Source organism: Apaloderma vittatum, unplaced genomic scaffold (assembly GCF_000703405.1).
Source record: "Apaloderma vittatum isolate BGI_N311 unplaced genomic scaffold, ASM70340v1 scaffold6669, whole genome shotgun sequence".
Lineage (NCBI taxonomy): Eukaryota > Metazoa > Chordata > Aves > Trogoniformes > Trogonidae > Apaloderma > Apaloderma vittatum.
The window spans coordinates 24,143-168,321 of NW_009735724.1; positions in this window are offsets into that span (position 1 = coordinate 24,143).

The window sequence follows — 144,179 nt, forward strand, 5'->3', positions numbered from 1 at the left end:
CAAAAGTAGGCACCTAGAGCGCATTTAAGTCAGCCCCCCACACACACCTTCCTGATGACTTGAGGCTGGTGAGACACTGGCACAGGTTGCCCAGAGAGGTGGTGGAAGCCCCATTCCTGGAAGTGTTCAAGACCAGGCTAGATGGGGCTCTGAGCAGCCTGATCTAGTGGGGAATGTCCCTGCTCATGGCAGGGGGATTGGAATTAGGTGATCGTTAAGGACCCTTCCAACCCTGACAATTGTATGATTCTATGACTAGAATACTTTTTGAAGCAGTAGAGGACCCTCTCTAGTCTGTGTGGGCTCAAAGCCATTCATCGCTTTCTCCGGGTAGAGAGCTCTTATCAGACACTTTGTGCGCCCCATGCCTCTGAGGGAAGCTGTGGTATCACGTAGAAAAGCATGCAATGCACAGGCCAGGCATGTGAAAGACTCCAGGGAAAGTGGGTTTCTACTACACTCTGATCTTTTCTTTTACTTGTAATTCCTTCGTTTCACTTGTTCACTTTTTGGTTCTTGTTTCCTTTTTTTTTCCCCTACTAAATGGAAACACATAAATAGTCCTAGAATCAAGGATCAAACCCAGGACTCCTTTACTCTTAAGTAAGCATCAACTTCCAGATAAGTATATTAGCCCAAAGTCTACAAAACAAAAGATGATCAGACTGCCATTACTTCTTCTCCAGCAGCTAGTTATTTAAGGAAAATAGCTAGAAATCTGACACAGACCCAGTTCAGTAGCTCTGTGTTGGAATAACATTCAGCAATATGTTCCTTCTCCTCTGCCAAGCCAAAGACTTTGATATTACTCTGCTTCACTTCTGACTTTGTAGTGTAGGTGAGAACTACTTTGTTCATTCTGGCCCTGCAAAAATGACAGGGCTTTATGAATGGTACCTGAGGAACTATCAAGTGATGAGAAAACATCTAAATGTCTCTTAGCTTAAGCACTTGCTGTGCAAGAAAAATTTGAATCATGATTCAGATTTAGGTGCCAAATTCCTGTTTAAACCCCTTTATACCTAACTGCAGTTTTTTCCCTAATGTTTGCCAACCATAAACCAGTACTCCAAATTAAAGATGAAAATTTTTAAAAAGCCTGATTAACTAGAAAATAGAATAAGTTTTCTAGTAAAACTCTTCAGACAATTCTTCTTGGTTAATGTATACAAAACTATTACATGAACATAGTGGGGCTTGACGAGCATCAATCAAATTTTTAAACAGAAATATTTTCATCTATTTGTTTAATTAGTATTTTGATTACAAATCTGTAAAAGGAGATGAAAGGCAAATGTAATAGCATTTTTAAAATCAAAATTTGGATCAGATTTTCAATGAACTGTTTTAAGTGCAAGCAACAGGCAAATTTGGGTCATGCAGTAAATTTTGGCCTGAAACTCTTTAGAATTTTACTGTATGATTTCAATATGGCAATCTACACTACTAAGAATATAAGATTAATTTTCACTTTGGTATTTAGCCTAACCAAATTTGGGGAGGGAAAAAAGTGACTGAACATAAACCCAAATATACATAAAGGAGGGAAGTCCAGTTTCTAATCTCTGGGGGAAAAAAAACCAGTTAGGCATTACTTAAGAAGTTGTTTACTGGAACTGTTTTCAATTTATCACTGGTCCAAAGTGAAAAAGCTCCACAGACTTTGTTTATATACCTCCATTGGCCATGCTTCACAAATAAATGAGACTGGTAAAAGTCTTAGGTCTGCCAAGAAAGAACACCCCCCCTTGATTATTGGCATCTCAATGCAATTACAGAATTCAGGTTTAAAAATTAGACTGAATGATAAAAAGCACATTCTTCATAAATATTTAACCTTCTTCAGTATGACAGTAATTATAGTGTAGAGCTCAGTAGCTGCATATTCTTTTTAAAAGATCTGTCATGCTTTCCATTCGAAATGCTTCTTTTCAAAGGTTTGCAATGCCAAGATAAAAAGAAAACTCCCCCAAGGTGGAAACTTGGAATAAAGTCTCAGCTTCTAAAAATTATTATTAATGGTGGATTCTGAGGATGAGAGAGACTGTTTGAAATGCAGTGAGATTTTACAACCACTGCTTTCTTTTCCTGAGCAAAATATTTAATAACATTGGATAGCCATTCAATTTTTACATTCTAAAAATATCTGAAAAAAATTGCAAATTATTTGCAAAACACTGAATTTCACGCAACTTTATTTGTCTTGAAATGTCCTTTGATCATACTGATAACATTTCATCATTTATAAAAATACTTGAACTGTTTGGTGTTGAACACTATTGTTTCAGATCAAACAAAAAATGGGGGCTTTTAACCAGAAATTCTGGATGACTAAAAACCTGTTATTCAACCAACTTCAGACAGGTAAAACCATGTTTTTATATCATGGATAGCTAGTGAATAACTTTGAAGAAGGTTTTGGTTATACTTAACTTGAAATTCAAAGTTGTGTGAGTAGGGGAAGGTAGTTCATCCACTTGAAGTCTGACGGTCTGGGGGTGGGGATAAGGTGAGAAGAGGGAAAGTGCTAAACCCCAGCCGTGCTCATTAGCTAAGTGAAGATAACAAGTGTTGTCAGGAGAGGGTGATATTTGTGGCTGTGCACCCAGGCTTTTGACCTAGGTTCACTTCTGATGAAAGCAGGATACGTAAGCCTCTTGCCAGGGCTGAGTGGGTTTTGCTACTCAGCAGTTGGAGTCAGAGCAGAGACTTCCCCTTTCTTGCAAGGAGAGAGCAGGAGCAGCTCGCAGGAGCTATTTTCCCTTTCTCTGCCCACACAGTGTCGATAAGAAACTAGGCTAGTTTGTGTGTGGGTGGTCGGAGGGGAGGAGGTAAATAAAGACACATATGTTTGTATGGCACTTCATCTCTACTGGAAGTCAGTGAGGTTTAGAGCCCAGCTGCTGCTTATGCAGCTTTGAAAAGCTTCTTCTCCGCCCTTGGAGCAGAACTATTATTAGAGGTAAAATTCCTCTCCAGTTTCATGGCTGTATCAGTGAAGAGTAACTATCTATCTTTGTAAGATACTGCATACTCCTCTTAAATATTAGTCAAAGAAACGCATTCAAATCTCAGGTTTCTCTTTAGGTTCTCTTAAGCATCAGAAGATTTAATGAGAAGTTCTGTTTGCTTCACTTCTTTCCTCTTCCAAGCCTTTTCTAAAAAATTAAGAACTTTCTTTCTCAGGTGTTCTTAATGGCTTTAGTCTTAATATATAATGTCATGGGCTATTTTTATTCATTTATATTGCTTTGTATTTATGACAGTGAATTCTACCATATTTTTGTCACTCTATCAGTTAGCATGAGGATTTTCTGCAATTCTTGACAGTCAGCTTTAGTTTTGTCTATTTTAAATAGTTTTGAATCATATACAAACTTTGTTATTTCCTTATTCATCTATTTCATAGATATTTTGAATATGCTACATAGTCCTTGGATCTCACTTCTTTCTTCTACTGCCACAACCAAGCATATACTCCTGCCTTTTGCTCCATACCTTTTAAACAGCTGCTGACCTCCGAGGGGACTTTTCTGTTTTTTTCCTGTGACAGCTTCAATTCTTCAACAATATCGATCATCCCTATGGATATGCTGTTGACTTCAGAAGACCCTCAGCAGATGTGTGAAATAAGAGTGCCCCCCTACTGATTAACTCTTTGTTCAGATAATATGTAACCATTTCTCTACTAACTCTAGTACATCGGATACTTATCTCTCAACAGAAGGTGTGTTTAGCTGATTATGAACTTCATATTTCTACATGCGAGAATCCTTAACATATATTTAATATACAAAATATTATCGTGTTATTCAGCTAAGTAGCCTAAAGTGTTGTATGAATCTACACATTTGTCTAGTATAAAATCCGGATTCACCGACCATTAGCTTCTTAGGGTCCTTTTTGTTTCTTCTTTGGTATCGCATTGGCAAACTTTTATTGCCTTTGTATTAAGGTTGAATAAACAATTCAAGAAATAACAGAGTCATTGGTCATTGACCAAATTCACTTCACTCAGTCCTATTTGTCTTCCTACTGCTCTAAATTTACTGAATTTCAGAGAGGGAATAAACAGCAAAAACAAGGAGTGAATAATAAAGAAGAAAGTCTAGCCATCAGTCAGAGGCAAAGAGAAACATGAAGAAAGAGAAAGGTTTTTAAATGGGGCAGACATATTATTTTTGTTTTTTCCCCCTGAAGTACAATACTCCGCTGAAGACTGTTCTGGTCTCAACACTGTGTGACAGACATCACTCACCTTCTAGAAACTTCCTGCTCTACCTGCAACCCCATCTCCTTTCTAGGTTACAAAATAGAAGGGTTTTGGTACTCATTTTTCCTCATTTCGGAGACCCTTGACCAACTATTGACATGCAGCCTTCTTGGATCAGAAACTATGAAAAAAAAACCACTTTAAAATGAAGTAATCTCAATTCACTATTAGAAGGCAGGTTTACCTCTAAAATTAGACCATAAATGACAAGGTGAGCCTTGAAATGGGAATCTGGATGACAAATATCACTTGCAAATAAACAAACATGCCATAAATTAAGAAATTTGAAAATATCAGGAAAAATAAGTATGTATCCCTCAGGAAGACATGCTTATCTGAGGATGAAGGTGTCATTACTGGGACAGGGCTACCTCTTTCTATGCATTGTGCTACTTTTCACTCTAATGTGTCACATTTCAATCGCTTCACATAACCACGGCTGCCAAGTAACAAGAAGCAACTCTCTCACATGTGCCTCGAAACCTCATCTGCATTCACCTATGCTCTTTCCAAATTCTTTGTACATCTTAAGAGACATGAGAATAAAAAGATTATCTAGCTTAGTATTTTCTTTGAAGAAATCTTAGTTGTTAGTGCATAGATCATTTTTATGGTTTGATTTCAAGGCAGAAGTAGTTTTTGGTGGTTAGTTCATCTGGTTCAGCTGTTATTTAAACATCATTAAAATGCAAGAAGCCATAATAAATGACATTTATTTCATTAACGTTGCTCACATTTATGTGAGTATAATCATGTGAGTAAGAACACATACAAGTCCAAAATTTAAGGTTTTTTGCAGTTCAGTAGACTGAGCTGCTCTGTAACTCTTGCAATGAACTCACTCTCTGTATGATAGGTTGGTACTGGAAACCCATAAGCAATTGATTGTCTTTCTCGTCATCCTCGTTCAGCAGTGAACACATCATCAAAGGTAAAATTTACACAACAGTTTAGGCTTAAGCGTCACACAGAACAAAAAGGCTTTATGCATGAATGTTGCAAGGCTCTGGAATGATACCAGTTGTGAGCATTCTGACACAAGAGGTTATTCTAGAAAAGGCCACCTCCTTTCTTTCTGATGCAGATGCAGATGATGGTATTAACTAGTTTAATCCTGGAAACCAAGCCCGTAAGGCATAATATGAGATACAAATGCAGATATGTCACTTATGCAGTTCCATTCTGCCATGTGCACTTAGGAATTTCTGCCCCTTTTCATTCCAGAACAAGAGAGGAATCCTGCTTTGGCAGGCGACTCTCTAGGGTTGTTACTATGCAAATTACTCCCAGCTTCTCACTACCTTTGAAGCAGTGATCCTTGCCTTCTCCTGAGCACAGCCTTCAACGAAAGGCATGAACTTGGCATGATCTACCTCTCGGACCTTACTGCTGCCATGCAACCTAGATATGAATGATAGTGTCCTAAGGTACCCAGATTGCTTGAGCATGCCAATCACCACATGCTTTAGGGTAGATCTATGCTAGGAGTATATTTACAGGTTTATCATAGAATGGCCTAGGCTGGAAGGGACCTTAGAGATCATTTAATCCAACCTCCCTGTCATGGGCAGGGACGCCACCTCTCGATAGATCAGGCAACACATGGGGACTGAACGGGAATCTAACCCTCAACCTTGGTGTTATCAGCACCATGTTCAACCGACTTAGCTAACCGGCATGCTGTGTTGAAAATGATGCAAACTTAAGAAATTTCCATACCTATGTCCTCCTGCCACTTAAGCCTCTTCTCCTTACCTCCACACTGCAGTTTATTCTCCCTGCAGGGACTTCCTCCTTTATCATCACACAGTATGTGCCAACAAAATGGGTTACAGGCCTTTTGTACGAATTAGATCATTAAAATCTAAAATTTTTATCTCCCTTTGGAAATATTTTTCTATCGTGTTTTAAACCCAGCACATTTTCAGGAAGTAGGTGACAGTTCAATGCCCTAGATAAGATTGTCCTAGCTAAACCCTTATGGAGATCCTTTTCTTCACTACCTTTAGAGAACTGCTTCTATTAACACCATTATTATAATTAGCCAACTATTAATCTTTAAAGAAGTCTCATAGAACTACAAGAATTTGACAGATAAAATGGAATTTCATAACAAAACCTCAGTTTTAAAAGCAGAAACTTTCCACATATAGATAGCAAACTGAATAATATATCCTTCATTAATTTATAGCTATATAATAAATAAAAAATACACCTTTGATAATCAGGTATCAGTGAAATGCCTGACCTATTTAAAGCAAATTCTTCTAACTGCATATGCATAAGTAGAAGACAGATTTAATTCTTATTAACAAGCTATTCTGAATCTTTACAGCAAAGATGGAGGAAGAGAGAATAGAAGGAAGGGAGCAGAAACGGAAATAAATGACTAAATGCAATATCAGATGATAGACAGTCTCAGAAAGATTCACATAGCAAGAAAATAACTAGAAATAAAACTCTAATCATACAGCAGTAAAGTAGAGAATGCAGTTTCTGGTAAGATTCCTGAGACAAAATCGGAGAAAGAGGGAAGTAAAGAAAATACAAAATTTGAATAAGAGTACAAAGGATTGAACACTAGAAATAGAGGTGTGATGGGCAAAACTATATATGAAGGCTGGAGCCAAAAGATGAGAAACAGAGATACCTCTCCTTTCTAAAAGATTTGCCAATTTTTTTTTTTAAAAAATAATATCAGGCTAGAAGAGAAATTGGAGTTATACTTCACGGTGAAAGCCGTAGAAAAGGGCACAAGATAAGAGCTCCAGTGTTAGCATACAAAGCATCTCAGCCCAAGTCTATAAAACTTCACAAATGAGATTTCCATCTCAGCATAGCCAATGCCTGTGTGTCAAAAGAAAAGTGAAAGGTTGAGTCCTTCTTATCAGGAAGTAATTTGATACCATTGACTTCAAATTGAGATGGAGCAATTAACACCAGCCTGACACATTAGGTTCCATACTAACAAGATGGAGCACAGTTACCTATTAATTTGTGAGAAAATTAAAGTAACTCTGACTGTTGCAGCTCAGAAAGTGAAAAATGAAAAAAGTACTGGAAAGCAGTTGGAGAAGGTTCATTTTATGAGCAACAGCTCTTCATTCTCCTTGCAACAGCAATACCACTGTTAATAAGCTAACTAATATTTTCACAGGCATACAATGAATATGCACACTGAGGAAAGAATAGTCCTGTCGCATATCTGAGAAACACAAGCATATTTAGGAAGAATAAATTTTCTTTACGTTGCTAACACAACACTTGAATATATTCAAGTCTCAATTCCCACTGGCTGAACACTTCTGGTGACTGATGCAGTGCATTGTGCTACCTCAAAATGCCAGGCATGAGAGATGTAAACTCTGTGTAAGCCTGAAACTGACAATACACTAGACATTCTGTCCAGAGGTTTTCCTTCTTTGCTTTTGGTTTGGCCAAAGAAGAAACCACGACTTAGTGTCTATCCTGGAAATTACTGGGAGAGTGAGCTTAAGTGAAGCTCTGCCCATCCCACTGAAAAAACACAGCTTTTAGTGATCTTCCCTCTCCTGGTAGAGTGTTCTACAAGAACAGGATATGATGAGTCAACAAAGACAAAGTTCTAGGACTGGATCAAGTTGTGGAGATTGCACATGATGCAGAGCATCAACCTCTTCCATTAACATCTCTCCTGCAGTCCACAGAGGGCTAGGAGGAGTAAACCCTTGAAAAAGAAGAAAAAGAAGAAAACCCTCAAACCTCTGAATAAAATAAACTCATTAAATTGAACAAGAGTTTTTTAGAACTTTTTAGACCATTATAGCTAGAGAGGCTACTCAGGATAGAAAAAATTTTATTCTAAGTATATGATCTACTTATTCTTCCTTTCATCCTTACAACAGCTGTCTCCTTCCAACTCCCTGGGAACTGGCATTTCATGAATGGTTATCTCTTACCACCTCCACATGAAGATCTTCTACTTTATATAAACTATTAAATATTTATTGTACATTGGACTAAACAGTTTCAGCATGTAGATCACACATTCGAGAATACAGAAGGCTGAGTGTTTGACTTCTTAACACAAAATTTTATCCTGTAGCATACAAATATTTTGTAGAGGGGAGAGACTGGGAGTGGAGGGAGGTTGCCCAAAATAGGTGGTGCTGATAACAAGGACCAACACTGAGGTCACAGGTTCGATTCCCGCTCGGTCCCCATGTGTTGCCTGGTCTAGTCGAGAGGCGGCGCCCCTGCCCATGACAGGGAGGTTGGACTAGATGATCTCTAAGGTCCCTTCCAGCCTATGCCATTCTATGATTCTATGAAAATTGTACACTTCCTTCAAGAACTGTGATTTTCTCAAAGATTTGTTGTAAATATTCAAGTCATTCCACTACAGAAATCTCCACCTTACATCAGTCCAGCTAACAGACAGCTCAGGGACTTGCATTTCCAGGCTGTCATTTCCCTGTTCCTTTGTCAGCCCATGAAAAAAACAGAGCTCTTGTAACTCTTGATTTACCTACTTCTGCTTGGGCTGCCAGGCCTCCCTGCTGGGCTCCCAGTGTCTCGAGTGGGAGCTGCATGCGCATGCCAGCCCGCTTACAGAGTCCCATAACAAGGCTGAGAGGGGCCAGAAATATTTTAAGAGCTCCATGTTGGAATTTCCTAAAACACAGCATTCCAAATACTTCCACTGTACTGGAAATCTCATATTTCTCATTTTCTGCTCAAGTTAGGAAGAACATTAATAAAAGAGAAAGGTCCTTAGGGATAGGCGTGTAATCTCCTGCACTGGTTTATTTTAAAACTTCATTTCCAACTCTGAAAACCTTTCACTACAAACAGATATCCAAGCTCTGCCATTGCCTGAAAGGGTCCAAAAATTGATCCACTTATGTCTTCCATTGTAAAAAAAACATCCTCTACTTACTTACTATATTTATACATATACTAAAACTAATTATGTCGTGTTATGTTATGTTATATGTTATGTTTGTTATGTTACCTTACATTATATTATGTTATGTTTATTATTATTTACTATACCACGCTATGCTATTCTATTATGCTGTTACTTATACTTGGTACACTTACTTTTCACAGCTTACGTTTTGTCATAGGATTCCTCTGGGGACCTAAAATGATAAAAAATTATTCTAATCTAAGGTTACAATTCCTAAAATGTGTATAGTGAAGGTATCAGCGATATTTTAAATTATATTTTACCTCCTTTCAGTTTGCTGAAATGCACATGCTTTTGGAAGCCAGGAACTCCATCTAGAAACTAGCAAATAAACCACACGACAGTAACAGACGCTAAGCATAGCAAATCTACCAACTATTCGTCACATTGAACAAACCTAAAAGTACTGAACAAGAAATCTGCACCATACTATGATAACAGAACAAGACATTTAATATCCATATTGAAGAACAGACACAGAATTTCCTATGTTGGTGATGTTGCATTAAGGTTTTCATCAGAATTTTGAAGACATACACCCATTTTTTCACTAGATTTTGACACCTTTGAGTATTAAAACAAGGGCAGTTTCATTTAAATTATGAAGAATTTACCAAAAAAAAAGTTGTTCAGTATCTATGAAGTCGTATGAGATGTACTTGGGCCTAAAAAGAAGTTAATCTTAAGTTTTGGTAGGAATTTACTAAAACAGACAGATATCAAATAGTTCAATAATACAAGCAGCTGTTCCTAACTATTAGGTAACAGCGTTCACAAGAAGCTTTCTACAGTCATTGTTCTGTATGCTGCTGTATTTCCTTTGTTTAAGTTCAGTGTGATCTTTGTGGACAATGTAATCAAACATGCACATAGGATTGATTAAAAGGGTACATTGTGTCCAGCAGCACCACTGGATTCACTTAGAGGATTCACAATTTACTTATCAGAAGGCACCCACAACAACCACAGAACGTTCACTGTAATTCAACATCAATTTCGTCATCACATTTCCTGCTTGTCTTTTTTTGCCTGGCAAAGAGTCTCACTGAGAAATAGTTCGCAAGCAAGGAAGAAACTGGACATATGTAAAATGTTTCACATCCCAAGGATGAAAAATTCTCACTGCTTGAATTCCTCTTCATAGCAAAAGATGTCCCTCAAACAAAGTTAAAAAACTGAAGTGGTGTTTGCAATTCTTTCTTCCTCATGACTTCAGAGGAAGCATTGCACATGTTTTGGAGCTGAGTCATGGTGTATTGTATGAGATGCCTAAACATCTGCTGTATGTCGATGTGGTGCTTCATGTAACTGTGCCCTGATCCTCAGGTAGTCACCACAGCTGAATAAAAATCACAATCACAATAAGTAAGGCAGCTTTGCTTACTGATACAATACCATGATGTAATTTCGGCTCTTTCATCGAAGGAAGTCATGCTTTGCAAACACAAGGGATCTGTAGTAACATTTGTAATGAGGTATTAACTGTAGTATAATGGAAAAAAGCCTTCTGAACTTTACAAAACTGCCCATGATTTGTGATGATTGTATATCAAAGGATGTCAGCGGAGGGAGTGTAAATGAGCCTGTACTAACTGAAACAAAGAAAGAAGAATAAAGAAAGATAAAAAGAGGCCCCCACATGATAAAGTTGCTAGGGCATTGGAACAGCACTTGCGATTTATCAAGTGATTAAGGTCAGATACTACTCATTAGGGAGACTCCAGCTTTCTGAACAGTAACTTTTGGCATTTACTAAGCATGGAGGTGTATTTTCCATTACAAGTTAGTGTCAAGAATGAAGACACATCCTCTTAAGACTCAGGTAGAAACCCCAAACTTGAGCACCTGTGTAAACGAACATGAATGTGCCTTCTAATGTCGGTGTTTAGGGTTTCAAAGCTTGGCTTGTACATAGTGTTGAGCTTTTGACAAGCTTGTTCAGTTTTATACTAAACCTTGTTATCATTAAAAAAGGGAACACACCTTAGATACGTAGTTAAGAATTTACTGTTATTCAATTAATATTTTAACATGTAATCAAAATACAACATCCAGTTATTTTTTGCCGAGCTACAATTATACCAATGCATATGTTTTGAATTATCTAAGCGTTACAGAAGCACCCTCTTAATACTACGGGAAATTATATACTATTTTCCTGGCACCTACATCTTTTCTTTAATACTACTCACACTCTTTTAATGCTCCTCTAGGTTTTAAAGTCAACAGCTCCAGGCTTCTGGAAGAAGAAGGGGGCAGGGAAACCTTAAATAAAAGGGCTTGAAAACAACCTTATTTCTTTATCCCAATTAACAAAAAAGGCTGATGTTTGTTACCCACTGTGTCTACACACTTCTGAAACAAGTTAAATTAGCTCAGGCTAAGACCAAGCCCAGACAAGTTCTACTAGTAATGGCAAAAAAAACAATTCTAGGCTACATATATGATTAAACCATGTAGATGCTTGTACAGAGGGCAGAAGGGAAGGGTAGGTACATGAACATGCCTTGCTACAACAAGAAGCCAAACCTACTGGCTCTTACTGTGAGTACACAAACCCTAAATTGAATAAAAAGTGATGCATGTAAACCTGCTGTCAGAGCTGTTTGGAAAATCTATTACCACAGCAGAGTGCCCAAGCATAGGTGTAGTTACATTTCTCTCACATGTCACACGTGGCTGATTTCTAGAACTACAGAACTGTGTCTTACTTCAGTATTGTATAAATATTTGACATCATGTTTCTAAGTATTAAATATGTAGAATGAGATAACATCTGAAGTCAGATGGCTTTGCTAGTGGAAACGTCCTTCTTAATTATTTAAAACTTTTGAAGAATTATGAGCTGAAAGTATAAAGTGGAATAGAAAAAAAAATCTCCTTGATTTTTGAAAAGTCTAGGAGACAATATTAAGAAAATTAAACTGTTGTGAGTGATGCATACAGTTTTCCCATGGGACTGTAGTGACAGATTATGTACAGAAAGGGTTAGTGGTTAGTACAGCAGGTGTTAACAGTGTTGGAAAGATTCAATGATGTACTTTATTTATAAGCAGTCTAAAAAGGGAATATATAACAAAGCTTGCACATGACAAAAAAAATGCATTAATTGGATTTAGATGAGTTAAAATTGAAGAAAATTTAGACATATTTCATAAAGGCAGCCAGCAATAGGGATTCACTGTCAAATTGCCACAAAATTTGCTAATATAATACATGACTCTTGATTTCTTTTAGTTTTCTGTCCAGATTTATGAGAAAAATTTGCCCAGAAAAATATACTGTAAAATCGATCTTTTCACCTCTCACTATAATAGTCACTTAAAGATACTTGATGAGATGAATGATTTGATCTGATGAATACAATCCAGTGTAAACATTGCAAATATAAGAAATAAAGAAATGTTCAGAGAAATTGTATGTCTTGTAACTTAAATAATCATTCTTTTTTTTGTTATTAGGAAAGATGAATGAGAAGTTACCAAACAAGCACAGGAGGAATTGAAGTTATGCTATCTCTTAGACTCATCGCTTGAACAAATTTTAAGTACTAAATGGAGATTGAGATCGTAGTCACAGGGCAGTTATTTAATGAGTAGACTGGAGTAGCCATGTGAAGCAGGCATCTATGATAAAAAGCCAGGGAGTTATTCTGTCTGTACTGGAAGTTGAGCAGTAAATTCTAAGGTTGTTAAAATACTGAATTTAAATATATCAGTTACTGAATTTACTGCTGGTTGCCAAATTCCTTAAGTTATGTCAAGACCAACTCTCAACTTCAGGCTTGACTTAATACTTGACATTTTTGAGTCATAACTGATTGAGCAGTACTGTAAAACACAGGGCTAAAAATGTTTGTGTGGTGCTGTAGCACCTCAGGTTTTCTGTTTTAGATTGCATCTCCAAAGTGAACTTGTTAGTGCTGTGGTCAGGAATAGAATAACATGTTGGACTGACTAACCCAGACATTTTGATTCAGCTGTTCTTAAGTAGCTGACATGTACAAACAGATGACATTTTTGTCTTGAGATCCCCAACACATGAAACAGCCTCTCAGTTACATCAAATTTCATCTGACGTTTTAAAACCACACAATCTACTTCCCACTCTTCTCAAGTAGTCTGCAAATAGCAAGATACCACGTAATCCCTATGCAGTAGCCACCCTTCAGTCTAGGGTTTATCAAAGATTGGAAGTATTTTCTTGGGTTTAGTGGGGTTTTTTTTGCATTTATGATGAAATAAATGGGCAGTTTATGGATATTACAAAACTCAGTTCTGTAATACACAACATGAACATGAAAATGGAACAAAATTTTTCCCTTGCAGAGAAGTCCAACTGCATATCAGACTGTGTTATCAAATGCATAGACAACAGAACACGGGAATTGACAACTCTTGTTTACTTGACACTTGCAAGACCACATCTATAGTAACGGGGCCGGTTAGCTCAGTCGGTTGAGCATGGTGCTGATAACACCGAGGTCGCTGGTTTGATCCCCGTTTGGTCCCCATGTGTTGCCTGATCTAATCGAGAGGTGGTGTCCCTGGTGACAGGGAGGTTGGATTAAATGATCTTTAAGGTCCCTTCCAGCCTAGGCCATTCTATGATACTGTAATCCAGTTTTGGGTTCACTAAGGTAAGAAAAATGTTGACATGCTGCAGTAAGTTCAGGAGATAAATCACTAAAGTAGACAGGGAGTTGGAGCACATGGTTTCTGAGAAGCTCAAAGAGCTGTGTCTATTCAGCATTAGGAAGAGAAGATTTAAGGGACATTTTACACTCTGCACAACTACCTAATGCAAGGATGTAAAAAAGATGGAGGCACAGTCCCTTCACAAAGGTGCAGAGTGAAAGGATAAGAGGCAATGAACACTTTCTTACCTTAGTGAGAATCTTGTATTGTCACACAATGTCATAACAGAGCCATAAAAATGATCTCTAATGCTCTAGCTTTAATAGTTTTTAAAAAATGCATTATGAACTAGCTTATTATTTTTAGTATTTTATATTCTTCTAGAGTTCTCATTTTCACGCTGAGAGATGTGTAGCCCATACTTTATCCCAGACGACTGCCTATGTGGGGATGAGGGATTTTGAGAAGTTACAAGTGTTTAATGATTGTTGAAGAGCATCAATTTTCAAGTACATCAACAAGATGAACAAGGACATAAGATCCAACAGTGAAGAAATTGCAATAGTCTCACTTGGAAGCAATAGGTCTGTCTTAGGAGGAAATCATTTCCTTGCTAAAAGCTGCACAAATTGAGATCTGGAGAATCAGATGCCAAATAAGAACAGACTTCAGTCTAATGTTAATAACCAAATTTTGTTGTTGGAGGCTCAGGGAGTATGAAATCCCTTTGCTTTATAAAGATTCATCTTACCGAGTGAGCATTTTATCAAGCTGTATTTGATAATACAAAAAAACCCCAAACCTCTAAAAATTGCCTGCAAAGACTCAATAATAATACTAAGATCAAGGACAGTTTACTTTCTCTCAAGGATCCAAAGAACTTTACAGGATAAACACTATTATCTCCCTCCTTGAAACAGAAGAAACTGAGATTACAATGTTAAATGACTTGACAAGACACTGACTTATCTTGGCCTTAGACTTGGATTCTCTGAATATCAGTTGATTGCCCAAGCCAGTAACCAACACTGTTTCCAAATCCCTGACAGGATATTCTGAGCATGCCAGTATAAATGTATGTAAAATAACAAGCTCTTTGGTCTTTTTTTTCCCTTGGGAAAAAAATCCCAGCTTGTGGTCAGTTTGTATTCTTGGGTATATGCAAGTTGACTGATCATGCCTCTATTATGTTCTCTACCATTTATTTTATCTGTAAGAACCTCAAGAGTTTTGTATTTACATAAGCAGCCACTGCATTTCACAGTTTATCCTGTCATCTTCCTTGAGGCCTGCGACGTATCTTGGCAAGAGTTACTATATCCCCAAAGGAATCACTGATTCCTCTGTCAAAAGGAGATCTGACTACATTCAGGAAAGTCTTCATAACTTCATATTTTTGCTGTAGGCGGACTTCTTTGTCCCCCATCATATTTAATTTGAAACTAGAACATTAAGCAAAACTGTAAAAGTCTCATTTCTCAAAGGGAAGTGTACTCCATATTGGGTTAGTTCCTCTATTCAGTATATGAATACAGTGTACAATACCATTTCAGTTGGGTTCACATTGGGTATCATCCGCATAAAAAATCACAGAATTACGGAATGTCAGTGGTTGGAAGGGACCTCAAAAGACCATCTAGTCCAGCCCCCCCACCAGAGCAGGATCACCTACAGTAGGTCACACAAGTATTGATCCAGGTTGGTGTTGAAGGTCTCCAAAGAAGGAGACTCCACCTCCCTGGGCAGCCTGTGCCAGTGCTCTGTCACCCCCACAGTGAAAAAGTTTTTTCTAATGTTTTTGTGGAACCTCCTATGCTCCAGCTTGTACCCATTACTCCTTGTCCTGTCATTGGACGCCGCTGAAAAGAGCCTCGCTCTGTCCTCCTGACACTCCCCCTTGACATATTTATAAACTTTTTCGAGGTCACCCCTCAGCCTCCTCTTCTCCAAGCTGAAGAGACCCAGTTCCTTCAGCCCTTCCTCATAAGGGAGATGTTCCACTCCCTTCATCATCTCTATGGCTCTGCACTGGACTCTCTCAAGCAATTCCCTGTCTCTCTTGAGCTGAGGGGCCCAGAACTGGACACAATATTCCAGTTGTGGCCTCACCAGGGCAGAGCAGAGGGGCAGGAGAACCTCTCTTGACCTACTAGCTACTCCCCTTCTAATCCACCCCAGGATTGGCTTTCTTGGCCACAAGGGCACATTGCTGGCTCATGGTCATCCTGCTGTCCACTAGAACCCACAGGTCCCTTTCCCCTACACTGCTCTCCAGCAGGTCAGTCCCCAATCTATAGTGGCACATGGGGTTATTCTTTCCCAAGTGCAAAAACTCTACACTTGGCCCTTGTATTCAGTTTCAAAATCTTTTTAAGAAAAATTTAAGAACTTGTTACCATGGCTAACATAATTAGATGTAGCTTTAAAGGACACTATCATGTGATGGAAATTTTGTATGTAAAGTTTACTAGTGCTGTTGTGAATGATGACATCAGCACTGACTGGTTATCAAGAGAAGACTGCCAGGTGTTACATTTGTCTCCTCTTTCATGAGTTGTGCTTTAAGTCCAGATCTATCCAAAAGCAAACTCAATTAGTAAGGTTCCTTGCAAGGCTGGAATCATAATAATATTAGAATATGCTGAGTTTGTGGGAATTAAAATGTTTGAGACAACTCTTCAAATTTCTTCTCTACAGGGAAAGATAGATGAGATGCAGAAGATGTAAAATGACATCTACCTACAGTAGATATTGATATTATTAGCAACAATAATGTAGCAACATACAGTAGATCAAAAAACATCTCTTGTATACACTCTAAAAGGATTAAATTCACCTTGCTGTAGAGGATAAGAACAAAGTTAATGTACCGTGTAATCCCCACATAAGTCCAAAAAGATGTGTTATTTCATTTGCTTTTCAGTCAGGAAGGCAAAAGCAATGATGCTGCTTTTGGAACAAATAATTTATATCTTTGAATTGATTTAGCACGCAACCATAAGTTCAGGGAAAGCACGTGGCATTCATCCTGACAATTGTTTTACAATGCCTAACAGACATAGATGAGACACAGAAGACTCTTCAAAAGGTCAATTTCCTCCACAGACTGTATTTCTTAAGTTTAAATAAACAGACAGCATTTAGTCAGCTATGTATGTATGTGCTTTTCCACAGTGTGAATAGCTTAAGATCATAAAATCACAGAATGGCTCGGGCTGGAAAGGATCTCAAAGGTTCAAACCCCCTGCCATCGGCAGGCACACATTCCACTAGACCAGGTTGCTGGGCAAAGCCCCATCCAACCTGCCCTTGAACACTTCCAGGGATAAAGCATTCATGACTCCTCTGGGTAATCTGTTGCAGTATGTCACCATCCTCACAGAAAAGAATTTTTTTCTAGTATCTAATCTAAATCTACACTCTTTTATTTTGAAACTGTTACCCCTTGTCATATCACTACACTCCCTGATAAAGAATCTCACTCTGTCTTTCCCCTAGGCTCCCTTTAAGTACCAGAAGGCTGCTATAAGGTCTGTCCAGAACCTTGTCTTCTCCAGGCTGGATAATCCCAACCCTTTCAGCCTGTCTTCATAGTGGAGGGGCTCCAACGCCCTGATCATCTTTGCACCCCCCTCTGGACTTGTTTATGTTCTTTTTATGCTAGGGACTCAAGAGCTGCACACAGAACTGCAGGTGGGGTCTCACCAGAGCAGGGGAGAGGGGGAGAATCACCTCCTTCAACCTGTTGGCCATGCTCCTCTTGACCCAGCCTAGGTTGCAATTGGCTTTCTGGGCTGTGAGCACACATTGCTGGCTCATATTCATTTTTTTTATTCACCAACATTCTCAAGCCCTTCTCCACAGGGCTCCTCTCAATCTGCTGGTATTTGTGCTTGGGATTGCCCTCACCTAGGTGTAAGACCTTGAATGGACGCATCTCTCAAGCCCATGCAGGTCTGTCTGGATGGCATCCTTTCCAGCTGTAGTAGTTTAAATATCTTAATCATATGAACACCTGTTTTATGGAAGTTTTTTTTCTAATGTCACAACACTGAGTACAATGCTACCATGGATGATCTTATTACTGATTCACAAAATTGACCTTTACAAACTAAAACCAAAAAAGCTCTGTTTAAGGGCAGTATCTGCAATATTTCATACTATGCTTCTGACTCAGACAAAGCTTATATGCCTGTGTCACAACTGTGATCCTGGGACCCCTGTGACAGCTGAAAGGTCAAATGACTCTCCCCACCCTTCCCCTCAGCTCTGTCTGCCTGTGTACACATACAGGCTGGCCCTGACTGGCAGCAGAGGCCCATGAAATCCCTCACTTCCTCCATCTCATGAGATGAGGGAGAAATGGAAAAGCAAAACTGAGAAGACTTGTGGGTTGAGATAAAGACAGTTCAGGAAGCAAAGGAATGAGAAATTAGAAGAAAAAAAAAACAAAAAAAATCAAGTGGTGTGAAGGCAATCCCTGAACAGTGGCTGCCTCCAAAACTCCGCTCCTTTGGGTTTTATATCTGAGCATGATGTCACATGGTCAGCTGGGGTCAGCTCTCCCAACCTCTTGCTCACCTCCAGTCTGCTCGATGAGAGGGCTGAACAGGAAAAAGAGAATGCCTGGATGGCAGTGCAAGCATTGCTCAGCAACAGCCAAAATATAGGTGTGTTGCCAAGGCTGTCCTGGTCTCAAATCCACAGCACAGCACCATACTGGCTGCTCTAAAGAAGATTAACTCCATCACAGCCAGAGCCAGTACAGTACACAAGCCAGCATGTCCTGACTCAGAGGGTGATCTAACACTCACACAGGCTGTCCAGGGAGGTTGTGGCGTCTCCAACCTTTGAAAGTCATCTGGACATGGTCCTGAACAGCCTGCTCAAGGTGGGTGTGCTTGAGTAGGGAGATTGCACCAGATGAACTTGGGGCAAACCAGCCCCTTAGGACCTGACAACATTATCCCTGGAGAGTCCCCTGCGGAGGTGGACATCACAGTCTCTGAGGGATGAACCCTCTGTACATGGAACAGCTGCACCAATGGACACGAGCTGGTACAGAGCAGCAGCTTGAGTGCTGGAGGCACATCTAGTGCAGATGCAGGAGGGAGGAGTGTCCTGCAGTGGCAGGGACCTCCCCTCCTGCACCCCCTCATCACCATTTGCAAATGCAGTCTGTTTTGGAACACTGATCCTGCCATGGAGAGGCCCCATTCCAACACAGGGATAGACACCATCAGCCCCATCAGTGGTTAGAAGGCACCAAGGGTATCATCATGTCTACAAGTACAATGGCCAGAACCAAGGGAACTGGCCCCTCTCACAGGGTGGCAGAGCAGGAGTAAACCATCTCCAGGCCATGGATGGTTACACTCAGAGTTGTGGTGAATGGTGGAGACCAGGGGTGAATGGTGCTTTTCAGGCGTCATTATTGTGACTGCTGTTGGTTAACATCTGTGTTGCTGACATGGACAGTGAGACTGAGTGCACCCTAAACAAGTCTGCCAACAACACCAGGCTGTGTGTTGTGGGTGACTCACTAGAGGTAAGGGATTCCATCCAGACGGGCTTGAGAGGTGGACCCATGCAAAACTCAAGAATTTCAGCAAGGCCAAGCGCAAGGTCCTGCACCTGGGTGTAGATCTGCAGACCTCTGAGGTAGAATTTATCCACTTTGACAGCATCAAAACTCTCCAGATGTGCTGCTGGTAAAGTTGGCCGCTGGCTACTCAAGGCTCGAGTAGGTGTCTGAGCTGCCTGACTGCACTGCAAAAAACATCTCGGTGCAGATGTTCACCTTGCAGGTGCCTGTCAGCTGGAACCTGCAGGACTGGGCGGAGGGCAGCACCGTTAGCAGGCAGTGGTGTGACTGAGGCAGAAACAGCCAGGCGGACCACACCAAGTGTTGGACCCAGAAGGCCACTTTCTCCATGTCCAGGTAGGACTGCGTGCAGAGGATGAGCAGGAGGTATGAGCTCTAATGTCTCAGCACATGAAGGCTCATAGCTGGTCATAAAAGCATGGGCTCCTTCTGTGGTAGGTATCTGTAACACACTTAAACAACCAACTGTAGCTTAAGCTCTTGGTCAGAGAATCCTGAAGACTGTTTTTTTCCTCTAATGTATAGAATTCACATAGTGGCTACATAGAATAATAGTGTTCAATGATGTATCTGGCAGATGATGGAACTATTTGCAATTAAGCAAGATACAGTCTTTAGAGTTAGTTTACAATAGTGCTTTTCTATGTAAGTTTCTATACAATTTCTCCAGCTAGTTAGGCTTTACCGGATGGTTGTACATTGATATTTTTCAGTAACAAGCTGAGAGAAATCTAGACAATTTTTTTTCCACTTTTTTTTTTTTGTGAGAAAAGACATAAGCTGTTAGATTGTATCTTTATTTCAGACTCTACACTGATTGAAAAAATGACCCAATATAACCGGGAACCTGGTATTTATAGAGGTGCCATCTTTTAAATAGAAAACAGAAATGGGGACCAAAATACAGTAGATGCTGAATTTTCATAAATATATGTGTAATAAAGGTGAAGAGAAACATAACGCAGGTGCATACATAAAAACATATGCACAATTGCACAGTTAGCTTATGCAAGCCATTATTATGATTGCAGATGTAAATGTTAAGTCAGATGTTTAACTGTTCATTTACTCCTCTAAGTACTGTTTTCCTAAGCTATGACATTGTACATATGTAAATTGAGACGCAATCTAATTTGTTAGTGTTATATTCACTTTGCACGAGGGTAAATAACTACCGAAGATGAAAGGAAATAAAAAATCATGGCTGCAAAGTTGAATGGTATTAATTATTCGTGGCTTTGCAGCTCATTATATTGCAAAATCTCTTCCTGATTAGATGCACATTCAATAGGAGACATGACTAGAGAGAAAGTTAAAAAAAAAGAAGACTCCAACAAGAAATATCTCAAAGATTCTGCAAGGATGATAAATGTCCATTACTATAGTCTGGAATCTCTCAGACTGAAAGACCTCTTCTGGGATATAAACCGCTTCCATTACGTTGATTATTTTTCTGTCAGGAATATATGTATTGATACACAATCTGTTTGTTTCAGTGAGAGACTGCTAGTGAGAAATATCTTGCAGTCAAAGACAACATAAGCAGAACATTTAAGAGAGATCTTTCAGTCAAAATAGTTTCATATTCAGCTACAGAAAAGATTGCAATATATCCAAACGCAAGCCCTATGCCCGGGATACAAATAACTATAAAGATTTCAGTAAAATTTCCATCTCTATGTTTTTCATACCTTTCCCTAATTATTATATATGCCAATCCTCTGAAAGCTCATCTGTGGTGTCACTTTGGGTGCTGCTCCGGGTTTTCCTTCTCTCAAAATGCCAAATCTAATCCAAACCCCTAACCATAACATGAATCCTAAAGCTAGAGCTGTGGCTTAGCCTTTGCCCGAGACCTTATCTATGGCATGATGAAAAGGTTCTCAGCAGAGAACTCTGAAGCCCAGTACTCTCTTTGGCAGCCCCTTTCGGCTCCTGGGAATATAATACAAAATACAAAACAACCCTAACTTCAGCTCAGGAGTTAAGATGGAGACAGAACTTTGAGCGGCAACTAGAATGAGACAGGGATTGGTGACATGGGTTCAGAATAAGTCAAGAGGATGTCCTAGGCACAGTGTTAAGGTGTAGTGCTAAGGTTGGGAAAGATAAAAAGAATAAAACTACAGGTGGAGAAGGGTAGAAGTGAAAGAAGAAATGGACTGCAAAAGCAACTCTTCCCTGAGAACTTCCTGCATGTGGTTGGGAACCTCGGCCTCAGGCTCAGTGTGTCTCTAGGGTCAGGATTAGGGTTGAGAGAGAGTTAAAACATAGAGCTGCAGTTGGCTTGGGACTGGAAAGTGTCTCTGAGAGGAAGGTGTAGGCTCCAAAAGATCTCTCTTGTAACAAATTGTTCATATCAGATAGTGGGCTGATCTTCTGGAAAGACTCTGCTGTTGTATCCACAGATTCTGTGCTTTTGATCCCTCTCGGCATTGTGTTGAGTAGACTTTGGGTAAAGCAGAATAACATTATTATAATTTTTAATTGCACAATCCCAATAACAATTTCTAGTCTAGTTTAGGAAAGTTTTTCGACATGAAAAGTATGTAATGAGGATGAATACGAATTATTTAGCATAATAACACAGGACATATGTAAAGTGATGGGCTTGGGGGATATGAAGAAACAGTAAAAACATAGTTTAGGCTGAGCCTCAAGGAAAACTCGCTTACATTAAGATCATTAATCAACTGCACAGGTGAAAATCCTCCTAGCTTTGATATTGAGTAAAGGAAGGGGGGCTAAAAATCAAGCATTTGAAAGGAATACTGGACGTGTCTTTACAAGTCTATCAGTCATGTCTCTTTAAGAAAATGTAATGTTTTCACACTCCATTTAACATTTTTAAAATATTGTCTTTGGATATTTAGGCTTAAAATATAGATACCATTTTGCAGGGAATGAATTTTTTTCTTTGTGTTAATATGTGCCTGCCTTTAATATGTGCCATAGACTAAAACCTCTGGTCAATAATTCAATGCTTTTATTTTTCTCTGATTCCCTATCCACAATCTTGGGGGCTCTTACGGTAGTAAGGACATTTCTCACTGGCCGAACAAATTTGAAGACTGAAAAGCTTAAGGGGGACTTCAGGGACCTAAAGTTCTGAACAAATTTGGTTTTGAAAAAAGAAAGTAGGGATCAATTTTAAGGGAAGTTTAAGTAGAAATTTAATACCATAGGGACTATTGGAGGTATTGTTTTCACAATTAATTTAAAAAGAAAATAAATACTTCCTGCCTTATTTACCATTATTTCAGGTACATTTATGGTAATAATTATGGGTGCCTTTCTTTGCATTCACATGGTTTTAAGTACTTCTTGTTGTTTGTGAGATCATCATTTAACATTATTTAATTCTAGGTCCCAAAATCTGACAAAGTTTAGTGGTTGCCTATACCTTGTCCTCCTGCTGCTTATCAGGACTCATCTGGAAAAGATTCAGTACTATTTCTGCAAAAGAGGCCTTGCTTGGCATGCATGGAATAAATTAATTATAGATGTGTATAATGAGGCCAAAAGACCATGATTTCTTCAGAGATCCCTAAAGGGCAGTTTTGCCTAAGTTCTAGTGACTCTTTGAGAGTGACTCTTTCCTGCCTTTTGATTATAGCTTTTGGTTCACACTAGGGGACCCACTACTTTGCCTGCACAACCCTTAGCTATTAACCAGCCTGCAGCAGCTGCCCTTATCAAAGCATGCTTCAATCAACACTAACAGCAGCGCAAGCAGGCACTACCGAAAGGGATTCAGTGTTATAATGACAACTGCATAGTTACTGTGGGGGGAAGTATTGCATGGGGACACTGCTGTATGGTAAAGGACACTCTGGAGTGGATGTGTCTCTGGAAACAGCTCTCCCTGCCCTTCTTATGCTAGATGGCTTTACTCTCTCTTCATCCTTCTCTATTTTTTTTTTCCTTTTTCTCCCTAAAGTTACTTTCACAATTTTAGTCAATTTGTGCCATCAGCTATGGAGCCTGCTAACAAACGTTTGTGGAAATGAATCTGTCTCAAGACCCTTTGAGCAGCAGACTCTTTCTTTGACCAGGGCCAAGCACTGCTTTATAAGTCCCAATATGTCCAGAACTGATGTCGGTCACACAGTATGGTAGTGTTCTCCACTTCCTCAACAGCTTAGCTGGAGTCCTCCTAACCTCCTTCTCTAACCCCTAAAGCTTACTGCTTGAATGTCAGTTCAGGTACCCCGAGTTTGAGGTAGGCTCACAACAAACATCTCTGAAAGGCGATTGTTCAAGACTTGTTTGCTCATTTTGTGTTCCCAATGTTCTTAATAAGTGATGACCACAAGGCAAAAGTATCTATCGATTTAAACCTGTTTAGATGTTGCATGGGCACTTTGATGCTTAACCCATCCAAGACCCTGTGAGACTGTGGACATCATCAGAAGCTTAAATGCCTGCAGTGAACGCATCATGTAAATTCTGCTTAAACTGTACATCAGGACTTGTGCCTCTTATCCCTGTCAGTAAATGGGGACAGTAATTACTCTTTCATTCCAAATTTTATTTATCTTGGTATTTTAGATTTCACTAAAAGGGTTTTTTTTCATTGCAGTGATTTATTGAGTGGTATCCCATTGGAAGATGGATCAAATGTCTACTAAAACTACTGGGCTAGGAGTAGTTACAGTAATTTATACCATCAACTAGTTCTTAAGGCACACACAGGACTGCATTTTTGTGCTATTGAATCTGAAAACAGTCACTTTCAAAATTCTAGATATTGGTTTTGGGAATCACACAGTCAAAAATTAAGAAAAAAAAAGAAAAATAAATTAGATTAATATTCATTGTAAACCTCACACATTAAGTTACTAAGTAATTCAGATATTGCACTTCCTAGGTTATACCAGTCTGATTTTCTTATCTTCCATCATCACAGCAGTATTATATCACTAAAAGTACACAAGAAAAGAGTTATTTCTTCTGTTGCTTTGAAACAATGAATAGAAAAGTGAGCTGAAAACTGAAGCAGCTGCTGCCCAAGTTGTGCATAAGTCTGAAGAGAATCTTTCTGACAATTACTTTTTTATCCTGCCTATATGACATAAGTTCTCAAAGTGTCCCATTGCAGACTGCATCATCTGTCAGGGATTCAGTCACATGGTAAGGACGAGCAAACATCCACAAGTATTTACATGTATTTTCATCTGTTTTGGGAAACAAATTTACTTTGGCTGTGGTTTGCTCTCCATTTACTGTCTACGAAAATTCCGTATGACCACTGGGTCAGAGAAGACTCTTGGGTGTGTGAGGGACAACAAATTTTCTATTTAGTGCAAAAGGTTCTAGATTTGTGCCAAAAGTAGATGCAGTTATTCAGTTACAGGACAGAAAAAAACATTCTCTGAGTAACATGACTAATCCCAGTAAAGATTCCTGATTCATAAGGCTCTGCAAACAGAGCTCATTATTCCAGTTCTGTCACACCCATATGAGCTGCAATCATCTCCAGTACGGCAAAACTTTTATATTTTCATAGAATCATTGAATGTTTTGGGATGGAAGGGACCTTTAAAGGTCATCTAGTCCAGCCTCCTTGCAGTGAGATGGGACATCTTCAACCAGATCAGGTTGCTCAGATCCTTGTCCAATCTGACCTGGAATGTTTCCAGAGATGGGATTTCTACCATCTCCCCAGACAACTTGTTCCATTATTTCACCACCATCATTGTAAAAAAATTTCTTCCTTATATTTGGAATGTTATTAATGTATTAAAATTATATATATTTCTTTACATGAGGAAAAAATGAAACAATACCATTATCTTTTCTAGTGTCACAGAATGATGATAAGGAAAAGGTTTTAAAGCTCTAGTCTTATAAACAGAAATGTTTCCTACCAATAAGATGGCATGAGGTAGAGTTAGGACAGGAGCTTCTATAATAATGATGAAGAATAAGAAGAATCATGAACATAATAGCCCAGCAGCTATGCTATTTCTTTTGACGTTATCTAAGGTACATCATATAAATGAATTAATTCTTGTTCAGAAAATCCTTTTAGAGCTTAGAGCTTTTGTTGTTTTCTCTTGATGCAGCTTTTTGCTCTGAGTGCTGGCAGCAAAGTGAAATTTACTCAAATCCTGAAGCCTGTGTGGAGCTGGTGCTTCAGTGAGCAGAACTGGAGTAAATTCTTCTTTGCTGCTGCACTCGAAGTAGAACATACAGGATTTCCAGGGAGAACACCACGTTTGGGAATGCAAGAAAATACAAATGGCCAAAGGCAACCTAAAAGCTGGGTTATAAGGAGGAAGAAATGGAACGGGAAGAGGAAAGAAGGGAATTGGAGTTCACAGAAATAGAGATAAGGCAGAAACAGACAGGACACAGGAAGAAGGAAGTGTATTGAACTTCAGCCAGTGCAAAATAAGAACAGTTCTGTGTATTACAATATGGTTATATTTGTATCAACTACAGCTGAATATCCAACTTGTAAACATACAAGGGAAGGGATAATTATTTTTAAAAGTAGAGGACCCACATTTTCAATTTGATGTCTTAGGTCATCATTGCATCTGATTTCCTTTCTATCTCTTTTTGCAAATGTAGTAGTTGCTTTTCTCATGTTGACAATCTCTGAAAAAGGGAGAGCAGAAAAGAGACCCCTCCTTTTAAGAGAATTCTTGAAGTCTCCTTGGGGTATCCATGAAGAAAAGGTACACTTAATAACTATCCACCTACTTTGTAGAGCTGCTAGAACATTCTTCTGTGATCAAGGCCTGTGAAGAGGGAACAAGAAAAAACTTGACCCGCCTCCCTTTAAACAAACAAAGAAAACAACGAGAAAACCCACCCCATAATAAAAAGAAGAACTTATTAAATGCTATTTCCTTCTCAAAAAATGGAAAGATTTTGAGTTGATTCTAACATGGAATGAAATCAGATTTTGAAATCAAATGAGCTTCTACAAAACAGTATTGTTTTCCCCTTAACCACCTCTCACATTCTTTAGGCTAGTTGAAAAACTTTTTGCTTTAGCACGTTCCCCCCAGTATGGTGAGAGATCCTTCTTATTACTTTGATACAGAGAGGCTTTCAGTTTATAAAATTAATTGATTGCTTGCCAACATGCATCTAAATCCAAATATTTGTGCAATCCAACATAAATTTACCATCCCCACCTTGCTGTGTGTAGCTGTGCTCTGTGGCCCAATTTTAATGGAATTCTTAAAGCTGATGTGGATATTTTCATCCCACACATACAAATTCGTCATGACGATGATTGCCTTCAGCAAACAGAATACCACATGTGATATTGCAAATTTAGATATACCTTCCTGAAATTACAGTAGGAACAAAATAAAAGAGGTAATGACAGAAAATCCGCCTGAAATTCATGAGCCTCTGAGAACTGTCCTACCTTTGTCAAAATTAGAATGAAAAGTGGAGGAAAAAAATAAAAAATAATAGAGTTATACATAAAATAACTCAGTCTCACAATCTGAAATCATAAAACACTATTCAGCTGGTAGACTTCTCTCTAGCTAGTGGATTAACAGAGTTCAATTGTTTGCTTTTCATCCTTATCTATTTGAAAAATCAGGTCTAATTTGCAACCCATTCCCTTTTCAAGTTATTTGAGGATCAATGTTTCTTAATTTTTTTCAATTTTCTTTCACTGACTAAATAAATTCCCATATGTCCCTGAAAGTTTCAGCCAGCAGTGTCCCGGATGAGTTCTATTCTAAAAAGAGGACTACTTCTTTGTGCTCTTTCTCCTATCACTTTTAATTTATTCCCTGGATGTTTCATTAAGAGGCTGTAAGTTCCCAAAACATTAATAGAGATTTAAATAAGACTAGTCTCTTTCCATTGATCTCTCATGTCTCAGCCATTCAAACTTTTCACCTAACTTGATTCACTGTTGTAAATGTTCTTTTCATGCATGCTGCTTTTCCTTTTCTTTTTTGTAGTGCAGTTACACACCACTGAAGCAACCACACATGCAAACAAAAGGGACAGTTCCTCATCTACAGTAAATCAGCAAAACTTACTGTAGTTGATGGACACGGCCATTCCCAACACCTAGTAATTTTGTATATCCCAGAACATCATTTGTGATTAAGAAAGTCAAGACTGATGCTGTTCAGTTTCTCTCATGTCTTCATATTCTCCCCTCCTATTAGCTTTTAAAGCTCAACTGTAATATACAATGATATCGTTTGGGATAAGAAGTAGCACAAAGCCACATTCTTCCTTTGACTTTTATCCTGGAAAGTGAATGAACCTGGAAAGGGTCGTAGGTTGGTACAGCATATGCTACACAGTGTGCTACCACAGCCAACCCAGCACTGTGGAGGGGCAAGCCCAGCTTCTCCTGCCAGAGAAGCAGCAGCAGTTCTGTTCAGTTCTCAACCCAGCGCTGCCAGCTGTGATGTGCACAGACCCAAGAAAAAAAAGGCATGTTATAGCAAACAGAGCATTCTAGCAAGGGTGCTGGATTTAGGGGCAGGGAATAGGGGAAGAAGGAGTTCTTACTTCACTTAGAGGTGTTTCTGCCGTATTAGTGAATGTGTGGGAATATCTATCAACAATAACCCATCAGTCTTTATACAATGCAAGTTATGGAGAAACCTCTCTAACTCAAAATAAACTGCTCAGTGATTTATTACTCACTGTTTTTAAAAAAAGTCACATCATGTTTGCAGTTTGAAATTATGTCACTTCAGTGTCCAACAATTTGCTTTGTCTGTTAAATTAAAAATAACGCCTGCTATCTGACTTCTTCTTCCTTGTATATACGTCTTCTGTAGAAAGACATCTCTCAAACTCCCTGTTCCCAAATCAGAGTGAGTTTCAATCTCCTGTAAGACACACAATGTTTCAGAACTTGACTAATTTGTACATCTCTTCTCTGAACCCTTTCAGGTTTGTCCACCTTCCTTTAAAGGTGCAAATATTAGCTTTGAAGACAGTGTTCCACTAATTAGTGGTAGCCAGCAATGTTCTGGATCAATGGTTTTCCTTTGTAGAATGCCAATTTGTACTGTATTACTGTATGGTATTGTAGTGTATCGCACTGTATTGTACCGTATTACTGTACTGTATTACTGAATTACTGTAGTAATTCATCTGGCATGTAAAATCTTTCAGAAACTCAACTAGGCTGTTTTGCAGACTGCTACAGAACTAGAATCTACATGGTTCTGATACCACCACCTCAAACCTCTACAATCTCTTAACGGTAAAATGAATTGCAGCCTCCAATTCAGTCAGAACTTCCTGCTCACTGATAACGGATGAGACACCTCTGCCTCATTTCCTTTCAGGAAATGAGGTTTCTAAGTTTTACAGACTACTCTGTCCCCAACTGGACCTACGTGCCAGAGTTGTTCTGGGATGTGTACCTTGATACACGTACCTTGGTTTATTGACATACATAATCAGGTTTGCCATCTCTGCTGTACTGGTTATTGGTGATTACTGAAAGATATCTAATTCTTTTCCCGCATCTGTGATACCAGCTTTTAAAACTGCACATGCAGATTTTGTGCATTCCCATTTCTCATGAAAACAAACTGCACCAATGTGTTACAGAGATGAACAGTTTACTCAGAAGTTGAAATATCTCTTACTGACTTGAATCTAATCAAATGTTACACTTACCTCAGACTTAAACCTGAGATAATTTTGAATTTCCCCTCTTAAATAAGGAGTTTGTCAACTCTTTGGTTAGGAAAGGTGTAATCTCCAGAACTTCAGCTGGTAAAAACTCCTTCTCCCAATGACAAGTAACAGTCATTTTGATGACAAAAGGTGTGGTTCCACAGATATTTATCCTGATAACAACTGGTCATAAACATTCCTCCTCCTCCCTTGCATTAATGACTACATCATGAGCCACCAGAATAAGCCCATGCCACAAGTTAGGTCACATTTCTTTACTGTTAGGTAAAAGCTAGGACCATGCAAACTCAGGTTTCCTTTGGTTTAAACTGCCCTGGAACCACGTTCTCAGGCTGTCACTCAACCAATTTTTTTTCTGCAACAGTTCTTCAGTTTTGATGGCTTCACCTATTTCCCCCTCTGTTGACTTACTCATACCTTATCTCAGCACTGTCGACCCAGTTGTACCAGCATCTGTTTGTGCAGCTGGGCAGCTGGGAACTGGCCAGGTTACTCATCAAGTAACTCATCAAAAAGAAAAGAGTTCTAACTTGATCAGTTCTCTGACCTGGTTCACTCCGTAGCTGCATCAATAGTGGTAGGAGAAAAACTGGGAAGAGAAGGAAGAGTAACAAGAATAAACAACCTGAAGGAGAGCAGACCATGACACCACTAAAGTGCTGTCCACCTATAGACCCTGTGGGAACAACTTTGCATGATGTTCCTCCAGCCACAGAACTGTTTTTGTTTGTGCAATCAATAGGTACTACTAATTAAAATGACTATTTCTGACATGTATACTAACCAGGCTATTTTACATAGGTTTACTGTTGTTCAGGTTGTGAATGACTCCGAGCTAAAATGTCACTGGATATTTGAAGGTAAATTCCTTCAGGGTAGGTTTTCTTATCTGTTGTGTCAACAAGTGAAACACTGGAACAGGTTGTCCGGAGAGATGGTGGAGGATTCATCCCTATAGGCTTTCAAGGTCAGGCTTGATGGGGCTCTGAGCAACCTGATCTAAAGATGTCTCTAATGACTGCAGGGGGGTTGGACTAGATAACCTTTAAAGGTCCCTTCCAGCCCAATGCATTCTATCGTTCTATGATTCTAAGTCTGGCAGTAGCAAAAAAATTAATTTGATTCTCAGGTATCTCAGTCTCTGTCTCAAGAGCTAGCAAGTATAGAAAACCCTATGTTTGTCTATGGTAATGAAGTGGTCCCTACTCATGATACGAATATTTGGTATAGCTATATCATCTCCACTAACCCACTGCTTCACCAGCTTGGTGATTCATGGAGAAGTAAATGCCCATCCCATTAGTAACTGATTTTCCATTATCAGTCTGAACAACATTCTTCATTTACCACAGCTGGAACTGCTTTTAGGTAAGTCCTTAGCTGGAGAGTTTAATGCTTTTTCACTACACTTAATGCAATTTTAGACCCACTCTGAAATTAGAGGAAGTGTATCTTGTGATTTAAATGTCAACGGAACTGAACTTTGTGATGTTTATCCCACAACTTGCAGAGTTCTCTCAGCTCCTGTCAAAATCAGTAGGAGTTAAGAGCACTTAGTACTTGACGACAGCTCATAAAATCAGCCCCTGAGTGGTATGCCATTTCCCTTTGTTACACTATTTGTGTGAGCTTTGGTGCAACTAATAATTATAAGCACAGAATCATTCAGGTGGGACCTCAAGAAGGTCTCCACTCCAACTTCCTGCTTGAAACAGAATCAGCCATCAGATTATAATACTGAATACCAAATCAGCTCTGATACTTGGTTGATATTTTCTTGTTTCTCATAGTGTTTTCTAGATTTTTTTACAAATGGAATATTATGTGATTCCATAGCCAATGCCTGGGTTGTGGAATGCTCCATTACACATAGTCTAAATATCTAAGTGTAACGGGAGTGTAGTGAGAAAATCATGCAAATAGGGCATAGATTGTTTTACTCTTGAGCATTTTGAGATTCAAAATTACTCTGCCAGACATGCATGACTTTCCACAAAGTTATGCTGAAATACAGAAACAATGTAAGCTAATGCTAACAAGACAATAGCAAGGAAAGAAGTTATAGCTGAAAGCTATAAATCCCTTGGAACATAAAATCTTCTACATATTTCAACTGTTTCCGTTTCTCTTTTGTTTACCCCTTGCAAATGCCCATTTTTTTCTGGTGGAAAAAAATGGGCATTAAAGGAAGTTTAAAGAAATATTTACATGTTTCTCTTCAAAGTATACTTTTCTATCTTACCCACTCAATTTCATTCTTAACTTCCACATGCAGCAATTCACTACCCACTTTCAATGCAGTTTCAGTGGAGATTTCTGACACTGGATGGAAACTATGGTAGTCAAGTCTAGAGTTACATCCTTGCCAACAAACTTATTATATGTGGGACCATTCACTAGCACTAAGGTCAACTGGCATAGAACAGTCCCTGTCCCTGCTACTAAACATTATTCTAAGCTGGGTAATGATACCTTAACCACCTTAAGGATCCTTGACCTATGCTAACTTCTGAACACTTAGTTCATGGCAAATATTTGAGAGCATAAAAGTTGATCTGGGCCAAAAACTTGCCAGGGAAAGTTCTGGCAGTATAAATGTACGTACATTTAAGTTGTGTTTCTGGGAACAGACCTCAGGCATATCTATATTATTAAATTAAACAGTGCCAAGAAAATGTCATAACAGCAATGAAAAGAGATGAGGATTATACTTCAGTTCATGTTCCTGTTCACTGCTTTGAGCTTTGCTGAAAATTACCTCTGCTACACTTAGGAAAAGTTGAACTCAGGACAGATCTGGTACCTTGAGCTGTAGTGCACTCAGTCCTTGTCACACCTTATCTACCCAGACCCCATGAACTTGGACTAAGACCTACTATAAGCATGAGGAGAGGCTGAGGGAACTGGGTTTGCTCCGCCTTGAGAAGGGTAAAGGGAGCTCTTAACTGTCAACAAATATCGAATAGGAGGATACAGAAAGAAAGAAGCCAAACTCTTCTCTAAGTATGCAGTGACAGGAAAAGACACAAAGGAAATAGACTGGAAAACAGGAAATATTGTTATATGTGAGGAAGAGCTTTTTCACCAGAAGTGTGGTCAAATACCAGACCAGGTTACCCACAGAGGATGCATAATCTCTGTCCTTGGAAATACTCAGAAAATGGATAGACAAACCTTGAAAAGTCTGACCTGGATCAATCTGCTTCCAATAGAGTTAATGACTGCTGGGGATCTTTTTCAGCCTGAATTATTCAATTATTCCATAATTCTAAGAAAACAAATAAACATTTCCAAGAAGGTCTGGAGCTTCAGAGAAAGCAACTCTTAGCATGTGCTTGAGGATTTATAATACAAAAACAAGCATTCTGTTTTGAAAATAAGCAAGAAAGTACAGTCCCATACCTTAAATGGCTTGGCTAGTAAGCCCGTTTTTTTCGATTTGGTGTTTTGGTTTTTTCCTCCATGAAAACACAGTGAAGACAACAGCAAACTAAACTGCTACCAGTGCAAACCCACTTGCTAGCTATGATAAAGCCTACCCATGAAAAACAATCTTCACTGAAGATTTCACTGAAACAGATTTTTTTTCTTTAGCTCATTCACTTGTCTTTTTAGCTCTGATCCTCCATTCTTCCACAAGATTTCACTTATGTGTACATAAAAGTTTAGTCTTCTCTGTTGTTTGGACTCTTAGAAGTCTCTGATGCCCCTTTTGGGATTAGAGGTCTTTCATGTACATCACAATTCTAAGCTGGCCTTCATACCTTTCCGTCCCACCAACCCTCCAGATATTTCCAAATCTAATTTACAAGCAAGTACGTTTCCTTCTTTAAATCTTCATTCCTTCCCCTGCCTGTACTCACAAATATTTGGGGTACAGTTTCTTGTTTGCTTGTTTGTTCCCTGTGATAGCCTTTAAAATAAAACATGGATTCTGTGGTTCATGAAATTGCCCCAGTAACAGACCTAGTACACCCTTTTCCCCTAAACTAAGAATCTACAGAATGAATTCCATTGTATATATCCCAATGTCCAGACCTCCTCCAGCCCTTCCTTGGAAAGTCCTGATTCCTTTTAGGAAATTTTCGTTCCACTGCCATGAAACTGGCATCAAATCAGAACCTAGTCTTTGAATCACAAAGACAGATAAACACTACCTCTGGACACACTTTTCTTCATGGGCTTTTATTGAAAATATTTTTAAGATGTCTATGCTGAAAACTCCCCTCACTTGCAGATATTGTAGTAATTATGCAGCACTCTGGTGCTAGCACACACAACAGAGGCCTTCCCCCAGGTCTGTGTTTTGTGCCACTTACCTGTATATTTTTCATTATCATTTATTTTTATTAGCAAACCTAACCCTGACTGCCAGTCTGTCAGCCTGTGTGCAGACAGTGTGCTGCTCCCACAGACAAGCCAGAAGAAGAATTTTAAATGAGCTGTTTCAAAAGTGTTTACCATCTAAACCTACTTCCCAAAGTGATATTGCAGATACTTAGAGTGCACCTACCTACCTGATTTTCTACCTGGAGTGAACCTCCACCAAGCACAAGCATCTCTCCAGGGAAGATAAAGAGCCTTGCCATTTGTTTCCATACATTCCTTATTCATTCATATCAACACAATACAGTTTTTTTGTCTCCAGTTTGACATGGTTTGACTGAAAAAGCTTTGTTCATATGAATGACTAAAAATCTGTTCAAGTTTTTCTCTTCCCCAGTCCCCATCTGTTGGAAACCCTATATACACTCCATGGCAAGTTTACTGTGTCTTTATCAAATAGGAAACAAAAAGACCCCACAAATAAAACAATAATTGAAAAAAAAAAGCCACCAACTTTCTCCACATCAAGGAAATTGAGCTCCATATAAAAGAATCTACTTGAGGCCAGCGAATCAAATACTGTCTGAGTCTGGAAAGATAGAATTTAAGGAGAAAATAGGTGGTGTTCAGGCTTTTGCAAAAGTGAGCATCACCATTATGAAAATTTGTCTTCAACCATTATGAAGTTTGTCTATTAGTAGGCAAATCTAGGTCAAATGTTCCCAAGAGCAGGGCTGCTAATGAAACAGGTTGAAACCTGGTTGTGTTTTCATTATACATTTCCATAAATTTTTAATGAAAATTTCTCTGTCACCAGCAGAAAACACAGCACAGCTTTTTAAATAGAAGTACTCATCGAAATAAGATTAAAATGTAGGATTAAGATAGTTTGGCTTTAATATAAATGAACTTTTTGGTTTTGTTGATTTTTCCCGTTTCAATAAATCCTACAGCATGAGGATTTATTGTATTATTTCTAAAAGATTTCTGTCTTTATTGAGGTTAACTCTCCATTCCATCTCTCTGCTTCAGAGAGAAATGTCAATCTGTCTCTCTTGCTAGCTTATTTTACTGTTAGATTATTCTGGCACTGCAGAACGGTACTTGAGGAAGCTGAAAAGATCTCAGCCTCTAGTTTTGCGAAGGAAAAAACCCAAACATAACATCCACCTATTTATCACCCAACAGTATTTGAGTGCATCATATCTAGTGTATTTATACAACAGGCCAGTAAGGACCGCAGATGTGATACTGCTATACAAGCTGGGAACTGAAATACAGAGTTATTTGTCAGTGTTGAGAAACTTCATAGAAAAAAAGTAATCAAAAAGAAATGTTCTGCCACTGAGCTCTTCTACCATTGCCCTGAAATTGTCTACATTGCTAGTGATGTTTTATACAGTACCTCATGCAACAGGAACCATCAGGTCTCAATATCATTATGCTAACTGAGCTGTTCTGGAAAACATTAAAGTCTCTTCATCCTAAAAGGATGCAACACATCCTAGGTGCCACATAATTCTTACTTTGCTCCTGCTACTTCAGGTAATAAAAAACAGAGAACAGATCTCAGACTGTCAACACACAGCGCGGAACAATGGTAGCAGGATGAAAGAGGCTCCTACTCTAAGGACATACACATCTGGCATAAATACCGTGGGAGGAACTGAGCCAAGAGACGTTGCTGAACTTGCTACTGGAAGCTAATCAAAGGACTCCCACTACTCCATCTTCCTATTCCATGCTGGATCTTAGAGACAAGTTGGGAGCTATTGTCATGCTCTTCCCTGTTTTCTGGAGTGTGTAGGATCTATTTCATGGTTTTAGCCATATAATGATTTTGGCATTCATCTAGTGCTACTGTTTCAATTAGCACTGTTCGTATCTATGTAAGGAATATTTATAAGCTGACTACTCTAAAATAGACCCATGTATGCAACAGGAAAAGTGACAGCCTATATTATAATGGCAAAACCTACTGGTGCAAGAAATCTATTACTTAGCCTTTTGCAACAAGTGCTCAAGGTAAGAGATTTCAGAAGAAATGATGGCGAGGAGGGGAAATCTATTAAGTACAATGAATCATATGTGAAATCTGGCAAGCTGGTACGATACAGGACAAGATAAGCTCTTGAAAGCAGGGCAGCAAGGTGAGGCTTAGAGAGAAGTGAAGACTGCTACCTTTTCCCCACAATGGTGAGATTTCTGTTTCCTACATATGTCTCCTTTAACCAAAAGAGAATTTCTTTAAAGTCTTGGAGGTTAGTGTTGTTTTTGGAAGCCAGTTCAAATTTAAACTTTCTATTAGCATTAGAAACTGATTTCTTTGCCTTCTTTTTTCTTTTCAATTACCACTCTGATTCTAACTGTGGCCATTGGCCCCCACTTGGTAACTCATGTGGCTTGGATGTTGCTATGGTAGCCAGTACTTTTTCATTGAAAGTATATGTCTTTCCCAGTATGTTTCACAGATATATCCCAAAGCGTTACCTGAGCCAAACATAAAACTCTTTCATGCCTGATAAAAATAAATCTTAGTCTGCCCAAGCTGCAACTAATGTATAAATGTGATGTGCACCTGTTATACTGATTTGCTAACTGTGGCCCATGTAGGTCTCTTTCTTATTCTATGGAGGTATTCCTACCTGCCAGGAGAAAAAAAAAATTTAAAAAAGGAAAAGAAAGGGAGATAATCCAGTCTTTGTGCGACTTGATAGTTCTTCCAAAAGCACGGCATTCTCCCCTGGATGGAGGTAACACTAACTTCAAAGCCATGTCACCACAGAAAAAAAAAAAAAGAAATTAAGGAACCCAGTCTTAGAGCACTCTGTCATTGAGTACAGTGAGCAAGGAATTAAGTGAAAGATTATGAAATACTGAAGCATACAAGTATAATAAAGCTGCTCAGACATTTTCAATGAGTCAGAAATGTTCTTTCTCTGGTTCCCATAAAACAGAGAAAGTTCTAGACTACTTTCAGAGGTATGAGAAAAAGTCATCAGAGAAACAGACAAAGTCACCATCAAAGACCTACAGGATAATGAACCAAATGTAATTCTCTTTATTTTTTATTTGGTTTTATTTATCTAGCTTTTTATTTTTTGACCCATTAAGCAGTGTGCTAGGTAAAATGACTGGACCGCAGAGTCCTCTTTTTATTTAAAGCGGCCCCAATAACTTTTGATAACATAGTTTTGACCTTATCCTATTTTTACAGCCTATTTGCTATTTCTGAAGTATTATTCATTGCCCATTATTATACTAATAAACTTTATTAGCTTTTATAAAACTGCCAATGGTTACATGCTTGAATGGGCCTCAAAAGAAAGCTATAATGACAGAACAAGGTAAACCTAATAAACCATTCTTTGTTCTTAAAATGTATTTGTAATAATGGGCCATTGCCTTTTATTTATTATTCACATAAATGTATAATGATATTGGTACCCTTTCCAGTATTAACTCATCTTGCAGAGACCATCCAAGTTTTTTTTTTTAACTAACTGTGCTTTGAATTTTTTGGTCTCTTTAGTAAGAAGAATGGAGTGAAAAAAACCTCGCCACAACATTTTCCCATACTATCCTTTTTATAGTCTCAGCAACTCTATGCATGTACAGTCATATACATGCTAAAGTCACTTTTTCTAGCTTCACACTGAGCTAATACTACCAGCTTAAGTCACTTAGACATATGATAATCTGGCAGGAGATTTTAGAAGATGTAAAATGGTACTTTTTAGATCTTTGAAATACTCTGTAGTTTTACTTCAGAAACCAATATTAGACCCTGTATGTAGACAACACAAGGGAAAAAAAAAAGACCAAAACTAAAAAAAAAAGTGATAATAAACATCTATGGTGCTTGTAGTTTCCACGTCATATCAAGAACAGTCTTGATACGTCTATATATAATTTATTAGCTTCCTACAAATGTTTTTTTCTCTATAGCTACATGAGAACAGACAATCTCTTTGTCATATATTCTTGTAAAACTGTTTATTCTAATTATGTCATTTCTACTTAAGTCTGTTAAGTTGTATAAGAAAACCTAAACTGTTTGTTCACTTGAGTCAAACAGATATGAAATACTGAATTACCATTCAAACCACAATATCTATCATCTTCCAATTCTACTGAAGAAAAAAAGCAAAACCAAATCGAAACAAAGGGAAACAAAATGGCAACTGCAAAATCACCCAAACCAGACATGTCATTCCAAAAATATTTTGTATTTCACAAATATCTCCTTTGTCAGTGGTAAAATCAAAAAGTAGATTTTTAATCAAAAATCTAAGCCAAACCTGTAAAAAAGACCTAGGAAAACAGTCAGAACTCTCAGACTAGACATCTGCTTCAGCTGCTCCTCAACATTGCATGTGATCCTCCATGACTTTACTAAAATCCAGGAGACATCACAAATGCAATAAAACTGAGCCCCAAGGTGTACATAATCACATTTACCCTGACCTGTTTTTCTCCTACACCTCTTTGTGCTTTCCCTGTCAAAGTAGTGGTGCAGCAAAAGCTTGTAAACAAGAAAATAATGGCTCAAAAAAGCTCTATGCTACGTACATTTTGCCATAGAGCTCACCATTATCAGTTTTATTTTTCTGATATCAACATCTGCACAGCATTCCATCAGCTGTCATAGTGAAAACCAGTGTTAGAGAGATAAATCACATCTCCATTTGAACCAACACTTCAGCAACATCTTGTACAACATAGGCCCAATGTGATAGACTTCTGCTGTAAATTGAAGTGGAACATTTATCAAATGCCAGACAACAATTTTTTGCAATCAGAATACTGATATAACAGAAGTAGGCTCAGATCATAGCTTCATACAATATACATTAGTCAGTCAAGTAACAAATCATATATTATTCTTCGCCTAACATTACAGAAAACTTGTGAAGGTTCAGACCGTCTTCCGTTTTGAAAAGCACGTGGTACTTCTGTGGCTGAAGTATCATCTGTTAGCTGGAAGGAACTTGGAGGGGGTTATGAGGCTCCAGTAATATTTTCTTATTCACGTTAACTTCATGTGTGCTTGTTCTTCCTTTAGAGGTAGCCATGGGAAGGAAATACCTCGTCATACAATTAATTTCTTTTGAACATTGCAGTAGTACAGGGTAGAAGGCAACACGTTGTCTTTGTGATCAGACAGCATGATGCACCCCACAGAAATTCAGCCATTCTTTTCTTGGATCTGGCTGTGCCACAAAATACATTTCAGAATATTTTTTTTTTATTTTGTAAGTCATGTAATAACAGGCAATCAGTTTCATGCTCTTGTAAATTGTTCCATTAGTTTAATATACTAGATATTAAAAGTTAACCCCTAGACACACACATCATACTTAAATTCTCTTCTAAGCAGGTAAATAACCTAAATTAAATAAATACTTTTGTCTCTCACTATTATTTTCCTTTTAGATTCACATCAGTGTTCCTCTTAATTATTGTAAGTTATTCTTCCATACGCTAAGTAGCCTCTAACAGGATCTGAGACACATATAAATATGATCATTATTATAGAAATGCAATATTATTTCCAAATGATTCAAACTAGTAAGAACAGAAAGAGCTTTTCTATTGTTCTTATCCAGGGAACACAAAATAGCAATGAATATTACCAAATCAATAATATTTGAAACAACACAGTTTTGCTTCTAACTCAACTTTAATTACAGGTAGATAGCAGGGAATACATAGCTGTTCTGCCATTTTTTATCAGTAACTGCTCACCTAAATGATGATACAGTGTCATAATTTGCACATGAATTATTTAGGTATCTATTATTAAAGCAGTTCTGCAAATATTCAGAAAGGGCTACCAACTGGCAAGGTTCTCAGAGATGCTACGTGTCTTTGTCAGAGGCCAAAAAAGCTGCCCACGCTTACTAACAAAACCAATAATTTAAAGACATAAAGTTGTCAGCATTTGTAAATTATTTCACATAAACTCCCCATTCATCACAACCAATCCCAACTGTACTACAATTTTTAAAAAGAAAAAATCAATTAAAGCAACTTACCAAATCTCTAAATTCAGCGCAGCACTACAGTTGACTGCGTCCCCATCACCCCACAGTTCCCTACAGCCTTCAGGTAGAGTAGAAACTATTAACTACTAGCTCTTGAGCCTACTTTTTAACTTGTTCATTCTTTATAGACTTTTATTTTGCAGGATGCTAACCTTGCTGCTCTGAGGACTAAGTATGAAAATGGCTCTAAGAAGACCTAAATTCATTCAGATAAATGTTTAGGAAAATAAAGGTTTCTGATTCTACTGTTGGCTTATTACTTCAGAATATTTCCCCCAAATACTTAGTTAACTACAATAGGCAAAGATCTGACTCAGCAGATGGGCATGTAAGGTACTGTTCAGACAAAGAATAGCTCAAATCTAAATCAAGAAGACTGAAGAAAAGACATTGGAAGGAGTGAAACTGGTGAGCTGGACTCTGTATAGCTGTTGAAGGTTGCATACCAGTTCTAGAGAGCTTAACCTCCACTTCAAACACCAAAAGCATATGCGCTGATAAGTTTAATTGCCTTGACCAGCCTCACCGGAGACTCCTAATCACACACTCTCTGCTTGTTGGCTCGGGATCTCCATTTAAGCAGAGGCCTGAGCACCTGTTTGTTGTAGGTAAATATGTGCCTGGCCATGTGTCCTACTGCTGCTGAGTTTCCTTAATGACTGGACAGGCTTACTATCTTGTTTTTGTTGGATGATCCTTGAATAGTTGTTTAAAGCCTGATGCTGTCATCAGTCCTGCTCTGCTCACCCTGTTTGGAGATATGGAACTGCACATTCACAGAATCACAAAATCACAGAATGTTCGGGGTTGGAAGGGACCTCGAAAGATCATCTAGTCCAGCCCCCCTGCCAGAGCAGGATCACCTACACACACAGGAACGCATCCAGGCAGGTTTTGAATGACTCCAGAGAAGAAGACTCCACAACCTCTCTGGGCAGCCTGTCCCAGTGCTCTGTCACCCTCGCAGTGAAGAAGTTTTTTCTAATATTTTTGTGGAACTCCTTATGTTCCAGCACCCATTGCCCCTTGTCCTGTCATTGAACATCCTTAAGAAGAGCCTCGCTCTGTCCTGACACTCACTCTCTACATGTTTGTAAAGATTAACGAGGTCACTTTTCAGTCTCCTCTTCTCCAAGCTAAAGAGACCCAGCTCCTTCAGCCTGTCCTCATAAGGGAGGTGTTCCACTCCCTTCATCATCTTTGTGGCTCTGCGCTGGACTCTCTCCAGCAGTTCCCTGTCTCTCTTGAGCTGAGGGGCCCAGAACTGGACACAATATTCCAGATGTGGCCTCACCAGGGCAGAGCAGAGGGGCAGGAGGACCTCTCGAACTACTAGCTACTCCCCTTCTAATCCACCCCAGGATGCCATTGGCCTTCTTGGCCACGAGGGCACATTGCTGGCTCATGGGCATCCTGCTGTCCACCAAAACTCTCAGGTCTCTTTCTCCTACACTGCTCTCCAGCAGGTCAGTCCCCAACCTATACTGGCACATGGGGTTGTTCTTTCCCAGGTGCAAGACTCTGCACTTGCCCTTGTTGCATTTCATAAAATTTCTTCCCGCCCAATTCGCCAGCCTGTCTAGGTCTTGCTGAATGGCAGTACAGCCTTCTGGTGTGTCAGTCACTCCTCTCAGTTTTATGCCACCTCGTTTGGTGACAGTGCTGTCCTTGGCCAAGCTGCCCTGCTTTGACTCCTGGTTGGTCCCTTCTAAAGTAGCCTCACTCTCTCTGCTCCTTATGAAGAGTACAGCCAGTGTCCTCATCGTCCACACAGCATGACCACTGTCCATGAGATTAGGAGGAGTTAACAACAGAAATTTACTCAGATTCTGATACCAGTGTGGAGCTGGTGCTTCAGTGAACAAAAAACTAGAGTAAATTCTTTGCTGCCCACACCCAGAGCAGAGCACACAGGATTTCCACAAATGTATTTGGTAATGTAAGAAAATACAGATGGCTGATGGCAACACAGAAGGTAAGTAGAAGGAGAGTGGAAGAAAAAACAGAAGAACTAGAGTCCAGAGAAAGAAAGGAGAGAGCCAAGACAGACAAAGACAGGATTCAGGAAAGGTGAAGAAGTGTGGTGAACCTCAACCACTTTTCCAGGCTTTTTCTTCTATCTGTAAGTGAATCACTGTATTTTCTTTTCTTACTTTTTTCCCCCTAGTTCCTCTGTCACTGTAGCAAGTCCTATATTTTGGCTCTAACTGGTAATCTGTAATTTTCCTTTTTTTCTTCTGAATCAAAACAACTCCCACTGATGTGTTGGACCCAGGACGTGTTTGACAAAGATTACTTTCCAAGGCCAAAACATGCACTGTAACTTTAAGTATTTCAATCTGCCTTGTCTTGGAGTACAGTTCCAAGAAGACTAGTCTTCCATCAGCTTTATGCCCAGTGCTCCCACAGAGCAAAGTTTATGGAATCAAGCTCTTGGAACAGAAGTGGAGAAATTCCCTTCCATCCAGATTAGTAGAGCTGCTTCACTTATTTTTCTAGATTTACATGCTAAAGGCTTTGCATATCCATTGAACTAACATTTGCTCTTGCCTCCTATTGATACAGGCAGAATAATCAAAAGAGAGGGAAAACAGTGAGGAACAGAAGCCCCTGAACACATCTCTACTCTTAGAGACTCCAGAACATTCCATCTCACATCTAACAATCTAATAAAGAAAGGCAAAAACTCATTCTAAATAGCACGCCAGCGAGTCCAGGAAATTCTATCTCAGACCCTATAAATTCCAGAGACACCACGGGCCCCTCGGGACTTCACTCATGTGAAAGGCAATGACAAAAGAACAGAGGGGCTTGAGGGTGAACTCTGTTCTCCTCACTTGCTACCAGTGATGTGGTATTATCATAGTCTGTTAAGTGATACTGTCGTGTTTGGTACTTTGCTTCTCAAAGTATAACAGAGAATAATCTGGAAGGGGTTTTCTGACCAGAGCTAAGCCTTTCTTCTAGGTCACTGCCTGAATGGCCTGAAACCAGCTATTGGGGAAACCTTAGGCCTTGCTAATAAAGGTAGATACATGCAGGGATTTCACAGTTATTCAAAATTCACTGTGGTGAATGACAGTATGAAAGCTGAAGAGCAACATATAAACCACTATGTACTAACATACATTTCATCGCAATTAAAATCAACTGAGTTCCATTCTGACCCAAACATGTACCTTCTCTGGTGCCAGCCAGAACTTCAGCATATCTTTATTCAAAGCAGGATAGTGATGAGCTTCCCTATTCATGTGTACGCCTAATGACCTGCTTTTCACTAAGAATACTAAGTTTCAGTAGCAGTGTAGATCTTGACACACACGGAAACTTTGGTGCAGAATATTTGCCTTTAACAGCTTTTTCAGTACAAGATATGTAAGCTTATCTTATCACTATGACAGTGAAAGAGCATGAGTCTCTCTATCCTCCACACAGGTTGCAGGATGAAGAAAAACCAAGTAGGGAACGACTACTTGTGGTTTAGGCTTTCCTTCCTCTGCAGTTCTCGGGAAAGCAGCACCATACCAGCTCCTGAACACCATATCCAGAGCGGTGGGGCAACAACCACAAAATATCATAGAAATGCATTCAAATCCTTCAGTGCCATCTAGAACCATAAGTAACCATCCAAGTCCTTCCATGTGGGAAAATACATACTGGTTTGTCAAAGCTAATAGATAAATATATCTCCAGCTTTCTATTCAAAGGCTCCAGAGAGACCTGAAGGGGGCCTACAGGAAAGCTAGGGAGGGACTGTTTACAAGGGTGTGTAGTAACAGGATGAGGGGCAGTGGTTTTAAACTATGAGGGTGGTGAATCACTAAAACATGTTGCCCAGAGGGGTGATGGAAGCCCCATCCCTTGAGAAATTCAAAGTCAGGCTTGATGGGACTCTGAGCAACCTGATGTAGTTGAAGATGTCCCTGCTCACTACAGGTAGGGTTGTAGCGGACTGATTCATGGGTTTTGCCTTAAACACTTCCTGTAATTTTTTACAAGCCCCCAGCATGGTCAGAAAACTGATGGAGTGTTGTAGAGGGGCGATCTGATAAGGATGTAAATGTCTCAAACAGCCTTGGCACCGAATATGTAAAGAGATTAGGAAATCTTGTGGAGGCAGGATGGCTTTATCACTAGCATATCTTCCAAAGAGATGGGGCATTCGCACATGTTAATGATGGGGCATTCGCACATGTTAATGAGAATTACTGGAAACAAGAATTACTGGAAACAGTGGAGGACCTTGATCCCCCACCTGACATTCTGCATGTCCACATGTAGAAAATTGTGTATAAACTGAGGCAAGGCAAAGCAAAGATCAGAAGAAGGTATAAAGAAGAAAAAAGAAGGAAAGAAGAAGAAGAAAGAAGAAGGAAAGAAGAAAGAAGACAACGACAGATGCATCCTGAACTGTGCTTTGGCTGGTCCAATGCAGGAACCTGGACCAGTAATATCTTTCTCTCTCTTTCTCTCTCTCTCTTCCCCTCCACTTCCTTTCCTTTTGCTCGCTGAGTAATGCAAGGTCTAACAGACTGTTTATTTAGTTTTATGTCTAAATTTCTTCCTTGTGAGGGTTAAGTGTAATACTGTCTGTCTTAATAAAATGACATAGAAGTCAGCTTGTAAAGATTGATGCAACCCTTGAGCAAACTCAAGAGCAAGAACTCAGCAGCTAGGCAAAGGGTGACCCATTCCAAATAAGTAGATATAAAATTTGTTGGTCAAGGAAGAATGCTCCTTCTGTATTCAGCATTTGTATGTCTCCAAAACATTAATTTATCTATCTCTGTAACATTTTTAGTGTTTTCTCACTGGTATTTAAAGTAATATATAACTCTCTGGAAATGGAGGGTAAGTACCCCTTATGCCTCAAGCAGTGTGATACCATCCTCACTCAGCCACACTCCCTACAGTTCCAGTCATCTGAGATACGATTCTGGGCTCTAACCAATGTCCCTGGCCCTTCCTCAGTTCCCTGGTGAGCTCCATCCTGCTCCTGTCACCATATTGCACTGAGCACAAACACCAACAGCGTACAAAGGACGTAAAGCCATCAACAACAGACAGCTTTTAAGCAATGAGAGACAATGTCTTCAAGAACCAGTTCAGAAAGAAGCATCTGTCAAAGCTAAGCTTACTCCTTCCTGCTTTCTATGACACTCATTTGACCTTAAGAAGGTTACCAGCACTTTGGTAGACAGTACAAGCATAACATAGAAACACAGAGAAAAGTCAGCTAGGCAGTCTCAGAAGCTTCATGTATTTCAGCACATATTTTACACACAGCCAAGTGGACAAGTCTTCCTCTTTGAGGTGAAATATTTTTCACTTGGCTACGAGCGAATTCTATCTTAAAGTCCAGTCAAGTGAGACAACTGGTTTAATAATGTAGCACACATACACGCTTGTGTCAGCAAGGCATAAAAGAGCAAGATGAATTATTTCAGCAGCATGAAAACTGCACAGGACAAAGGCCATGCAAGAAGAAAGGTGAGGTGTTTGGGGTTTTTTATTACTATTATTTATAATGAATCAGAAAAATAAACAGTAAATGCAATGGACATTTTCTGGGTTGAGCTAGTTTTTGTTACTTTGTTCGCCCAGACAGAAAGTATTAAACAGATATTCACAGCTGCTTCACATTCACACTGTGTTGTCATTTAGCATCATTACTGGGCTTCTGGGAACTCTTGGAGATAATGACACATGCTTTCATTTTAGATAGAATAATATGCATGTTCTTGAAATCCACAAGAGAGTACATCAATTAACATATCCCAGATATTAATCCATAAAACATGTTTGCAATTTTAGGAGTTGATTTTTTTTTTAAATAGTCTTATTCTTTCTGCTGTATTAAATCATTGCTCATTTAATCAAATATCTTCTGGTTTATTTAAAATAATAATAAAAAATAAAAAACAAGCAGGGAGAAATTCCAAAACTCCTGAGGAACAGAGGAAATTTTATTGGGGAAAGACAGGGAAGTGAAAAGGGAAAGGTTTTGCACAGCTTCTATTTAAATACAGAGTAGAGATTTAATAGATTCTTATTTTTTCTTTAATCATCAGATACTAAATATTTTTGTATGAATTTTTTCAGATACTACATATGATTGAGGGTAAAAAATGCATCTTAATTTGCATCAACCTACAAGACCAAATTTTACTTATATCCTAAAGAGAAACACAGAGATGGAACTTGAAGAAGGCTATTCCCATATACCTGTGTCTTTCTGGTCCTTTAGCTAGAGATGGATGGGAACAAAATAGAGTCAACAGTGGCACAAGTGTGTTACTCTGATGTTGCTAAGGTAGTTTTCTAATTCATCTCCTCTATGTCAAACAGAGCTTCCATCACGAAGGAAATGTCATTCGTCCTCCCAAAAGGGAGGGCCATGGCACAACCCTCAGAAATATCCCCTGCGATTTCTACCTTTCATAGATAAAAGCTGTCACTGTTTAAGATCCTAAGGACAGCAAATAAGGGGAAGCTAGCAAGCTTGAAACCCTTGACTTCAGAAGAACCAGCTCTGGCCTCTTCAGGAACCTCCTTGTTAGTGTACCATGAGACAAAGCCACGGAAGGATTGGGAGCACAGGACTGGTAACCTGGGGTTATTACAAGGAAATTGGTCATGAAATCAGAAACCAGGTAAGAAAGGCTAAAGCCCTGACAGAGTCAAATATGGCCAGGGACATTAAAATAACAGAAAAGGATTCTGCAAGTATGTGAGAGAAAAAAGAAGAACTGCATCCATTTCTGGTGTCTTCACCGTAAGAGAGACATAGATCTATTGGAATGAGTCCAGAGGAGGACCACAAAGATGATCGAGGGGCTGGACCACCTCTGATACGAGGACAGGCTGAGGGAACTGGGATTGTTCAGCCTGGGGAAGAGAAGACTCCAGGGGCACCTTATAACTGCCCTCCAATACCTGAAGGGAACGTACAGGAAGGCTAGCGAGGGACTTCTTACAGGAGTGTCCAGAGACAGGACAAGGAGAGTGGTTTTAAATTGAGGGAGAATAGCTTTAGATTGGATCTTAGGAAGAAATTCTTCAGTACAAGTGTGGCAAGACTCTGGAACAAATTGCCCAGAGAAGTTGTGGATGCCCCCTCCCTGGAGGTGTTCAAGGCCAGATTGGTCGAGGCCTTGAGAAGCCTAGTCTAGTTCACAGGCATCGCTGCCCATGGCAGGGAAGTTGGATTAGATAGTCTCTAAGATCCCTTGCAATCTAAGCCATTCTGTGATTCTATGGTTCTGACTGACTGAAGATATTGAGGTAAATCATACTCTGTCCTACAGCTGACAGAAAGGGAGTGCTGCAAAGTCCCGACTTATTAGGTTGTTTTGCAGGATTTTGCAAATGTTTTTGAAAGATTTCTTGGATTCAGCATGAATTTATTATTAGAAGAAATAAGACCAGTAGCCTGACAAGTAGACAACTTACCCAGAGAGAGGTTGATGCTCTTGAATTTTTTTTGACAGGATAAGACTAAGAACTTCCACTTGTGTTCTTATACCCCAGCTACAGGTCATGGTAGTGGTAATGTGGGTAACATATCCAGAAAAGAAGCTCAGATATTCTTGGGTTTTACTGAGTATGGATTTGGGGAAAATATATGTATTTAAAATGTTCTGTAGTTAGGAGAATATATTTTTTACTGTTGAACAGGTTTTGAATAGAATAAAAGTTTAATTCACAAGTTTTAAGCTTTTTTTCCCCTACAAGATCAATATAAACTGTATTTATAATGTCTTATAATAAATTGCAAGTATAATCACTGACTTTAAAAGTGCCCACCAAGCTTTTTAAAAACAAGATTGTAATACATCAATTATATTCCTAAGAATGCATAAAAATCTCCTCTGAGAAGTCTGTGAAAACTATATGCATTAGTCATTATATAAAATAATTTAAGGAAAAAACAATAGTAAATAACCAATAACAGTCTTTCTGCATTTCCTGGCAGCACTTTGTCAGGTGTTTCTTCTTCTGCACTATTACGGGGGCTTTAAAAAGAAAAGGAGCAGGCTATAAGCACATGAAATCTTGATTTTTATGCTAATGCCACTAGCCACTAGGGTTTTCAGATCTTGTGACCAAAGACTCAGTGAAATGCAAGGTTTTTGCAGCTGAAAAATCTGATTTAAAAAGTTCAACACATCTCTGTTCAACTCTTCTTTGTAATCATATCATGAAGCTGTAAAGGCTCTACCTGAACATTTACACAGGTTCTATAAAATGTATTAGATAATCACAAGATAGGGACCAAACAAGATAGGGACATTCTTTCTCCAACAGATATATATTCAGTAGGGTTTTAGTCTGATTCTGCAGGTTTTACATGCCAAAGCAGCACAAATGCTATAGACAGATGTCCTCCAGTCCAGAGGCCTCTGAGAAGAATTAATGAGAAAAATAGCAAGAATAAAGGTGTTCCCTGGCATGTCAAAGTCATCCTGCAAAATCTGGGTAAGTAGATCCAGTCCTTCTATAAGAAATGCTTTCATGTGTATAGCTAGTTATTTTACTTTGGACCAGAAAAACGTTTTCAGTCTTGCATAATCATACCTTCTTTATACCAAGGTGTTTGAATGAATGTGCAAAATTAGTATATACTGGCAACAGACCTTTGAAATGAAATAATACCGACATAATGAATTTTTCTGGGAAAGAACTCAAAAAAACAGGTTTGCTCAAGTCATACTGACAGAAAATTGTGAAGCAGAGAGCAGAATGTAGATCTTCAAAATTATAGGCTAGATGATTCTCCTACCAGAGGAAAGTTCATGGAACTAAAAAATTTCTCAGAAATCACTAAAAAAATCTATGGAATGTAATGAAAGTAATAACACGCCACTATTTTTGAATTTGTGCTACAAAATTCTACTCAAGATATTAAAAGACTCTTAAAATTTAAATGATTATTTAAAAATCCAAAGAGAATTTTTCATCCTTGATTATATTCTAGGAAAGTTTTCTACAAATATATGTGAAGTGTACAGAACAGGAGAGCTGGACTAATATACCAGTTTACCTCTGTTCCAGTAAAACACAGAAATAGATGAAAAACAGAGAGAATGAAAGATAGGCATAGATTTAGGGTCATGAAAATCTGGACAGGTATGATATGGACAGTCATTGTTAAGGAAGTCATTTTAATGCATTAGATTTTCAGAGTAGTTATTTTCAAGATATAAAGGTTGGCCTGAAGAGTCCAAACAGGGTTATGATTCATCATTGTTCTCAAATATATAGACAACACGCACAACATGTGATGCAGCTCTTCGATGACTTATCAGTTTAGAACCTATGCTGGTTTTGTCAAAAATTACGTAATTTTGTAAATATTTTTCTTCAGACAAAGCTTTGTTATTTCCAGTGAAGCACAAAGGAGCAGATTTATCAATGACAGGGTGGAGAATGTGCATGGTCACTATGTATTCTAAATTGCAGAGTTACTGGCATTTACTCCTTGAATATTCTACGTCCTTCAGAGCATCTAAGGAGCAATTCTAATCGCTGGAATCCTTGTGCTACCTACTCAATATTTATAACACTGTAAGGAGTAACAGATAGACTGCTTTCTTGAACAGCATGTCTCTGTTCCTTCTTATTTGGCAGGAGAAAATTTTCACTTCTTATGAATTGACTACTTCAGAGGTCTCTGGTGTGTCCAAAGACTGGTCCAGTCTCCATCTCAGTCTCAAAGATGCCACTCATTGGTGATGAAATGGAAGGGAGTTTCAGTGCTTGACATTCTAATGCATGACACATGAATTTCCATTTGGCTTGTTGATGTTACAGAGTTTGTGTAACTTGTGGGCTTATTTTCTCTAAAAAATCAGTCTCTTTCCCAAAGACTGAAATGCACAGGAGCCTGTCAGTTTGAAGAAACTTGTTCACTCCAGCCTGAATTCCAGGTAAAACAGATGTGAAAATCTTTGGGAAAAAAATAAATCTGTAGATGTCTTGAACAAATATTTTCCTTTTAATCTCTGCAAAAAAATTATACAGGACAGCACTAAAATTCCTTCAACCTGCAAATGGTTATCAGGTTTGGAAAAATGAAACACACTTCAGCTCATCAAGTCTTAGCTTTCTCTTTCACCAAAAGGATAATTCTGGAGTCCCTAGGTAGTGATTAATGCATATCTTATAGAATTAATTGTAACTGTTATGGCAAATATAATACACTTCAATCATATTTTTCACGTGGTGAATATTAAAAATAGTGCAGTAGTGTAGAAACCAGCTGTGAACTGATTAGCATTGATGTAAAATGGGAATGTCACACTAACAAAAATATGCCAAAGCCTACCTAATGTTAGTGACATCAGCAACTGGGTCATGACGAAAGGCATACTGTGACACCGTCATCCCCCTTGTCCCCACCCCAAACCAGTATGGGTGCTCCAGAAAGCACAGCAATGACAGGAGCAAAGCACTGACTCATCGAAAGATTTTGTTGAATTAGACCTGTAGGTCACATTCTTAGTGTTTACACGTTCACATTTGATATTATTAAATAATATCATGATACAGACGAGGTCTAAAGCTCAACTTGTACTACATTTTATTACCTTCTTATTATATGGTAGGTCAGTGCACATAAAATGGACTGTAAACTTTAAACAACCTATTTAATCATTCTGGATTTATTGTGACATCCACTGGTGAGACAAAGATGGCCAGTGACAGCACTGAGGCCGAGTATATTGTTGTCTGAAATCAGACTGTAGCTAAGGCAATAATTTGTAACTCAACCAACCATATCAAACAGTGAAATGGATTTATGATGGTGTTCTGTGAGAGAAATGAAGGTCAGTTTTCAGCAATGAAGGTGCTGTTGGCTGCAGAAGTATGTGATGAAATTATATCTAGGTCTCTGTCATCCTCAGAAAACAGAAAAGAAGCTGAATGAACTTCTGTTGCTCTGGGATTTACAAGATTACCTCTCCTTCCTCACAAGAAAAGCCAGATGATTGTATCAAGAGAGTGATATATTATTATTCATCTTATCGGCTAAAAATAAAAACACCACATGTCTGGCTGAATTGAATGTTGGGACAGCATTCCATAAATTATATTCTTTTAGCATTTCACTAATAAAATTAATAATAAACTTAAAGAAGAAAACCCATTGTGACATAGATACGTTCTGCACAGATCTTGCCATTGGTTGTTTTGTAGACTACCACAAAACTTGGGGAAGTAAACATTGGAAGTAAACTTGGAAGTAAACATTATCAAAGTCCTGTGGTAGGAGGAGAGAATCTGCTGCCTAATATCTGAAAAATTCGTTTCATTTCTTTTGTTATTTCTAATTATGTTAAATATGCAACTATGATAAGAGCATCACACCAACTTGTTTCACCTCACAGCTGCCTGCTAGGATCTTTTATCTGCACATGCACACCTGCATAAATATCTCTAAAGTTGTCAGTACAAATATAGGCAAATCTACAACAGATGAACCAGTGCACCTTGGGAAGAATTATTCGTAGATATAAAACCAACAACTCTCCCCTTCCCATCATATTTTTTTCTTTTTGATCTTGAGGTGCACATCTCTGCTGTCTTCACTTTAATGCTGTGCTTCACCTTTATTTAAAGGGCCCTATCCTACCTCATAGCCACTTTCTGGTCATAACTGAAAAATGTTTTGCATAGATTCTGAATTGTTCTTTTTAAAATGTAAGTGAAAAAAACTCCAAACTTATATAAGATTCTACAGGAGGGATGGAAGAAAAAGTTAAAAAGGCTTATCTTTGAATTAGACAGACAGGTTAGCATGGGGCTTCTTTATTTGAATTTTAAAAAAAATCCTGGGACTAGGATGATAACTAAATAAAGAAAATTTTACAGTCTCACCAACACAGGAAAAAAAATTCCATAGAAACTCTCCTGGCCATTAAAAATTTAACATAGCACAACATGAGAATTATTAATTCAAGTGACAATGAAGTTTGCCAAGAAAACTGTCCAAACTCGAGCTGGAAATTTTATCTGTGGTCCTACCAACTCAGCTCCTAAAGCACCAGCTATAACGAAGGCTCAGAATCAAAGCTATCAAATATTCAAGGATGAATTGTTATCAGAATAAGAGAAGTCAAGGTGCTTTGCAATTTGCAGGATTGCCTAAAAGCAGTATGATGTATTCATTTGATTATGTTACATAAAGAATGTGGGCTGAATCAAGTAAGTGGTGGCTTTGTATTTAGTCCTTGCTCGACTACACTCCAGACATGCTGAAAGCATAAATTAATCAAAACTAGGTCTACAGCTGAAAGGAAAAAGGGCTGATTCTTTTCCTAATCACCAACATATGACTAGAGTATTGCATGGTGCAGCAACAGTTTTGAACTTGTCTGCTTACTCAATTGTGCTGCATTCTATAAGAAATGCAACGCAGTATCTATTTTCTTGTACTTTTAAAGCTAAATAGAATCAATTCTGTTCTATGATTTTAGTTTTCAGCTCAGTCTCTTCTAAGAGGCTGCACCTTCTGAAGTTAGCAGCATGTTTTTGCAGACAATGCCTGCTACTAGAAGTTACAATGCCTGATGTTTACAGTCACTGCCTGGGATTGGTGTGCAGAAAGGATCTTGCTGATACTTGCTCCTGCAGTGACCAAGGTCACTGCTGGATCTTGTGTGCCACGCTGGGGGTGCTGGGAAGTAAAACAGGTCACAAGGAAGTGAAAGGTTGCACCTCTGTGGAGAAATGGACAGGACAGGTGACCAACAAGAGTTGGTCACTATAAAGCTGAGGCATCACAGGGGTTAAGCCCTCTTCTTCAATGGCTGATGTCCAAGCAGGACTCCTTCTGTTCTTCTGCCTTTGATTACCATTCTGAGTTCCTGAATCCAGCTCTTCTCTGCCACTGAGCCTGGGGCTCCTTAGTGCCACCTGATCAGCAGTCTCAGTGGGAATTGCCATCAGGGAGGGAGTTGGGTTCGATATCAGTTTTGTGTATATTTGTATATAGTTCATTATTTATATTATTCCTTATTAATACTATTATTGTTTTATTACAGCTGTTTTGTTTTTCTTTTCCAATCTGTAAGTGTCTCTGCTTGACTCCCTCTCCCTTTAGGGAGGGAGCGGGGGTTAGAGAGCATCTGTCAGCATTTAGTGGCTGACCCAGCCCTAACTTGTGACAACTTTCTTCTACTCTGTTTGGACAAATGTCCATAGTTCAAGACAATATATTGCAAGAAATACAGTGACTGATCAGTTTGTATTTTAGAAATAATAAATCAGAAATGTATCACATTGCTTAAAAGACTTATAAACCTTAAAAGCCCCAGATACAACTATTGATGCAACTGCTTGCTGGGGATGCTATTCAATCACTGTAGAGGAGAAAGTTTTTCCCAACTTCAGCAGAATGGTAAGAGGTCACATAGAGGATCTGAGGTCACATAGAGGATCTAAACAGTCAGAACCATTTGAGAGGAAAAATCTACCCAGTGATTTTAAATTTATGAAGGTATAAAGTGCTCTGCAGAAGAGTTCAGTGTATACTCCATGTCCATTTTATAGGTCAACGATGCTATGAAATATATTTGTGTACAGGGAAGTTTTAGTAAGTCGTTGGGTTTTGACAAGTGGATTTGCAATTAATATCTTCAATCCAAAAAATCATACACCACACATGTAGCTCTCTTGTGATTTTTATGTCTTATTTTTCATTCTGCATTAAATTCTAATCTGTTGTGGAAATTGTGTTACCTACAAAATACATCTGGAACTGCTGCTGGCAGCTGCAGAAGTGTGGATACTTCTACAGTCACCTCCGTAGACAAAGAGTCTGACTTACTTTTACTGAACGGCAGGGCACGCAAGAGCCTTCCCTTCAGGACTGTCTAATGCTGGAAAATTGTAATTGCAGTTGCCAGAGAAGAATTTTCATCTCTCACGGTACAACTGAGTGCTTATAGGAAGCCATCTACTGACAGTCAATTAAAGGGAGAACCAGCAAGTGCATTGTTTTGTTCTCCTGAGATCAGGATAACAATGGGTTTCTCTTTGCCTAAGGGGTATAAATAAATATCAACATAAAGATTGATACAATCATGGTGACTGCAGACTCATAATGTGCTCATGTAATTACAGATAAAAGTGTATAAAATGGAACCTTGACTATACTCCCAAACAGATGCATTGCTGGTTTATATCATTTGTTTGAAGACATATGCATTAGAACTGCTTTTGCACTAGAAGAACTAATTACAGAAAAGTTTTCCCCAGTCTCCAGTATTGAAAGAAGCAGTAGAAAGGGTGGGCTATGAGATAATCAAAGGGCTGAAGCACTTCTCCTATGACGACAGGCTGAGAGAGTTGAGTTTGTTCAGCCTAGAGAAGAAGAGGCTCAGGCGAGACCTTATAGCAGCTTTCCACTACCTGAAGGGGGCTACAGTAAAGTTGAAGGGACTGTTCGCAAGGATGTGTAGTGACAGGATTAGAGGCACTGATTTCAAACTAGAGCAGGGCAGATTTAGATTAGATATCAGGAAGAAGTTATTTGCTATGTGGGTGGTGAAATACTGGAACAGGTTGCTCAGTGAAGTGCTGGAGGTTCCATCCTTTGAGGCATTCAAGGTCAGGCTTGATGGGGCTCTGGGCAACCTGATCTAGTGAAAGATGTCCCTGCTCACTGCAGAGCGTTAGACTAGGGGACCTTTAAAGGTCCCTTCTAGCCCAACACATTCTATGATTCTATGATGAGGAAGCCACCTATTTGTTTTCCTTTGCTTCTGATCAAACTAGAGTCACTAGTTTTGGGGCAAAGGGACAGAAATCTTTTAATTTCTTAATATAATTCAGAAAAAATGCCTGCAGGTAAATCACAAGAGTGCACAGAATATGGCTAGCAAAGAACAGGTGTCTCTGTGTAAATGGACTAGTTATGATGACCTTTATAAAGTGGTTAAACCATGCCTCATTATGCTTATGTTCAGTTCAAAACAAAGTTTGAGAAATACTCTAGGAAAATGCAAAAAAATGCCAAAGGAGGAGTGAGCTCTGAGCGTGACTGAATGTTACTTTAAGCCTCTATGCTTCCTTTGATGCAGGCTTATAAATCCAATCAGCATTAATGTGTTGTGCCCATATGCAAACTATGAGCTTAGATCCCCTACTGTCCATCCAAGATTTCTTCGTATGATTCAAATATTGAACTGTTATATTTACAGCATATTTTGATTTGAAAAGTTTCAAAGATTTATGTTTATTCTACCTTAACAAAAATGAATAGCAATAAAATACAATTCCTTCAGTAACATTTTGCATAAGAACAAGGTCTTTTATGTTTCCACAGTTCGAAAAAAATCCACAAATATTGTCAATGTATTTTGCACATGTCACATAACCTACATTGTATAAATCACAAAGTGATGACAGATCTGTAAATATTGTTTTGTAAGGTGTTCAAGTCAGATGTCTAAAGAGACAAATAATAAATAAAATGGGTTGGAGAAGGGGAGATCCCTGATTTGGGAAAAGAAAAAAATTAATCAGAACTTAGATCTGCAGAAAAACTATTCTTGGTTTCAAGATAGCATTCTTCAAAGAAACAAAAATCTTCAGAATGGAATGAAAGACTTCAATTGTTTCCTGAAACAGATTTTAAAATGAGAAAAGTAAGTCATCTGCATTATTAATCAGAAAAACACATCCTATGAATTTTAATACTGTATTTATTATTTTCTACCGAACACAGTGTTCCTCACAACCTGACAAGGTGATGATCCCAGAATCAAAACAGATGGTCTTTAAAAAGATATACAGAACTTCCTCTTTCTTAATGAATCTCAAGAATCCTACAGGATTAATAATAAAGCTACTCATACATATCAAATGAAATCTACTTCTTCAGTAACATCTTTAAAAATATTTCTGTGAAATCATTTACGTATATCTGGTGGGTTTTATGTCTAACTTAATATACATTTCCTTGCTGTTCCACAACTGGTGCTATAATGCTATATTCTAAGCTTTAACTATCACTCTTCCCTTCTGGATTGGGGTGTGGGCAAAAGCTTTTTCTTATCCCCAGTTTTGGTCTATCAACTGCTTCAAATTCAGTCACAACTTTTCAGTTTCCCCATTAACTCTTTCATGATTTGCCCAATGCTACTCTATTGCCACTGGTTCTAGCTGTCACTTGCTCAATCCCTGTCAGTGCTGTGAGTCAACAGTTCACTCCTCTTGTATTACTTAGACAAAAGCTGACTTGTGACTTCTGCATTTCTGTCAACTTTTAAAATTACCTCCTCATTCCAACTTGAGAGGTGGGCCTATGCAGACCTCATGAGGTTCAAGAAGGTCAAGTGTAAGATCTTGCACCTGGGATGGAGAAAACCTTGGTACCAAGACAGGCTGGGAGATGAGTGGATTGAGAGCTGTTCTGCAGAGAAGGGCTTGGGTTTACTGGTGGATGAAAAACTAGACATAAGCTGGCAATGTGCACTTGCAACCCAGAAGGCCAACTGTACCCTGGGCTGCATCAAAAGATGCATGGCCCTCATGTCACAGGAGGTTCTTACTCCACTCTCATGAGACTTCACCAGAAGTATTGTGTCTGGCACTGGAATCCTCAGTTAAGGAAAGTTATGGAACTGTTGGAGAGGGTCCAGGAGGACCGCAAAAATTATCTGAGCACTGGAACACTTTTCCTAGGAGGAAAGGCTGAGAGAGTTGAGGTTGTTTAGCCTGGAGAAAAGAAGGCTCCGGGTAGACCTTATTGCAGGCTTTCTGTACTTAAACGGAACCTACAGAAATATGGGGACAGAGCTTTTAGCAGAGTCTGTTGCAATAAGACAAGGGGTAATGGCTTGAAACTGAAAGAGCTAAATTTAGATTTGACATAAGGAAGAAATTTTTTACAATAAGGATGGTGAAACACTGGAACAGTTTGCCCAGAGAGGTAGTGGATGCCCCATTCTTAGAAACATTCAAGGTGAGGTTGAATGGAGCTCTGAGTAACCCGATCTAGTTAAAGATATTCCTGCTCATCCCAAGGGGTTTGGACTAGATGACCTTTAAAGGTTGCTTCCAATACAAACTGTTTTATTATTCTGTGATATTAGGTAGTAACACTATTTAAGTACATGTACTTTGTATATAATCAGGTATAAATAGTGAGATAAAGTCTTTCTTAAAAAATTTGTCAGGACACCTGCAGACAATTCAAACCTGTAAAGTATTCAAAACACTTCTCAAATCTTCTGTAAATTTCAAGAGTTAAGTGCTCCCTGGCCTGGAGAGTTATCACACTGAAACAATGGGACTTTTTCTAATTGCTTCAGGTTCATCTGACTGACCAGAAAGAAAAGCAAGGTTAAATATGTACATTGTATTTCAGAGTTTTTCCAAACATCTCCATGTTTTCCTCATCACTAGATCATTATTTAAGTCCAAATACAGCCAAAAAGCTAGTGAACCTCCTAACTGCAGATTTTAGCTGGCTTCGCACTGAAGTAGTCTGAGGCTTCAAAGCTACAAAACTCAAATTCCTTTTAAAATCCTAGTCGAATGGAAATCAATAGTGGAATAGATTTATTAAATCATATAACCTAGCACACTGACAGTATGTTATCTATCTCTACTATTTTTGGTGCTTCATCTAGTCTTGTTTTCAAAGTCCTACATAGCCACTGTGAAAACATTTCAATGTTTCTTCAAAATTACTGAATAAAATGTAATTACGAGCAGAAAAGAGATGATTCCAACTTTTTTTGCAGAGTTTATATCTCATGTAAGACATTGTAATGGATCTTTTGCTGCTAGAAAAAGGGTTAAAATATTTAAACTACATTTTGGTGGTGATGGGTTTTTTGGTTGTGTTTTATCTAACTGCTCTTATATGTACTCCCTCTGTACTACACAGAAGTAATTTTCTACTCCTGAAGCCCTTCAGATAACAGTAGAGAACAATCATGCAATCTTGCAATCCCCTTTTACTGAAATAGCATATATTTGGCTCTTTTAATCTTACTTCAATCCTTCCTCTCTAACCTCTGTTTATTGTTGCTGGTGTTCACTGTACTCCCTCTTCTTTGTGATAATGTGATGTTACTTGTAATTTTCCATATGAATCTCTTCCAAGGACGAGATTTTTAATAAAATTTTAAATTTGTGTATTTTACATGGTTTGAGGTCATTATAGAAATGATATGGAGCTACAATGTATGTCTTATAATAGCCCTCAGCTAGTAGAAATTCTCTTGTTGTTCAAGTGGAAGAGGCCTATGATTTCAGAGAAGAAAGTTGTAATTTCCTCTGCATTCATCCATTCAGTTAGCTGGTAAATGTGATTTCTGAGTATACAAGCATCCATGAATGGCTTTATAATGATCCTGCAGTAAATTAATGTGATTTAGTCTGAAGAGACTTGAAGGCAGCAGCTGCATCAGATGATGTTGCCGTCCTCCTGAAATGCAACAATAGTTTTGGTGGTACATCAGAAAAGCTATCTTTTGCAGAGGGGTAAATGGAAAACAGGACAAAGAAAAAAAATCCAAGGCTATCATTTCAGCTACCTTACTAACAGTAGATGTGTTGATGAGAGAACATAGTTTCAAAAAGAAAAGAAAAGAGGTGGGCAAGTAGAACCAAAAGGCGACAAATGTAGTCAGGAAGAAAACAAAGCTGTTGAGTTAGAGCTTGTACTGTGGAACATTAAGAAGCAGAAAGCCCTTGCAAAACATAGCTGAATGAAACCTGCTGTAGGGCATAAACATGGCCATGAATATAAAACCCTGGACAATCCATTCGCTCACAAACACTGCAGATTTTCTTGAAGGTAGAACAAGATAGGAAGAAAAGGATGAAGAAATCAAAATTCTGAGAAGAAGGTACTAGCAATGCAACCTTAGAAAAACATAAAGGTATGTAATATTGTCTCTCTGAGAAGGTAAGAAACTATATGGAGAAACTGTCAGATATGCCCTCCACCTCATTTTGTGGACTATCTCATTTTACTTTGTCTTCCTCAGGGACTGACCTCTTTGGCTTCCTGCCTTGACACAGACAACTGTTCTTCATGAATCCTTGCTCATTGGTCTCCTTATAGTAGACTTATGAACATGCCACCAGAAAAAAAGAAAAAAAAAACAGAAAAACATTGTCCCACCCAAATTAGGAAAGGACATGTTGTATCATCTCCTACCACAGTAGGTAGCAAAAAGAGAAAACAATTATTTTCTCATTTCCATTAGCAGGCAGAGCAAGTGGCTCTGCTAAAGAGCCTTAATACAACCTCGAGCAAGGAGTTAAGCACTCAAACTTCTGACATCAACTGTGCTAACCCATTTGACCAAGACCCTCTTGTATATGTACAGATTTTGCTTTGCAAGCTATGAATGATAAAACACCCACACATTTATAAAAATATAGTAGTGTATAGTAATATCATATATTATTGGATTCCTACACATAGAAATCAATATTTAGTGAAATCAATTATTGGAAAAACGCAGAGTGGAAGAGAAATAAGAATAAAATTCAGTTAGAGTTGATGAACCTGTAAGTAACAGAAGTTTTTAACGATGTTTCCCAAAGAACTACAAACATCAGTGAAATTGAATACACTTATTTTTCATTCATTTCAGAAAAAACTTTTCTTTCACAATTCACTGTCTCTCTTAGAATATTTTAATGCACTTAAAGCATCGAGCACCATTTGTGAAATCCATGTCTTTGGACACACACAGTACTTCGAAAAGCAAAGAATGCTTATTTTTATTAACCCTTCCAAAGCATTTGACTATTGCTTCTGTATGTGGCTGTCTCCCCATTCAGAAGATTTATATGCATGCAACATAAATGAGAAAAAATTTCACTGGTGAAAGTTTAATTTGCTGAATATCTCCATGCTCTGGCATTATACTGTTTATACAGCCTCTGAGTTAGTGTGCAGCATATGAGAGAAATCCCATGAAAACAGTGATTAAGATAATTCCCTATTTATATATTTGAAATCAGAAAGAGAAACAAACTCATTTTTCCTCACCATGAAATCAAGAGCAACTCTAAATATAAAAGCCCACTCTAAACAACAATATATTAAGCCATGCAAGTATTATTTGTACATATGTTATGTATGAGGTCAGTTAAGAAATAGACTTATCTCATGGATAAAGGACATACACTGGTAAGGATATTTTTAATTTGGAAGGTTGTTAAAACAAAGAGGGCAGGTTTGGAAGATCACATTACTGAATTTGTTTTGCTCTGCTCTAACATTCTTAATGAACAAAATAGTAAAGCAAAAAAAAAAGCTATCAGAAAACACAAAAGTATAAAACAGTAAGAGACTGGCATTAGCCACCAAGCAAAAATATAGCAACTGAATTAGAACATCTCCCATGCAAATACATTTATTTTGCATAAGTCATAAGAAGAGCTATGGCATACAAGTATCAAGTGTTCTTTTTCTATATAGAAACAATCAATCTTTCTCCCAATTAAAATTAACCAAAAATAGCTAAAAACTATAATTACCACGGTTTATTGAACATGAGGATGTGAACTTGAATTTAGTAGCATAAAAAAAGGTATTTTAAGATTTATACCCATACATGAGATTAAGGTTTTAAGGCAGAATAAAACTTGCCATTCTAGTTTGTGTAGATTAATGTACTAAACTGCAGGAAGTGAACTTCCTACAAGAAGAAAAATCTATCTGAATAAACTATCACCCCCACTGCCATAGTACATAATGCTTCCATCAACAGGAAGAGGTTAATGTGAAAATAAAGAAATGTTGAAGGTGAAATTAGGAGGATTTGTGAAAAACAATATTATGCTGGCTCCATGCCAGGTGTCAGGAAAACTCACAGGATACACCCTTCTGAACTTTTCCTGAAAGGAAAGAAAGTTTGGGTGGAGTTTTGCAAAGCATAAAGTCGAAATCCCAAGCATGTCCGTGAAAGGGCAGAGTGCTTAGATTAAAAGCAAACTTGCTCCTTCCAAGAAGTGAGTACCAGATCAGTAGCACTGGGACAGTAGCACTGGGACAGAAATATAGAACGTTACTCATTAGTTGTAATTTTCCTTCTACAAAGAAGGAAAGAAACTATTCTTTGTTAGGAACCAAGTTAAGAGGAATTTTGGACTGGTACTCCTGTGTGTGTATATACACATTTACATAGTGGAAATACATTTATCTACTAAAGTATGACCAGCAGTTCTTCAGAAAGAAGTAAATAAAACTAACATAAATATTAGGAGATGACATTTCTCAAATTCTAGCTATGTGCCTAGATGAGTCCTACTCAGAACCAAGCTCTTAACAGTTTTGGTTGCAGTGGAATCTGATCCTCTTTGAATATGAACACTAACAAGTAGCCAGAAGGAATGAAATGCAAAATATTTAGAGGGAATAATTTGGGTCTCAGATGTCTTCATTATGCTCAGAAAGTAGAACATCAAAATGTGTGCATAGGCATGTCCGCATAAAACAGACATAAAATGTCTATGTGCAAAAAAATCTGTGTGCAATTCTCTCTCTCACTGCAGAAACACCTGATATCTATCCTCATTTTTATGCACTTCAGAAACATCTTTCTCATTTTAGAGACCTTACAGAGGGTTGATAAGAAACAAAAGTAACATTTTGTACCTTAAACTACAAAGGTTTTAGAAAATCATAATTAAGCCAGCACTGAGCCAATTTTAAAATCGTGTCTTATAAGTGCTTCTACATAATGGGCATGACAGTAAGTGGTCTGAAACATATGATCTGGGGTTCCACTCAGTCTTTGATTTCATAAATATAAGACCTGAATAAGGGCTACAAGATCACAATCATGAAACTCAGCAATGTTTGTCAGGGAGCTAGGGAATTTCAAGAACTTAACAATTCTAGGACTTTATTCTGTTCAATATAACTTGTAAAGATTAAACCAGTTCTCACAAAAGGCAAACACAACCTACTTGTAGTCTTCCAGTCACCATGGATTAGATCTTTTGTCATTTATCGTCCTGTAAGAAATACAGAGTTCTGTTCATTGATGCAAACGATATTTTAAAAATAAACCCTCATTATAAGACTAATTACTATTACATGGTAACACTAATGACAAGCTTATTTTCTAATATGTGTGTTTCAGATGATAATCTGAACGCAGTGTGCTATTGTGTCGCATTGAAGTATAATGAATTACTGAAGGTCAATTCAGACAAGTTATTTAGCAATGAGAGTGTATAATGACATTCACTAGGAATAAAGAAAGTAATTTACTTTTTAGATGAAGAAGAAGAGAGAACATTTTCCTTCTGGTCATGTACGTTATTCAGTACATTGTGAGACTAAAAGAGAAGAAGGTACATCCAGGATGTTGTTCAGTTGCTGTTTCCTTGGTAGTAGTGGACCATGAAAGTAGTAGTAGTGACTCCTTCATTAACTTAGGCAAGAAAGTACTTTGAACACTCAGATATCTTAAACTCAACAGGAATCTTCTGCCAGCCTCACCTGAGCTAAACTTGCAGCTTACTGCGAGCTTGTTTTTGAAGGAGTTTCACATACAGTTTCACTGTCAAGAATTTTTAAATTTATCTCAGTATCTGTCTTGAAAGAAGTATGCCTCAATCTTAGCTAATGAAGAAAGAAGGAAAATAAAACTTGCTATAAATTCATTATTGCTTCTACTCAGAAGAGCCAGTTTTTCTATGATACTGATAAGGATAGTAAAACCTAGAAACAAATAAAAATTAGAAGAATTTGACAAGATCTGTTTTTAGACAGGCATCTGTTCTGGAGATCTGATAGGACCTGGAGGGCCAGTTGATGGAGATTTTCCAGTTCAGACATTTTTAATACATACACACCAGAAATAAATGTGTAAAATTGTTTTATTATAGTAAGTGCTATGAGTGAAACATTGCAGGAGAGTCAGCTGGGGATTTCTGCATGTAATAAAGAAAGGAGAATTAACCATTTCTGAATAAGCCTGTTTGGGTTTGTTTTGTTGTGGGTTTTGTGTTTTTTTTCCAACAGAATGTGTGATGTGTTCTCTGAGATCTCGCAAACAACTTTCTCCAAACCAATGCAAAACATGTACTCCTTACCACGTATCACAGATGGTGTATGCTGCAGCCACAAGGGCCCACCCTGATCAGACATCTCATAACATATACTGAAGAATTCTACTCCCATTTGCTAAATTCTGCATCATGCTACCTACCTTCCAGTTGAAGAAGAAAATGCATTCACCTCTTTAGGCCTCATCTTGGTAAAGATTTCAAGTATTGATAAATTCACACCTTTCCCTCATTGTAGTAGTAACTAAATAAATGTCAAAGGAGGTGTATTTCAGTTCCTGCCTGGAATTGTTTAAACTTATTTCAACACAAAATGCTTCTTTCAAACTTTGAAAGAACAATCAATTTTGAAAGCATTTCTGTTTCCTAATTCATCCACTTTCAAGTCTCACAGGAAGGCCAAGTTTTGCTTTGGCACTGCTGAAAAACAGCACTGGTAGTTATCCTGCAGTAAGAAAAGGCCTATTAAATGCTTTGAGCTTGAGAGGAAGAGCCTTTTCTATTACCTCTTTTAAAACAAAGGTAAACACCTTTAAACTGAGCTATGCAGTGACAAAACTGTTAATTACAGAACTAATATGAAATACAAACTATTTTTTTTGTATCAGTTTAAGACTTTTTTTTTTTTGTTTCCCCTTAGGGAAGATCACAAGTTAGATACTGAAGTAAAACCTCTCCAAATTCAGACCTAGGATATTTAAATGAGATTAAACCCTACACCGTAAATTTTTGGAGATTAACTCCAAAACTGGACCGTACTTTCAGCTCCAGTTCAGAAGGAGTGGAAATCCCACTTCACACAAAACTTCATTTCATATTTCAGTCTAACATGGCCTCTCTCTCATCATAATATTAAGAGAAGACTAAAATGTGTAGAGATTATCCATCGTGAAAAATATATCTAGGAAGATGGAGAAATTTATCTGACCCAGAAAATTAAAATTAATTTCATTTTCACAAAGTATTATATAAATCATAGGCACTGCTATTTTTTGAAAATATGGATACATTAATTTGACCTGATTTTAATTATTTTCTTAGTCTCTAATGCTTCTTACTGCAAGATTGTAAATATGGTGGGTACCCTCTAGTGGACAAAATAACATATAACTTCTTATGTTATCCTCCGAAAATGAGAATTTGTGCATGTGTTTCAAGCCAGTGAAAGAGAATGTTTATAAGTTTATAAAGAATATGAAAAATTCTCAGGCAGCTATGATCTAAAGAAGTTATAATTAAAAAAAAAACCAACAAAAAACATTTTGTTTTGCTTCTAGAGTAAACTGTGTGACCAAAGCCACATAACAGGTCTCTTTTGTCTCTCACTGGCTGGAATGACCCACTGCAATTTCGTGGCACTAATCAGAATAGTTAGTCGCAAGATAATGGTTGTGGATTTTTCTGAAAAATCTTTATTGACTCTTTGTCAACAAAGGCACAAATGTTCCTTTAAAAAGCAAGCTATATAAAATCTCACCCTAGGAAATTATCACCTAGCCTTAGTAATGTAGTTTATAAGAAAGTACAAAGTAAGGTTACTATTTAAAAAAATCTAGTTTCTTTTTCTTTTAGAGAGCCAGGAGTCCTCAGCTTCTGCTGAACTCTAGTTCAGAGACACATATTTTTTATCTCACTTCGGCTCCTCACTAACCATTCAATGTTGGCAGATATGGATCAGACATTGCAGATCTTATTGGTTTTCTCCAAAGAGAAGCTGTGAAAACTTCACAGATTGAATTGAGGATTATTGTGGTACATAGACACTGCAAAGATATCATTGGGTGAACCATTACTGGCTATCTGGAGCAAACAGTAAATCAAATATAGTATATTTACTTTTTTTTTTCTGTAATTTGTTCTTATATCTTATCTGTCAACTTCTTTGAGGAATGTGAAATTGCTTTTGGCATGTTTTGATGGTCACTATGCCATTTACACTGACTAATTTCTCTTCCTCCATGCACTGACTGACATCACTGGCTTGACATATCAATTAACACTTTGTCAGCCTTTCCTTCCCACATTATTCATTAGTAGGTCACCTTCACTTATATACCATCATTATATCATTTCATTGCATAGCTATTTCCATCACTAATTTGACATGTACATTATTAGTGCTTCTGTTTTCAGGATGCTAATCAGATGAAATATAATTTGACTTGAAATTCAAGAACGTTTCTCTCACGTGTTAGAAAATCTCATAATACATATTTCATGTTCTCTTTGTTCCAGTATTTCTTTTTTTATTATCAGGTACCTAGGACTGAACACAATAGAAGATTTATGTGTTTAAAACCAATGCATATTTCCTGAATAAAAAAGATATGGACTTGTGTATCTCAAATGGAGTCCAAAATAGCTGGCACACAGAGTAAAGACAGACCTTCTGTTAGCCAGTAAGGGTTCTCAGATGGGAGGATAATCAAAATTATCTTTTTTGAGGGTGCAGATTTAGAGATTCCCTCTGTGCGCAGACTTATTCATAGACTAAAACCCTCCCCTCCATTTTCCCACTTAATTCTTTTACTTCAGAGGTGTGAGCCAGGCTCACTTCTGGAGGCTGACTGGAGGCAGTTGTAGTACTGCCCCGTGGCATGGCAGAAAGGCCTTATCTGGGACAGTAAAAGCCAGAGTTTCAACTTCTTTTCAAATTCAGATGCTGAAAATTGCATTTTTCACCTCCTGGGAGACTGCCCTAATCCACAAGTAAATACGCCTATCTGAACAGAACATATGCCTCTCTGCAGAAGTTGCACCAACATTTACCAAAGGACATGTGGGTGGTGAGCAGAGCAGGATACTATAGCTAGCTGTGAAGCAGAGACCTGTGTTCCCTGCCTCTCTTCAGCCACTGTTCCTATGTGGATTTTGTATTAAACAGTTACTGGTTACAATGAACAGAGAAGAAACAAGACATGTTGTTACTATGGTTAATATTGTTGTCTTTAATATTAGAAAAACAAACAATCCTGCTTACCTGAAGGAAAGAGTAAAGTTATGCCATATCAATAGATTTTGGGGGAGCATCCTGCTTCGTCACTTACCACCTTGTCTTGTCTGGTCCATATGACTAGACATCTCTCATGTGAGAGCACAGAAAAATCCTTCCATCACCTTGAAAAGAAAAACCCTTTGTGACGGGGCAGGGAAGTTTTAGGACAATCATCTTTCAGTAACAAAAAATAGATAGATGTATCTCACTAACAACTAAAGATTACATTGTGAAACCGCTTTTCCAAGGTTGACACAGTCTCTGTATTTCAGGTAAAATCTTTTGTTCACCTTCACATTTCAAGAAAAATAAATGAAACTTCGCTGCCTCAAGAAGCTTTTTTCTCAGATGTTATAACATTCACATTTACAGGTGAGATTACATGTATATTGTACTCCAGGGAGCTTCTCTCCAGCCTAAAAGACCGATTAGTATTTCTTTCATGCTTGAATCAAGTTCCAAATGATCTCAACTAGAAGCAAGGGAGGGGAATCCAAACATTTCTCTCTAACAAACTCCTTGAGCCTTATAAGGGCTCAAAAGGTAAGAGGAAATAAGAATAGCCATGTAAAGCAACTGTGTTGCTATTTTTCTTAAAGAAATGACACCAGCTGTTCTTAAGATCTAACTGCTTGCACTTTAACTCAGAGAAATAGCCGAATTCTGAAAATCAGTTTAACTTAGTTATTTTTACGGCTAATTATTCTTCAGCATAACGTGTTCTATAAATATCCCATTTTTCTGCAGCTTCTATGTTTTGCTGAATTTATAGATACTTTTAACATAGGACATGTTTAAGAGATTGGGGTACATGAAGCTTGCTTCCTCAGTCACGAAGTCTAGTGGCAACTGTGTTTTTGTGAAGAGCTTAAAAATCTTGACTTAAATTTTACTCTAAACATTTTGTAAAATTAGGCAGATGGCTGCTGGAGCTGTAGCATTATCTAACTGAAATGAGTGCTAGAAACTCTAAACAGTTGTACAGGCAATGAAAATATTACTGAATTTAAATAAACTAAACAACGGGCTCTTCTCAAACTTAGCACATCCTTTGGTGACAGAGAAGGCATACACAGACCGAAGAAGGAAGACTCCTTATTCACAGGTGGCAAATTGTAAGTACTGAAATAATAATGGATTAATACTTCTAAAAACAAGGACACTTTAAAAGTGACAAAACATACAAAGGTGCTAGACCATTTTTCGTAAGAAGTTTAGGAGAAATCTAGGCCTACTACATAGCTGTCCTGTTTGGGTTTTGTTTCATTTCCACACTGGTAGCAGAAGGCAAAGCTACTAAGGGGGGTGTGGGTCCCGTTCCTTTAATATAAATATTCTGTTTTAATCCCTACTGAATTGATCACAGCAAAGAGACTATTTCCATTATCTTTAAGCACAATGGTTGTCACAGCCTCTGAACAGATATCAAGCTTGTTTCTTCACTTACCTCATAAGGCCACTCACAGGAATAAGGTTTCCCTCACACCAGGCTGCTGGAAGTGCCTGCACTGTATCCCTGCAAAAGGCTTAAAGCAGGAAGGAAGCTGATTTAATAAAGGGCAGAGGCACAGTGGGCGATATCACCCTCTCCTCATGTTGCCAAAGCACGTGAATGCTTGTAACAGACTTGCTCCTGCCATCGTCAAACACAAGATAATTACTGTCAAGGAAATGAGTTTCCAAGGTGGGCTGCCTTGCAGGCCTTCGTGGGATATTGCTCCTAAGCAAGGCTTTCTCTGTATTTTCCTAACCCTCCTTCAACCCATCAATGTCCTCCCTGAGTTTCTTTCTCTGCTTCCAAAATTTTTTCTGCAATGTGCCCCAACTCCCTAGCTCTTCATATACATTCTGCACCCCTTCTCTGGGTAATTATGCTATAGGAGACAAGCTCCAGCTGGCTGCTAGTATTATGAGTGTTATAAATCACTGGAATTGTCCACTAATTTTGAACTCTGGAAGTCATTCCATTCTCAGGTGCTCTGTAAATCAATCATTTTTTTTTTCTGCATATGGTTATAATGTCACAGTAGTCTGCATATTTATTTTGTTTCTTATAAACAGAGTTGGTTGTTGGGTATTTTAAAATTAATTTCTAAAGATTAATGTCTGCAATTGTCCATAAACAATACTTCAGAAGAAATACAGGTAGGCAACATATGTTTTCTTCTTGCCAATCCCAGCTAATCTAATGTCTTTTGATAATATCTCATAAAGTCCTCGCAACTCACAGATTGCACGTACTGCTGCTTATGGAATTGGACATTATCTATATCAGACATAGTTTCTTCACCCTAACTGGCTCATCTTTTCTCCAAGTGAGCCAGAAAGAATCACTGGAGTTTTTAAACTCTCAAAGAAAAGTGGAAAAAACAAGTTAAAGGCAATCTAGGATATACAAACAACACGAAGTGTTTTCCACTCCTCTTTAGCAAAAGATGGCTGCATTTTACTCTGTCGGGGCTCTAGGCCAAAAGACACTTGAGTGACTCCCTGACTAAGACATGGTAGATTATTTTATTGTCTTGAAGATAGTCAGTCTGCTTTATTTTCCTATTTATGACACTACTCATGTAAATACTCCTGGCTTACTACTATAAAAAGCAAGTGGAATTAGCTCTCCAGCCACAGCTTTCTCTTGTTTTGTTATTTCTCATCAGATTCTGTGATTCTGTCCTCTGATCAGGAATGCTGTCCCTCCGCTGTCACCCTACCGACAATGACAAAATCCACATGATCTTTCACAGATCAGTTACCTGAAATTAAAACATCTGGCTCGGGTCAGCCACAGAGGCTTTAGGGTTGGGATTTTCAATTACTTTTTTTCTCTTTCTTTAAAAATAAAACAACTTTGCCTAGAAATCTGTTATAGAACATGTTTCAGACTATCTGTATTACAAGGATCCATAATCTTGCAATCATGCACTGAATACAGAAAAACCACCTCGTTTCGCATGTCAAGACCTGAATAAACAGTGGTGTTTTTATCTCTGTATGTTCAGTGAACATTTGCTACTGAGGACAGACTAGCATGCCCATCTTTTGCACGGCCCCTTTTCAGATTCAGGTGGATGACTGGGCAAGATGCTACAGGACTGTTTGATGTAGAGATCCTCGGAAATGTAACAGATTTGATTAAGGACAGTAGGCATCTTGATTTCTTATATGAGATTATCTCATGATTTCTCCCTCGTGTGCCTCATCAATTGAATGATATGAATGATAGCTCTGAAGCTATCTGGATACTATTCAATTTATATGATGTGATGTTTGCTTTCAAGTCAGAAGTAATACAGAAAAGAATTCAGGAAAAGGAATCTAGTCAACATTGCGTACCTGTCTGACCTAGGTACTGAACTTGAACAGCCCAAAAGAACTATAAAAATCAGGCAGATAATATTTTAAATACTATTTGAAAGAATCTTTCTCCTATTCCTCAGTCTTTAAATCCTGCTTTCCAACCCTGTATAGACATTTTCATTTCAGCAGATGTTTCCCCTTTGAGCTTTTCCTATTTAATATATTTCAAATTGAAGTCTCAAGCTGCTCACTCACCTCTCTCTACTTCAATGGATCAGTCGAGATGGAAGGAGAAAAATAGCTCAAGCAGATGTTTCAGAAGTTAGAAATGTTAGAAAAAAAAAGTTGCTAATGTGGATTTTATATTTATGTGTGGCAGCATTAACAGATGCTCACAGACTAGTAACAACTTCTATCGTTTTCCATGGAAACTGATAGCAAATTTGAATTTAAAAAAAAAATGCTTTAAAAATTTTCACATGGAGTAGTATGATTTATTACATTTAGTGAAAGACAATGAATTTTTCCAGGGAAGCATTTATTATATTTCAAACAAATGAAAATGACAGACCCTTTCCCCAAAGAATTTAGCAGGTTGTGGCTTTCCTGTGTGTGGGTGTACAAGATGCTGAGAAGGAAAAATTAGCCTCTCTACATTGAGCTTCACAAAACCCAGTTAGTCACTGGCCTGTTCTCCTTTTTGTCTCTTTTAATACAGTAAAAATAATATAAATACACCTCTGGTATATCTTGGTTGCAGTGACTGCCTCTTAAATATGAACAAGCAGGCTTAGTGCATGTATTTGCACATGCTTTCCTGCTGTGATTGGCTAATTACAACTTTAGAAATGCAGAATACCTTGAGCACCACTGAAAGGTTTCTAAACTATGGAAGGCTATCCAGATCTTTCTGGAAAAGATGTTCTGGTGGGTGGTAAAAAATTTATATCCTAGAGTATAAGTCTAATGAGGGGGTACAAATTACAGGAAAAGCCAAGCCTGTTGATGTATTCGTTAATGCTCATCAAAACAAGTTAAGTATAAGAAGAAATGCTGATGTAAATCTGAAGCGTTAGGAATACGGTACCTTTTCACATGAGTCTGTATTGTTTGCTCTTTGTGAGCTCGTGGGTACTCAGTACCTGAAAAAACAAGGCCATTGATTTTACCAGGCAATAAGCTTCTGAAAATGATGAAAACTCTTTGTCCATGCTGCAGATCTGTTGTCTGTTTCCTCGTAGCTTTCTTGCATATGGCAGAATACTTTTGGATGCTTAAATAGGATTGGAGGAGAGGGATCTGAATGAATAATGTATGTATCAGGGCCAGTCACCATGGGTTTGTGAAGGGCAGGTCCTTTTTAACAAATCTGTTCCCCTTCTACGATAGGGTGACCCACAGGAGCAGGGAGGTGATCATGCCCCTGTACTCAGCTTTGGTGAGGCCACACGTCAACCACTGTGTCCAGTTTTGGGGCCCTCACTGCAAGAGGGACACTGAGTGCTGGAGAGGGTACAGAGGCGGGCTGCCAAGCTGGGAAAGGAATTGGAGCATGTGTCGTACAAGAAACAGCTAAGGGATCTGGGTCTGTTTAGCCTGGAGGAGACTGAGAGGGACCTTACAGCTCTCTACAGCAACCTGAAAGGAGGTTGAAGTGAGACGGGAGCTGGTCTGCCCTCCCTAGTGGTGAGTGACAGAACAAGGGGAAATGGCCTGAAGTTGTGCCAGGGGAGGTTCAGGTTGAATATTAGGAAGAATTTCTTTACTGAAGCGGTTGTCAGGCATTGGAACAGGCTGCCCAGGGAGGTGGTTGAGTTGCCATCCCTGGAGGTGTTTAAGAGATAAGTGGATGTTGTTCTGAGGGACATCATTTAGTGGTGTTGATAGGGCTAGGACAAAGGTTGGACTCGATCTTGAAGGTCTCTTCCAGCCGAAACTGTTCTATGATTCTATCTGCCTAGTCTCTTTTTGAACTTATGTTTTCAGGCTGAGGATCAGAGCAGGGATCAGTTCTAGAAAGCAAGGAGATGGCTCAATGGAAGGGATTATCTCTGACAAAGACAAGTTTCAGGAAACAGAAGCCATTAGGAGAACTATTTTAGGTTATCTTTTGCAGTCAAAGAAGGCTGATGACAGAACAGTGAGAGTTAACAAAGGATAAAATACCACAAGCAAGTTCAATACCTCATGGATTAGTTAGTGCACATACAAACAGTATGGGAACTATTCCACCTTATAAATATATTCAATGAGACAGTGAAACTAGGTGATTTTCCCAAGGCCAGATAGCAAATTGTGGCAAAATTGAATGTGCCAAAACCCCACTCCTCTCACGCACTCTTCTGTCCTATTCTGTCTCAATCACGGACCTTAACTTTGGGAAAGTTCTGCCTTGCAACAAAATCTTAGAGAATCTTACTGAAAACCTCTATCCATTTCCCCTTTGATTCAATGACTGTCCAAAAAGCTTTGACTTCAACGAGATCTGAAGTGGATCCTTGACAAGAAAAAATTAAGATACCAGATTGGTTTTTTTCCCTTCAGTTTTCAGTGACAGACACTTCCATACTACATATTGGCATAACGGTGTTAGGTTTATGGTAAAAGCAGCATAGGCTGAACTGTTATGGGTTCTTTTTAATGCACTCTTATGCTTTATCGTTTCTTTATTAGGAGACGGAAGAAACTTGAAGCACCTGAGAGAACAGAAATGCACAAAGCTGCAGGGAATACACTTTAGAGAACAGTCATTATGTAAGCAGCAGCAATTACATTTTAGCATAAGCATAGTTATTTGTGAACTAAAAACTATATTTTGAGTTTTGTCTGTAGAGTTGAAATAAATCTTTACACAGGAGAAAACCAGATTGCTATGGTAGCTGAAAAATTCAATGGTCTTGCAAAAAATACTACACATTTAAGTTTGGATCTATATACACAGTTAGCACTCTTTAATCCTATGATCTTGGGATCTTATCATTGTATGAAAAAAAAAAACAACCAGAAAATGAATGCTGGGTTTTCACTTAGTGAAGAATAACAATATTTGTATTTTCAGAAGTGAGTTCTTGTATTTTCACTGAAACAGTTTTCCAGCATGTGTGCTTTTGGTATTAATTCATTCATTAAAATTGTACTAAAATAAAAGGACTGTTCTTGAATTCACAAACATTACATATTCTTAATCAAATGAAATCTGCATGGAACTGTGCTTAAGTGGAATATAGTGGTTTTCCTCTGAAATACCATATGACAGTAGACTCAATATAGCATTTGGACTGGAAAATAATTACTTTTAAACTACGACATTGGACCTAGATAATATAATTTCCTAAATTTGTTACATTTATGCTTTGAGCATTTAATACAATGATTTAAGAATAAATTAGTAAATGATCCTTATAAAAAACTTAAGTAAATTTGTCACTAAAAATTATTTTATATTACAAAAATGGTCCAGAAACAAGTTCATTTTCATATGCATATTAATCTCCTTTTTTATTCAACAAAAAAAAAAGTAATGAAAAAGCTTCTAGTGAGATAATTACTTACAGAAGTACTGATTGATAACACTCCCAAATTAAATCCCTTAGTCACAAACCAAAGAAAATGTGTCTATCTAGATCCTCTACCTCAGAAAAGTTTCTCATTTTTCTTAAAGGCATACCCTTCCCGCTCGGTCCCCATGTGTTGCCTGGTCTAGTCAAGAGATGGCGTCCCTGCCCATAGCAGGGAGGTTGGACTAGATGATCTCTAAGGTCCCTTCCAGCCTAGGCCATTCTACGATTCTGTGATTCCTCCTGGTCATTCTCCTGTCTTGCACAAGTATTGCTGATAGGGAACCAGGTAGTACCTGAATTTTGGGGTGGAAAAGCTTGCCTCATTGCTGCCTACACTCCTGTGAACTGGTTATACGAAAGCAGGCTGTTCAGTGATTACCTAGGGTTGGAGCATCTGACAAACATCATAGTATTGCTGAATAATTTAGATTAGAAGAGGTCTCTGGAAGTTGTTTCATCCAACACCCTGCTCAAAGCAGAGCTGACTTTGAAGTTGAATGAGGTTGTTCAGACTCAAATCCAGTCAAGATCCGGGTATCTCTAAAGACAAAGATTCCACAGCTTGTCTGCGTAAGATGGTCTGATCTTTCACCACCCATTGGGAAGTATTTTTTGCTTACAATTCCATTGGAATTTCTCTTGTTGAAACTTGTATCTGTTGCATCCTGCCCTCTCATTGTGTACTTCTCAGAAGAGTGGCTCCATCTTCCCTATAACTACTCATTAAAGGAAGTTAAGACAGCATTTAAATCTATCGTATGTTTGCTTATGTATCCACAACTTGATTTTACTCAACTGGATACTACTTCAGTTCCTCAGACTCTGCCACTGGGCACAGGAACCAGTAAGTAGACCTTACCTTATGTATACACACTTGATTGACTTCCTGCATGTTGAACAGACCATTTCTGTGCTTTGAGGAGCTTGATGTAGAGTTTTCCTTCTCTGACCTTGGTGTTTCTTACTCTTACTCCTCTTCCCCCTCCACCCACTCCGCTTCTCTCTCTTTCAGATGTATTCTGTCTTTCCTTAAATATGTTTCCCCAGAGACACCATCAACTTCATCAATGGGCAGTGTGCTGCAAAGGTCAGTTGTGGAGCCAGCTGTGTCCAGCAGGGGACAGTCCCTGACATCTTCCCACACAGGCCACCCCTACAGCCCTTCCAGATCAAAACCTTGCCAATATACATCCAGGACAATGCTGTTTCTGAGAACACAATTATAGCGCTTGCTCCTGAAGACACTCTGAGACTTTGGGGAAGGATACACGTGCATCTCTCTGAACTATGATAAATGCCTTAACATGCTTTAAAGCTTACAGGGATGTGACTATAGGTACCTGCCATTAAGAACAGGACTCAAATCATGATTTGCAGCATGTGACTCACTGGAAAGTTATACCTGCTGGTAAAATTAAAATGGTGACTATTTCTGTTAACTTTTGCTCTAAATTTGCAATCTGTAACTAAGATCTTAGCTCACTTGCACACATCAGAGTGAATTGGTGTAATTTGATTTACTTAAGTATAATTGCTTGCAATTTATAATAATTTAGTTGCACCTTCAGTTTGCTTCCAACTCTATATATCACTTTCACTCAAATCTGTAGATGGATGCATTTGTTCTTTTGAGACATCACTTAAACTGGTAAGGACATTTCCACTCAAAATAGCTTTTTGCCAGAATAGTTACAAACCCAGCAAAATATTAACAATACAGTTCTTTCAAATGTACTGATTTAGGATTTTGGAGAGTAAAAAGTGTGTGGAATTTCAAAATACTGGTTGAAAAAAATTGTATTTGTTTATTTACTGTAAGAATATGGCATCTATGTTGAAAAAAGGAGCATCCAGGTATGTGAATGGGTGAGTTGTTCAGGTTTTTTTACTTGGACTCCAAAGCACAATAAAGGTAAACTAAAAAGGTAGCTAGAGAAAAATATTTTCTTTTATATAAGAAGTGTTCTGGTTTTGTGGGTATTTAGACTGCATAACAATTAACTTTGATTTCTTTGTGTCCTGCTGTGGCATAAATTTATGGTAGCAGAAGGGCAACAAAGGTTTCCTACATTTCTATTGCTTATTAAATGATTGTTCCCTTGTGTTTCCCTTTTACTTTTTTTTCTCCAAGTATAAGCTAATGTTTGACCAAATTAACTGTTTTAGCCTGCATAACAATATTGAAACAGTGAGTTCTTTAGCCTCCAAAATAATCCCAAAATACTTCTTTCTTGTGCCAACATTTTACTTATTATTGGCTCTCTAGGGCCAAGGAGACAGTTACACAAACCTTGGTTCCTCCGTGTTGCAGAGTTAATGCAATCCAGCTGTGAAGGGAAGCTGAGTGTTAGATTCCATCTCCAGATCAGTGTAAAGACACAGACTGACCGTGAGAATCTGATCCAGAGCATGTTTCCTTTTATCTTTTTTTCTGTTTAAATGCCTAAGTTTATTTCTCTGCAGTATCTGTATTCGTATCCCCAAGTCATATATTGTGATGTGTGCTTTATCCTTTCAATCTCATAAATGTATTAGTTTATTTGTATGCCTCTGAGTTTTCATCCTGTCTTTCTTGCTGTTCTTAAGAACCGCTCCTTTCACAACCACAATCTCATTTCTGACTTAGTTTCATTTTCCTTTCCCAACTACCTTATCCAAACAACAGACCAGAAATAACATGTGTCAGAAGGTAAATTTGTGCCCACCACCACCACAGGTTGATACGTAAGGAAGTTAACATATTTCATTTGCATCTTTGTTCCTTTAATAATGTAACACCTGTTTAAACTAGGCATCAGAAAATGGAAAGAGGATTCTTGGTGGGAAAGCAAGGCTTCAGTAAGGGAAAGTGTTCACCCTGTGCCTTAACAGGAAAAGCAACAAATAAAATAATGAGGTGGCTACTCCACCTCAGGAAAGGTTTCCTAATACCTCCCTCCCTAAGTCTCTTTTTGTGGCTGTAGGCAGTAAAAAGGAAGTAGCAGAGAACAGAGAGGTGAGAAAATAGGTCATTCCTTGTTTAAAAGTTCATGCTGCACAGTGGCTCCTGTCCTCAAAAGCCATTTTATTTCAGAAAACCAGCAGGCAGAGTGCCACACATTGTGCAAAAGTTATTCACTAGAGTCTTTTGGGGGTTAAAAAAATAAACAAACAAAACCAAAGGAAACAAAAAACAAAGACAAAAGACCAAAATACAGAATAGTTGCCATAGTAAAAATGAACCTGTGTTTTGCAGGAACAAAGCCAACACTGCAGTTCTGATCAACTCTTCTTTTGATATAATAGTTTGCTCTCAAGGGAAGAATTTAAATGATTTACGTAGATCCACAGATTTTATCTTGATTTAACTTTGACAGTAGAACTGCTGTCTGGAAGATGCAGATCTTCACTGAGTCAGTAAGCATGCATGTTATCTTCTCTCTTTTGGTACTAGCTCACAGCTATTGCTGAAAATGTAAATGTTCCTCCTTGTCTACGGCATCAATACAATGAAGGTGTGGTTGACATTGACCATGAAAAGAATAAAAGACATTTAAAATAATTTTCTGGGGTTCCTAATTATTTTTATGGTGGTTGACATTGCACTTCCCCTTTCATTACACTGAAACCATTTTTATCAAGGTGCTTAAGAGGTTGCAAAGCCTTCCCAATCAAAGCTCTAAAATACCAGCTATGTCTGCATTACATTTCTTTCCCTGGTAGTTTGATGCTGTTAACCAGTCTCCTTGCCGAGTGTGATATCTGAGTTCTACAGAACTTCTCTCTTTGACCTTTCAGGTTCAGAGAGAAGAGACCTAAAGCACAGTGCCCTTTGATAAAACTTTCATTTGCTGATAGCTGTATTTAACCCACAGGGTACACCAATCTTCTCACAGTAATTCACCTCTTGCTATTCAAGCTTCAGCAGTAAAGTTACCTGATGAACACAGGCTGATGCACTTCAAAGAAGAATTTACCATTCAATCTTCCTTTTTCTGCAGAGAGGCTTTTGCCTAGTGAGGGAAATATGCACAGCAATGAAGTCAGATTACATTGAATGGGACAGGATAAGGAGAAAGGAGAAACATCAATAAGTCATAGATATTGAATGTGAATCTAAAAGACAAATGCATTGTCATGGATTTGCATGATTTCTAACCTAAGCAGAAGAAATGGCTACACAAAGGTGCACAAGCTGCATCCAGACATAGTTCTGAGATCACCGTGATGTGAATATGGTGTATCTTTCACCGGCTGCTGCATGCTCCACGACCTGTGCTGCACATATCGTTCATACAGAGTCATAAACATGCAATGACTGTCCCCCTTCTCTTACTAGACAAGATCTTATTATTTCTTAAGTAACCAAATGCCAAGATCAACAAGCAATTCAACCTGGAATGCATACATTAAGAACCACATACATGAATACCCTGTATAAAAAGCCAAGGACTGAGGCAAGTATCAGACAAAAATAGGCAGGCAGAAAAAAGGCAGCAGCAGATGCAGCTACCAATATTACAAACTCTTATTAAATATTTTTAGTTCAGCTCTCAACATCAGTTCAGATTATTCTTGAACACCAAGAACAAGTAGCATGAGAAACATGGTGAAATAGACTAATATAGGGACATAGAATAGATGCTACTATCAGCCAGCTATATTGAGGAGAAAACCTGCATCCTCTCTTCTTGGTGTCAAAAATGTGGTAAGCTTTCTAGTCACATTTCTGTACTTTCTTTGGTGATCCTACTGTAACAGCAGACAAGGAAAATTGGTCTTTTCCACCTGTAGTGTCTCTGACTTAAGGGTCAGACAATTTGGACAAAAGGTAGATTGAAAAACCCTGGAGTAAAGTCTCAAAAGATCATTAATACACAGTGGAAAGGAACAAGTCTGAAATTGCTCTCCAGTCTGACTGTCCTTCTAGCTCTCAGAATCACTTCTTCTCTTAAAAAAAGCCACTCTTTTTAAGTATACCAAGACACAGGCCTGATTTGCCTGTATTGTGTCTTCCTTCATATTCCTCCACACACATCCCATAGTCTGCAAACTTCATGCGCCAGTTTTTTCTTTTGTTCTGCATCTCTCTTCATATGATTCTATCCTCCTTACCATTACTATGTCTAAAATGGAGGCACCTTTTCAGCAACTTTCACCTCTTCCAATAGTCTACTTCAGTGAAACAGAAGAGTAAATACATTCAGCTTAGGTGACGAACTACAAAGCACCCCATTAGTATTGCTTTTGGAAAAGTTCAGAGCCTAGCAAACACCTAAGAAAACACATTTATGGAAGAAAGGAGCCTCTCCAGACCTTTCCCAATATTCTTTTCCCAATGCCACCATCACTCCAAGTATTTTAGGTTATTGAAAACTCCTCATTCCCTTCAGATCATTTCAGACTGTGATATACATCCCATGCTGCATATTACTGCAGGTGAGTACATCTTTTGGCTTACATTCCAATGAAGAACAAATAAAAATCAAGGGCAACAAAACAAAATTGTCTAAAAAACAGGTCATCATTCTGCACAGCTGAGCTCCAGTATCAAGGTCTCATCAGATTTACCATGACATTAATAATAAGCATGAGTCTTGCACAACTTTTGTCATTCAAAGCTATTTAGTGAAGTATTTCACTGCCAAAGTTTTCCTCAGAGAATTATCTTCAAAAAGAAAGGGTAAGGCTCTTTGATTCCAGGGTCATAAACGTTCAGGTTCCCCAACATCTGAGTCTTTCTCCGTCAAGAGTTACCACTTTTCTGTCTAACTTTAGACAGCTTAATTTTGACCAAAAAAAAAAAATAGACACAGGCAAAATATTGCCAATTGTCACAGCACAGTTAGGAAATAAAGTTAAACTTCTCCTACATACTAAAAATAAAGTTATTTAATGAAATCTTACAGTCCCAAACCTGGACAGTCCTAGTCCTGACAGAGGAAACCAGAAACGAGAAGCAAGTGAACAGCAATCCTCAAAGTCTAGCAGTTACCATCATTATTATAGGACAAATATGGCACTACACTGAGATCTCTTTTTTTCAAATTCTAAATGCAGTGAAATACTGCATGCACATTATTCATAGTTCTATAAATAAATAGAAATATGCAAATCATCAGAGAAATTATTCTGTTATGCTTATTTTAAAGGGCTACTCCAAACTGCGACATACATGCAATAATATCGCCTTTGATATATACTGCTTGTTTTTGGGCTTAAAGCTGATACAAGAAGGCTAAAATCAGGGAATTCCTAGTTTTGAATGGAGCTGGAATGACATCTCATATTTGTTTTTGAGAAAAAGATAGAGGAGAAGCTATGTATCATTGACCTTCAGCTGATGAGTTCCCTGCTGTTTAAAATCTCTTTACATTGTACAACTGAAAATTATCATTCATGGCTTCATGAAAGCGAATCTCATCACTGAATTTCAGGGTCTAAACCACTTCCTGTTGTATCTCTGTTTTAAATGCACATCTGTTTTATCAGCTCACTGTTTACTTAAAAATTAAAACAAAATAACATTTTTTTCAGATACTCATTTCCATTAAATATTTAACTTCTGTCTTTATTTTAAGTTTTATTTTGGAAAATGTTTAGAATTCTGAAACATTTCCTTTTTACTTTCACCTTGAAATATACTATATTGCCTGCACAGATTGAGTAAAATATATTCTTAGTTAATTTTAACACATTTCTGATGGAAGCAAAAATATTTTCCCCACTTCCTTTTCAGCATAAAAGAACAAGACTGATGGAGTGAAAAAAAAATCAGGTTTTTTCCAACTGTTTTGAAATATAATATACTTGAAAAAAGCTGTTTGAGAAAAAGCTTTTGAACAGTACAATTGCTGGTGGAAAAATGTTAGAGAAAAAAAAATCAGTATTACTTACAGATCTTCTGAAAACATCCAACTGCCTTTCTAATCTAACAGACAGATTGTTTAGACTCTACATAAAGTCAGAAAATACTCTAAATGTTGTGTGTCAGACACCTCCCTCAGCTACTGGAAGGACACTATTGCCCTTCAAAGAAACAGTGAAAATACTTACCTAGGAGTTTGATTCTTAACATTATAAGAAAGAAGATAAATCCCATCTGATTAACAGCTTTCAAAAAGCAACACAGTATGTCAACATAAAATGTTTTCAGAAATTGAAAAATTGAATTAAAATCAAAACCCAATAAAATTGAAACCCAACAGCACGCTGCAGTAAACCACATCAAATGAGAAATAATCTACAGAGCAATGTTGCATTTTTGCCAAGACTCACACTTGCTTACTTTTGTATTTGTTAATTTTGTTGACTTCAATGAATAAAACCATATATCAGCTTTTTCAGAGTTAAGATCTAGTTCAGGAATTGAAGAAAAAGTAAAAGTGAAAATACAAATAAATTAAGATATCTAAACTTCATTTTGAATTCTGTTTACAAAAAAAAAGCTGGCACAGTTTAACTACAGCAGAAATTTAATGAAAAGATTATTTTTTTGAATTCTCTTTTGTCTTGTATTTAGAGGATAAAAACCCCCACGATAAGCTTTTCAGGATATGCAAGTATGCCACAGAAATCTCCATTTTGAACAAGAATTTTTTGCTAAAATGCTATTTCCTATCACAATTTACAAAGATCAGTTCCAGGTATCCTCTAATTAGCAAAGTAGCAGACTTTGCAGTTGCTATTCATATTACCTGTGTTTACAGACTTACATTGCATTCAGCAGCTTCTTAATCCATCAAAGGCATTTTTTAAAATGTAAAGGAAAAAACAGATTATGAACTCTAAAAAATCATTACAACCTACGTCGAATCAGCCTTTCTTACAGAAGCTCTATCCCTTTCTCCCTCAGAAACGTCAAAACCCATTTAGTTTCAGCAGTGAACAAAAAATTCTTGTCTAAAAATTTTTTGGTTTTCCTGCCAGAAACTTTCATCACTTCCTTTCGTTGTGCAAATCCTTAGCATGTCGGATCAGATCTGCCATATTTAGAAAATAACACGTACTATCTTTCCTCACAATTCCTTTCTCCATCCAGGGGCTCAGGGAAGTCGGGTAAACAAGAATGAGTTAAATACGGGTCATAAATCATAGGAGGAAAAAATTATTTCATGGGATAACAGGAGACAGCATAACACTGATAGTAAGTTCCTTCCCACATATTTATTCACCTGTGTGTATTAGTAAGCCCTTCCATCACATTCACTCATGTCACCCTTGCACAGATTCAGTCTTCTGGGTTTTTTAACCTCTGCTATATGAACTGATTACTCCTCTCACACTGGCACTCATCTGGAATAGGACTCTGAGTGCTAAAATAAACCTGTCCTTAATTTACTGCAAACGTATTCCCACTCTAGATATTTACTTTATTTATGTCATCTTCACCAAAAAAAGAGCCTTAATAACAAAATATTAATATTGCCTTTTTTCCACCATTCATTTTTATATAGTGTTTTCAATTGCTGATCTCAAGACAGTCTTTAAAAGAAGTTAAGAAGTTAACTATAATTGCTCTTATTTTTGCTCTAGAAAATCATTTCAATACATTTTTAATGAGTTGGTTACTAGCAAATATATTTGACTTTTCTGCACATGAACATGTAATTAAATACTGCTAACTGGGAAACTTGTGATACAAAACCAAAGGTGTAAATGCAAATTTATGATGCCTTTTGCATAGGCTAAGCACTCAGGAAACACTGGGGAGGAAGGTGATGTACAATACCATTTTCTTCCTTTTATTGGCTCAGTGTTCGTACCCCAAATCACTACACTCTTCATTTTAGTATTTCCTTTACCATTGATTAACTCAGAATTCGCTCTTCATAAGCTAAAAATTAGGAGTATTAAGGTCAATGCAGTTATATTGCTATAAAGTCTCATTAAGATATAATTTTTAAGTATTTCCAGATCATTAGCCATGTGGAAGTTGACATTTCAGCATGCAATTACAGGCCGGGAAAACATCAGGCCACATGCAAATAACACTTTGTATGATATAAAATTTCTACTGCTGCTTCAGAAATTCTATAGTGACTCTTGAAAATGTTTGCCACATGTTACCTTTTCTTTTACTATGAAGAAAAATATTCCTTATGAAGAAAAAGATTCTTTATCTTATGCAGGCATTAGTGATTTACAAAGATATTCTCTAGAGCTGTGATTCATGAAGGTGAAAGCCAAACAAAAGCCACACTGGTGTATACATAATTACAAGTGTTGCCTAGTCGAGCTTGTGTCACTACAAACCACCAGACAATGGCATTATCCCTTCTTTTAGCCCCAGTGGGTCATTTCTACCACCATGTAAACACTTTCACAGGAAATGTTTGCACCCAGTTGGTTGATCTGAAGTTCTTGCAGAGACAGAATTCAAATTGCAGCCTCGGGCGTTCTCTAAAGACAATGGGAGCCATGAGAAAAAGGTCAAGGTTCTGAAAGACACTGGGTGCCCCTGAATTAGTGGGATAATACATGGGTTCTAAAAGCTAAAAACCTTAAAACGAAAAACAGTACTGTTTTCATCGTCTTAAGGTTATCATTCACACATGGGGAAAAAAAAAAAAGACAAACGAAAGCAGATGTGCACATCTGCTCCAGTTAAAGCTAGGTAGTGACATAAAAGAATAAAGGTAAATGCATCACATAAGTGTAACTCTGAATTCAAACCTTTATTTCATTATAAGCTTTAAAGAAGCATTTATAACCAGAGCATGTAGCATACTGAAATTCGGTTTTATATTGCAAAACCCAAATACCCATTTCATAATTATAGCTTAGGTGAATAATAGATTTAAGCACAGTATAAGAATTTATTTATTATACTGTACTAATGATTAAACTTGTCAAGAAAATGAAATTTGCTGCTTTAGTTGTTCTTATTAGCTGGAATATTTATGGAAATAAAGATGTATTATAAACACATTTGAAGATGTAAAATATATTCCAAAAGTGAGGAAAAAAGGTAAAGGATTGTTGACTGCAGCTAATTCCTCAGTAACTAGCAAAACTACTTCTATGCTAAAATATATCCACTGTCTATCCAGGACTAATACTTTTTTTAAAAAAATCAGATCCAAAATCTGTGATAGATGTTAGTATGCAATGTGAACAAGAAATTTTATAATGTGACTTCTATGCGATCCTTTTACAAGAAAGAACTAGAAAGAACTTAATCAAGTGTTCAGTATTAGTGAAGTAAAGAATTATTTTCATTTTAATTGAGGTATTCAGATTCTTCAGCTTTTTTATGAAAGTCTGTAGCCTTAAATAATATATTCGCTGGTTTTGAGTCTTGATTACCACTTATTTAAATCTTTAAATATTCAAAATCATTACAAAATGCTGAGAATATGTGGTATATTCTGGACTTCATCTTTCTCAGATGAATCTGACAACAGTATTCGTGTGGCCATATGCCATGGGCTGTTACAGATTAAGCATGTTCAGGTATCTTTATTCCATAAAACCTAAACCATCAGATCATCAAAACTTCTTTTTGCAGGTTGCTGTGCCATACGACTTCTTTGCTGCTGCTATTTGCCTTTAGGAAACTGAAAAATCTAAATCACTTTGTTGGGTTTTTTGTAGGAACAAGTTAGGAACTTTCCAGGGAAAAATTTCACCCATGTTAGTTGGGAAAAGAAACTGGGCCTTGGCCATCTGTGAATTCAAAAATGGACCTTTATGGTGCTTTAAAACCAAGCCTTGAAGAAGCACCAAAGTGTCTTACAGAATTCTATATATCTTTGATCCTGTTAATGCTTCAACATGAGAATATAATCATATTTGATGCTATAATTATTAACGTGGCTATATATTTCAAATGATTGATAAGGTTAACTCAGTTTATTAAAAGGCTAATAAAGCTTAATCTTATTCAAACAGGTGCAGAGTGCACATTCTTACGAAGAAAAAAGTATTTACAGCTGTTGTGAATGAGCCCAAAAATAATTATGAAAATCATTAATCAAAGCAAATTGAGCAAACTGTTTAAATTATATGCAACCATTAGCTCTTGGCTTAAAATAAAACTGTGTTCTCTTTGCTTCTCTCACACTTTCCTTGGTTTTTCTCTTCTTTTAAATCACAAATCCCTTTATATTCTTGTATTCTTTCAGGCAGAGGGAGGTATTTATCATTCAGCTTCCTTCTACTAAGCAGGACATCTGTGCATGTTTATTTAACCAGCTTCAAGACTGAATCCACAGTTTCACTTGTATAGTTATTCCTACTGCCTTCAGTGGAGATGGCTCTCTAACAATTTTCAGGTACTGTGTTTGAAGCTTATTCCTTTTCTCCAAAATTCACAGAATTCAGGACATGCTTTTAGGCACAGAGATTAGTCTTGTAAAACAGAAGACATTCTTGCTTCAAAAGAGCGAGACGAATTATGGGGATAGAAATAGTGGTGGCTGGGTAGAAGTGAAATATTTGAGACCTTATCTTAAACATATGCTTTGCCAAGTAGCTTTTTTCTTCAGCTATAGTCAGATTTCTATTCCCAGCCTTACTTTAGGGTTCTGTATTAACAGCTGTTGGCTAATGGTAGGAATAGTCTTACCAAGAGGGACTATAAATATTAAATCCCTTGTTATGTAACAACTTGACTGCAAAAACAGAGATGGGGTGGTCCTTGCCTAACGGCTGCTGGAAGGGCAGTCTTGCAGAACCTAAAGATCTGAGCTTCCTCAAGGGAACCAATAAATCCAAGATTCTTGGGTTTATCCTATTAAGGCTAGGAAGCATCAATCTCAGCAGGATTGTTTTTGGACCGAATCTGCACTGTCAGTATAATGTGTATTCCAAGCAAAGCTGTCAGTTTTAGGCCTTTCAAAGAATTTAGGCTCAGGGACGGCTGAGCTGTAAATTTCAGACAGGCATAGGGGAGAGACAAGTAACATGCACACAACTCTGTGGTGAGGGCAGCAGCTCTTTGCTTGCAAAGAAGAAATGAAGGCAGCTAGGAATTTGGCTTGATAAAACTGGGTCTGCTGCATAGTTTTACATGCAGGAATTTTGTGGATTTGTTAGGCACTTACATTTTGCTGATTTGGTACACAGTGACAGTTGCTTATGGATATCATGAGCAATTAACTCTTGGTCTATAGATAAAAAAAATGCTTCCTGCACAGTTCTCTAGCTGTAGATAGTTTGTAGATAGTTTTCACTGCCTCTGTTTTTTCCTCACTAGATCATTTGAAGCAACAAGAATATACAGATAAAAAGATTATGCAAAACCTACAATAATTAGCTCCTCTACACAAACTTCCTGACCAATTACATCTCATTACAGTTATTTAGAAACCCACCAAATACAGTAGTTCACACAGTTTCCCAATTTTATTACAGGAGCTCCAATTCTGAAAAAAAATAATATTAAATTGAACAGATAATGAAAGTTAATTTCTCTCAGAGCAAGCTCAACCTTTCCTCTGATGCTAATTCACATTTTTTTGGGGCACAGCTTAATCCTATATGAGCATTCTGAGAACAGCTGGAGAAAAAAAAAGAAGTCAATAGGTTATGTATAGCATCTCTTTGCAAAAACTCTTCCAGATAAAATATCTATACACTCTTTTATTTATCCCAGGTCTTCTCACATTTTTCAGGAAGGTACATAACTGTATAGTAATCTAGAGCACATGATGATTCTGCTACTTTAGAATTTTAAATCCTCCTTTCTGCTAAACATAGACTTATATATGAGTAGGTAACTGAGCAAGTAATGTGTCACACAAGAGTTTTCCTATATCATGATCACTAATCTTAGCATATTTCTTAGGAACAGCCTTACTAAAAGAGCAATAGTGTTCACAACAAAAACTTGGCATTACAAAGAGGCTATTTTGCTTTTCCCTTGAATTCTGTATCATATTAACACATACACACACACAAATGAGTTTTCTTACTGACAGTTATCAAAGTCAATTGTTAATTAAATTTATTACATTAGAATCAGCTAGGTTCTTTCTTACATATGGTAACTGGTAGCAAAAATGAAACTGCTACACAGACTAGCTTTTTGAAAAATGTTCATAGTTTTAAATGACCATAGAATTTTGCCCTACATTGCATAAAAACAAAAGAATAGACATTCAAATGAAAACATGTCGGTATTTATTTCACCTCAAACAATGGCCAAAAACTAAATGCTTAGAAAAAGAGTATAAAAATCTTGTATGAAATGGGATTATTTTCCAGATTATACTTTGTCTATAGTCCCTTCCAAACATAAAATTCTCATAAAGAATATAAAGAATGCTAGTCTTTTTCAAGGTCATATAAATTACTCCGGGTCTTTATCTACTGAGGCCAATATCTGACTAACTGACATTAAAAATACTGACCTACCCTGATGAAGTCTGATAACCATTAGAACTCATTTATTCCTTCTTTAAGTAGATTCCCTGTTTATAGTGCTATGGAAGAAGAATGTCTTCATTCTTCTTGCTTGAGTACAAGACGCTGTATACTTTTACCACCTGAGCTGATAATATAGCCCAATCCAGCTTTTTGGAGTTTCTGCACTTGAGACTCAAAACTTTGTATGAATCAATTGGTACAGTTATGCAAGTCAAAATCTCACTTTCAAATGCAAATCTCATGAACTTTCAAACTTCCTCTGTTTCACCATGAAATTCTATTTTGAAGCAATAAAAGTTGCATTAATTAAATTGGTTGTGTTCAAGTGTCCAACTCTGGAGCCCTCAACACAAGAAGGACATGGACCTGTTGGAACAGGTCCAGAGGAGGGCCACAAAGGTGATCAGAAGGCTGGAGCACCTCTGCTACAGGGACAGGCTGAGGGAGTTGGGATTGTTCAGCCTGGAGAAGAGAAGGCTCTGGGGAGGTCTTTTAGCAGCCTTCCAGTTCCTGAAGGGGGCTATAGGAAAGCTGGGGGGGGGGACTGTTGACAAGGGTGTGTAGCAACAGGACAAGCGGTAATGGTTTTAAACCAGAGCAAGGAATTTGATTAGATGTTAGGAAGAAGTTATTCACTATGAGGGTAGTGAAACACTGGAACAGATTGCCCATGGAGTTGGTAGACGTTCCATCCCTGGAAATATTTAAGGTCGGATTGGATGGGGTTCTGAGCAATCAGATCCAGTTAAAGATGTGCTATCTCACTGCAAGGAGGTTGGACTAGATGACCTTTAAAGGTCCCTTCCAACTCAACGCGTTCTATGATTCTATGTGTGTTATAGGCTTTATAAACCACTGAAGAGAGAAAAGGAAGACTAGCATGCCAGCAGTTGGATTCTCAGTAAATACTGAAAATATATCAGGAAACAGGAAAAATCAATATTTTTACAGAGAGTAGAATAAAAGATGAAAAACGATGAATCACATGGAAGCTCATCATTTTATGAGTGTCGTACCAGCCTGGCAGGCATTCATTTTGGATAAATAATCTTAATATCACAGGATAAAGATTATATATAAAGGAGTTGCCAACATTTTGTTATGGAAATAAGAATATTCAGGGTTAAAACAGAGCTGAGAGATTTCTTTTCATCACCAAGTGAGAAGATCAGCAAAAACTCACATGGAGCATCTCTCTGCATCTCTGTGGGAATTCTGCTTCTTGTGATCTGCTGCTGCCAGATTTAATGTGCTGAATTTATTAAACAAAGTCATCTGACTCACAAGTCCATTTTATTTCCTCAGCTAGGATACTGCTTTATGTTGTTGTTCAACAGCATAAAATGGTTAATCAGAGCATGTTTGTTACACTATATACTCTGTAATAAAACAAAAAGTAACATGGGCTATCAAATATATTAAATACCTACTAAAAACAATTGTCTGTGCAGCCTGCATGTTATATGTAAAACAGCCTCTAACTCCTTGTACAGGTTCCTCTTTAAAACATCCATCATATATGATGATTCTCATTGTTGATTTCTGACCACATCACCTGTCATACTAGAGGAAGGCATTACTCTATCCAGGACAAGAAGTGATTTTTTTCTAGTTGTAAATAAAATACCTGAATAATTAAAAACATTAACATTTTTGTTCCATTTTCTTATTTGAACCACACCTGAAGAAGAGGTCCAGCCAAGAGCAGGGCCCATTTCTTATTGGGATTGGCAATATCACTGCACCACTGAGTGCAATGCGCGAGGAAACAAGAGCAGGACTGTCCATAATGGTGCCACGTAGTGTCACTTTCATTTGAGCATCTTGTAATTTGCACACATACACAATTTAAGATTATTCAGATATTTATTGGCTAACATAGTAGATAGCAAGGACTAACTCACAAGTAGTATAAACATGAATCTGCTTAACAACCCCCTAGCAGGGTCACATGCAACTAATGAGCCTCACCCAACCAGGCAAATGTCAGGCCAGTGAGGAAGGGCTGGATCTGTTAACATCTTGGAACTGACAGATTCTTGACATTGTTGAATTGCTGCCTTCTAATGCTCTACTTTGTCTTGTTTGTTTTATAATTTCTCATACAAGTATTTTGCCTCTTATACCCTTGAACTACTGACTACTACTCTCTCAGCTAGTGCACTTCCGTTTGTGTTTTTACTTTTCTTATTTTGTATAGCTTTAGTTTGCATAATTTTTTATGTCTTAGTAAGAATTTTCTCAGTAAAACTGAACCTTAGTCACAGAGCTGTCATGCACCAAACTAGGCCTGGATCACATTCATCTGAACCCTTAGGCTGTGGCTTACAAGAACAGCAGCATTCACAGCTGAACAGATTTACTCAATGTCAGTGGTGAGCCTGGATTATATGCTGGCCATCCCCGCTGAGCTCAGTGCCTTATCTGCTAGTCCACATTGTCTGCCTTCAGTAACAGTACATACATAGTAGCATTCCTCAAACCACTGTGCTAAAGAACACAACTAAGATTGCAAAGTCATTATTCAGCATTTGCAGATGTTGTAACTGAGTTAGTGATATCACTTAACTCACCGCCTTTTCTATTTATACATTCTGGCATAGACTATTCATATGTTCACCTGCTCTATTTTCAGACGGATTCCTGCATTATTTAGCCTCACTGAGGAAGGAGATATTCAGTATTCTTTTGCCTTCCACTTCCAGTATCTTATTTGTTGCACATTATTAAAGGCAACTATTAATTCTTTATGGCATTCCCTATGAAGTTCATCTCTTCAGTGAACTACAAAGCCTAAGGAAGAACTTTGGCTGTGCCATTCAGGGTAGTTGGGATCTCACTTCTAGACCAGAAGACATTTACATAACACTTAATTTACATAACACTTAATTTTTGTTCCACACATGCCATTAAAATAAGAAAAATCTAGCACAAAACAATCTTCAATATTCCCATGGGTCATTCTTGTACCCATAGTATAGAATCATAGAATGATTTTGGACAGAAGAGACCTAAAGGTCAAAAGATCATCTAGTTCCAATTCCTCTGCCATGGGCAGGGACACCGTCCACTAGACCAGGCTGCTCAAAGCCTCATCCAGCCTGGCCTGGAACATTTTCAAGGAGGGGGTGTCCAGAACTTCCCTTGGCACCAAGTAGTAGATGATAGTTCAGTGTTAAAAATCTACTATTCCGTTTCCTTCAATCGTTTATTGTCATGAAAAACAAAGGCAGGCAGGCAGGAACTACCTCAGATCTGTGGACAGCTATCTAAAATAACAAGCCTACACATAAAGGGCCTCCAGCATTAGTGTCAAGTATGGCAGGGATTCTCAGTCTCTTTCTATGCCTCTCCAAGGATCCAAGGAAAGATGAACTGAGAAATATTGAGGGAAATCTATCTGCAAGCATTTTAATTCACTGTCTGTGAATAAAAATTACAGACCTTTAGGCAATAGCTATTTCGACAACTGTCCTTCACTTGGGACATCTGGCCAGAACTTGAGGCATAACTACTTTTAGAACCTGATTACTTTTTTTATCTGTGCAGCTAAGTCCGGTCCCAAGACCAGTCTCTGAGTTCTTGAAAGGTAAACCAAAGCACTGAATATATATTTTATATAAGTAAGGGATATTTATCAAGTAGGCAACCACTCTTTCTTCTCTAGTTTAAAAATAAAGCCTTGATTGTGCAAATCAATAAAGTAATGTAAGAAACGTAGGCTAAAAAGGAAAACCTTGTGTCTGAACCAACACAATAAAAGGAGATGTCTAAATCTCACACGTGACTACAGCTCAGATAGGTGTATTTGGTGCTCACTTTCTAATGTCTTCTTTCATGTCTCTAGGAACCATGTAAACAAGACACACACACACACATCTGGGAATTCTGAATAAAAGGAATCAAAATTCTCATTTTCACAAGACAGGAGGAAACAGGTACCAGTTGTCTGCAGGAAAGTTTACTTTTGTTTTAAACTTTTGGCCAATATCAAGTGCTTCCTTGAATATAATTTCTATCCACAGAAAAACAGAATCCTTTTGGTTTGAAAAGACTTTCAGGATCATCTAGTCCAACCATTAACAAAACACTGCCAAGCCCACCACTAAACCATACCCCTAAGCATATCATCTACACATCTTTTAAATACCTCCAGGAATGATGACTCCAACACTTCCCTGGGCAGCCTGTTCCAATGCTTAACAATCCTTTCAGTGAAGAATTTTTTTCCCAATATCTAATCTAAACCTTCCCTGGCCCAACTTGAGGCCATTTCTTCTTGTCCTATAACCTGTTTCCTGGGAGAAGAGCCTCACCCGCCACCTCACTACAGCCTCCTTTCAGGAGTTGTAGAGAGTGCTAAGGTCTCCTCTCAGTCTCCTCCAGGCTAAGTAACACCCAGTTCCCTCTAGTGCTCTAGGCCCTTCACCAGCCTTGTTGTCCTTCTCTGGACAAGCTCCAGCACTCTGGTGTCTTTCGTGTAGTGAGGGGCCCAAAACTGAACACAGGATTCAAAGTGTGGTCTCACAGGTGTCAAGTACAGGGGCACAATCACTTCCCTGGTGCTGCTGGTCACGTTATTTCTGATACAGAAATATCATTTATGTGATCAGTATATCAATTGCCCAGAAGTCTTGACTGGTATTTTTGTTATATGTTAATATTTCCAAAATCCTTACTCTTACACTTGACAACCTATAAAAAAATCATATTGTCATAACGCACCAATGTAACTATGTCCATAGAAACAGTATTCTAGAAAAATAAATGACATGTATTTTTTTTCCAGTATGTAATGAGCTCTATAGATAAATATAAGCTCACAGAACAAAGGGCTAATTTGGGAATCTATTAATTAGTAATGGGAGGTTGTACCTTCCACAAATATACTAACAATTTTTCAGCTTAGAGATTACAGAGTTTTCACACTTAAAACAGCTTTTTTTCACAAAAGGCAACATAAGACAGATATTTTGTTTTCTATTTGAAGGAACTCTACAGTTGCATGTAATTTAAAAATGAATATGCCAAAAGTTTCTTGAAGTAAGGACTATTGATTATTTTTTCCCTCTTGTGCAGCACAAGTTTAGTGTCATTCATCTGCCATACCACATGCATGAGGTATTGTTTGATACAGATTCTTGATTTTTTAATGAGAATTCTGCATTTTGACAGTCAGTGAGACTGTCTCAGATAATTTATGAACTCTTTTACTCATACATTAAATTGATTCAGTCTGGGGAAAAGCATGGACACTTTTTTGTGTGTGACAGTGTGATGCATGCCTTCCATGATGAAATGATACTCTCCTAACCCCTCATCTTCTGTAGATATCAAGCACTGACAGTCTTCACTTTACTGAAAAGGATGTCACTGATTTATGACACTCATGCTTACTAATTTAACTGTAAAGGTCAATTAGCTGGCTGCAGTGCTCAAATGGGGCAGTAGTAAAATAGCCATTGCAGCAAGGACTTACCTACTATCAACATAAATAATTTCTCCCTTTTAATAAGACCCCAAAAAACCAAAACAGTACCAGCTGTACATTGCCTGTATCTTCTTCACTCACTGTTTCAGGTTTAGTTTTCTATGGGGCAACAGAAGTTATGCCAGAGCATAATTCAACACAATTTAGCAGGAAGCAGTATGTGGGGAAGTGAAAAGAACACAGTCACAGGATTGTATAAACCAAGCACAATTTTTGCAGTGAGTTTAATAATGACTAGATTATTTTTATGTAGCAGACCAGCAGAAGGCAAAGTACCTTAAAGTCCAATAATAAAAATAAACATAGAAAAGAAGATTTCCCTGATGATTTTCCTGGCATGAGCTCTATGAGCTTTCATAGAGGTGCTTTTTTTCTGTTGGGATTTTTTTACAATGCTTTACCTTACCTCTTTTTTCATAGGTTAAGCATTTTGCAGATTTACCAAAAATAATACAGGGTGTGTTACCATTTGGCTTATAGTTTAGTTCCTTCCTGTGCCCTCTGCAGGGCTACTGATCTAATGAATCTAGGTTCCTTTTTAGCAACGCATCAATATAGGCTTGACCCAGAGCTGCTACCCAGCTCATTACAGTTTACACCTTCTAATTTGCCATACTGCCTTGCAGTTACACCGTGAGTTTGGAGGAGACGAGGGAATTATCTGCAAATCAGATACATATTTTTTTTTTAGGTGCCCAAATTTATGCAGGTCTGCATAAGTAAATTTCTACCTTTTAAGGCAATTTATTTGCCTAAGTCTTTCCACATCCATTCTGAGTATACATCCTCTCTTTAAAGTAATATAAATCTAACTAAATCACCTTGGAGATTTCTCTTTTGTCAAATAGAATAGGATTAAAGCTATCAAAGGTATTCCAAAGTATATGTCTTTCTAGAAATGGTAATACTGGTTTTATTTTATGTTTATGACATTGCAAAAGAATTATTGATTCATCCAAAAGCAGCAGAGACCTTCTGAAAGTATTGAAAGGGATGCAGAACTAGAATGATGAAATGCCCAATGGCTGATACTCTATAGCAGAAAGCAGCTCTCTATCGTTATAATATATGCAACAGTCAGGCTTTTGCCTAAATGTGTTCAGCTACAGAACATCTTATTTATTAAATAAACTTGTCTTTCATTTGCCTCTTTCATTTTCTCCTCCCTTTTCTATTATTCTAGGATATTTTATAACCATTTGTATTCAAAACAAAATGTTAAGACTGTAAAGTGTTTCCTGGTAGATGTGGTTTTAAAAGTCCAAAGAAATGTGTAATAAATGGCAGCATATATCTAATGAAGATTTGCTGGTTGCTTTCTCTAGCAAAATTATATGATTTTGTAAGCCTAGTACTTCATTAAGTAAATGTCTTCAGTTTTAAGATGCAGTTGCCTCACTCTTTAATTTGGATATTTCTAATGATACAGTAAAGTTTTTTATGTTGCAGTTACTGAAAAGAGCTTAGCTATCTAGTTTCTGAATTATTATTTTAATACTTTGAAGTATAACTGTTGCCTATCGAGGCGTAACGACCTGGTTCAAGGAACGATACGGCGACCGACTCCGGGTCACTCGGGCCATCAGCACACTGACACCAATGTGGTGGATGGCAAAATGGCGTTTATTAGTATGCAACACAGTGTTATATAGCCTTGATTTACAACGTAACTTCCGTCTGCTTACGTTAGAAGCTATAGGGAGGGGATTCCTTATCTTTCCGTACAACGCGAAATCTTGCGGCCGCCGGGCCCTTGCTACCAACATATAACCATAATAGAATCACTTCATCCTCCTGTAAAAATCCAGAAGTGAATCTAAAAGCAAGCAATAGAATCACCCAGGATCATTAATAATGGTAAAAAGTGACTGGACAAAGAAAAAGATAAAGAACATTTCAGGATATAACTGCAGAAGGAAAGGGTATGGAAAAAACCCAAACACCATGCAGAAGTAAGGAAGCAAAGCTCTAGGGGAAAATTTTATAATAGAGGTCAAAATTCCATTTCAACCAATGACACTAAACAAGATACTTAATATTGCTGAAACAAGAATCTTCGCTGTTGAGCTAGAGAGACTCAAAGACAAAACATCTGCTTGAGGCTTTGAAAGCCAAGTAGAGAATTTATCTATATAGTTCCCAGTAATTAATTATATAGATAAGGCTCTTTGTTCTTTTCAGGGGTTGATTTTTGGGGTGGTTTGCTGGGGCTTTTTTGTGAACTTTCAATGGCTTAACCACATCCATCTCAGTCCTACTTAAAGCCAGAGAAAACTATCAAAGATATTCCTAGCCGCTTCTTCACAGGTCTTGAAGTTCCCTTTCCCCAATATCTGCAGCTTGTTGAGTGCCGCTTTTGACTTACAAAAGGAAGGAAAGAGCCTAATAATCTACACTGGAGTATACTTAGGTATTCATAGATCTTAATTTCTTTCAGAGAAGGCAGGTTTACTGGCCAAAAATACTAGGCAAAATTAAAATTCTCTTTCTTCTCTACCATGCACTGAAGAGTAACACATGTGTGTGCATGCACACATGCACACAGTGGCTGGGGAAGAGTGTCCCTCACTCTGGAAAAAAGCTGTATAAAATATTAGACCAAAAAACTAAAGAAATAGTTGTGCAAGCAACAAGTATGTCTTTGTAGTTTTAAAAAGCACATCAGGTGGAAGCCTTTATGAGCACAAAGTCATCTATCCCATGGGCTTCCATTTACTATTTGAAAGATGGGAAAATTAACTGAATGGATTCACAGCTGCATGACTATACAAAAAACAAAGGTATTTTTCTACACCAAAGACTTAACTCAGCATGTATTCAATCAAGATTGTATTCTTCTATCCTGGTAATTAGGCTTAAGATAAAACGTAGTTTCTTCCTACATTTCTGTTCTTTTCTGTACAAATAAAATTGCTGTCCTCTGCTACATTTCCTCTAGTTCTCATTCAATTTTTTCAATGCTTAATGAACAATTTATTATAGAATATGTTACTCTATGCTGCATGTCATGGAAAAATCTTAGCATGAATGCTGAATGCCACTGTATTATTTTGCAAGCTTTAATAAAAGTTTTTCAAATAAGGAAACTATCTCAAATGAAATTGTGACAAAGCATGTCAAAAAGAATCAAAACAAATCAAAGCCAAAAAAAAAGGAAAACCAAAAATGCCACAAGTACAGAAGCCAGATTTCCAAAGACAGAAGCTGCTGCCACACAGCACATGTAGGCAACAGCATAGATTTCCACCTCTGTGCCAGTGCATAACTGTGCTCTTGTCCCACATTTGCACACTGGTGTTGCCACTCCTTATCCTCCATGCTAAGATTTTGTGTGCCTGATCCTCTTTACTCATCCTTCTTCCAAAAAGCCTATTTTCACTCCCGCAATACTCTACCCAGGTTCTCCCACTTCATCCTCTCTGTCATTGCTATGTCACATTAGCCTGACTACGTTTCCATATTCAGAATGGAAAGTAGAAGTCTTCTGCAAACAAAGCCAGCTGGGGAAAAAAAGTTATATACATAACAGCAGCAATTTATTAGCAAATATAGTTCTCTGTATGTAAAAGTTTATTTTACAGATCAAATGAGAACTTTCTTACAGAAGATGCCACTGCATCATAGACTCATAGAATGGCCTAGGCTGGAAGGGACCTTAGAGATCATTTTAATCCAGCCTCCCTGTTACCTCTTGACTAGATCAGGTAACACATGCGGACCACATGGGAATCGAACCCACATCCTTGGCATTGTTAGCGCCACACTCAACTGACTGAGCTAACCAGCCAATCACATTCCCTCATTGGTACATGCAATATGGACACAGCAGCAATTCACAACTTCATACAAGTTATCTACACCATACATTTAAAAAAAGTTACAATTTAAGACCATGTACCTATTTTGCACTTTGTGCTGTTTTGTACTTGTGGTTTGGTGGGGGTAGTGGGAGGAAGAAGAAAACCAACATGGCCTAACTAGGTTCAGAAGAGGTACTATTCAAGACTAGTTTTAACAAGGTGTGAAGATCGCAGAAAGACTCTTGAGGCTATTGTGCTTCAATCAATTTACAGACCACTGGGAGTTCATAAATTACTTCTAATACAGTAGGGAATTACCTTCTAAAAAGCATGATATTTTCAGTAGGCTTCAGTGTGCTAAAAAGGGGTCAGACATTCATGGAAAAAGAACTCTTGGACTATAAGCAGGTGAGTTGCATCTTTCTGATCCACCATAAAATACAGTTTTCCAGTGTCAGAAAAAGCACTTAAGTGTTCAGGTAGGAGTAACAAATTAACATCCTAGCCTTAAGTCATTTTGCAAGTACAGTGAGAAACAGAATACTCTTTTGGAACAAACATGTTTGTTGAGGGGTGGTATGCTTCATGAAATGTGTTACAGCGGCTGATTTCAGCTTCAGAGAGAAACTAGGACTGACAAGCTAAATAGTCTTTAACTTCTTCAGTGTGCAGTCTTTACCACTGGAACTCCGCAAGAGCCTTGGCTGCCAGCCGACATTCATGATCCCTTGAAACAGTATCAGTAGGCAGAAGACTCATTTCTTGAGCAATTTTCTTTTTTTTTTTCTTTTTAGCTAACAGTAGAATCTGCACTTCAGCCAGCTGGCTGGGGTCTCTAAACACTCTTAAAATTTGCACAGAAACTCAGTGTAACTAAAAAGTATCTGAGATCAAAAAGCCTACCAATTTCATTTATTCAAAAACAAGGTCCCCCCCTTAATCTGCATTTCTTGCTACTGCCATTATGCTAATGTCAAATGTTTTTAACAAATTCTGAGCCTAGTCCAAGCCATTCCCTGTGAAACAATGAAATTATCACACATCCAATAGAGAGCTTAGCTGTAAAGGAATATGTCACTGGATTGGAGGAAGCTTCGTACCTTATTTCTATAGACTTAGATAAAAGAGATAATTTGTAGTGCATTGTATAGCACTGAGTTTTTTAATTTCATGGACATTAATTGTTTTGCTTGTGCAACATATTTCAGATAATGGTATTAGCATAAGAAAGCAATTTTAATACTGGAAAAGTGAAAGATATCTGTCGTTACTAGTGGTTTGAGCGCGGTGCTGACAACAATGACTGGCACCGAGGTCACGGGTTTGTTTCCTGTTCGGTCCCCATGTGTTGCCTGGTCTAGTTGAGAGGTGGCGTCCCTGCCCACAACAGGGAGGTTGGACTAGATGATCTCTAAAGTCCCTTCCAGCCTAGGCCATTCTATGATTCTACTAGGGACAGAGCTTGTGAGAACGTTTACCTACAAGGTTGTCCAAAGTTCCCAAGTCAATACCTATTTTTACTTGTTCGTGCTATCATGAACTTTGGAGTCACTGAGGCTGGAATTTTCTGTGCTCCAAATATCTGTGCCAAGCGATTCGTGTGTGCATGTGCGTGGAAAGGTTCAGCGCAACCAAGATTAGAATAAAGAACTTGACAAGCCAAACTGTATTAATCAAAAGCAAACAATTGTCCATTTAAGGCTTACAAATTTTGTACTTTGTTGCAGAGAGTTGCAAAACTTATTTTGGATAATCTTTTCAGTCACTCTGAGAGCATTTGATTGGATTTAATTGAATCTCTCTTAGCCACATTTTACCTCTTAACAATGTGTTATAGACCACTGCAGAAAGAGTCAGAAGCTCCATCTACTTCCTGTAGCTAAGTTATTGAGGAAAAAACAAACTAAAACAAAACAGAAAAAAACTTGCATATCATTAGAGTCCTGCTAGACTTGGGTAGCCTAATTAACTGCAAATTATGGCTGCAGCTGTCAAGGATTTTGTATGAATTTCCATTTGCTTACTGCTCTAGACCATGCTGTGTGCAGTATGGACAAGATCTGTCCTGTATTTGCAGTGTCTCCTTCTAAACATCATCAAAAAGCAGATAGATACTTTAACCAGCTGTAAAGAAACAGCACATCAGAGGTGAAAAATACGGGGGACGAGGGTCCTGCATGAGAGATTGGGACTAAAGCTATGGAAAGCACTAATGAGGCAGAAGACCTGATACACATGATGAATGGCACTGACTGAGGCCAAAACAGATGACAGAGAATAATATATGATCCTGTAATGATGCATATACACCCATAAAAATAGAAAGTCAAATTTACATATATTAAAATAGGATCAAACATACAACTTCTGTCATTTTCTGATTTTGTGGTGTTTGTCTTCAGTGTTAGTATCATTTTTCCTGCTCCTTTCTCCTTTTACTAACCCAGGAATATTCTCTGTAAATGCACATACCCACAGGAGAAAGACATTTAATTGAGTTAGTAACTGTCACATTTTCTATGAGTTATATTCTCTACTTAAAGCAGTGATACATCCTTTGTAAGACTATCTCTGCAAAATACTCAGCTTTCATTTTCAGGGCCAGAATGAGTTGGTAAAATCAACTAACAGCTGTATCTTTTGGCTAATTTTAGGAAAAGGCCCTTTCTCAAAGTTTCATTTGTGCCTCTTGTGATATTATTAACAACCACAGATTTAACTTTTATTGGAAATCTTATGTTCAGGTTTAATTTAGACTTCAGACCGTAATTAAGCCAAGCTGTTAACAATTTATTGCTCATCTTATTTTAAAGCTAAAAAAGGAGATGCAGCCACTCACAAGCTTTCTTCTACTCGTAACTTGCATCAGCAAGTTTTTTTGTTGTGATAATTCACTGATATAGCAGACACTGGAGACACATTTCAAAGTTCATATCAACAGTTTGTTTCTCCCACTTGCCACTCTAGGCTTTGGGCTGCATGTTACCATGAATGCTGCCGTTCAGAACTGGTAATTATACTTCTGTAGATGATGCGGTTCAAATAAACTGCAGCACCAGGAACACAAGAAGAGCTTTGGAAGATAAACTTACTTGCAATAAGAAAAGTTTGTTTGTTTGGGAAGGCTTTAACAATGTCATTTCATTAGAAATAACTCAGGTTAACATTTTCTTGGGGTTTAATACAGGATTAGTGTTTATTTATGAAATTCACTCTTTTGTAGGAAATATAATTTCCCACAGAAGTATTATATTCACATAGACTTAAGGCTGATAACATATGAGGAACATAATTAAAAGAATAATTTTCCCATAGTCAAGTTATGTTAAGCCTGGGAATCCAGACTGACGTTTAGATTTCAAAGAAGTCCCTGAACTGCGGCAAAAAAAAAAAAAATCTTAATCAAAAGCTATGTAAAAAGTACAGAAATTAATGGGGTTTGCATATCCTAATGATATCCATCTATACTAAAATTTTCTTCAGTCTCTCCCTTACAGGATTTTAACTATTTTAACTATAAATTTGCCAGGTTTATATGTTCAGTTCAAGGATAGCTGACACATCCAACTACTATATTTTATCTTAAATTAATGCTAATGTGGGTTAAGATTATCAGTTACAAATGAGTTTCTTAAAGTTTCCTAATTGTTCCAATAGAAATAAGTAGAAAAAAGTTTTTAAAAGTAAGAATATATGCTTTTACAGTCTCACAAACTTCCACATTAAGAACAGTGAAGTTAAGATTCATTAAGCAAGCATTACACAAGAAAAAAATTTTACATAGTTTGATAAAAGTAAATCTTATGTACATCTTGCGATTTTTAGTCTTTCTTCAGGTCTTTCTTTTCAACCTTTTTTGAATGTTCCATCTCATTTTTTTTTGCACATGTTTTTAAACAACTTGGTAAACAAAATACTGTAACATCTGGATAACATAAGATTGAAAAAGAAATACATTTCTGTTTGAAGTTAGCAGCTCTACAGAGTGTGAAGACATTTCTGCTCGTCCCTGGAGTATTTACAGCATTAATTATGGAAAAGCTAAACTTTAATATCAGCATGATTTTAATATTTTTAATATTTTAATAGTACATGTTTCTCAACTAGAATTTTTACACAATGACTATTTATATGACAAGTAGGAGTATTATTTAAAATTGGCTCTTCCTACATTATTTGCACAACTGCTGGAGCAGCTTCTGGACAGGAGAAAAACCAAAACCTGCCAAAAATCAGATGTCATAACAACAAGGAAAAATCCTAGCTCTTCAGTTAGAAAGACTTAGAAGTTACTAAGTAAACAAAATGAAAAAAGCCTCAGATTTCCATCAGTTCATAAGACAACTAAAGATATTGCCTCAAAACAACAACAAGCTTAATGTACTGCACATCACTAACTACAATAAACCACACACAGAGCCCCCCAAAGCCTCTCAATGTCAGTTTTATTCATCATATGTGAAGAACTGCCATCTGTCTTAAACTGCATGCACTCTCTCATTTGGTAAAATCAAAACAGGGCAGCAAAATATTAACCCTCCACTGGTTTCTACAGCCACTCCCCAAGGACCTTTAAAACTAATAGCTAGAAAGCTACAAGACCAAATAAATAAATAAATAAAATACTCACAATAGTTTGACATTTCTTAGTCACACATGTGAGAAAAACACTACCCTTTTCAGCTGGGAGGAGAATAAGCTACCATTAGACAAATAAAATACCACCATCCCCTTCATCTGCCACACAAGGCAAGAGACAGTACATATTTCTTCCTCTTAATCTAAATTAATTGACTCCAGGTGCCCCTCTGCAGGAGTCATAGTGGGAAGAATCACTGATATATGGATTTTGACAGGTCCTATATAGTACCACAGCTTTCAAACACTTCTGTGTATTAGTGTTAGCAGCATATTTTTGAAATCGTTAGTGCCAGCTGAAGCACTGAAAGACACTGTTTTTACTTTTGAAAGTGAAGGTGAGGCAAGTATTTTAGTTGGAAAATATAGAAGGTGAGCAAGAAAGGTTAAATTTCAACAGGAACCAGCTTGCAGTATCCTAAAACCGTCTGCATGGGAAAATTGCAACTTTGCTGGAGGGATAAATAGGACACAGGAAATAAATCCCTCTACAGGTATCCAGTGAATTCATGCTTCCAGGTACAATATTCTTGTTTCACTACAACTACAGGCTTTTAGAGGAAGCGTGAAGGCTAATTTTAGGTTATGACAACGTAGTAACAAGTTGCAACATTTCAAAAGTGACTCAGTGATTTACGTCTTCCGTTACAAATTACGTAGTCACCTGGAAGTTCAGGTTCCAGGGAAAGTTCTCTTGAATGTATAAGCAGAAATTACTGACACAAATTAACCATGTATTTTTATATATATGTTGATATACAGGACAATTTAAATCACATTGAATCAGCCACATAATGACAAAAACTCACCCAGCATATTTTTGAAACTCTAGCATTCAGAGTTCAAAAAATGGTAGAAACAGTGCAATATCAATTTACTATTTCCTACACTGCAAGGAAAGAAGAAACCATGAGAACATTTACACTTATTTCCAGTCTGCAACCATATATCCCTCCTTAATCCAGATATATTTTTTGAAATGAGATATTAATAAAATCCAGATCTATCCTCAGGACTGTCTAGACCACACATAGAAACAGTTTTGGCCACCATTTGTAGTTTTAGACTGCAGTTTTGCTGATAGTCTAGAGCTCTAGAGATTCACGTCTGTCAAAACAGCTCCTTCCATAAAATTTATCTTAAACAGACGGAGATTAGGGGAAAAAAAAAAAGTTATCACTCATAACCATGGCTGGCATAGAACAGATTGGTGTGACATGGCCAGATGATTCTGCTACTTAGAGATGATGATATTTTTTTTCTGACTGCAGCTCAAGTAACCCGTTTAAACCTAAAAAGGTGAGCAAATTATGCAGGTCAAACAAGTGCAAGCATCTCTTGAGAATTTCTCTATAAACCTCAGAGCTCTGGTCCATTGTTCCCACATCTCATCTAAAACTATAACAAACACAGATAATCAGGGAGGAAAAGGGAAAAAAAATCAAACCCCAGAATATATCTTGAGGATTTGTAGCTTCTCTAGTTGTCCACCTCAAAGTGTGTGAAAGATTCCCTAATCATTTATTTTGCATGCATTGAAATAATGCATCTCAGTCTGTTTGGCAGCAAAAGCTCTGCCTGGGACAACTTAAGCAGAGTAGCAAATACAAGCAGATTATAGAAATTTGGTCATTTCTCATCCCTTAAACTCGCATTCAGCCTACAACTACTTTCCATATTTTTGAAAAAGTATTCTCAAATTTCATCTATTGCATACAGTAATTAAAAAAAATTAAGAACTTTTGAACTTTAAAAATAGTCTTGAGAACATATCTTAAGAAAACTTTCAATTTGATAATATTTAAAATGTATTGTGAAAGGCCATGAATACATCATTCCCATGGAGGATTTCAGGAAAAAAAAATCTACTGTATAAATCCAGTCTGATAACAGAAAACCAGAAAGGCAATCTTTTAAAAAAATTTCCCACTTTTCCCATGTCATGCTGCCATGCTATAACATAAAAAGTGCAAGCACAGTAAAACAATCCCAGTGTCTCTAGAATAGCTCCCAAAGTCTTTCAGTTAAAAAGCCCTGACTGAACCCAACAGAATAATTCATTATTTAAAAGGAAAAGTAAGAAACTGGGTTTTATACTATAAGACCAACCTAATCAAGGAAGGGTTGGATGCTGATAATAAGACTTTACCAGGAAATTTGGAGATTGGTTTATTATCTACTTACATGTTATTTGAGTTCAGATCCCATTTATAAATTCAGGCACATTCTCTGCTGGGTCATTCCAATTACTCGGTATATAGCTCACCTCCTGAATCAATTCTATCAAGATGAAGATGATGCACTTGATGAGATCCTATTTTGCTGAACAATGGTGGATAGAAGCTTTATTGATAAAAGAAATAAAAAAATAAAAAAGTAAGTAGATAAGACAAAGAGGAAAGTCACTCTACAAATGCAGGCCTCTGCTGTGGCACGATGAGTCACAGCCTAGCATTTGCATGGTTGTGTGTTACAGATGGAACTGTCAAAAGCAGGTTTTCATTATACAGGATGACAAATGTAGTCCTCACGGGAGAAATTTCTCAGCATAATGAAACCTAATCTCTCTAAATTCAACATCGGTCTCTGTGCTTTTATAAATAGATGCTGAAGCCTGGAAGGCAAAAGATTCACTGCCTGTTCATCTCTGTTTCCTCAATTTCCCTCTAATTACCACTTATTTTGTAAAGGTTTCACACCTTACCACTACTTTTGTCAGCCATGGCCAAACAGCAAGAGAAATTGGGAAGAGACAGAAGTACCCATTATTTAAAATGTTTCTGCCTCCTATGCTGGTTTCTTTTATTTCCACTCTGTACCACAATGGTGCCCAACTGGTGGAACATGACGAGGAGAACAGACAAGATCTGCCAGACCTACACCATCTTGGCACTGCACAGCTCTCTGATTTTTTGTCTACTGTGCGTCATGCACATCTTCAGATCGTCCTGTGCATTTGGAAGATGTGACTAAAAGGGCTGTATTAAAGGTATCTTTTCCTGCTTTCCTTAATTTTTTGCTGTGAATCAGCTTTCACTGTGACTCTGCTCATCCCTCTTTGTTGTTGTTGGGTTTTTGTTGTCGTTGGGTATTTGTTGTTGTTGTTGTTTTGTTTTACCACCTGCTTACATTGCAACAAGATATCTTCACCCAGCCAGGCATTTGTCCTCAATAATCTTAAATCTTAGCACTCTTAACCTTTTGGTCTGTGACCCGCTTTGAGTATAGTGGGTTTACTGGCTCAGGAACTAGCCAAGGATGATGAGAAGAAGATCAAATTAGTGGCTGAAAGTCAAGAAGTGCATCTAAGCTTCAGTCTCTGTACCAAAATTGCAAAACTGAGCAGTAGAAGCCAGGAAAGCTGAAGAAGAGGCAGGGAGAGTAACTGCTGGAAAGTGGCAAAGAGGTCACTACAGTGAACCATGGATTCATTATCTCATATAACGTTTGTTTTCAGAAAAGATTGAGAATTTCTGTTTTCCAGGATAAAATACAGCAAACAATAAAAAGCTAGAATCCTCTTAAACTTCTCCTTTTCTACAAAGTGGTTTCTATGCTTGTATGGCCATCGAATACACGTGTTTCTCAACTGCAACAGAATTCCCAAGCACTTGTTTATATCTTTCCAAAACAGAAACCTCTTTAAATCCACTAAGGCAGCTTAGTTCAGAGACTGGCATGCAGACACATTGTCAGGGCAAAACCTGCAGTACAATGTTCTGCTCCACTTCCCACTTTCATCTTGGCCATTTAATCCACTTTCACAGTGTCTCCAGGTCAAAATTCTATTAATTAATGCATTGTTAATAACAACTTTTATTTATAAATATTTCCCCTCAACACTATCTCTGTGGATAAAGATGAAAGGATATGTCTGCTTCATACTATGCTTTAGAAAATGGGATTTGCAGATAGACAGCAAAGCCTATGCAAGAAGCTTTATTTTGTTATGTATAACACAACTAGTGTTTTCTGTTTCATAACAAAAATAAAAAAATCTGCAAACATTATGCAAGCACAGAATCATAGAATCAAAGAATCGTAGAACTGTTTGGGTTGGAAGAGACCTTTGAATATCTTCTAGTTCCAATGCCCTGCCATGGGCAGGGATTCTAAAACCATCCTATCTTGTAAAACTTACAACTGGAGATGAAGCATAAATTTATTTAGAAAAATAGATTATTTTAGTATAGTTTCATTTATAAACTACCACTATGCATCTAGTATACCATTTTTTTACAGAGGAAAATGCAAAAATCTGTCTTAAATAATACCACGAAAATTCACATTTGAGATATAAGCATCTAATACAAAATGCGTATATACATCACAGGATCAAATATGCTTAAACCCTCTACAAATGCCCATGGGTTTTCATTGTGCTCATGCCCATGGTGGAAGAAAGTAGCTATAAAGATTTTCAGAAAAGGAAAATAAAGCACAAAGATTCCATTAGAGCAGGAATCAAGGCAATTGCCAAGATATGACAGTGGGAAAAACATGATAGTGGGAAAGAATTCACTCTCTCCCTTGATCTCATCCCTTAAAATGACTAGTTGCTTGAAACATTTTTCTTGCTATAGGCTAATATCTAGTTCACGTATCAAACTTGGAAATAGCACTACCACAGTTTTACAAAGTTTGATATTTCCAGAAAAGTTTTTGTGTTATTACCTGTAATATTAGAGTTACGTGACATGATTACATTAGTATTCTGGTATAGGTTATTCCACTTCCCAGTCAGGAACAAATCCTGTTTCTTGACAACTTGAAAAACACATACAGGTACAGTTTATGAGTTCTGGTCAATAATGAAGTCGCTGTCCTGCTGTTTCAGTGGTGAATCACAGAATCATCGAATCATAGAAATGCTTGAGTTGGAAGAGACCTTAAAGACCATCTACTTCTAATCCTCCTGCTATGGGCAGGGACACCTCCTACCAGGACAGGTTGCTCAAAGCCTCATCCAACCTAGTCTTGAATACTTCCAGAGATGAGGCATTCAAAACTGCTCCCTGAATCATGTCCTAATGTATAACCCACCAAATCTGGAAGAGGCTACATATCAGAGGAAGTCAATCTCTGCACTACTGGTACACTAAAAAATTGTTTCAAGCATGGGAAAGCAGGTTTGATTAAAATAGGAACCAGAGCCTGAGAAAAGTGAAGAATTCATCAAATAAAATAATCATTTGGACCCAGCAGCAGTTAATAATGCCACTGAAGACAGCTACACACAAGTGAATTTGGCCACTGTTGGTCATGTTGCTTCCAATATTAGTATCTGTTAAAGACAGCACGGGAGGAATCATTAATTTGCTTCTACCTGTGAATATATCTGAATATATCTTGAAATTTGTTTCAAGCTTATAGTTTCTCTAAGATAGGAAAAGCGGAAGTTTCCTGCCATGTTTTGGGAGTGCTGGGACTACTTGCATTCACAGCACCCAGTGAGAAAGCAAATGATGAAATCTGATAGATTTATACAATTCCTCTTTTATTATTTTCTTTCCACAAGCTACTTTTATTGATCCAATTGCACCAACCTACTTCAGAATTTACTCTTAACAGTAAGTAAATGGCTCACAGAAGAGTCAGGAGCAATGAAGGACAGTTCTTGTCCCTAACTTGTCCCTATAAATGTAGGTTGTGGCTTTTTTTTTTTTGCTTAACACTTCGTCGTTCAATCAGTGAGGTAAGGCAAAGAAATGTAGATTTGACTTTTTCCAGTTAGAATGGCTCCACTGGAGGAGTCAATCCTGTCATATGACAGTAAGAAAAAAACCCATATCTTTCAGGAGCAATCACTTCCTTTTAACTGAGAATTCTATTAGCTAAAGAAACCAGTGTTCTCTTATAGTTAGTTGCTGCTTCTCTTCTTCAACCCACAGCTTTTGCTTATAACCTTTCTTATCTCTCCCCACCCTAGTTTCTTGCTGCAATTTTAAGGAAAACATATGTGCAGCTCACACTCTCCAAACAGGTAGGTAGCCACTTTGTGACTCTTCTGTCACAAACATAAGTTTGAATTTGCTCTTAGAGTTCCATATCTAGATGTCCTGCTGCCAGACACTTCAGAATACTATCCTGCCAGAGCATGATGCTTTTTAGCTTGTTCACCCTCTGATTTTCACACACTGGAATTTCTGCCCATGTGTATCCTACCAACAGCTGTGATAATGAGAAACAAGCATAACATTCAAGAGAAATTAAAGGTTGAAAGTCAATGCAATCATACCAAAATTATTATAAATTAGTAAGGTAGGGTACAGACTTACTCTGATATCCACAAGGAACAATGAAGACTACACTGTGACCAGTACTTATTGCTGTTTTCATTTCTTCTTGTTCAGCATGAGTTCACTTTTCAGATGGCCCCCTGTGTCTGTGGGAGTGTGTGCAAACTTCAGTAATGGTATTCACAGAAACAAACAGGTGTTTACTTGTCAAGCGAGTTAGAATATCCATAATAACTAGTTTGCACAAACCAACATGTGCTTGTCTGAGGTAGACAGATGGCATCACATTTTTCCTCCTGATGCAAACACTTTTAAAAAGCTTTTACAAATATTGCTTCAGGAGTTAACAGTGTCAAATACAAACATATTTAGCACCTCTCTCCAATTCTGCTTCAAGATATGGATGCATTTGGTCTTTATGCATATGCCTCAAAACATACATTATCTCTCAGCTATGATGTTTGACTGTAACTGAGTAGTCTTCAAGTTGAGGGAGCTTTGCTGTTGATGTAATTGGTAAGAAGACTACTTCTCCATACAAGCTTTTTATTTTGACCATAAGCTTTCTCCATATTCCAAAACTCTGCCACTGCAGCTTAGATTTTCCAAGCACACAGTAGGCAATACTCTCACCTCTGGTACAGCTCACGTGCTTAAGAAGGAAGCATGCACCTAAGTATTTGTAGGATTAGGGGTTATATGATGACTCTGATCCAGTTTTATCATGCATGCTGGACAGATACATTATCCTTGTTTTTGTCGCTCAAAGCTCTGTTTGGTTAGAAGTGAAGTACCTCACTGTATGACAGCACAGATGAATATACTTCCTCCTCAGTAGCAAGGGATATTGGTCTGGATCTCTGACTACCCACTAGCACCTGTTCCTAACTCAAGTGTGAAACTTGGCCAAGTGAACCTACTGTAACTGCAGCACATGGAGAGCTGCATTGCCCATCATGGGGATCAGAATGCAGACACACCTTTGTGCCTGAAACATAAGCTCTTTCACACCTCAGTGTTTTTTCACTCTGAGGTTGCCCTTAGAAAGGGCAATAATGGAAACCCTATTGGGAAAAAAGTCTCAGTTTTGCCAACATCTTGCAAATTTCACATCCTTAGGTATTAGATTGTTGTTTCCTACAAGTCTTGGACTAAATTAGACACAGAAAATCTAATTAATGAGCCATGTTTCAGGAAACAACTTTGTTTAATTCCCTAAACGGCAGCTGAATATTTTTTATGGACCTTGTCTCAGGACACAAGTTATACTCATTCCTATGCCTTCGGCCCATTTAATTTCATTTTCTTTTCAAAAAAAGGGGCAAACATCCTCTGATTGACCACTTGTAGGAACCTGTGTCAGAACCAACAGTTCAATGTGCAGGACAAACATGTATGACACCGCTCAAAGTTACCAGCTGACATATCTTGTAGGATTCACCTCACTTAGTTATAACTTCCTTCATCTGAGCTAGCTTGCTAGCCTTGCTTTACCTTAATATGGAGAAAGAGACTGCTGGATACACAGCTCATGTTTCTTTATTCAGATTTACTTCCATCTGAAAACACACTATATTGATTGTATTGACTATAAAAGGTGACTATGATAACTAACTTCTGATGTAGACAGTAGGATGAAACCAGTTCTCTTGTCAAAAGAGCTTACTATTTAAAGTGGGAGGTAAGATACAAGTCACTACTGCAAACTCAAAATTGATGTAGATTCTCTCACAGATAGCTCTAAAGGCAATAGCTAAACATACAATATTGACACAACTGCTTCAAGCTATTGATATGGATGATGACGAATAAGTCCAGTACTCATTAATAATACAAGTCAGTGCAAGTTTTTACACTATTAAGTTTGTTGTTTTGTGGATTCCTGGCTTTGTTCGCACAGGCTTAGGCTGAAAGGAAATTGAAGGCATTGGTTTACACCAATATAAAACCAGTGGCAAGAAAATTGAAACCAGACACACCTAAATTAGGAGATTAGTCTTCATTTTAAACTGCCATGTAATTCAAATAAAAATATTACTGAAGTTAATAGACATTTAGAAGAATGCTGTAGAAACTTCTTCTTTATCTCTAGCCTTTAACTCCTCACAGAACAGACTCATTAAGTGAGAAGGTCTCATGTAAGCCACCTTTGTGACCTGGTGAGTCTGACCTGCAGCTTAATCTAAAGAAACGTAAGGACCAGTTTCTTCTAAAACCGCATTAAGAAAGACAAAGTAAGGCTAAAGAAGTACTATCAGGAAACAGCAAGTTTGCAATGCTGCACCTTTACAATGTCTTTAAGAGGCAGAAATAATTCAAAAAAGAACCAGCACCATCTTTCTATTAACTTGTCTCACAGTTCCACAGTCTGAAGTAAAGCAGTAAAGTCAATGAATATTATGAAGTAAAGCAAAAGAACGAGCAGTCCAGGGCCCTGTACCTGATGTCACATCCAGACACAGTGTTCATCTGCAAAGCACAGTGCTTTATTTGCATTATCACTTTCCCTTGCTTCCTTTAACAATAAGAATAAAATGCAGGGCAAAGCAAAGCAGAAAAGAAAAAGTATTTACAATCAGAAATTATACATTTAGAGGTATACAGGGTCTACACTGCATGAATCGAAATGCTCAGAGTTCAGCTGATTTACAGACTCAGTGCAAAACAAAGAGTCTAAAATAAAGAGTGTGATTAAAAAAAACCCAAACACCTAGACTGCTGCTAAACCCATTTCTTTTCTAAAATGTGATTAAGATTTAATCTCTCTTTGATTGTGGTAGGAAAACAAAAACGAAAAATAAAGACATTCAGACAGCAGATTAAAAAAAAATTGTGAGAACAATGTCTGAAAGTGCAATGACGTTTCCTTTCTTTGTTGGCAAATTTATAACTGAGCAGTCATTGGCAATAACAAATGCTTTACATTTCTATGACCACATACTGTAGTGCTGCCCAAATCTGACAAAACCTGTTGAGCAACCAAATTTTCAGACACTTCACTCTCATGGCACTAGCATTCAGGACAGTAATAAAAGGGAAGTCAGGAACAAGAGAAAGAACAAAATTAATATTATCAAAGACTTACTGTAAAGAACAGGAGGAGAATCCTCACTACAGAAAGAAATCTGCTGGTAACCTCTGTACCTGATTCAATGATCAGGTACAAGTCATACATGAGGGACGTGACATCAAGTCTTGTGTAAGTGAATCCAGTATGAAACTGTATCATGAACTTGTAGTTATTCTATGTTTGATGATCAACTATTGGCAGTAATTATATTTTTAAAATATATCAAAACCAAAAACCCAATAAAACCTTAACAGCTTCCATTTCCAAGTTATGCCAATATACTTGCATATTTGTATAGAATCTATATATTATGACATGCTATTAATACAAACTTTAATTTTAGTAAAGATCAAAGCCTTGTTTTCCAAATACAGGTCCTTTAGATGTTCCTGAAATGTAGGACACCTTTATTTAGATTAGATCTACTTTTATTTAGATCTAGACATCCAAGTATAAAAGTAGACCTGTACCTCAGTTAGAATATATTTTCCTAGACCACATTAGAAGGCCCTGAAAAACACTCCACAAGCTGATGATTGGTTATCTTAATTCAGTAAGTCATGAGTCCCATATGCTGAGCCTTAGGACACTGAAATAGAGCATCTGTTCTATTGCACCACATTGCACATTAAGATGCCTGTGAAAACCTGACTTTTTCTAAATGATTCAAAGCAAGTGGGAAACTTACTTCAGATAAATCAGCAGACACAAAGACTCCAAAAACCTTTAAGTTGTTTTCCAAATTAAGCTAGAACTCAACTTCTTGCTCACTTTCTCCAAAGCCATATGTTGCTTTTCCTTTTTATTGTTTAGTATACTATTTAAACCTCTGATGTTCTCCTTAGCCCCACCAATGGTTATCACAGTTTGGTGATGCTCTCCTTAGCTTTTCCCAAACTGTATTCATACAATCAGATTAAAGGAACAGATTCCTTTCTCCTTGTTCATACTGGATAATGACCTAAACAATGAGTCCCGTTTCCAAATATACATAATTAACTGATCCATAATATCACAGATTTTTTTCCTTTTGTTGATAAAAATATGGGGTAAAACCAGAAAAGACTTATCTCAAGTTCATAAGGTGCATAAAAATATGTCTTACAGTCTTAGAGTAGACAGCTTTTAAAGCAAATGAAAATAACTCTTAATTGGTGTTGTACTCAACTTGTCAAGTTATTCTATATTGATCTTCCATGTGTTTCTTATTTTGAACTGTCATTTTGCTAAAGATGAAAATTCATGTAATATATGGAAATAGTATTTGTTTTATGTGATCCCTTAGTAGGCCATATCTCCCATTTCAGTCACGGGGTAACTGGAATCACCTTAAAAGTCCTTCAAAGCCACATGCAATTATGCCTTAGAGATGAAGGACTGTAACTATTCTCAAAGCTGTTCTGCTTTAGAGAGACAAGAGGGAACTGCAGATATTAATGTTTCCAGAAGCCTGAACATTTCCAAAACCTTTAGTTACACTTCAAATATTTCATTACTCAATCACATTAACTACTAATTCAGTATTAGAAACAACAGGTCAAATGTGTTATAAGTGTCTCTTTTTTCTTCTAGCATACAGACTCATGGAATCATTTAGGTTGGAAAAGACCTTTAAGATCATGGAGTCCAACCATTAACCTAGCAAGGCCAGGTCCACCACTAAACCACATCACTGAACACCACATCTACACATCTTTTCAATATCTCCAGGGATGATAACTCCATCACTTCTCTGGGCAGTCTGTTCCAATGCTTGCCAACCCTTTCAGTGAAGAAATTTTCCCTTATGTCCAATCTAAACCTGCCCTGGTGCAACCTAAGAGCATTTTCTCTCGTCCTGTCACTTGTTACCTGGGAGAAGAGATCAAATCCCACCTCGCTACAACCTCCTTTCAGGTAGTTATAGACAGTGACAAGGTGTGCCCTGAGCCTCCTTTTCTCCAGGCTAAACAACCCCAGTTCCCTCAGACACTCTTCATAAGACTTGTTCTCGAGACCCTTCACCCACTTCGTTATCCTTCTTTGGACATGCTCCAGCACCTACCAATGAGCCAATTTCTTTAAAATGGAATATAACTGAATAAAGGTATCAGAGTCTAGCAGCAAACTTTTTGCACCTTTCAGAAAATCAGAAGTGGCAGACACTGACCTGTGTATAACTCTGTTTCTGTTTGACACATCTCATTCTCAAAAGATAACACATGTAAATTATTGCTACTACAGTAACATACACAAATTCCCTTTAGCAAAACAAGTAGACTAAAACACGGTGCAAAAATTTCCAGTTGACATAGCACTGATCCTGAAAAGCAAGCAAAGAAGTAACTGAGATACAAAAGAAAGCAGTGAGGCAGCGTTGAGGGAGCAAAGTTGAAAGTTAACACAAAGCACAGTTCAAGGCACCCTTGTAAAAAAGAGGAAATCAAGAAAGAAATTTGCAGCAATAACGATCTGTGGGAATATTCATCAAAGCATGCTGAATGGATATTCTGGAGTGAGTACGCAGAAAGAAAAATAAGCTGGAAAGCTGTTCAAACCTTACCTGACTACTCATTTTACAGTTTCCTCACAAAATACTCAGATTCATGTTGTTTTGCTCTAGGCTTCCTCCATGATTGAAATGATCAGATATGCATATTGAGTCTACCCATATGTGCTCTGGCTGTTTTCTGTGACTGTGTTGGATGTTCTTCTACTGATACAGGAACCTAAGACGCCTACAAGCCCAGATCCACCTCTTTAATTTGTCAGCAAAAAAACAGATGTACCCATAATCTACCTTCTGGATCACACTTTTCTTCAGTGTACCTCTGTCTTATTTTTGCCATCTTACCCCATCACAGTCTGCCAACAGTCCTACACAGAAGCTTTATGCAAATGTTGTCCTTAGGCCACCAGTCATTGGAGATAACCTACCATAAGCCCTGCCATTCCTGATATTATGCTTTTATGGGTAGTATTTATATAGCCTAAAGGTCTCAAACTCTGTCATCTCTGACTGCAAACCTCTGTAAGAAAGTATGCAACAGAATGGCTGAGATCTCAGCCACACCCTCTTCTCAATACCACTCCTCCTACCCTAACACAAACCTTAAAGGCTCAAAGGCACTGGCATGGAGAATGTTGCACCTTTTGCAGCATAAAAGGCAGAAGCTATGGAGCACATCTTCTTACCGGACACATGTAAAAAGCAAGTCTTAAGCGACTTATTAACTATTTTTAATTCATGGGTTTCTTTTCCTCTCACAACTTATGATGAATTTCCTCTCTTGGATAGAGTTCACAAATGCTAACTACAAAAATTAGTATAAATGGTATAAATCAGTCCACTGATTTTTGTCCTGGTTCATAATTATTAAGGATTAATTTCCTAAGTCTGCTTTCTTTCTCCCATCTTCAAATTATACTTCCAGTTACAACTTTGCCTTCCCATCTTTTTCCTCTTTTTCTGTCATACATCCACAATACAATTCTTTTGCTTCTCCCTGCAAAATACAAAAACTGTGCTCTCAAGCAGCTCATCCACAAACCACCTCACTCTGATGCTGCTACAATTTTCCTTCTCATCTATTTGTTTATTTTCTCACTTGCAGGAATTTTGAATTTCTCAACCAGACACATTGGCACAATTATTTTTACCTTATTTTATGCACCCTGCTGTGTATGTCTACAGGCTCACAGTCAAACGTCTGCTTCCTCAGCAGCTGATAATCTTCCAAGCTCTGTGGGACTTGTTTACTAGTCTGTGCCAAAGGGGCACAATGTTCTTTGAGTGGCTCTAGCAGAGAGCTGTTGAATTTTTTACCAAGAGGAAAATCAATGGTAAGCAAAAGCAAGGATGAATTTGCTTTCACTTAATTAACTCAGAAAAGTACATTTTCAAACAAGGGTCCCATTTACTCAAGTCTACTATAGCAAAGACATAAACTTCTTAATTATGTGGGCTAGTTTTTTAACTAAAGCATAAATATCCAGTCAAAACCTGATCTAAGGAAATTCAAATAGGATCTTGTTTCTTTCTTAAAATATCCAGGTTAAAATACTGGCAGATGATGTCAGATGTACAGCATCGATATACAAAACCACCGTGTAGTCTAGATAAGTGCTTTATCATGTCATACTTGTAGTCACTCTATATCCAGCATGTGCTGGAGAATCAGACTATGGATTTTTTTTGCAGCAGCCATATACCTTATGACATAATTAAGATGAAACAAATAGGATTTTTCTCTCTGTGCTCTATTAAGCAAGGGAGACCACCTATCCCACTAGAAACAGAACCTAGTTTTATTTCTTGCACTTATATGTCCTTTCCAGATTCAGCCTCTGGGTGTGCCTGACAAGTCATTTCACTTGTGCTTTTCCTGGGAAACAGTAATAATAATACTGACCTCTAGTGCAAATTGCTTTGAAATTTAATGATAAAAACAAAATAGGGAAGACAGAGATTATCATAATATGAAGAAAATCATTTAATTGTTCACATATCAGTAAAACTAAAATCAAAAGGTACTGCAATAACCTTAAAATAGTACCAAAAATCAGCTTTTGAAGACTGCTCTGCTGTGCATTTGCTAAACAGTATTTGATGGTTCCCAATATGTATTTTTCAAGAAGAAACTGTTTTTTGCCACCCAGAGGTATAACAATTATCAGCAGCTTCACTGATAAGCAATAACTTATGACAGATGACTGAACTACTCCCTTCAGCATGCTCTGATTTTCCTTTCCTACCAAATGGAATAGCTATTAACTACTTCTGTTAAACTGTCAACTGACTGGATAAGCTCCATGCAAAATTTAAGTCAACCAAATTTAAGTAAAAAGTAGAGCTGTAACAGCATTCCTCTGGAACACGTTCCCTTATGGGGGAAAATGCTGAAATGACCTGCTTCAGTTTTATCACCTGAAAGTTCCCACTTTACAAGATTTTTCTAGAGTCTAACAAAACGCATTCCTCAGAAAATCCTTCTGGCTTTGGCAGCATCCCTTTAAACAGCTTGCATTAATTGAGATAGCAAGATTAAAAATTGTGTGCTAAATAGCAGCAGTCAGCATTAGATTCTGCAGTTCTGTAGGAAATTCGTACCATGGTACCAGGGTATACTTTCCCATTTGTTTTCCTCAAATTAAAGAAAACCAAATAAACAGGCAGCTCACTCACATCCACATATTCATGTCCACTCACATTCAGTCTTGTGCCATTGGTGAGTACAATTTCAGGCATAAGATGTAAATTGGCTATTCAATTGAAATGCATGCCTTCTTTGATTAAGAAAAACATCTGAAACATTGAGCAACTGACATAATCTACCTGGACTTGTGCAAAGTATTCAACAACCTCATGCATAACATCCTTGTCTCTAAGTTTGAGAGAAAGGGATTTGGTGGATGGACGACTCAGGGTGTAAGGAATGGCTGGACGGTTGCGCTGAAAGAGTTGTGGTCATGGGCTCAATGTCTGAGTGGAGACCAGTAACAACTGGTGTTCTTAAGGGGTTGGTATTGGGGCGGGTGGTGTTTAACACCTTTGTAAACAACAGGGACAGTGGAATTGAGTGGACCCTTAACAAGATTGCTGACGACATCAAGCTGTGTGATGCAATTAACACGCTGGAGGGAAGGGATGCCATCCAGAGGGATCTGGACAGAGTTGAGAGGTGAGCCCCTGGAAACCCCATGACGCTCAACAAGGCCAAGTGCAAGGTCCTGCACCTGGGTCAGGGCAATCCCAAGCACAAATACAGACTTGGTGATGAGGGGATTGAGAGCAGCCCTGTGGAGAAGAACTTGGGAGTGCTAGTGGATAAAAAAAATGAATATGAGGCAGCTATGTGTGTGCTTACAGCCCAGAAAGCCAATCACATCCTGGGCTGCATCAAAAGAAGTTTGGCCAGCAGGTCAAGGCAGGTGATTCTCCCCCTTTACTCTGCTCTGGTGAGATCCCACCTGCAGTGCTGTGTTCTGCTCCAGAGCCCTCAGCATAAAAAAGTCATGGACCTGTTGGAACAAGTCCAGAGGAGGGCACAAAGAAGATCAGAGGCTGGAGCATCTCCCCTATGAGGACAGGCTGAGAGAGTTGATACTTCAGCCTGGAAAAGAGAAGGCTCTGGCAAGACCTTTTAGCAGCCTTCCAGTACTTAAAGGGGGCCTAGGGGAAAGATGCGGTGGGACTCTTTATCAGGGAGTGTAGTGATACGACAAGGGGTATCAGTTTCAAACTAAAAGAGGGTAGATTTAGATTAGATATTAGGCCGAAATTCTTTACTGTGAGGGGGTGAGACACTGGAACAGGTTGCCCAGAGAAGCTGTGGATGCTCCCTCCCTAGAAGTGCTCAAGGCCAGGTTGGATGGGGCTTGCAGCAACCTGGCCTAGTGGAGGGTGCTCCTGTCTATGGCAGAGGGCATGGAACTAGATGATCTTTAAGGTCCTTTCCAACCCAAACTATTCTATGATTTTATGATTTTGTGTGTAGTTTTGAGTGTTGTTAATTGCCTTACTAGCCCAATGATGAAATATGATTGTTTATAACAACTGCATGACATATAGTTGTGTGTTTATCTTGGCAGTGTTAGAGCACACAACAAATTGATACAGCTATCTAGGAAACAAACAGAATGTTTTTTCTTATAGTCTAACCAATGTCTTCTGTCCCAGTAGGAGTCTGGCAAAATAAAACCACACATATGTACCAAGTAAAATTATGTGACTGCTTTTCTCTCAGGGCTCTCACAAGAATAAAGGCATTGATACCAGGGGGCAAATAGTCAGCCATCATTTGACATGAAAAATAAAGTAAATGCATCAGCCTTGAGAAGGACAAAAGGTATAAAGCATTGTGTACTAGGTCAAATTTCAGGTATCTTGCTGAGTTAACTGTCGAGTTTTCATTGTCATGTGCTATAGACTCATCAGATGAAACAAATTGTTATATAATGGTTGAAAAACTTTGATACCGTGCAACTATGATAATTTTTTCTTCTTAGTAACATACAACTCCAGTATTAGAATGAAGAGAATAATATAGGAAGCTACAGCAGGAGTGATAGATATAGTCATTAGATTAGAAATGGGAAAAGTTGTCTTCTGTAGGTTGAATATTTGAGAGTTGCATGAAATATACAGAGTAAAACAAACATTCGTAACAGAGCAAAGATGGAATGAAGTTATAGGGGATCATCAATTAATTTTGAAAATATTTATTTTGCTCTTTCCCCTGTCACATATTCATTAGCTTTGTTAATTATTATTACTGTCATTGGATAGTATTAGTAATGAGCTGCATACTTTGGTTTGATCTGAATACATTGCCATTAAGATTTAGCATGCTAATGAAATAAGACTAAATATTTTCAATGTCAAAGCATCTCTCATGTGTTACAATATATATATTACAATGTTTTGCAAGCTCTCTATGTATCTACACAAAATACTGTGCTTACATGGAATGCAGATAAATTCATTTAATAATGAAAATTACTAATTATTCTGCAGCTTCATAAGTTGGACCATATGGGAGATATTCAGATGTGTTCCTTTAGGGAATCTATAGTTCAGAAGGAAGATAGAAATACATTTGAGGACACATTCTAATCTAATATACAAGGTTTTTGGAAACATACTACAAATATTGCTATACAATCCAGAAACTCCACATTTTAAGAAAGCAAGTATTAAAAATTTGTTCAGCAAATTTATACTGAGTAACCTACTTCTAAAGTCCTTCACTTAGGCATGAAATTTCATACAGGAAGAATGGGAATCCTTTTTCCACTCGTCTGGCATTTCTTTGAGACAGCTAGATTTAAGTTCTTGCAGAAATTCTCAGCATTAATAAATCAAATTATGAGTTGTTCACAAAGACCTTAACCCTTCAGTTACTTATGGGTAGCTAAGATGGTTTAGATTCACAAGCAGCCCTACTGTTGTCACATACACTAACATAAATAAATGCATCACTGCTTATAAAGTTCAATGTCAAAAATTCTGATATCACAGCCTATAAAAATAAGGAATAGCTCCAGGAAACCTAAACACAGATCAGTGGCCCACAAAAACATTTTAGCAACAGGGAAGTTCAGCACACACAAGGCAGAGACAACACAACGGCCTTTAGACTTCCCAAGAGGGTGGCGGTGCCTATTACTGGTGGCTACAATTCAAAGGAAGCAATAGGTGAATTCATCAGTGGCTGTGTTGAGCACATCGCCTAAGTTCTTCAGAGAGGAATTTCTGGAACACTAAACTACTTTTAGCATGATTTTTAAGATTATGCTGAAACTCACCCACACACTTAATCTTTAGGAAGGACACACACACACTGGAAGCAATTATTGTTAGAAGGATTAGTGGTTTGGTATAATTTTTCTTTTCTTTGTTCTTCAAGTCCACACTAATTTGAGGAAAACAAGTTCTTCAATAATAGGTTTAAAAATTGTAAGCAAAACAGTTCTCCGTGTAATATTTTTTTCTTAACATGTTTTCCATAAAATAATAGTATATTTTTACAATTCTCCTATAAATAACTAATTTACAGAACAAAAAGCCATAGGCCAAATTAAATCTCTGGTGCAAGTCTACTGTAAATTGATGGTATTATTCTCAGGATGCATTTGGCCATTGTTTTCTGCCAAGACAGCACACTTGTGTCTCTAAAAATCTAAATGACTTTAGGTAAATTCTTTTCATCTCTGAACTGGAACCTTCTCCTACTGTGTTTGAATCAAATGCATTAACGCACGGAGGCCCGCAGAACTAACTGTACTTCTGTGCCTGGAAACTCCTCTTACATCCAATTTAATGGAGTAAAAAATCCTCTGAGGGGGGGTGCCAACTGCAATTGCACTTTACTGTGAAGCAAGAGCTATAACTCACAAATATGTAAGTTCCTTTCTCAATATGAAAGAGAAGATTTCATTTTTGTCTCTGGTGTGCTTGTAAATTAAGATGGGTGAATCTCCTTGACATTGCTAACTTTCTCAGTTGATTTCAGATCCAAACAATGTTCCACATCCCTGTACAACTCAGTTGAAAGGGTGTGAGTTCAAGTTAAAGCCATTAGAAACTTCTGTCTGAAGATAAAACAGTCTTTCATATTATATGTTACTAAGCCCAAAAAATTCCTTTAGCAGAAAAAAATAAACAATGCAAAAAACCCTCACATTCTATGTCATGTCCTATCCCTGATCTTCATAGGATCAGGCATGGAAAAGCCTGCACTCAGAGTAGCAAGTGCTTCCCAATCAGTTGAGGATAGGCACAACTCAGCATTCCTAGACTGGCCAAAGGCATGGTCTCAAACTCAGATTGTGGACTGGCGTCCTTGTTCAGCTTATAAAATGCTGCAGTGTACTTGTTTTAGATCCTGTAATCAATGCCTAGACAGCCTGAGCCCACACTCACTTACATGTGCATACCCTTCATCAAACTATCATGTAGTCTTTTACCAGTTACTCCTTGGCCTCTCTAGATCCCTCATAAGCCTTCAGTTAGGTGAATAGAGTAGAAAACAAGAGAGCACAAACATAGCCATGCTAAACTAGGCTTAATCAAGGAATATGCTGCATCCTTGCCTTTTAAAAGCTTTGCAGAACTGGGGTGACAGTCTGTTTTTCTGTTGAGAAAAGCAAACCTTTCTTTTTGCATTGCAGACAAGCTGAATAACTGCAATATTGCCTGCTGAATACTTGCAAGCTGAATATTCAGCAGCTCAAACTGCTGGAAGGAGCTGGACTAGCTGAAGCAGTCCAAGATGATGATTCTTAACTGCTGTATCATGCTTTCCTAGTCCCTTCCAGAATTTATGACAAACCTTCTGTGAAATACATCATAACAGTTTTTCCTGGGAAAGCTCAGACACACACTGAGCACTTACGACAAAATGCAGGTCAGGCTGAAACCTGATGAGTACCTCTCATGTGTCACAGTCACCTTCCACCATTCCACCTGCATTTTAGAAACAAAAGTGAGCTGCTGATAATTAGCAGTCACTACAGTTACTGTGTGATTTTTCTTCATTATTTTATCACTCGTATCCTAGCCTGATTCTGGACAGGTAATTGTACTCTACTTGCCTTGTGCTCCTTCTTATCCTTAAATTGGATGGGATAGTATCTCTTGCATCCATTTCTAAACTGAGAAATATGGGTAAACAGGTTTCCATTTTACTACTTTTAACTGACCTAAGCAAATCCTGTAATTATTTGACCCTCTTGGAATTTTTATGCTAGAACTGCTACAGTTAGTGCTGCTGTTTTTTCCTAATATTCACTGTATCCACCATCAGTTGTAGAAACTCAAATCAACTTATCACATACTCATACTTGCAACAACTAGACAAACAACTTATTAGTTCTTTCCGAAAAATCTGCCCCAAATGAAAAAGTAATAAATGAAATTACAAAGCAAAGGAACAAGCATGTGATACCAATTGGATAATATAATCTTAATCTTACTTAACTCATGGTATTGATGGTTTGGGATAAGGTAGACAGCATGACATACCTTCACAAAATTGTAAGGATTATAGCTGAAAACAATCAAAACAATATATGGAACTGGAAACAGCCTTGATATTATCTCTTTTTTTTTTAAAATATGTATAAACTTAATAATACTTTACATTCTCATTATGTTTCCCCTTCACTCTGTCATTGTTTAGCCAGTTCTTCTATGAATCGATGACAGATCACCCTGCCCCCCTGGGAAGGAGAACTGGGAAAAGAAAAGGAGACCTGTGGGTTGAAATGGAAACAGATTTAATAACAATAGAAACCCATAACAGTAATACTAATACTAGTAGCAGTACACAAAGTCATACTCAGCCAATGAAGTGTTTGCGAGCTGCACACTTCCAGCAGTGAGTGCTAAATGTTAAACACTGCAGGCACCACAACTACAGCAAAAACATGAGGGTCACAACAAACAGAAGAATAAGCCTCAGGAGCAGAATGACAGACAAGACCCTCCAGGGGTGGTGGCCATCAGGAGAAGAGATCATCCCCAGTAAACTTCCTAATTTATAGGAAGTGTGATGTTTATGCTGTGGAATACTTCTGCTGGCCACCTTTGGTCAGCTGCCCTGTCATTCACTCCTAATGGCTTTAGTACCTGACCAACTCAAATCTGCTAAAGACTTTGATCATTATGGAGACCTAGAGACCGTGGCAAGCCACATACAAAAATAAAATGTCTTATCAACTTTGTTTTCACCAGATAGGGTGCTGCATTGTTCTCAGAAATGCAGCTAACCTGAATAGAAAATTGATTCTATTAATCTATCCTAGTGAAACCAAGACAACAGTCTGTGACTGCCCAATATGATGGAATTTTATTTTCAGCAAAACATGCTTAAACTATGCCATAGATGGATACAGATTCATTGTGCACCATCAATCTGGATGCTAAAAGCCAGCCTCCAAAAAATTAAGAGACACCTGCCCAAGTTCTATAGCCTGCTTTCTCACTTCATATGTTCTGGGAGCAGAGGCATTTAATACGTAGTTCAGAAAATCCATGGATAAAATAATGCATCTCTACTACAGACAGATCTCCTGAAACCGCTGGATTTTCACCAGAAATAAACGAAAACTAGAGACAGAACTAAAATTATACCATTTGCATAGCTCTCTATGACTACAGATATTTAACATAAATGCACCTAAACTAAGCTTTTTAAATGGCTCCCAGTCCCACAAACCTTCAATTCTAGTGGCTCTCATTTTCCTTCCACAATTCAGTCTCCTCAAATCCCCAGATTCTGTCCCTTAAAGGTTTCTGTCCTCCCAATGGTTACTCTTCTAAGGAGACAGGTATTTAGTCTCATACATCATTTAATAAGTGGTCCATGTTCACAGGAATGAAGACAAGCCACAATCGCATCATGCTGTATTTAGGGGAAATCTATATGAGCTGGCCATTAAGAAGCAACCTGCAAGCCAATTTTCGAGACACCTGGCAGAATCCCCATTCCTTTGCAACCTTTCCATTCTCGGGGGTTCTGCAAGCTTTAATCACTTAGTTCAAGTTCTAAGAATAAAATATAATCTAGTTGAAATTTATGCTCTACAGATACCTTCAGCAGGTCAGCACCCTTAAGATTTAAAACACTGTATCTGGGAGTCCTCCTTAAATTTCATCATGAAGACGTTAAAACAAAATTGGTTATCCACTAAATCTACTTGCTGATATGACTAATGGGAATCATTGATCTAGTAACTGAATCTTAATTACAGCTTTGATTTGACCATATTTTTGTTCTAGTTGTAATAGATGTAATAGTGAAAACTCAGTAATAAACTATGCATAAGAACAACTTGGATTTCATTAGAAAGTTGAGCAAGCAAAGTAAAAAAAAGTATGTAAATGGAGTGGTTCCCCAATCATCTGCATCGTATCACTGTTAGCATTGACTTTGCTTTGGTTCACTTCAACCAGCTCTTTCCAAGACAGCTCTCCTACAGGGCAGACAAGTCCCAAGATATTCGTATGTGAGCCATTCATCAACAATAATACCGACTACCGGTCACTTCTTGGCCCTCCTTTACTTAGTAGTATGGACACAGCCAAAAAGGGCCACAAGCACTGACAGCTCCAAAGATCTCAGGAAAGCAATTATCAGACCACTGTATTCTACTTCCAAAGTAAAACCAGTCCATTCATATCCTTGCATAGGACTACATCCAATTCTCATCGACTAATACGGCTATTAAAAGCTGTAAATATACTCAGCCTGGCATTTTAACAAGTTGTAATAAACAGATTTATGAGTGTTTTTGAGAAGAGAGTAGAAACATGGTCCGAGTACAGTCCTGCAACATGCAAGGTTTAAACAGCTATAGAAGGTCATTTAGATCCAAACTACTTCCATGTAAAGCAACAGCTGAAATTATGAAGACACATGACGTAAATTTTATGGAATGTTCAGTGCTTAGTAATAGAAATAGTGACCTTTTAAAATTGAAAGTGTGAATGTGAGAATCCATGGTGCTACCACTTCCCTAAAATCTTTTTTTTTATGTGAAGGAGATGGAAGTAACACAACTTGCCATCACCTTAACCTAACAAGATTGTTTTTGATTTCAGTAGACAGCATATCTCTTTCTGGACTTTACTTTTCATGTGCTACAGTGAAAGCTTGGTTGAAGATACCAGGCTGTCAAGAACAGATAACATTAGTTACAGGAGCTGTATTCCTCTAATCCAAATATTGATGTCCAGCACCGGAACTGAAGAGCCATTCAGCTCTGAGTAGCCTAAGATTTTGAGTAGCACAAAATCAATAGCATTTGGAGGAAAAGGCACGGCAGAGAAAGGAAAGAAATTCACCTTGAAAATTTGTGCTTATTTGAATAAGTATTGCACTGATGATTTGCGTGTGACTGGTCACAACCTCACATAACAGAATTAATTAGGCCTACACAGTAATATCCAAGCATATTAATTTTTTAAAAAATCTCGCTTTGATACAGCATCTGTCCTTTCTGACTCACCCATTTTCCCTCTTCAGTTCTGATCTTTGCACTCCCTTTTAGTTTGGTTGTTCATTTTCCTCTTTACACTATGCATCTCTTCATCTCCGGGATATTTTTTTTTCTGTACTGCAGGAGCTTTGGCATTTTGGAGATTTTGAAGGTTTGCTTGGTTTGGGTTTTTAACCTTCTCTTTACTGTTTCTGCTTCTCTTTCTCCATTCCCTTGCCTTGGAGTGTTCTGGTTTTGGTATTTAGGTCAAGTTTTTCACCTGTGTCTTATAACCACATCCTTTCTGTTGCTTTGGTAATATATCTCTGGTTTCCCCCACCTGATTGCCACTCTACTTTCCAGTCATTAATAGGAAGTCCATTCACCGCTGCCAGATTGATGCCTTTCAACATCTTTGAGGCTTCCTGTTCTACCTAAGAGTTAAAGTACAAAGAACACCAGGCACAATATGAAGAAGGAATCTCATTAAAGACAGTATAATTATGATTTTCTTACTTTTCCTTAATGCTATCAACATCTAATTGCTATGATTTCAATACATCTACTTTGCTAATATAAGAAAATGCTAGAAAGTTTGAGACTATTCTGAGTTTCACAAAGTCATTTAGAAGAAGAGATTTTCCCATATATTTTTACTCATACAACACCAAACAGATGCAATTATGCCATTCTAAACAATTTTATCTCCATATCGAAAGAGGTATAAACTGTATTAACTCAGCGCAGTTTTACATTAGATTAAACACATCCCCAAGGAAGCTTTTCAGTGTTACGACTGCAGTTAATCTGTTACAACTTCTGTGTATAGGCAAGACCTCAGACAGTTTAGATAGCCTTTAGGCTTGACCGTTACAGGTGAATGTAGCCATTCAAATGATTTGTTATATTTTCCTAATTCAGGAAAACAGCTATGCAGTATATAGTTTATTGCAAAAAATAATTTTTTGTTTCCACTAGCTGTTTACTCCTTGCAGCTAATAAGTTGGTGAAGGCATTTGTTTTTATTTTTAATTTCATAATGAAATAAATTTTTTAAAAATATATAAATTTTAGGTCAGAGACAATATAAGTCCCTTTTGATAAAATATATTGTACAAAATATTTTTCTGCTATCTGTGTTTGGTTTTAAATTTATTTTGCTTTTACGATCTCTCACTCAGTTTATTTTCAATAGTGCCATTAAGGTATAGTTACAGGTACTTGGATGCAACTTTGAATTTTATGTGCAGTTAAAAAAAATCAAATATCTTGTTCTAAACTAATGTGTAAATATGGATAAGGACAAAGCCTTTAACATAAAGTAGACTTCTTCATTGTCCACTTCCAGTGGGAGAACCATGAAAATTCAGGGGATTGTTTTAACGTCTAAAGCATGTACCTGTGACACTTCAGCTAGAGGCAAGATTTTCTATCCGATCAAAGGACACAAAGTCAACTCTTATCACAGGGCTGAATACTGCTAGCTGGAATGATTTCCTATCAAGTCTGCTTTGTTTTCTGACAAAGCAGAAACACTGAGAGACACATGTTTTTTCATGCCTTTTCTGATAGACAGCTAAATAAATTCGGAAAGCATGTAGTGTGTTCTCTGACATAACAGATTAGAGATTGCTGCTGTAACTTCTTTCATTATCTAACAAAAAACTACTGCATGCAGAAATGTACTCACTCGTACAGAGATATGTCTCACACTGCTCTTCCTCCTCACCTGTCTGCATTCATCTTGTCATAATCCTACAAGAGAAGGGGAAAGTCCAAGAAAGAAGATATATTTAATTTGTTTACAAAGTAGGGCCTGTTTTCATAATTAGAAGTTATGACAGTCTCGATATACACTCATCAGCTTCATGTTTTATCTAACATGAATTTCTTCCCACTGGCATTTTATTTCCTGAGTCTTCAATACCTCCAGTGCTCAAAAATACTGTTATCCATACTGCAAAATGACTAAGTCACTGACTTGACCAAAATCACCACTAGCTTTACCACTGCTTAAAAAATAACATCTATTTTGACATTTACATTGTTTCTCCTTTTGCTTCAAAGTCCATGTCTCTCCATCTGCTAAGCATACCTTTCATGACAGCATTTATTCTAATGAGTGGATGACAACAGTTATGTTTCAGTATATATTGGATTGTGGAATATATGGAACTGGTGGTTCAGTACCTGCACCATATACAGGATTATGAGACAAATCCTACAACTCTATTGGCATGGTAGTTGCACTGCCTGTATTAGAGTTACTAAAGTGGGTAATAAAGCTCTGAACTGTGGCACTCAGTACAACTACACCGGCTATATGTCAGCAAGTGTAAATCCTGAAAATTATCATGCCTATGCACTACATTCTGTTATTTACCTCACAAGTGATTATTCCAGACAGAAAACAGGACTTTAAAAATCTTGAAATTCACACATTTCTCTATTTTGTCGTTTTAGGTTAAAGTATCCCAGAAACTTATGTGTTTTGAATTCTTAGCCTGGACAAGGCTAAATAGCTCAGTTCCTATTTCACATAAAAGTATTACCTATGTTCACAATCTAGGCGCTTTTTTCCTCATTTTAAAGTCAACTGACATTCATTACTTCTTCTTAAGGAGATACTGATTATACGTATTCCTCCTATTTAGTGGTTGGCCCACTACTGCTAGGTTAACAATTGGACTCTATGATTTTAAAGGTAGTTTCCAACCTAAACAATTAGGGGGCCGTTAGCTCAGTCAGTTTAGCATGGCGCCAACAACACCAAGGTCGCGGGTTCAATTCCCGTTCGGTCCCCATGTGTTGCCTGATCTAGTCAACAGGTGGTATCCCTGGTGACAGGGAGGCTGGATTAAAATGATCTCTAAGGTTCCTTCCAGTCTAGGCCATTCTATGATTCTATTTCTATTCTTGCTGTTACACCAAGATGCCAAGATTCTATTATGCCTTTTTCCTTTCTATGCAACAGAAAAGTCTTTTAAATACAGCTTTTGATTATGTAGGACAATAGTAGTTTTCCCAACACAGTTCTTAATTTGTAAATTAAATATATATAATCTACATAAAAAGTACAAATTGGGTGTAGAGATTAAATGACACAGAGATAAACCAAGAAAAGGACACTCTTATGAATTGGCACTGCAACATATTTGCAAATAGGGCATGTATTTTACATCTTAATTTTACCTGCAGATTATGAAATGTTAATGCTAGCAAATAGGTATGGCATACATTGAAGATCTTTATGGCTCTGTTTCGGTGTTTTGTGATAAGAGTGCATTGGCCCCTCCAAGGAGATGTGAAGAAATTATACCCTTCCTCAAACACCCTACCTCAAAGCAGAGGTAGAAGTAGTTGGAAACCACCATAAAGCAGGTTTCTTTTCAGAATACTATCTAAAAAAATCACATTCTGATTCCTCTTTTTTTTGTTTTTAGAAGTATTGCATATGAAGAGCTTTGATGGAAGAGAAAAACAAGAAATAAAATGGGTAAATGAAGTTAACAAAATCACATAAATGAAAACAAAAAAAATATATTTATAGAATTAAAAGAAAAGAAGGAATAGAACCAGCTTTAAAATTAGCTCTTATAACTCTGAGGTGCTAGTGAAAGAGCTCCAAAGGCAGAGATATAAACCTTCTTGGGGTCATACAAATTATAAATGAAGTCATGAACTTGATGGAAATTCTGTCGCAGAAGTGACTTTTGCAGCCAGAAGTGCTGCTACCTGATATAACCTGGGAAACAACAGCTGCCAGAGGAACCTGACTCTCAGAATAACAAGGAGCTTCACTTAAAATCATAAGCTCATGATACAACAATAAATAAAGAAAAGTGCATTGCAGATAAAATGGAGAATTTACATATAAAAGCAGCATGAAATCTGAATGCCATTTCACTGGAATGGCAGATGATTTTGGTTACAAATACAGTCTCAAAGATCCAGGAGAATGAATCCAATGGAAACTGGAGCCTGTTCCTGAGTGTAAGTCTAGTGCAAGGCAAATACCATCTTAAAGCACAGCACTTCCTTATAATCCTGTCTCTAATACAGAATTATTTTCCTACTCTGCATGAGGTAAGTGAATACTGCATGGTTCTCAACTACATAGGACAAATAAATACATCCATTAATAATTCTGATTTTTTTCATATTTAAAAACAAAATTGTTGGCCTATTTTGGCCTTTCAATCTTCGCTCATGGAAAGCCCCAAATCTTTTGTTATTGCTGATTCTTCTTCCTGGCAAATGTTTCTAGTAATCTTATTTCCTATTCACATAACCAAAGACAAACGGGCAGTATTATCTGTGGCTATTACTTATGCTTTGCTAAGCTTTTATTTATATTTATTTAAGCTTTTTTAAGGTTGCTTTGGACTATCAAATGAATGGCGCTTGATGACAGACCTAAGGAAGAAGTTCATGAGTCTGGAAATAAGGTCACGGGTGAATATGTTTATAAATGCTGCTGTGGAGAATGAAGAGCTCTTTACATTGACAGGGTAAAGAACAGCCTCAAAGCTGCTTTGTCTACGTGGGTTATTTAACACCGATACTAATGGAAGCTCCAAAATGAACGAACTTTCTGCCTCTGTCTAGATGAATAAAGAGAAAGACAGCTTCATTGGCATGACATTTCTACTCAGATATGTTCCAAAGACACTTTGTGAACAACCATGACTTAGCATGAACTCAGCACCAGCTTGCATTTAAACTCACTTTGGCAAGAATATCTTCCATCTTAAAACAAGGAATTAAGCTCTGGCAGCAGCAATTTTGCTTAAAAGTCTCAGATATGTTAGTTCTCTGCTGGAGTGTCATATGGTTCAGCACAGGAATTAATAAAACAGGATGATATGGAGATGATTTTCTGGAAGAATGCAATACAATGAGAGCCTTTGTCAAAGCCCCAGAGGACAACAGAACGAATGAGTGATCTCTGCAGAGCACTTTTCTAGTCAGCTGCTGTATTTTTGAAATCACTAAATCTAAATGAGATGCGGGAAGTGTGAGGACTCGGCTGACATCACTAACTGAGGCAGTTCTCCTCGTGGGCATATCAAAATTGTAGAGTTGTCATACTTTTTGAAACCAAACTATAAGTGAGATTCATGGGACAAGAGAGGGGAAATGATAATGGAAAGGGTAGTTTGCCTGTCACAGACGTATGTGACAGGGTGAAGAATCGCTTAACTTCCTCCCAATCTTCTTGTGTTCCCTTTTTCCTTTGTTACAGAAGTGTCATACTCTACATTCAATTTGTATGTTATTTCTTTTCCTTCTCTCCCCTCTTCCTCCCCACTACCTCAATTCTCTCTACTTCAGTTTCCAACTCGCACAATCCAAGAAAGCAAGCAGACAAAGAATTTCCATGCTAGGTCAGATGAAATATTCATCCACAGCATGTGCTGTGTCTGCCTGTCCCCCAATCGCCGATATTAACAGATCTTAAGCCCTTAAGTATAATGTTGGACATCTTTTCAAAATAAGGGCTATAATACTTTTTTACACTGATGGGCGCTCCTTCTGTCCTTCAATATGTCCCTGCTTTAAAAAAACGTTGCTACTATCTTGTTGTGTGATAGTGAATGAGTCTTACACAAGCAAGGAAAAAGGGTGGGGAATGGAAAGAATTTAATCATTCCACAGAGAGAATCCCTTGATTTATTTGTCTCATTTTGCTCTTGTGTTGTCCTGTTTGCCCTATCAGCAAAATACACCGGTTTTAAGTAAGTCCATCTATGCTTCATTGTCATTTTTCTTTGAATACTATTAAAGCACTGGTATTTAGAAATTCCAATTTAGCTAAAGGTGAAGGTTTAGGTTTTTCAGGTATCTATCTTTAGAAATCAGATGCTTAAGCAGGAACATTAAAATATCAAAGAGTGGTTGAATGTCATTTTTTGGATTACTGGTCTTCATCCGAACTTTTGACATCTGGCATTTTACTCGCTTCCCTAAAGAACGTGCTTCCTAAGTGATATTACTGTGAAGAACATGACACAAGTTAATTAGCACTAACACATGAAGTGTTCATTTATCACCAGAAGTGAAACCTGTTATAGGAAGGAAAATTATTGGTAAATGTAAATAAATGCTGGTGATTAGCATTTATAATCTTTGTTTTCTTGGTACACACAAAAATTACGGAAGGAGGTTTGCACAGACAGCCTATATGAAAATATCTACATCTGGGCTGTGGGGGAAGGGAGAGAACAGGAGATAGAAGATGGAGTAGCCACACAGCCTCTTCACCTTCTTTGCTTTCAAGTAAGTGCTTTCTGTCACCTGTTACACAGCCCAAACCTGAAGGCTTGGCAGGTACAAACTACACAAGAGGCCAGAATAACATATGGGTTCCAAATAACAAGAAGCCAGTCAACCTTTAAAATGCAAGGAATTTGACTGTGGTCTCAGGACACTGGTTGGGATAGCAGCCACAAAGGAAGTTATGTAATGACCAGATAAACCCTGCTGGCGAATGCCTGATTGATGTCTGTAGACATGCTAGCCATGAAATCCTCACTGGCTTGACTTCAAGACTCATAGAAAGCAAAAAGCCTTGAATCATTGTAGCCAAACCCTTACACTAGATATCTAGATTTTGCACAATAAAGGACTGGGGAAATAAATTATATTTTTAGTCTAAATCAGCCATCCATCAGCCACACCTCTGTAGTCAATGAAGAGGGATGGACACTGAAAAAGGTAATTCATCTCATCCATCTTATGATGGAATTAATAGTTCTCTGCAGATAGCTATTTCATTGCACTGACTAGAGAGGGAACCTGGATGACAATTTAGGTTAGAGCTGTATCTTTTCTGATGGCTGAAATAAAATAAGATGAATCTAGGCAAAAATAACTACAGCTTCTAGAAACCCACTATTTTTCTTTCATCTCAGGTCACCTGCAATCACTTGGAACAGTACAGATGAGTACATTTTCTCTGCTCATTAATTTTAATTCACTAACATTCCTTACTTAGCCAGTTAAAAAATTCTTCAAAGATGCCATATTCTGTTCCAGTCTAATACATTTATATTAACCCTTCAACTCTGTTTAACTCTTGAAATAGATTATTTAACCCTACATCATAAATTATGTAGCATTTCAGTTTATTTTAAAAGTCTGAACAGCAGTATGTGAGATGTAAAATCTCTGTTCTTTTATTCTCTGTCACTTCTCCATTTTATCTTTTTACTGTAAATGGCTATTTAAAAGCCAAATCTATAGGTACTATCATATTGGAGAGCTAGCACCAAGTAATTAGTAAAAAATGTTGTTTTAGTTCAATAGAATGACTTTAGCAGATTGCTTTTCTTTGATGGAATAACTTTTGGATTTAGTTTAGTACATATCCTGCCTGGGTCTGTGCTTCTTGCTTTGGCAGATGAAGGTGCAAAAACCTCCCCTCTAACTTGCACAGTGCTACTTCAGATCAAAAACACATGGGTAGGAGTCACTCCACCTTCTTCTAGCTTAATTATCTCTCTTTCCCTCTCTAGAGCAAATGCAAAGGAGAGGTGAAGGATAAGCTGGACCTTAGTTGTGCCTGTAGCAGACCACTCTGCCCAATGGAATTGAGGCCAGCCCACATCAAGTTAATAGTTCATGTTGCTGGACAGGATTTTAATGAACAGTATTTCATGAGAACACTGGTGTAGAAGACTCCACCGAACAGGTAATAGGTGAAGAAACTTGAGTCTTGATCTGGTCAATAATTAAAGAGAAGCAATTTATCCCTCAGCTATTAGTTGTTAGCAAAGAATGTTATAAATCAATGAATGAATCAATCAAACAATAAATAAATAGCATCAAGTTTTGCTACTTCTATTGTTTTTCATTAAATGATACAAAATATTATCATCAATCACACCACAAATTGGACTATGGGTACCCTTCTGATGGCTGCACCCCAAAAACGTTCTGCAGACTTGCCTATTTATGGCAATATTTGGAAATGCCAAATTCTTAATGAATTTTTGTAAATTTCATTTATCTCCAGGAAAGAAAAAAAGTGCCAAGTAAGTTCCATTCATCAAATCCAGAATTACCAGTAACATGCTTCTGCCAATGGGATCCTGGGGTGCATTAAGAAAAGTGTGTCCAGCAGGTCTAGGGAAGTTCTCCTCTCTCTCTACTCTGCCCTGGTGAGACCACACCTGGAATACTGTGTCCAGTTTTGGGCTCCCCAATTCAAAGAGACACAGGCATCTACTGGTGAGAGTCCAATGGAGAGCTACGAGGATGATTAAAGGACTTGAACATCTCTCCTGTGAAGAGAGACTGAGAGAACTGGGGCTGTTTAGCCTTGAAAGGAGATGCTGAGAGGGGACCTTATTAATGTATACAAATACCTGAGGGGTGAGTGTCAAGGGGAAGGAGACAATCTCTTCTCAGTGGTGCCCAGCAATAGAACAAGGAATAATGGGTTTAAGTTAGAACATAGGAAGTTCCACCTCAATATGAGGAGAAATTCCTTTACTGTGAGGGTGACAGAGCACTAACACAGGCTGCCCAGAGAGGGTGTGGAGTCTCGTTCTCTGGAGACTTTAAAAATCAGCCTGGATGTGTTCCTGCCCTAGGGGATCCTGTTCTGGCAGGAGAGTTGGACTGGATGATCTTTCAAGGTCCTTTCCAACCTCGAACATTCTATGATTCTATGCTCAGGGGACATACAGTGCCACCTAGGTGATAACACAGTGTTAATAAATAGTGCAAAACCAGGCAAGTTAAAAGAACAGTTTGACACGTGCCTTCAGAATGACTCATTTAAACTCCTCTTTGAGAACAGAGAAAAAGGCAGTTACTACTTGGTCAGTAGTTTGTGGTTCTCAGGAGAATAATTAGTAGCACCTGCAGATCACAGAGGAAGTCTGGGCCGGAACTTCTTTGTCTAATGACAACTCAGTTGTCTTTCTTCCTCTTGTTCATAGTCAGGGCTAGATTTAGGCAGGACTCCTTTTGTACCTGGTCTGCCGCAATAGCTGACACACTCCCAGTGAGGGCTCCTCGTCCCACAGAACTTCCGGGAGCAGGGAGAGCTGTGGCCCAGGGCCTGCAAAGCAGGGAGGCCACGGGGAGAGCAGTTTGAATTGAGGTGGCTGTTGGACCTAGACCTAGACTCTAATCAGTCTAGGCCTGTCTGAGAAGGGGTTTTAACTCAAACGGCCTCTGGGGGTCCCTTTCCAGCCAGATTATGATTCTGTAACTTCGTTGTCCCAGAGTGCTGATAAAGACTCAGTGGTGCTTCCCAGCAACGAAACAGGAAAAGTATTCACACAATCTTTGGGCACTTGTGCAGGCAAAGCTTGTAGCAGGAGGTGATGCAGTGGGATGGAGCATAATAATAGACACCTGATAAATATTAATAAATAGATGCAAGTCTAAGGGAGCCTAATTCACATATTATGATGCTTAGAAGAGTCTCCTTAAGCTTATACCTGAGCATGAACAGCTGGAGCTAGCTGAGTAGGCTGCAGTACCTTGGCCTTACACTCACAATGCTTGTCAGTACTCAGTGACACTTACACACAGGCAAGCAATTAAGGAACAGCAGATGAGAAGCAGTGTGAATAGGAAGGACAAAGGACAGATAAAAGAAGAAAGAATTCAATACTTTGAGACAGAATTCAATGTCTTATAATTAGTTTTTTAATATATTCAAGCATAAATCTATTAACAATTTGATTATCAGTGGAATGTCTGTAGATATGAGTTCTTACTTCACTAGTTAAGATTTGAGAGACATTTCATTGAGTCTAAATAACTGTATTTCTTTTGTTTTATCATTGAGAATTTGCCAAAGATAGTGGAAAGAAGTGATCTTCAGAGTAAGGCTCCTGCATGGTTCTGTTGGAATCTCTCAGAAGATCATCACGTTCCTGCTAGCTAGCTTACATGCTTTACATGCTTGGGGACTTATCTAGCATGCATATGGACAGAGAGCTGCAAGGCCTTTCATACCACACTTAATTTTCCTAACTGAACCCTGCAAACTAGGTCAGGCCCCAGAGCTTTCATGGGGAGCTGTCAAATACACATACCTGAGGTGCGAGAGAAGATTTTTAATTTCCTGTGGGCCACTTCAGCAGATAAAACATTAACCATACAAAACGTCAGTGTTACAATGTCTCCCCCATAATGCTGATAAATGCTGCACTAACAACAGACTCACTAGTTCATGCCCGCTGTTTTCTTTCTTTTTTTTTCCCCTGATAGAAATAGAGCAATTGTCCATAAGTTTTATAGTATCGTGGCTGGATCTGCGATAGTATGTATCTAGAAATCATTCTTTCCACCACTCAGCTGATATCAATGATGAAGCAGGTGGACTGCACAAGCAAACGTGCTTTGGCAAGATAAAGTGTCATTTCAGCTAAAGTTATGATTCTGCAACAAAATCAACAATGTTAATTCCAGTTTCAGTGGGGGCAAAATCGACAAGGTTTGTCAAAGCAATGATAATTTTCAGTGTTGCATATGAGAAAAATACCTTACCTCAGTCTGTACTCTGCTTTTAATGGATTTTAGGACTAAAACAGCCTTAGCACTCTGACCTGCAAACACTGCTCCATTGTATTATTATTTTGAGAATTTCACACATTAGTGCTGCTGGAGAACTGGCTTCACCTTCTAATACGGGAAGGTCTTAACAGAAGAAAAAGGGTAATTCTGTAATTCTAAATCTCTTATGAATCACTACTAAAACAGTGTTTTTATGACAAAGGAAACTTGGCAATTATAGCTACATAACCTAGTGAATATGTCTTTGTTTTGCACTGGCTTCAGAATGGAAGAGTTTTAATTGTTCTTTCAGTCCTGCTTGTCAACAATTGGCACAAATTTCACAGATTTCCGTTAGCACTAATTAGAATTCATTTGCTTTGCAGTACGTGACAATTTTGTCACCCCTTTGAATTTTCCAGAGTTTTGCAGAGTTGTCAAAATGGAAAATTTGAAACTATGTGACCTCAAAAGTTCAACAATTATTTGATGCCAGCAAATGTCTATTCTAAAAGGCATCTGTTTCCCTTTGAGATTAAAATGGAAGTACCAATTCCAAAAATATTTTTTTACTTACATTTCGCATTCCATCCTTGCATAAAAGTCTAAAGAAAACCTATTATAGTATAGAATCAGATGAAATTTAGATGTTTCTGCACTTTCTTAATTATATAATTAAGTCTGAAAATTTTGCATGGTTCTTATTGCTGTATTAACTCAGCCGTGTGTCACTAGAAATGGATTAAATTAATTCAAGAGTTTGTCTTTTATTTTGACGTATTGCAGAGACAAAAAGATAAGCCTACAGTGATTCCATTTTAAGTGTATTTCCATTCTGATGGATCTGCCATAGCAATTGACTAGGAGTTAAGTTTTGCAAATATACTCAAATCCCCTACCAGTGGAATGAACATATAATCATAGAATGTCTTAGAATCATAGAATGTCTTATGTTAGAAGGGACCTTAGAGATCATCGAATCCAGCCTCCCTGCCATGGGTAAGGATGCCCTTAACTAGACCAGGGTGCTCAAGGCCTCATCCAGCCTGGCCTTGAACATCTCCAGGGAGGGGGTATCCACAACCTCTCTGGGAAATCTATTTCAGAGCCTTGACACCCTCGTACTAAGAATTTATTCCCAAGATCCAATCTACACTTATTCTCCTTTAATGTAAATCCATTTCACCTTGTCCTATCTCTGGACACTCTCATAAAAAGTCCCTCTCCAGCCTTCCTGTAGGTTCCTTTCAGGTACTGGAAGGCAGTCATAAGCCTCACCCCTCCCAGAAGTCTTCCCTTCCCTTCCCTTCAATAGAGTGCTCTTGCACAGCTAAAAGGCAATTTTAAGTATTTTAAAAACAGAAGATAGGAATGAATAAATATTCAGTTGGGACAATATTTAAATACTCAATTGCTCCTGACATGCATTAAAAACATGGGCATTCACAGTCCATTACTTGATTCAACAAAATCACCTATAAAGCGTTTTAATTAATTTCCAAAGGTGTTGCAAATGTTATTCCTTATTCCCTGTACAAATACTTATCTATCCTGATTGTTCTGAAATCTCTGAATAAATAGAAATATATTTAATCCTGCATGAGTAGCTGAATTCTCTTTTCTGAAGAATGACTCCACATTATGAAATCCTACGACTAATTAAAATTAGCACATGATTAAAAATAGGAAGAATTTAATACTTATTTTAGAAAGTGATGATGTTCCTTCCATAGATATACTTGTCTCAGGATCAATCCATATAGCAGTTCCAGAAGCTTCTTGGATAGAATTAATTAGCGTGAAGAACTGCAGATAAGTGAGGCCTCCTTTTGTAAATAATTAATATGATGTTCCAACTATTTGTAGCACCATGATGAATCAGCAATTCAGTTTTTCTTACTAAAATATAGCTTTCAATTTTCCAGTTTGCTCTATTACAAGCTCTTCAGAAGAAAATTTTATTTTCTAAGACTTCCTTTAGACATTCTGAAACAGTTGTAATGAAAATATAGCATATCTATATGGCTATAATGTAGTTTAAGATTTACTGTGTGACTCCAGGGTAGATTGTTTTAGTCTTTAGCATATTATAAGCACAGTTATGTGTGTGTCTCTGTTCATACACATCCATAATTTCAGAGACTCCCACAATCATCCTGCAAGCAAGAAAAGTTGCTCCATCTTTTGCTCACCTTCCACCTCCGATTGCCTTGATGAACAGGCTGATGTTAATTCAGGTCTATTATTGATACACAGCTCTTACTAAATATGTTTCCTACTTACCATTTTGCTGTTTTGCAACAAGCTATGTTGGGAACATGCTGTCACTTATTCAAAGAGGCTTTGTACTTACGGTTTGACAAAAAACCAAACACATGCATTCCCTGGTTATTAAATTCAAATATGAAGCAATCTCCTATCAAGCACTAATAGCTAGGATAGAATAATTAGGAACTATATGGTCAAACATGGCATTGATCCTTAGATTGCTGCAAACTTTGTCCAAAAATGCTGCCGTGAAACTTGGTAAGGGATTCTTGGAAAAATTCCTTCCTGAACAATCTCCAAGGGTGAGGCACTTTAGAAGTGGATAGTAATTAGTGAACTGGTGTTTTACATATAAACCATTCACAAGTAGAAAATGTTTACCAGCAGTGAATTTGAGGTATGTTTTCTTTTCAGGGAGTGGGTTAAATCTCTGGCCAAAAAAACCACTATCTAATGTCGTATTATGACCTGATCTTGGGACCACGCAGCATCTGTTATCCCTCTAACACAGATCTAGCCTATACCTGCACCTAGATACAGACCAGTTTATTTTTATCAATCATTAAAACTTGCATTTCCAGTATTTTAAATAGTGGTGTTTACTCTGACAGTGTTTGTTTTCCACTAACATTTCACCTGCCTTCTACTGGAAATAATTTAAGCTTTAAGCTTTTTGCCAGTCTTTGTTTAGCACATGAAAGCACTGCCAATTGTCCATTTTCTTAAGACAGTTTTTAAAATAGAAAATAGCCTATACCAGTGAATATTTCCTCATACATAATTGGGAAGTTTACATCTAAGTCTGCCTTACTTCCTTTACAAGTCTAGACCATCAGTTTTGGCAAATACCACTGAAAATGCTGCAGCTGGATCAGTGTCCTTTACAGATGAATTCAGGGATGTGCACTCTGAACCCAGTCTTCTAACACTGAAGTCAGTGATTAAGTAGTAAATATAGTTTCTGATACACTGGAATCAACTGCCACTAATACAAAGTGTATTTTCTGAAGAAAAGTGGTGTTAGGGAGGAATGTCCTCATGAGAACATTGTGTCACTAGGGCGTAAAAAGTATAAAAATACTTTTCGTCCCAGATACGAAAGCCAAAGTACAGAAAACAACCTTTAGGAATTTTATGATCTAAGTACTCAAACAAGAGAAGATTTTTCCTTCTGGATTTAGTTTCTAGATATTTCAAGATTATAATGCCAGCCTAAATTCTGATTTGACATCAAAAGGAGAAAAAAAAAAAGGAAGAATAACAAGTTTCATAGTGAAGAAAGGGACAAAACATGTTTGTTGGAAACATCTTCATGCATTTTTAAATGAAATTATTACTTTTAAATGACACACAGATCTCCCTGCAAAAGTGACTTCTCCCTAAACTCTGATAGTTCATAGTCACAGACTAGATCCTGAGCAAACCACACAGCTATTTTATGTCTCCTTTTACCCACTTATAAGGCTCAGGAAGATAGGAGGTGTTCCAACCTCACACCCTTTCTGTTACAGATTTCGTAACTGTTTCATCTCCTTATTCACCATTACTACAAGTTTATATATTTTTGATCCTTTACCAAGTTATATCTGGGCAGCAGGTAGAAAAGCTGCTCTGTTTGGCCCAGCATGTACACTGGGTTGAAGAAGCCTGGGAAATGGGGAAGGTTACTCCTTCCTTTAGGGCAGCTGAAGGTAAGCCAGTGAGAAGAAAACAATACTCAGCACTCTGGTGGTATCGGGTCCTGGAGGGCTTTCTTGAAAGAAAAGCACCATAAACAATACATCAATGTCTAATCAAGCTGGGAATATATTTTTTTCAAAAATAGATTTGAATAAACACGTTTTGGATCACTTAATCCAGTATTATCCTTTCTTACTTGAATCACTAATTTGAATGCTGACAACAGTAACTGAATTCTGGAGCTTTGGTAAAATCCTGGTTTTTTACTAAACATTTTATGGATAAAGAAATGTAAGTGCTTTTGTGTCTCACAGCTGCAAGGCACTTTTAGTCACTATTCTGCCACAAATTCTCTCAGGGCTCATGTTTTTGTAGTCATTGCAAGTTTTGGCATCTTCAGTATTTCCCTCTGTACTCTGGCTTGCTTCTACCTCTCTCCAAATACATGCCTGGAGCAAAGAGACCAAACAGAAAACATTTCACCTACATAGCTCCAACCTTTAAGTGATTATACATATGCCTTTTTTTCTTTTTGGAGAATTTTATCTTGTAAGTTTCTACAGTCATATTCTCAGGCCAGGGCTATAGCCACAGTCAGCTAAGATCTTCTAAGGGATATTAGCTTTATAATAAGAAATATTTCCTGTTTTTTAAAAATGGCTATTATTTTATTTACTTTGAGTTTCCCATTAAGATAAAGAATTTTTAAGCACCTTTTTTACCTCAACTTCTTTACTGTTTTGGTGAAACTTGCATATTTCAAAACTACCTAGTATTACCAAAAGAAAAGGTATTTATCAGAGGTATTTGTTGGTATTGAGAGATATTTATTGCAGTGTCAACAAACCCCACATCATTTTTTTCATTCCTCTTCTGCCAAGTGGCCCTTAGGGAAGTTTAGAGAGTAAAAAGTTCCAAAGGCTGGTGGCCTCTCTCCTGTGAAATGCAATATGTGGCTTTGCGTCTGCATTAGAGGATGGATTTGGGTTTTCAACCTCTGTGTGTCTCCAGCTCCTGTGTACTTCATAGCATTTCTCTGGGGTTTTCCCCTCCTTAAGCAGTTAATTGATTCTTACACAACTTCACTTTCATTTTAAAACACAACCTCACTTTCATTTTAAAAGAAGATAGCTTCTCCCTTCAGCTGCTCTCTCCTCTGAAAGTGTTACACAAATTCTCTTCGTTGGTTTATATGACCTTCTAACTTTAGTCAAATGTATACACCCATACACACTTGTTCCTGAGACAATTTTCTTTAAATAACTCCTTCATCCCTGTTATTTTCTCTCGTCGTACAGAGAATCTCCTCCCAGACTTTGTTATGGAAGCTCAGTCTAGATCTGTTCTTCATCCTTTTTTCCCCTCTCCAAGCCTTTACTTGTGCTTGTTCCTGCCCTTTTAATTAAAAAGCACCAAGAGAAAACTCAACTCCAGCACTAAACCCGAGCCTCCATGCCACTCTGCACCTTCTTGACAACTGTGAAGCCCACCATGGGAGTATGCAGTTCATCTCCATACAGCTGCAGGTAACCTCACTGGTCTTCATATCTGGACATTCAAAGCAATGTTGCCAAATGATGCCATTCAAGAACCAAAGTGTTTGGAAGGACTTTGGATGGGTAAAAATAAATAAATAAATAAATAATCATTAGACACTCAAGGGTGCTGGAGTGGTTTGTAATTCACTTAGAGAAAATAGTTTGTGTTGAAGACTTTTAAACAAATTTTTAATTTATATCTCTCCAAGTTAATACACAACCCCTTTAACAACCACCAGCCTGATTCTCTGCACAACTCATCTGCATACAGCGTTTTACTGCTTTTTTGTGTAGCTGGAAATTATTTAGAGATAAAATTTCTTCAACTATCTACAGTAATAAAAACTTAAAGATGAATTTGAAACAAAATTATTTCTGATTTCTCTATAATTGGGCAAATTTATCTTTTTGATTCTTCCCTTTTTGCTTTTCTAGCAATAGAGCTAGTTCATGACTGGTAGTATGTCTGTCACTAAAATTGTATTCCGCTGCCTTCAAAATAAAATATTTTAAAACCTCTCATTATTCATTTTAGGGAGTGTATGGTTTTTTTAAATAATATAGGCTTTATATATTCAGGCTTTCCTCTAAGAGTTAGAAACACAATTCCCTCTTAAAGGAAAGCTGAGTTTCATGACCACATGAATTTGGAGCTATGGCCTGTTAGAGTAAAATAAAGTATATTGCAGGACTCACTCATGAGAACTGGCAGCCATGAGTGCAATGCTGGTCTTTTAATCATCATAACAGAATGCTTGAAATCAAATATATAAAACCAGACTAAAATGTGACAAATATTTCTATCAGGCCAATTGTATAAAAGTCTGTTTGTGTGCAGCCAAATCTAAGCTGGCATAGTCCCTTGTAAAACAGACTGAGGAAGAAAGTTGTAGACAAATATGAATAACACTCATTTAAGAGCAAAATATTCTCCAAATCTCGATAAAAGTAATTCTGTCTGAAACAAGATAAACATTATTTTTATTTTATTTTCCTCATGTGATATATCTCTAATGATTTTTTAGTAAGCTGTAGAAATGGAGTTTTAAAGACAGCAGCTTTAAGATGTAAAAATGAATACGAAATGTGAGGGTTTGCCGTGCTTCTTTTCATAATATAAAACATAGTCACATCATAAAATAATAATCATAAGCCCCAGTCACAGTCTATCTGTTTGTCCATAAGATTATGATGTTTTTCTTATAGTACTTAACACCATGATATTGTACTCTGGCACGCAGCTAGAGTTTACTTTTCAGTGGTTTCAGTGTGCTTTGAGCTAGGTTCTACTTGAGAATCCCAACAAAATATATCACATTATCTGGAACAGATGTATCTGTTGGTTTAAAAATTCCAGCCACTTATAAAAGTGATTATTTTAGTGCCCAGAAGCAATAATCATTGTCTGGGAAAAACATACTGAAAAAAATTGTATTATCCAAATCAGTCTCTTGCACACACACGGCAGTGGTGGAGTGAGGTATTTACTGGAATTTAGCTTGTGATCAGCCTTCCTCCAGTAGCAGTGTTCATTGCTTCAAGTCAGTTCTCATTCTGCAGACTCCTATTTCAGATAAATCTTCATAGTTATCGCTCTTAAAATACCTGGTTTTTTCTCTCATTGTTTCATTCCATGCACTTTTACAAATCATTCCATGGACTATTTGAAGTAATCGTTTGCATTTAAACCATATATGTAGTAGTAAAGTACAGTACATTGGTGTGTATTCCTGACGCACACATACATATACACGCTGTCCAATTAGTTGACACAATCATTCAATTCAAGGCCTTAGACATCAAAGTCTTAGAAAAAAATTGCAACAAATCTGTCTCCTCAATAGCTTTTGGAGGTTCAGAAATTCCTTGTTATTTGGGAAGGGTTGGCTTTCAGAGGAGGATACTGTTGAATTACATCCAGTCAGCAGAATGCACCATGTATTTACTGAGAAGCATGGGCCAAGATGAAAAATGCTGTAGTTACTACACAAAAACAGAGTCATAGAATCATAGAATGGCCTAGGCTGGAAGGGACCTTAGAGATCATCTAGTCCAACCTCCCTGTTGTGGGCAGGGACGCCACCTCTCAAGTAGACCTGGCAACACATGGGGACCGAGCGGGAATTGAACCCGCGACCTTGATGTTGGTCCTTGTTGTCAGCACCATGCTCAGCACTGAGCTAACCGGCCCCCTAGTCTTATCTGATCAGCAGAGATAAACAGTGCTTCAGTGTCCTGAAGGACTGAACTTAAAAAAGAAATATTCTGGTTTATACTGAAGATCTCATTTGCTTTTGGTTTGCTAAATGCTTTTTGATCTCATTTAGTATGATGGAAGGCATTTTTAACTTTTGCACTATCATGTTAGAAAAATGACCTTTCTTGTAGTATATAGAAGGGAATTATAAACTGGAGAGTAAAATACTTTAAGACTCTTTTTTACATATTAAATATATAAAGCAAGTATAAGTAGAACAAATGCAAATCAATAATAAATACATAAAGTTAACCTGTAGGTTTGCTTGCAAAATAATGTATACAATGTACATGGCTAGACCCCTACAGTGATATTACTTCTATATTTTAAAAGAGGAATACTATAGGAAAGTTAACTCGGAAATTAACAACACGAGACTGCCAACAGTGACAGACTAATTAGAGGCTCTGTCAACAAACAATTATGGACTAACACCCAGTGTTAGGAAGACCACTGCTAGCAATGCTGTACCTTCTCTGTTGTCCTCAGATGAAGGATGTGAAAATGTAAAGGCAGTTCAAAGGCGGGCCAAAATAATGAACTAGGGGATAGGAAAAATAAGCCCCATGATATGAGACTTAAAGAGCTCGACTTATTTTATAAGTGCTTGATCACGAATACATGAAATAGCTTCTTGATAGTGGGAGGCCTTTGAACCTTGCTGACAATGACATAACAAGATCCAATGACTAGAAATGGAAATTAGACAACTCAACTTCAAAGCAGATGAAATTTCACAAAAGATGAAATTTCAGAGAAATGACAGCGATTAAATACTTCAACAACTCAGCTTTACTAACACCTTGAGCCTGTAAAGTGAGATTAGATATATTTCTCCAAAACAGAATTAATTTCCCTTTTGGAAGAAATTCCTTGGCTTGTGATCATGGTATGAAAGGAAGAGTAAGGCTGGAGAATCTTTCTGGGTTTGAACTCATTGGATTAATATCAGTCATGTCTTTTATTTCTGAGCTGAGACTTGCATGCACATCACCCACATGCTCTGTAGTTCTGCATTAAGATAAGGATTACAAATTTCATGCTTTGGGATTTGTCAAAATGCCTGTAAAGAAGTGAAAGTAACAGATTTTTCCTTGACACCTTATTTGGTGCCAAGGGGCAACCTCCCTCAGGAGCAAGAGTTTAGCTACGGGGAAGGGTAAAACTTGGAGAACTCTGAGCCTCCCAACTAGTATATTTTTATAAATAAATAAGTAAAATTAATTGAATGTGTTGCAGGGAAATAAACTTCCTCTCCAGTGAGAATGGCAGAAACATTAATTTCTCACAATTTATGACTTAAAAAGCATAATTCTGCTCTCTCCGTGTCCTTGTCGCTGCAGAAAATTCCCTTCGTTATTACATGTAAACATTTACTTTCTGAGTACAGAAATACTTTGTCTTGCCTGACGATCTGTAATATAAACAAGATCAAACAAGATGTTCTCATGGACTACTGGTCTTTGACCTAATTAGTTTAAATTAAAGTAATTTAAAAATTAAAAAAACCCTTGTATTTGCCATCTTGCCAGTGCAAGCCAACAGAGAGATTGAGATATATAGTATCTACATTCATATATATGTGTGCAAATATGATTGATGTGCCTAAATAGAGCAATTTTACTGACATAGCTGCCTTTTCCCTTGTGCTGCTAAAATATCATCTGATTTCTCTATCTATTCCTTAAAATTATGTTCCTATTGCTCTTAAAAACTCAGAATCCAAACCAAGAAAAACATTTTTGTCATTTCCTGCCTCAATCCAAATTACTCAGTTCTTCCTAAGATGGATACTAAGGATTGTTATATTTTGCCCACATAAAAACATCTTTAAATATATTTTAACTGTGTGAAAATAATTTTCACTATTCTATGTACAAATCTAGTATTCCAGTGCCCAGACTTGAGAGAAAGTCCAGCACACAGAAATTACATTTATGTTACGGATATATTTTTCTGCTGTGAAAAATATTTCATTTTTTAATGCAAACTAAATAGTCCCACAAATCTATAGTTGCTTAGATAAACTGAGATGCAAGTTTTCCAAGTGACTTCTAGGGGAGTCTTGGCAGTTGTGACTCTCAGAAGTCCCTTCCTTCTTCTAGAGTCCTCCAATGCCTTAAATCCCAACTTCACACCAAAGAATCTATAAACTAGGAGACGTGACTTTACACTGAGTTTCCTGGTGATCCCACGTTCCCTCTTGTGAGGGTGAGAGCTGAGCTGTGAGGCCAGAGTCTGGCTTCCTCAGTCAGAGGGGCTCTGTTCAAATGGCTGAGCATTAAGCATAAGGCTGCATAAGGCTGCAGCCTCTGGAGTCACATCGGGCAGGTTATCCAAGAGCTGGGTCACCAGAGCTCCCAGGCTGCCTCTCTCTCAGAAGTTCTCAGGCAGAATGGACCACTGTTTCCAGAACACATTGATTCCCTTGGGAAACAAGGTACCTCAGGTCTTCAGATTCAGAGATGCTGGTTATCCTATGTCAGAGCATCCAGTGTGGGTCTTTCCCACAGCTGAGTAGTTCTCCCACCGTAGAACCACCACGTAAACTGGCGTACATGCAAGAGAGATTTTGTCCACCTTTTGTTGCATTCACTAATATTTTTTCAAAGATGAGAGGTTTCAAATGAAACATTTAAGGCAACAGGGCTTTCGATTTTAAAAAGAGAAGGAAAAAAGTGACTGTTTATTTACTGTATTCAGAGAGCTATGCTTTGGATAAATAGAGTGCTATCTAAGGATAAGCACTCTGAAAAAAACACATTTTTTTGTCATTTTAAAGCAGACTCCAAAAACTGATGAAAGCTTTTAACCTGAATCCTTATCAGTCAAATTTGGAAAATATTATGCCATCACCTCCCAGGAGTGCTGTGAAGATTTGTTAGTTAATGTTTATGAAGCACTCAGGAACCACAGTGATGATGCCATAGGAAAGACTGTCAAGAAGATAATTACTCTGGCTTCAAAGCAGGTTTCTAAGAATATGCAGTAAAAGTACAAGGCACAAACTGAACAGTGAAGAAAGAATAAAGCGTTTCTGAGCAAATCCCACTCACTGAATGTATTTAGCAAGGCATTCTAATGCTTTTTGTTCCATCTAAATAAGAAATTAAACTGGCAAAAGGAGAATGTGAATAAGTTTGCCTACACAGAAATTACAGCATTTTTTAAATTCTGAGTGCTGACTGTGCAACCTCCACAAAGCTCTTCTAACGCTGAATCTTTGTATAATCTCTCAGAGATTAAAACAGTTAGATGTCTTTTACCATACATATTTTAACGTATTTAACGCATCACACCTCCAGTGATTTGTGTTAATCTCTATGTTTAACTAAATGACAATCTAGCTAAGCTCTGCAGTGAACGTTCATGCAGCAAGTAGCTTAGTTCTGGTAAACTGTTCGAGGAAATATGACCAACCACAAAAAGTTTAAATTAAAAGAAAGGTACCTACAAAAAACAT